This window comes from Camponotus floridanus, unplaced genomic scaffold (genome assembly GCF_003227725.1).
Source record: "Camponotus floridanus strain SB8 unplaced genomic scaffold, Cflo_v7.5 scaffold18, whole genome shotgun sequence".
Classification (NCBI taxonomy): Eukaryota; Metazoa; Arthropoda; class Insecta; order Hymenoptera; family Formicidae; genus Camponotus; species Camponotus floridanus.
Window position 1 is genome coordinate 12835 of NW_020229303.1, and position 101365 is coordinate 114199.

The window sequence follows — 101365 nt, forward strand, 5'->3', positions numbered from 1 at the left end:
CAAAAGAACGATTTCGAGAGCACGAGAAACAAAATGTTCATAAAATCGCAAAATTTGCATTGAAACACACATTTCTGTACAATAAGATCTTTTCTGAATCTCTCGCCTGCGTGCACACATTTTTGAAAGCGAGATGTAGTAGGGGGTGTCTAAGACGGTTCTTTTCGCGTTAAATGAAAAAGCTGATGTCACGAGTGGAAGCGGCACATCAAAGCGGACGCGCAATGTCTCATCGCACAAATAAAATAATAACCGACATCTCAATTTTAATGAGATGGCTGTTGCTTCCCTTGGCAATGCATTATAAGGATTTCGTTAATTTCTTTTGCAAGCGTATGCAGACAATAAGTAGCGCAGATCATCACATTCATACGACTGTTCATTAATGAAAAAATACGATAATTAATGCGTCAAGACATTTTGAAATTTTCTGCACAGTAAAAATACATTTATTACTCTGCTTTATACACATTCATTGTTGTTTCATAAACGAAATTTTATTTATAATATTTAATCCGAATATAATATGAATTAAGTAATTATACTGTTCAAGAGATAATTTTGTCGAATATAGAAAATAGAATCATCAACTTTTCTAGTATTTTGTGGTATTAAATATGATTCCGCAGTTTTCAAATTACTCACTCATATATCATAGTTTTCAAGAATTTGTCATTAAAATCATAAAAAGATATTTTAATGTATTTTAGCTAAGATTTGTGACGTGTTGACAAAATTTTGCAGTCAAAATTAATATATATTGTTAATCTCTCAAAAGGAATTCATTATGTCAATTATTGATTTATTATATTATATAAATAATTATAAATAAATATTTAATCAGATCTAAATGAATTCCGGTTGATATATGTTATCAAAGCTCTTGATCATTAAGGGTTTACGAAACACTTTTTAATTATGTGTATTTAAATTTAGGTTTAATTATATGTATTTAAACTTAGGTTCTTAAATATAAATTTGATTTTAAAATTGACAAATTTAAGACAATGAAATCAATATGACAGAATCAATATGATATCAAAATTTATAAAAAATGTTTCAAATTTTTACAAAAGTTTTATGTGCAGATTTTGTATCGAAATGTATAATTCTAATTTGTATATTTAATATAAATAATATATACTCATACACATACATGCACATACATTATTATATATAAAACCACGAAAAACACTATTTACACAATATATATTATATATTATATACATATACATATATATTAATAGTTATACATTAAAATATAATCAATAATTTAATGATGACAATAAGAACAGATAGACATATAAAAAATGATGACAATAAGAATAGATAGAGATATAAAAAAGTAGAACTCCGATATATCGAATAATATCGTAAAATAGAATTGTTATTTCCAATGTTTAGAATTATTCGCACATTTCTGTAAGATGAAGTAATTTTATAGAACCTTCTTATAATTATAATTATGAATATAATTATAATTCTAAAGTGTTGTATGCATACATAATCTTAAGTATAATAACCAATTCCATTAGAATTTTGAAAAAAAAATTACCGAAAGATAACTGTACATAAGAACTTATTATTTATCACTTATACACATACATTTATATTGTATTTTTTGATAATTAAATAATGTATAAATAACAGTATGTTTAAATATTGTATATTTTTATTGAATTTTATTCATAATAATCGTTTAAAAGAAATATTATAGAGATATTATAGACACAAAATTAAATCCGATTTATTTCTCTTTTTAACTTACAATTAATTAACAATATTGATATACAAAGTACATATACATATACGCATACCCACGTTATAATTTATTTCTAATACACATATATAAAAATTGAATACACTTTTTAATTATGTGTATTTAAAGTGTTTAAAGTTAGGTTTAATTATGTGTATTTAAACTTAGGTTCTTAAATATAAATTTGATTTTAAAATTGACAAATTTAAGACAATGAAATATGACAGAATCAATATGACAATCAATATGACAGAATCAATATGATATCAAAATTTATAAAAAATGTTTCAAATTTTATAATGTGTATAAGTGATAAATAATAAGTAATTAATAATAAATAATTTTTTACTAGGATAAAACCCGGTTAACATCTATTTAGCAGCCTATACATGAAAAAATAATCAAGTTTAATCTATAATTCATGGTTATCTTAAGATTTATTAATTCATAAATTAATTAGTTTAGAAAATTCTTCTTTCAATTTGAATTTAATTTCTTTAAATATCAACTAGTTCTCAATTATTTCTTGCCGTTTAATTTCTTATTACCCAAGATAGGAAACTATAATTATATGCCTTTCCCTAAAAAAAGCATCTTAGTATTGTCGCGTTGCATCGCCGTCGATAAATCGCGGAGACAGTCGTGTGTGACACATAACGTATAATCGAAATGCCCGGGTATTTTGCAGCATAGCTTAGTGTATGTGTACATCCGTGTATCTCGCTCGTGCCGTTGCATACATTATCCGCCTACCTCCGCCCATCCGCACTTCACCATCCGACTTCTTCATCGCACCCATCGACGTTCTCGTCGGTACCTCGCACCAGTCCCCGCGCTGGGCTTTCTGCTGGGCGCCCATGCGAAGACGAGCACAGAAAAATGCGCGTTATAAAGGGAAAAATTTTTCTTTGCCCTGCGATTGGCGGTTGCCGTGGCAACACCCGGGCCACCTCGGCTTCTAATTATTTCCAGACACTGAGAATCGAACGAGCTCTCCTACGAACCGCCAGAATAGCTCGGCACACACATTTTTCCCGTATCTCTCGGTCTCCCTGTCCTCGCTATCCAACAACCATCTTCGTTTCCCCCCGTTTCGTTTTCCCCTCCTCACCCTTCCCGCGCCATCCTCGCGTTTTCGAGGGTGTTGATTGTTGATGGTCGAGACACGAGGCGAAACTCTGCGTGAGGATATGTGTGTGTTTGCGAGAAAGAGAAGAAGAAGCGAAGAAGGGAAATAGAAAAAGGAAGAAAAGAGAGAGAGAGATGGGGAAAGGGAAATAAATACATGGAAGAATTCACTGATTCACGTCAAGGATCAAGATGATCCAGCGGCGGAAATTGTGATCCGGAAACTGCTAATGGCAACGCGACGATTTTAACAGTTGGCTACGTTCCGAATTGATTCTTAAACGACGCTGAATAAAATCATTTGGCTCTTGTTAGCAATGAATGGAGGCAAACGCTTCCATTAATTTTTGGTTGGAATATGTAAATAACACGGATATATAAATTTCCTATTTCATTAGTAAAATTCACAGATTGATTATATTAAAGTTAGTTTTATAGTTTGCTAATGCTAAAGGTAACGCGAATAATGATTGCATTGATAATAGCATAATACTCTGTCATATTAATATATATTATTAAAATATTATTAAAATGCAACCTTTTGTATCTATTCCCTCCATTATATGAGCCTCTAAGAAAAATTTCATGTTCATATTCTTATTCATTTTTGTATATTATTAAAAAAATTGCATAACGTGATTATTTCTATAAAGAAATATTAATTTCGTATTAATTTTCATTATATTTCACATATTACTATAATAATCGCATATTTTTATTTGTAACATATGCTCATTATAAGTATACATGTTTTTCAGATATTAAAAATTTATTAATCAGATTTATATAAAGTATCAAATTTAATTTCCTACTCGTTCTTTTTAATATACATTTTCGCGTTATTTTTTTATTAAGTTAATCTTTATTTTTATTAAATATTAGCACATATAATCGCTATCAGTCAAATTGATCAGTTTCACTTTTTGCAAATTTCTTAATTTTAGTAATATTATTAATATTTTAGGATAAAAAATAAAATTTAGAAATTGTGATAGGAATATGAATATGAATAAAAATATGAACACGAAAGTTTTCTTAGAGACTCACATAATGGAGAGACTAGATACAAAAGATTGCACTTACAAATCTTTTATTGTGGCAACCAAGACAGAAAACTTATTAAGTAGAGTAAAATAACAGAATAGGAAAATTAAAAATATCTAAAAATATCTAAAATATCTAAAATTTCTAAAATATCCAAAATATCTAAAATATCTAAAAAATACTTCTAAGGAGTGTTTGAAAAAATAGGATACCATGATAGTCGAGTTTGTGTCATTTGTGACTAAGTGCATTCTTCATCATGGATGCTCTTCTTTGCCTAAATATTACGACGAGTACGTTCGTTATTTGAAGGCGGTAACACGAATTTCATTTTTATGGGACGGCAGTAATTACCCCATCGCCCACGTACACGATACGAAATAAGCTCGCGGAGCTCACGAGCAACAAGCTTCGCGCTCGAGGCCCGGCGGCGAATCCGATGAACGTTCCGCGGGCGCAAATATACTTTTCGACTCGCGTGCATTTGCAATTTACTTTGCACTTCCAATTCGCTTCTCAGGTAGCGACGAGATAAACACTCCCAGGCGATGCAGGCGAACGAGGTGCAACAACGGACCCGTTGTTTTCCTCGACTCCTGACGCGCTTGTCAGAAAAGATGAGAGAGAGAGAAAGAGACAGAGAAAGAGAGCAAGAAGGTGAATCGAAAGTAAGTACAAGATTGCCAAAGAAAAACGAGTTTTACAAAACTGAGGGAGTAAAAGGAGGAATGTTAACAAAGTCGACGAACGAGTCTAACATAAGACATGATAAGTGCAATGTGTGTTCATTGCAACGTTTCTCGCGGGCATGAAAAAATAGCATCTAGAGGCAATTTGCCTTTCCTTTCCCGTATTACGCGAATAGCGCGTGAACACATTGTTCCCTAAAGAATGTGCGTCTGCTCGAGCAACGTTCCCCTCGAATCTCGCAAAAGAGCCCGGAAGCTAAAGCAGAATGCTAGGAAAAAGATGTCGTGAATATTTATGCCTTAAATATTTAAATACTCAAATTTTATTAATTATTAATTTAAAAAATTATTAATTTAACTTGAAATCAGGTTATACTTTATTAGAATGTTACATTTATGTTATTATATGTATGTATAATATATTATCATTATAATTACTTCTATTATTGTTATATTTGCTATTACTGTTACTATTATTATTATTTTTATTGTTATTATTGTGAAATATTTCCGATAAAATAGCATTGATGAGGACAAGCTCGTCAATTGATGCTTACAACAGATCGAATGAAAAAACATGTTACCGTCTTGTCACAAATACGAGGAAAGAAAACGTCAAATTTCAAAAATATATATATCCCACAAACACGGTGGATCAAGCATTTCATACAACAATGAATGGTGAACGTGAACTGAGGTGAAAAGATGCCTTGACAAGTTCTAGAGGCGCTCGGTTTTCGTAGCCAGCTAGATCTCACGTTTCGAAACTCAATTCTTCTATAAATTAGCTCATGTATAAGATGGAGCTCTCGGACGACAGGACCGTTTTTATTAGATTATTCGCGAAACTTTTGTATTGCGGATTTGAATTGATCGATAGAAGAGAAGAGAGAGAGAGAGAGAGAGAGAGAGAGAGAGAGAGAGAGAGAGAGAGAGGGAGGGAGGGAGGGAGGGAGGGAGGAAGAAAGAGAAAGAAATGCCAGTGTCAAATGAAAAGCACGTTTGCTGCATAATCCTGAATACAAGACGACAATGAAACAAGGATTCGAATTTCTGGTTTTCGAACAAACTTGTAAGTCGCAGAACAAATTTGACTTTCTTGACACATAATTGTCACGCTATTTGCAACCAATGATTTATCAATTTACGCATTACGATAATGTTTAAGAGTATAATTGCATAGGATGTGAACATCTATGTGTGGATAAACGAATTTTATATAAGTTATTTCAATAATATCATCTTGAAAAATTTTAACCATCCATTTAATCTATTATTACAAATAAAATATTTTATTTTAATTAATAAATTAAGTTAAATATTGGAAATTTAATAGAACAGGAAGAAAATACTCTGAATAGATAATTAAAAATATCTTAAGCATTATATTTTCTGTTATCTGACAAAAACAAAAATTAAAATTTTCTTCTCTTCACACATTATAAATGTAAATAAAAAAATTATATTGCAATTATATTATATTTTTTATTCGTTTTATCTCGTGCAATAATCCTGTAATAATGTATAAAAACATGAATAATATTTTTAATAATATAAATACATTTCTACACTCCTTCAATTATTTTATCAATAATTTTAATTATTTTTTTATCATTTTTTTGTTATGAAATAGTTCTAGTATATAATTCAGATTACAATATAATAACTTGAATTTTGTCGAGAAGGAAATTTGTCGAATTCCACAGTAATGCGATAAATTATGAATCGTAGGGCAGGAATGCAATTTCGTGCAAATCGCGTTTCGCAGTATCGAGACTGATCGCAAGTTCCGGCTGACGACATAAATCCACAACGAAATCACGTCTCCTCGTTGCAACGCGACATGTCTCGATAGGAAAATTGGGAAATTGAATTTTGTCGTTCCGTACAGAGCAAAAAAATAAGATACCGAGATGGCTTTCAGCAGGAGCTTATCAAAATCCTTTCTCATACAAAATGCCAATTTTTTAATATCGACTTATAATTTCCTATGATATCTGTTAATATAATTGTTAGTTTAGTTTAGTTAAGTTGTATTTTTTATGAACAGTAACAGGTTATTAAACACTCTTGCAGGTATTTAAGATTTTAATAGTTGCAATTTATTTTAGATAATTTGAAAAAACTGGTATTGCATCACATATTTATAAAAATTTTTAAAAACAATACAAATGAATATTCTCAAGAGCTATTCATATTTTATAACAGCATTGAATGTATACAGAATATCAAGAATAATAATATGTAACAATTGAATTATATAATCATGCAAAAATGCATTGTTTCGCCTCTTCTTAATTCATATTTTATAGAATACATACATACATTTATATAATTGTGATGTTAACAAATACTGTTAATAAGCTCAATTAGTAAAAAGTGATTTTCATTCTTATCACGCTCGATTTTTAAAATATTTTTAATATCATTAATTAGGAAAAAATCTCTTGATCCAAAAAAATTAATGTTAATATTATTCATTTAGTTAAAATGCATCTATAAAATGTATTTAAAATGGCAGCGATTACAAATGCTGTTGCGAAATTATTATTTGTATCAGACAAAGTTTATCTGACAATCAAAAGATGACATTGACATGACAAGGAGCAAAGAAATACAAATGGATTAATTTAACGAGATCGTTAGCTTATGAATTCGTTGCTTCATTTTCAACATATAAACGTTCATTATTAAATGCTTTATATGTATTTGTTGATTATATAATAGAGGGGGAGAGAGAGAGAGAGAAGGAAAATAGAGGTAAACGGGAAAGTGCAGTTATGTGCCGACGGCAAACGAGTGCCGTCGCATAACTTTTCATCGTCTAACTCATTTAAATTTCTTTCTTGAGCCAAAAATTTTCTTTGTAAATTTTTGAATTTATACTATATTTTGCGCGTGTGCGCTTAATCATTACAATACGTATAAAATTAAAAGTTAAATGCTACGCAAGCTTTCAATAGATTGCTCATGATAATCTATTGAAGATTCGATTGTTTATTTTTGAATAAAATATATGCAATATATAATAAATGCAATTAATTAATCGTGTTATTTTAGCACAAATTTATAAAAGTTTCTATTTTATACATTTAAATTTGTGACAAAGTACATTGACATCTAGTCATATGATAGTCAGGTCATCATTAAATGTTTTAAAGAGATTTATTAATCATTTTTATCATGTATAAATTTTATTATATTTTATAAAAAAGAGAGAGATCTGGTTTGCTGTTACACATTATGAAATATTATTTTTCCTCAGATATAAAAACTAAAAAAAATATATACATGTGTTACATATATTTCATAAAATGTATTATTGATATAATAAAATTGCTCCTTATGATGAAAAATATGTAATATAATATCTTTCCTTATTTATAGCTATTGTTAAAATATTCATCGGGATAAAAGATTTGCAAAAATAATTCGTAGTTTCTCAACAATAATTAATAAATGATAAGTGTAAAACTTGAACAAAAATCTAATTCTTTCATACATATCTTTTTTATTATATATAATTATCTCTTCAATTTATTATAGAGTTTATTGTAAATAAAAGTAATTCTTTTAATCATCATGTCAAAGAATTACTTCTTTGAATTAACTGGAAAATCAGAAATTTAAATATTCATCTCTCTCTCTCTTTCTACGATCCTTGAATAATTTAATATTATTAAAACATCACTATACGACTAGCTCGCGTATAATGCTTGTTAAATACATCGAAAATTTTCCAATACTCTTCAGCAAAACGTCACACCTTTCTCCAACACAGAGAGCGTTTCGGATTTTCATATTTACGACATATTCCATTATGCTTTTCGGAGTTTGAGTGGAGGCGTCCGCATTGAAATCCCAATGGACAAAAGTTACGTGTCGTCGGCGACATGTCCAAACATTGTCGAGAGCAGATGTCTCGTTCGCCTTTTTACTATCGCGTCGTTCCATTCAGCAACGCGCTCGCGTTGTGCGAAAAGTTTTTGAAATACGCCAAAACGCGTTTTAACATCCGTAAAAACTAGCAGGCCGTTTGATAGCTCGTTTCTTTCTTCAAAAAAGAATCTCTTCTTTACTTTACCTCGTACTCACATTACGTTATGCATCCCAACTTGATTTAATTATATATACATCCCAAATTGATTTAATTATATATACATTTAACTGTGTTTATAACACAGTTAAATGTATAGTAATTTATAGTAATTAACGTATATGTAATGTATATGAAGAAATTTTTAATAAATTTAAGCTACTTTAAATCGAGAAAAATTTGTGACTTGCATTGATAACATGACATTGAATGGCATTCTGCATCTATTAAACAGTGATATTTATTTTACTTTATGGAGCGTTATAGATTTCAAGCTTTTTTATATTGTTGTATATTTTTTTTAGTAGTAAGTTTATAGAAATAAGAAAAAAAAATCTTTTTTAATTTTGCCTTGTTCTGTTGGTCACATACACTTATGAAAGTAGCCAGTGCAGTCTAAATAAATTTTATTTTAAAGTTTGTGCTTAATAGCACAAATAAAATACAAAATATTATAGTTTCATGAAATATTTATTAATATATTGCACTTATATTTATATATATATTTGATTTTTCTATATTTAATTTTTCTGTTATTCTCAAGTTTATATTTGATGAAAAGTGCGGAAAAACTTTGTGATACACAAATACAGAAAGCAGAAATACGCATAAAGGAAAGAGATGAAATAAACATAAAATACGTACCGATTTTCTCGCAGGGCTCTTCTCGTATCGGGCATCAATCGATGATATCGAACCTCATCCAGGTATAGGGAGGAGAGATAAAGGGGCGATGCAAAGGGCAAAAAGAGGCAGAGAGTGTATTTAAACTGTCATGTAAACTGCGTAATCTGATGCCACGCACTCTTGGCAAAAAACTAAACGCAGAAAAGGACAGGGCCTGTCGCGGTGAACGCAAACTATTTCGAAAACCATGTTCCTCCGTATACATGTACGATTCTTTTCTTTCTCCCTCCCCTTCCCTTCACTCTTTCTTCCGCAGCTTCACCTTCTCCCATTCCATTTTATATCTCTCTCTCATTTAAATCCGCTTCCCTCTAGTTTGATCTCCGTTTATTCTTCTCTTTTTCTCCTTCCTTTCCCCGTCTCATTTCCATCACTCAGCACATTCTCTTCTTTCCTCGTCAGTTTTTCTGCCTCTCTTTCTCTCTCTCCTTTTCTGTCCTCAAGTTTTTCAATCTGTTTGTCTTTCTTTCCCCATCGCGCGCGCTTTGCGCGGATTGATATTAGAGAGGGTACCCCTCTCTCTCGAGACGAGTCCCGCTCATGCATGTATTTACGCACGTTAATGTGCACTCGCGCGCGCTTACACAAACACATACATGCATGATAGATGCTAATGCGCGTACGAGAGGCGGAGATGGTAACCGCGTAAATTTCGAGGAGAGGAGAGGGGAATACATCGGGTAGGTAACAGAGGAGAAAAGAGGAGGGTAAAACGATAAAGGAAGAAGAAGGAAGAAGAGGGAGAAAGAGGGGGAGAACGGAAGGGAAGAAAGACAGAGAGATAGAGTCGCGCGTCTGCAAAGGAGAAATCATTAAAAAAGTCCGAAAACAAAGGAGAAGGGGCGTGCCTGCTGCCAAGATGGCCGTGCCACCGGTGGAGGTAGGAGCTTTTAATTAATGCAAAAAAAGCGCGGGGTGGGACGCTAAGAGTGTCAGTAGGGGTGACGAGAATCCATGGTACGCGCCTCCTGTGATTTTTGCGAATTTTTTTCCCACCTGTAACACCAACCTCAGATCCGTGATATCTACTTATAATATTTTTCACGATATTTTAGATACTGATATTGAACGGAATTTTGAAGGAAATCCATAATTAGAGATAACGAGAAGTCAAAGATGCTGAGATCGTCGCCTGATCTCTTTGCACGGACTGTACAATAATGGGATAGATGGGTGTTTTGTACCAATCATTGGGGAGGACTACAAGAATGGGGTACATAAACGAGAGGGGTGGGCACATTTGTAATAATTCTGACTAGAGACTCTGTATTAGTAGATTTGCATGCAAAGTGCATAAAAAAACTAACAAAAAAACGTGCAATTAGGGGTAAAATGAAAAAATTTTATTCAGTTTAAAAAAAAAATAAAGTAACAATTCACTAAAAATTTAAAATAGCAATTAAAAAAATATTTTCTAATTTTGTGCATAATAAAAATTAAAGCTACAAATTATATATAGACAGATTAGATAGTATAGATGCATGTGAGCGTGCATATATTTATTTATATTAAATAAACTATAGGTAAAATGATGGAGCAGTAGATAAATGATGGAGATTGTAGATTACGATAAAATTCATTAAATAAAAATCAAAATTTTTCGTGATAAAATTTAATATAGACCACGTAAATTGTATAGCTCATTATTTCTTATAAAATTTGAAAATAAATAAATAAAAGTGTTGCAAAAAATTCTAATCAGAATTTAAAATAAATTAAAAATATAATTTTATTACATATAATTTTTCGCAACGACTCGCGAAGGAGATCTTCGCATAGAGAGCCTCTAAATCTCCTGTGCAAAAATCAACATGGCAGGAAGAATGCGGATTACTATGGCGGCTTCGGGCTTGCTTCGTCTTCTTGCTATGGCAGGCTAACCCCGCGCGCCGTTGGCAAACGCGATTATCGGATTTAAATGTCAAATGGCGAAGACCGCGATTACTCGAGGACCCGAAACTATGTGCGAGGCTGGGTGAGTGAGCGTAAATCGCTTCTAAATAACGAGCTAACGAGCCGACTTACGAGGGAATTCTTCGTTCGCGGTGAACGGTGACTTTGGCGACGCCGAGGGTGTCGCGATGCGAAACCATTTGCATGAAGTCGTCGCAAGAGCGACTTCCGACTTTTGTTCCAAAATTTTCGATTTTATCACTTAACACCTGCCGGATATTTAATCCAATTTTCTTCCTCTCTTGGAATGTTATTTTATTCTGGCACTATTTGAAAATTCGGTACGCCCAAAATTATTCGGTGCGTTCTCATTGGATATTTAAAACTCGTCATCTAATTTAAAATTCTGTACAGAAGATAAATTATTGCACACGTTTTATTGAATGTTTATTTTATAAAAAAAACCCTTGTACGTATTACATATATATTCTAATTTTGAAAATCAAAGACAGTATTGAAATATAGTGTCAATTTTACCATTGAATTTTTCCTTCTCTCTCTGTTTGTAATAAAATATTTATTTTAGTTTAATAAATTTATAACAATTTATAAAAATGATATAAATGATTATAACAATATTTTTCAAAAAATAAATCGAAAATTAGTATATATATATATATATATATATATATATATATATATATATATCTTTCCTGACTATATTATATAATATATTGATATTTGCTTATCTGACGAAATTAGGATATAATTTTCTTAATAATGGAATCACAATTACAATCAGACTGCACTTTTTTATACTTATGTGAATTTATTTATTTTTTGTTGTTGTAACCTCAATGACCAATGACTTTCTCCATATATACATATATACATACATATGTAAATGTAATACAGTACATATAAATTTATACGAAATAATTTTTTCTTTGCTCACAATTAACTTCTTTAATTTTAATTTAACAAATTATAATCAGAAAAGTCATTAAATTAAAAATTAAAAATACAGAAATAATATTTACTTGCATTAGCATATGCACATAAATTTTAATTTTAATAGATTACGTTAAATTAGGATTGCATTGAGTGTTTAAATATATTAAAAAATTAATGAAAAATTTATGTAGAAAAATTTGATTGAATCCAATGATTTGATCCAATTTGATTGCAATTCAATTTAATTGTAACATACTTATGCACATTTATTTAATGCAGAATATTCGATATTTCTAATTAACACTAAACATACGAATAAACAAGATTCAATCTTAAATTAACATATATTGTTTGATTATTATTTTATGGATGATATAAAAAAGAATTTTGCCTCATGCAAAAAATCTTTTAGAATTCTCTCTCTCTCTCTTTCCCTTGTGTGTGTATATATGTATATTTAAAAGAAATCTTTGTATTTTTGATTCTATTTTGTACAAAATAATTTTTTTATTATTTTTTAAAAAATAGCTAAATGTTTTTAATATTATTTTTTAAATTTGCATGAAAATAATGTTTCTGAAAATGAAAATAATTATCAAGGTATCTAATAATTATGATGCCGCATTATCCGAGAAATACCTGCAATTATGATAAAGCGCCGGGGGACAAATGTCTTCCGTAGGCGGTCCACCGTCCTCCATCTTTCTTTTCCTACTAAAAGCGAACGTTCACCGGATTATAGACTCTCGTCTTTGACGACGGATGTACGTACTGGGGGTTGCTTCACTTGTACCCGTTCAATTATATGTGCGCAAAGGGGAGCGCAAAGGGGGTGGTTAGTTTAGGGCCGCGTCTAGACCGAAAGAGCCGCGACCGAAGGGTTGGCAGACCGGAGCCATTAGTAAAAAAATGTTTTTTGAGGGGTCCTTCGAGTACGGGTCTAAAGCAAACCCTTTGGAAATGCGCAGCGCTCGCGCGCGACGAAATGACGACGGTTATAAACTCCTAAATGACTTATGGATTTAAATTGAAATCTTAATAACAAAAATGACGAGGCGCAGCGTGTGGCCCATGAACAAGATAATGAAGCACGAAATGGTACACCATTCAAACGCAAGACGAAAGAAAGAACATGGCGAACGGTTACTGATAAAATCTGATGAATAACCGGTGGTAACTTATTGCTTTGAGATTGTTTATGACAAAATTTTGGCAACTTTTTAAATTTCAAATTTTCTATGGATTAAAAATTTTTTTCAAACTGTGACATTTTGAAAAAATTCTTGACTAACGACATAGATAGATAAAATATAGAATGGTTTTTAAAATTATTCTTTACTGGAAATTTTATTTTTAATTTTATATATGAAAAAAAAATTACTCGTTAAAAAGCACATGATATTATTTGAAAAAACAATGAGAAAAAAGAATTTTGTTCTTCTGAAATCCCGGTTAATTCCATTTGTCATAAAGGGATCCTATAAATGTTAAAACACTAAAAAATATATTGTCTCTTTTATCACACGTATCTAGATTAATAATGATACAAAATTGATCTGGAAATAATACAGAATCAAAAGAGAAAGAAGTAATAAAGTAAATCGTGCAAAAAGAAAATATAAGATAATAGTTTTTCGTATAAGTTGTATTTTATGAAGAAATTAAAATTTTAATATTTAACAAATCAATAATATATTTATACTGTTTTAAATTTTAAATGACTTGCAACGATCATGTGTTATACATCGCTTTTTTATCAATATTCCATTTTTTTCAATATATTTCAATTATTAATTTTAAATAAGATTTTTGCCTTTCATTGCCTCAATTATTTTTCAATCCATTCTAACGAATGTATAATGCGATACGTTTGATTTATCATATTGAATTGTGTAGCTTCAAATGGTGAGACTGCTGCGATAAAGATGGCGACTAACCTTGCGTTATCGTGACAAATAATCGTATATGAGCCACGGTGATATTTTGACAAAGGCATGCCGCGAATAAAAATTTTAGCATATTCTTTAGGTAAGAATGATTATTCGGCCGACACGCGCTGTGAAAATTATAATGGCGCGCTTTCGCACTCGACATATGCGCATAAATCCATTATTAAAATTCATCCTTTGCGGAGGTACCGGGTCGACAACTTTATCTCATACCCCATACCGTACATATGGAGCCTCCGCAAATTCGAGAGCCGCATTAAAATCGCACCATCCATATGCCATCGCAATTCTAATCGCAGCTATTATCGTAACAAACACGTCCAACGTTTCTGTCCGCCGTATGTTTACTTTTCTTCCTTCCCGGGATGCCTTTTATCCTCCCCACATTCGGTAATATTAATGCTGTAAAGCAGACTCAAAGAGAAAACCGACAGCAATGATGCTTTTTCATGCATAGTTACTATATTTGTGCGCACATCGATGAGCGTAATGCAAAAAAAATTTTAATAGCGCAGTTGACTTGTCATTTTGCTTCGTTTCGAGCCAAATTTCTTATTACAGATATATAAATTATTTATATATATAAAAATTGATCTATATATACAAAAAAGCATTTATTCTTTTTATGATTATTTTGATAAATACACAGTAATAAAGTAATTAATTTTTCTCATATTTATATATCAAAAAATATATTTCTGAATAATCAAAAAAAAAAAAGAAAAATGTTCGCTTAAAGCAAATTTTATTAAATCAAAGTTATATGATGGTATTAAAGATAACATTAGCGATAATGAAATTACACTTAAGGAAAGAAATGTCTCGAGAAAAGAAAGCCAGGAAAGCATGAGAGTTTAGTAGAGATGAAGAAAGGAACCGGAGGGCGCCTTCTCATTCGCGAGATATATCGAAGAGTACAACACACAATTTTCTCGGGACCACTAGCCCGCTACAAAAGATGTCTTCTGCTCCTGACAAGCATTCAGTGAAAATCCTCCCTTCCTCGCAGCGGGGCAGGGGAAATTCGTGCGGAATCGAAAGGACATCGGCCGCAGGATATACGCTACAGCGATAGCACCCTTAGGATCCGCAGACGAGGACACACGACAATGGTGAGGACGCAACGACTTTTCCGTATCGAACCTTTGAAAGCCAGAGTTACAGGGTGTCCCATCGATATACACGCAAACTACGATAATTAATATTTTAAAGCAATAATTATCTCTATTACATATTTTGGGTTAGCAATTATCTTTTGTATTTTGATTACATCGAGATGTTGTGAAATTACAAATGTGGAGTTGTCAAACTGACATATCAGCTGATGTTTTGCTATCTCATGAAATCATTTTTATATTTTAATTCATTTTTTTCCCTTGTAACTCTTTAATTGCAGACTTCTTTTAGTTATTCTAAAATAAAAAATATAAAAAAATAACGATTTAATTATATACTAATCAATTTTTGTATATACGTCTTTTGCTTGAAATGATATTTTAAATCGCGCCATATTTATTAGTCATCTGAAACAAGTACATGGTTTATTTTCCGGTTCAGTCACCGTGTATATCATGCTTCCTGCTTTCATTTTATTTCCGTCTTTGTCGATGTGCTTCTTCGGCTTTCATTCGTGTAGATAGACCCTTCCGGAAAATTGCTGATCAAAATTTGAGCAATTTTCTAGATTCTTTCTCGATAAGAAGTCGAACAGTCAATTAAAAAGACTACACGATCCGTAAGATTCTCTTTAAGAATATTAAATACAGTTTGATATCGATATAATCTGTATAAGTATAAATCGTCATTTTAAAAGTTAGTCAATTTAGTTTACTTTTTCAAATTGAAATACAATTTCTTATAATTATCTTTCTAATGTTTACTTATAAAATATTGAATATAATCAGAATTTATCAATTCTCATAATTTTATTATTGACTCTTTTTAAAAAGAAAATTTTTGCTTATTATGCGAAAACAATAAAAAAACAATAACACGATAAAGAAATGTAATAAGAAAATTGTTTTTCAAAATATGTGTTTAAATAATAATTTTTTTTACACAAAGTTCCAATTCGTTATTTATAATTAAGTAATGGGGTTATCGTAGTTAAATGCATCATTAGTATTATTACATTAAATTAATAAAGATTAAAAGAGAAAGAATATTATTCTCAATTTTTTCCATCTCATTAGTAATTTGTCAACACTATTTGTTAGGGGAGAATTATTTCTTTTCTTTTTTTAGATAAATAAGCTAATAATCAAAACTTAGATGTTTTATTTTAGATATTGAAAAAATTGCATAATTGTAACCCTCACGAAAAATTTCTTATCTTGTACGATGATACATAAAAGATTTATAATACATAGAAGGATGGGAGCAACCATAATGGCTTTACTGTTTGCAACCAACGGAGCATACAGCCATTTTCTATTGAGAGTTAGCTCGTTAGCGTTTAAACGTAATTGCATCACTCGTAACTACTGTGTCCCGAGGGTGGTTGAACTGCCTTACAAAGTCGCGTGAGTCATTTTGATTGGATCCAGAAATTAAGGGTGGTAAAATGGCGACTATGAACGTGATGATGAAAATGCCTTTGGCAATAGATCGATGCAATAATACTGAAATAGTGTATACATTAATCTTGTATTTTCCACGCGATAGAAATTTCATAACATTTCTGTATTACAGAAATTAACAAAATGTAATATCAATTAACATTTTTATAAGAACTATTAAATTTAAATTTTATAAGAACTTTCAAGTTCTAAATTTTAAATTTTATAAGAACTATTATGATTATATACACTGTAATAATTGCAATTGTGTGATTATAATTTATCATAATTTATAGAAATTGAAAATTCTTTACTAGACATATTTGGAAATGTATATAACTAGTTATAATTCATTCGATTTTTATTATTTAATTTATTATTTAATTTTTTTGAGACAATATTCTTTACATATATATATAAGCTTATAAAAAATTACGTGTTTCTCATCATAAAACAAAGTTTTATGTGACAACGATTAGAAAATAATTTTAAAGTTGCATATATAATTACATGTGATTACATTTTGTTAATTGCATGCAAAATAAATGTGAATTAAAGAATAAATATTTATGATTTTATTATAAAATATATTTTTAACTTTAAAATATTATAAATAGTAAAAATAATGTTTTTTATGCTTGAATTTGATAATATTGAAATTATTTAGCTTTTGAAAGAAGCATTTTATCACATGTTACTATAGATTTTTTGCAGTATAATTATCCAAATAATTTATAACGTTAGAAAAAATTTAACATTGATTATTTTGAAATGATTAATTTGCAGGTGTAAATTTCAAAATCAAAATTTTAGAGTAAATAAAATTTATATTTTTAGTTTTAATTATTTTATATTATAAAACTATAACTTTACATATATAAATAAGAGCAAAACTATAACTTTACATATATAAATAAGAGCAAACATTTATGATACAATAATAATAATATTTATTGAAGAATCTTGTAAAATCTTATAATTAATTAAATAATAAAATAAATAATAAAATAATAATAGTTGAAATAACAAAACGTAGTACTGATAAAAAACACTGATAAAAGTTGATGGAAATCAATTAAAGATGACAGAACGGGACGAAAAAATTCAATATAAACATCGAAGGCCGTTAATATCATGAGTATCAACGGTGATAAGAATAAATGGAACGAAAGGCAAGGCGGGCGCCGATATATATATCCATAAAATATCTCGGTATTTTATCTCATTTGATTATCGGCACAGCGAACCGACTTTATCGAATTTATTATCAATTTTTCGCGAACGGCAATTTCACCTCGACACGTCCCCTTGCCTATACTTTTCGAAGTAGGGACTCCATTTCTGCCTCCAGTCAACCGGAAGTCTTGCGCAAATGGCTGCTCAGCCATTTCCGCACGAAGAAGAAATCAAATGAACGCATGATGGATGCAGCAAGGAAAGCCGAGGGGAGAGGGGATCGGAGGAATGGGCTTTGGGGTAATGTGCTTAAAGATAGGCAGCAAGGAAGGGATAAGAGTCCCCTTCAGCGTTCTTGACGTACCCTTCCGACAATTTTATGGAATGTTTCACCATTTTTTCCGCTCCTTCCTTGTCAATCATCTGCAAAACGATGACAGAAGCTTAATCGCGTCGGAAATCATGCTTGTGCTGCAGAGTATTGGAGATGTCGATGCTAGATCGATCACAATGAGATTATGTGGTCAGCGGACCAAACATTACCCAGCTACCCTACGATAACTTAGGGTTAAATTACTTTAAATCCGGTTCGTGAACTTTTTGGTCACTTAAATATGCTTACCTATTCTTATTTCTTGTGACAAGAGGGCGAAAATATATTTACTTATGTGCAAATTTTTAGATAAAATATAATATAATTTGATAAAAAAATATATTAAATTAATTTTTCTTTTTATAAGAAAATAAAATATTTTATTTTAAATAATTTTTATTTTTAATAGCATATTATACATTATCTTCTTTTATTTCTATAGGATTTATTCTACAGGAAAAGTTATAGGTTTTTCTTAACATTAAAATAAATAATTTGGTGATAATTAATAAGTAGATTTTATAAATATGATGCATACAAGTTTTTTTATTAAAAAATAAAAAAATAGGTTGATACAAGATAGAGTGAGAAAAATATATGAATTCTTTAAAATTAAAAATTGCACTGATTTATATAATCTTAATATATATATATATATATATATATATATATATATATATATATAATTAATATTAAAAATTAAAAAATATATTTAATTTGTTTTTTCTAACATACACACACACACACACACACACACACACACACACACACATATATTTATATATAAGACTTTATTATAAGAATTATAAATATACTCTTACGATTTCTAAATTATTTTACCACATCATACTTTTGAAAAATTTGTAGTTAAAATTACAAGAAATAGCTATTTTTATCTTTTTTATATTATAGCTATGATATATTAAAGAAATTTTATTGCAATCAAAATTAAATATATTATTAAAACCTTCAGTTCTTAAAAAGAAATTGTCATATCGACTATGATTGATAAAATATTCATGGTTAAATGTGGGATCCATTAGATTATTGAATGTTTACCGAATAGCTTTTTTAATTATATTTATTTAAACTTCAAATTTTTTAGATCGTTAAATACGAATCAAATATTAAAATTGATAAATTTAAATTGTATACATAAATTTTTATACGTATATATAAATTTTAGCAAAAATTTGAATATTTTTACATTTTGGCATTTATAATATTTAAAACTTTGTCAACTCTTTCACATTAAATTTATATTTAAATTTACATTTAAACTTAGAAAAATTCTTAACTTTAAATCTAAATGTAATTAAAAATTATTTGATAAATCTTCAATAATCTAATTCATAATAAATTACATGTTTAATCATGATCCTTTAATCATGATTATCTTATTAATTATAACTGACATAACCAATTCTTTTTGAAGTTTGTAAAAAATTTTATGATTAGATAATCATCATGATTTAGATAATCATCTGTACAATATTCAGATAAAAAATACGTCCATCTATTAGATATCTATTAGACGTCTATAGACATCTAATAGTCATTCCGACCTAAGGATCATATTTCGCTGGGTATTTTATTAATAAAAAATAATTTTATACACGATTTTTAGTGTGTTGCGTTGTTTTGTGTATATTTGTATCGTAGTATAATTTTCACGTAATATAATAATTTTCGGAAATAACATAATATTGTCAAAGAAAAAAATCGAAAGGAACGCGTGTATCGTAGAATCATACCTTATCCTTTCACTTCAGCGACATTTCCTCGGCCCTCGCCGGCGTAAACTATCAACCCTTTCCGGATTCCATAGATATACCATCCTTGAGAATCCTCCACGCTATCGAGAGCTCCTAGAAAATTCTTTCTAGCGCTCCCTTGCTATCCCCCTTCGCGAGAAGATAGATTTCGCCGTCGGTTATAGGGCTCGCCATACAAGAAGAGAAAGAACGAGAATGGCCGATTCGCGTACACAGGTAAATAAGCGCGTGAACGACACACGTGTACAACCCTCGTAAAAGGAGGGGTGCTAGAGAGGAGGAGAGTGCCAAGAGGGGGAGGGTTATCACGAACGACACAGCCCCAACTGGGGGAATATTCATATTCCTATTCCTGATGTTGGCACAGCCTGCGGGACAGACGTGTTCAGGGCCCGCGACACTCCGCCCGCGGTGAAAAAAAAGGAGAGCGAGTCGACAATGCAACCGGGGTTGCGATTTAAATGCACTTGGCGCCGATTGGCGGATGTGCAGGGTGGTGGGCGTGGCGTCCCGACGGTGCCTTATGATTTTATATGTAGCCTCTTGATAGCATAGCATTTCCCCTCCGCACGCGGGTCCATCTATCCACCCGATGCCCCGCTCCCCTCTGCCCACCTTCCCCGTATCCTCTCCTTTCGGCTGCACCCTTCACCCAATCGTTCCTTCCTCCCCCTCCCCTTGCTTCAGCCTTGCTCACCCCCACGACCCCCTTTCGAGCCCCTCGTCATAGCCGTCTGCATTCGAACGAATGCATAAAATGCACGTAACTGCGAGGAGCCGCCTGCCTCAAGTATAACGTGCATAATAGATGTGGAAACGCCTGGCAGCCTGCGTTAGGCCGTCGAACGGAGGAAGGATGGGGTGAAGGAGAGGGGAGGGAAAAGAGGAAGAGCGATGAGGAAAATGGGAAAAATATTATTTTGTCGAGGAGAGTGCACGCATGCACGCATGTACACGTATAAAGATACGCGCGCTTCTTATCGCACTCAGACTCTCAGCACACGCTTTCCCTCGGGAGTCCGGTTTTTCATTGTCAGATGAAATCTACAGGCTTGAAATCTACTCTCGCATTTCCATCTTTGGAGCAATTAATGCGTTCGCGAGCGTTCACCATCAAAATTAAACTATCTTTTCACGACCGAGAAAGCGATCATTTTATGCAAATTGCAGTTAAAGCTGCAAGAAATATCTATTTTTACATATTTTGTCATATTGTAATTATAATGTGTGTGAGATTCATGTTGGAGAAGTTTTATTGCAATAAAAATTAAATATATTGTAAGAATTTCAGCCTTCAAACGGATTTTATTATCACTTACGATTATAATGAGAAATATTCATGATTCAATATGCGATCTATTACGAATTGAATCATTGAAGATCTATCAAATAATTTTCAATTCATGTTTACATTTAAATTTAAGGATTTTTATGAACTGTTATATATAAATTTGATGTAAAAGTTGTCAAATTCAAAGTGATGGAATTATGAATGTCAAAATAAAAAAATATTGATATTTTTGCTAAAATTTTATCTACATATGAAAAATTTATACATACTATTCGAATTTGTTAGTTTTGACATTTCATATTGAACGATCTAAAAAATTTTAACTTTAAATAGTAATTAAGAAAACTATTCGAACATTGAATAATTCAATAATAGATCCTACATTTAATCATGAATATTTTATTAATCAACATAATAAATTTCTTTTAATAGCTAAAGTTTTAATAATATACTTAATCGCATAAAGTGCTTCGAAATTTTACTCAGTCTCATACATAATAATGAAAAAAAGGAGAAAAAGGTTAAAAGAAAATTTATATTCTTCAGCTGTTAATAAGATAGCAATGCATTCTAAAATTTTTTCAAGTGAAAATATATATATTAGAAGATGATGAATTTTTGATACACTGAATTAATTCGAATTTTATAGATACTATTATGATGTTATAGTTGTTGAATAAAATAAGTTCTAATAAATAAGAAATTAAATCGTAAACATATATTGAGCAAAATTTGAATTTGCTTCAAACGCAATTTTGATTTATACTTTTTCAGTCTAGTAATATGTTTCAAAATTTAGCTTTTGATTTACAAAATTATAGTATTGGACAGATGAGGAAATCTATATGATAATGAAAAGAAGCTATTTCCCGGAAATCATTATTTTTCAATGACTTAAAATGAATAGGCTTTTATCGAGAATGGTAACAGCACCCATGAAAAAACCAGAACATCTTCAGCGCAAGCTGAAGGAACGAAAGTACAAAAACTCAACCGATCGAGCTCTCGATAGAGAAAATAACATAATATCGTAATAGATTTGCCGACCGCTCGAAAGGATCTCGTTCTTTTCTTCTAATATATAGTTACCGCAATGTGATCTCTCAACCCGATATAACGTCGTGACGATAGATTGCAGTTAAGAATTAATAGATAGCTGGTAGCTAGAAGAACCCTCTCTCGCTTTTCTTCCGTTTAGCTGCTTCAGCAACATTAATATTCATAGAGAACACCGTTTCGATCCCTCAATTGCGATGCATTCTCGGTCATCACCTCCGAGCGTTGTCACTAGCGACACTGCATTTTCAAAATTTTTCAAGTACACGGGGTGTACAAACATTTCCCCTCTTCTAACCGGGATATGACAAAATTGCTGGTCTGTCAAAAGGAGACCTCGTAAGCATAATTCTCTCGAGTGTCTTAGGAAATCACGAAGCCAAAGGGATTATCCTTCGATAAATGATTCAGAGACAAATTGCGCTTTTGATCTTTAGAATATATAATTTTCTTATTACTTATGTTGAAAAATGATAATTTGGCAAGCGCAATCACATTAATTCTATTAAAATATGTATGTATGTATAAAATATATTCTATTTATAATTTATTATTTATAAGTAGAAAGAGCAGAACAATTAAAAATATTTATTTCAAATCAAAATTCTATAGGAAAACGAGTAAAAATGATTATATAAGAAAATCATTAAATAAGGAAAAAAAGAGAAAAATTATATTTTTCAAGAAGCAAATTTATTTCTTTGCCTATCGATTGAATTTTTATTCTTTGTTATATTTTCATTCTTTATATACTTTTTCTTTTTTATTTTATAAAACGGAATATTAGAAAGTAATAAATTGAGATTATTATACATTCTAAGATATGTATTATAATATTTTTATAGTCGATAAAACTAAGGAAATTTGTCAGAATTTTCCAGTTGGAAATAAGAAAATATTGAGAAATATTATTTAATAAATTTAAAATATTAAAGTAAATATATAAATAATTAAAATTTAATTTACAATATAATTTTATAGTATTACAATTAGAATTATTTATGTTTAATATTATAATAGCATGTTTGTGTGTCCACATAAATATATATATTATACAATATATAATTATTATCAAGTATTACAGGTGTGCACTAAATCTCTTTAATAAAATTTGAGACACATATTATTAGACTATAAAAATTGTTTTTATGTGAAATTATGTATCTTTATTAAAACATATATTTATTTTAGTTTATATACTTTCATATATAACTTTTAATATATGTGTGACAAAGTATTATGATATATTCCATAAAAAATATATTTATGTTTTAATTATTATTTTTGAAATTATTTAAATAAATATTAATTACAACCAGCATTTTTAAAAAATATATAACATATATTGTGTTAGGAAAAATAAGCAATCTCTTTTTTGAAACAGATTTTTCACGTAACTTTAATTATTAGAATAATATTATTAAATACGCATATCATTTTAACATTTATAATAATAATAATAATAATAATAATAATAATATAATTTAACACACACACATTTATATGTAATAATATAATAATAATATAATAAATACAATTAAGAAAGGACATTTTTTATAAGCTATTGGAATTTTACTATTAATTGTTGAATTATATTTGTAGTGTATATAAGTATGATATATTACTTGAATTAGGAAAGCTGCATTAAAACAATCATCTTGAACCGTACTTACGGATTCTGATGCATCATTCTCAGGCAGTTTTTTTTCACCTGCGGAAACAAAAGCAGGAGACAATGTCGCACAAAATCTAACTAGCGTGCTTCTGTGTATGACACTACACGCGTCGAGGCTACTAGAGCAGAGAAGTGCCACAAGAATCTCCAAGTTTGTTAGTAGAGGCCTGTTGCACATCCTCGCTAGCCGCGGGTTACGCTGAAAAATCCCGGCGAGGTATATAAGGGCAGAGCCCATCACGTCAGGGGAGAAAGAAAATGTCGGAAAGTGTCGAAAGCGACAGAGATCCTCTTCTCGCCTCTCGAGGTACCTACTTGAGCCACGACACGTCGTCCGAGGCTCTAATGCAACCTAGCTAACACAAAACATTCTTGGCAACGATTCAAGATTTTTGCTGCAATTTATTCACTTATTGTTAGAACTTTAAATATTCATAATTCATAAACATAGCAAATTTTTTGAAAATAATTATTGGAAACAGTAATGATATACAAATATTATCTGTAAAAAAATGAAGTGATTTTAATGCATTCTTTTGATAAAAAAGCAACAATTGATAAGACATCAAACTTTTATTATTACTTTTCGAATATATAGGGTATGATTTCCATGCAAATAAATATATCTAAAGAACATTAAATCCTCTTAAAATTTAAACAATATATCGATAAAATTTTATTTTACATCAAAATTATGTAATTTTTATACATCAAAAATAAATTTCTCTTGTAAGATGTCGTATCATATTAAGATTTCATAATTATATGAAAATGAATAAAAATGTGAAAGTGTGGTCTTACAATAGTATATCATACAATAGTCTATCAAATATCTTAATATTTTCGCCATAATAATAATGATAATAATGATAAAAAAATGATAAAGATAGAATCAACGTAAATCGATTGATTCGATGTATGTCGAACGTATGGGAATCGAATTAACATTCGCTGTTCGACAGTTTCTAATTCTACACCCAATCTTCCTGACGTGATGGACATGCCTGATTGGAAGTGATGATGCGTGATGGGAATGCTGAAGTTGTTGGGGAAGATGCAATTATACGACTGACTAGTTGATTAGTTATTAGCAAACGCTCGAAACTGTCGAGCAAAGATGACGTGGCCTTCCTGTCTTCAATTTTCACGCACTTGCAATGCTATTATAAAATACATATTATAAGATGTTATAAATGTGCTGATTGATATAAAAAATATTATATAACAAATTGAATGCAATAATAGTATATAAAAAAATAAATTTAAAATTTAATATCTAAATACATTATCTGAAAGAAAAAGCAGCAGAAAGAGAGTGATTTCTCTTTACAATCATCAATGTTTTTTATATAAGAAAAAAAATCCGAATATTTTAAAGAAATTCATCTTAATGCTCTGTTATCATTTTTAACTCTTTAACTAATAATATTTTCTTGATTGGAGAGAGAACTTAATTTAATGAAAGAGAGAAAGAAAAAAATACTAAATTTATAATATTAGCATTGAATTTGATTCTGCTTTAGAAATTTTTAATTTAGTTTTTTAATCGAAGAATCTATATTTTGTAATTATAATTTATAATATGATAATAATACTAATTATTTAGCAGTCAAGTTTCTGTTCTGGCACATGTATAAATACATACTAAATTATTAAAAATTATAATGTGTGTGAAAGCAATAATCATATATTACCTTTAATAAATGTAAAGTAATTTGATATCGAAATAGATATATATCATAATATTATAGTATAACTTCGCACACATATTATAATAAATTATATCTTGACGATTGTACTCGCGCATATTTATTGCACATATGTATGTTTTACGTCGATATGTGCATAGAGACATATCATACCATGTTATTCAATCTTCAGAACATTATTTTGAATTTTTAATAAAATAATATTCGAATTAACGAATAAAATAATATACTTTTATATAAAAAAATGAGCATTTGTAATTCAGATAATTTTTTTTCTAACAGTATCTTGAAATTCTAAAAAATGTACACTTTTTTGCACCATTATATCTTTGTGTTAAAAGATACTTTTAATTAAAAATAAAAAAAAAACAAATTATTTATTAATATTCAAAAGTATCTTTTTTCAAATATATATCATAATTAGATTATTGTCGTATATAATTTCGAATGTATATAAATTATATTTAAAATAGGATTTATAAAAGAACATATATCTCCCGATTTTTATCTATAAAATCGTTATATTTGGATAAATATTGGACAACTAAGGAGTGTGATGCTGAAAAGATTTTATCGCCTCAGTGTGTGCTTTATCATTATCCTTATCGTCTTGTCTTTACGACAAGGATCTCAACAAACGACGAGTCCGTGAAGTGTCAAAGATGAGAAAGCGCTAGTTTTCGGCGTAGTTAAGGCATCTCTTTCGCACGTCTTCTTTCATTCTTCACATATTCCCACCTGGATCTTTGATCTTGGGCAAACATGGCCGCTGCAATTTTGTCGTTAGGAAGGCGTGGCACGTGTGATACCATCATGCCAGATGGGGTCGCGCGAACAAGAAATGCGCACTCTTCGGGAAGTTCTCCACCCCTGAAGAGGATCGCTCGAACGCAACGTAATTGTACATAGGTATATGCGAATGCCTATGTGGACGTGCGTCGTGTGCATGTGTTATATGAATGCATTGGTATGTTGTTTATGCATGTGTGTGCGCGTACGACTGTAGTTGTATCGTAGCGTGCATAATTATTTCTTAGTGGAAGCGTGCAATCCATTGCTGCAATTAAAATGCCGAAGAAAGAGGCGCGGGATACGATAATGAGAGCGGCCAGAACACGAAGTCCCATTAGATATTTCCGCATAAACATCTGAGTCGGATTTAAAACGATGCCGCTAAAAAAGAAATGTGGTAAAAGGAGGATACGTCGGACGTCGATGACGAGACCATAGAATCATCATATTTTGTGCGTGTGTGTGTTTTCTTTTATATAGTAGAGAATAAAATCAATGATTACAGATAATATAATAGGATGTTGTGCTTGATTATTCGAGAATTTCGTACATTTTGCTAAAAATTATTTTATAAAAACAATGTTGATATGCTTAAAACAGTGATAAGATTTTACTAAAGATTAGAGAAATATTTTACTAATTTCCCGTAAAAACATTCACACTTTGCTGCTTTCTTTTATGTTTCATTCATTAATAAAATTTCACTGGAAAGTTTCAATAATATAGTACACATTTGCAAGAGTTATAGTTTAAAAAATTTTTTTATTTGTTTTTGAGTGCTATTTTTTTAGGAGAAGCCTTTACATATATGGAATAAATCACGTATAACTAATATTCAAATTCAGACTTATATGCATATATTATACTTTTTAAAATGTGAGAGAGAAAGAGAAAGTCTATGAAAAATGAACAAACTTTATGTTAAATATTTCAGATATTTATTTAGTGGCAGTACTTTAAAAAAATATATTGTTATGCATTTTTTTATTTCATATACATGCAATATTATGATAAGATGCATTTTTTGACATATCATTGTTTAAAACAGCCATTATCAGTAATTGATTCTTTCAATAAGATTTCACATCTGCAATGTTAAAATTATAATTGAAATCGTTGCCTATCTCAATAATAATACACTGATTTTATTTAAGAAAATTGAAATATTAAAGAAAATGAGAAATGAAAATTATATAATCTTATCACACATCATTTAAACGAGTTTTATAATATATCACTGAATAGGAAATCATAATTTTCAAATTAATTCATTAGAATGATTTTAATAATATATTACTAAATGATAAATCATAATTTTAACAAATTAAAAGATGTACATAACAAGCTAAAATTTATTTTATCTCGAATTATATAAATAAATTAATATTTTGATATATAATTTATTTTTACGATAACGTTTATTTTAATTGCTTTTGTAATGGCTTGTATAATTTTATTTTACAATGCGCAACCTTATAGGTATCTTCTATTATCGTGACTAAAAGAAAAAAATACTTCGCTTTAATATGTAAATTTTTTTCTAACATGTTCAATAATTTGTTTATTTTTTTTCTTTTAAGTTTTTTGTTGTGTATGAATTCATATATGTATTCTCGATAAGAAATAATGTAGTTTTTAATATTTAAATTTTAAATAGTGATATAATTTAATAATGAAGTATAATATGTATTTTAGTTTTAATAATATATACAGATACATACCAACATATTTCTAGATATAAAGTTAAGGTAAATTTATATAACGCCAAATTTTATAAACTCAGATAAAATTTATATTAGCGTCAAATTTTATAAATTCTATTAATTGTATAAATCGAATTGAATCAATCGATAAATAATTTAAAAGAAATTATGTGTGTATGTTCAGATAAATATTTATCCATTTAAGAAGGATATGATTAAAATCTGAAAGAAATAGCATATCTAGCAATGTAGAAAATTATATAAATTTGCAATTTATTTCTACATCATATCTTACAAGTTTCTCTTTTAGCAGAGATTCTAATTTGATGATGTAAGTACGATATTTTTGTCTCTAATAAAACCTATATATATGTACAGGCCACAAATATTTTGTTATGTTGCAAAAATTATTATATATATAGAATCATATTACATTTATAATATAGAAAGCAAAACTTAAAGGAAAGTACCTAAAAAGTTTTTAATTTTACAAGAGAAAGCCGAGTGCGCGAATTCTTTAAAGTACACCTTGCATATGATTGGATTCTACTTATTTGAAATAAAATCAAATGAAAATGAATATAAATATTTAAAATAATAAAGATGTTAACGATGATAGAAATGCGTAAAAGTTAAAAAAATGTTGTCGTTAATAGTTTTTAATGATGATAATGGGCATTCGTGGCGAACTACAAATGCAATTCGTGATCGCATCGTCGGATTGTCATCGGTCTGATTCGCGAAACGGCGGTAGTGGCTAGCACGGCGGCCGGAAATTAGAACGCCGCAATTGCTCACGAGGAGAGGAGGATCGATTTAATAACTTCGGGGTCGTGACTGTCGAGATATCGAGAACAAGGAACGACTTCGATCGGTCACAGCCCGAGGCACCCATAGAAACGCGTTGTCTCCGAATAGGGCTAATCACGTGGACAGAAGGATTATGATTGTTGCCGTATCGCAGTCCTCTATCCCCTTAATTGGATCGTATAATGAGCGAATGATGTGCCGATCCCCGGCCAATACCGGGCGTGCTTAGACCAAGATCTGACACGAGCGACAAATCAGGCCAATTGACAGCGCGCGAGGACCGTTCGCTTGGTCAGCTCGTGCCGATGCAGAACTGAAACGGAAACGTGAAACAATGTCGTGATGCGAAAGCCCTGAAGGTGTTTTTTGTCCAACCCGAATCCCTGTATCATTTTCAGCATGCATAGATAATTTTGGGGAAAGGAATATTAAAATCAATATTTTCTACAGAAAATTTGCGAAGTGTCAAATAAAATAGTTAAAAGTGTTAAATAATTTTCTATTGTGTTACTTCTGGCAAGAAGTAAACTGACTATAGATTTATCACTTTTCACAACGTGTTGAAATAGATTCCATTTTCTTCCAATAGAAATAAATGGCAAAGAATAAACTGCTTTCGACAAATCGACAAAAAAAGGAAACACATCGAGATGAATAGAAACGTTGGATACGAAATACGAATACGAAATACTTTCGAATGAAAGGATCTCTTTGTAAATCTCGATTTCAAAAAGAACTGTCGTTTTTTAAAGCTTGATTATGAAGAGTCACATTTTTCATTGGTAGTGTAATTTTAGAAAAATAGATTCTCTTTTTATTTGAAATTAAGTTACAAGGAACTTGAGGTAAACGTTTCGAAAAGATTACAACTCACCCATCATTTTTATTTTCCCATATATTATAACGGATAGAATCTTGAATTATGTGCATTTTGAATCACGTTGCGAATTCTTTTAATTTTTAATATTTTAAAATATTGTATTTATTTATGATTATATTTAGTTTTTTACTGTATATTAATCCCTTCTCCGCCTGTACTTTGCAGTAAAGTAAAAACAAAAATGTAGAAAGTGCTAACATTTTTGAAAAGTTAGCAAAGTTGTTAAAATTGATAATTGAAGTATTGATATATATTAAACTTAAAATATGTGTTTTTAACTTTAAAAAGGAGGAAATTTTTAAATTGATATATCTCAAAGAAATCAGAAAATATTCGCAATATGATTCGAAAGGTTTACAAACTTGATTTTCTTCCCAATAGTATGTTTATCGAATATACGCAGAATGAAAGAACAATGAATACATTAAGTGTAAGACGTTACAAAGCGACATCAACGAATCAAGAATAAATGATCGATCCGTAAAGGGACGCTCGCGTCTTTCTTCCAAGGAGGTTGCGAGCGTTGGATTGGCATAATCTCTCAAATGTCTCGTTTCCAACGATCGCGCGATGTCGTTATGGAAGAAATGAGAGAGGAGGCTGGTACATAAAGGCCGCAGAGGCACCGTGGGAAAGCCAGAGCCTTAAAGTTTAATATTTAACGAGGGTGCTTTCTCTTCTCCCCTTTTCGCACCGACGTTCCTCTCCTTTTCGCTCGCGATCGGCTGGTGAAAAAAGTATTACGTAATTTCTTTTGAAGCCGTATCCAGTGCGCCATTAAGAGCGACCACGATCTCCTCGAACTTTGATGAACTTTAGAATATTCGCCTTAGCTTCGTGGCTCGTGTTACTGTCTCGTTGTTAGAGGCGCTCTTTCGAAGAAATTTCACGGCTTCCTTCGATATTGATGGATAATTTCGCGATATACCTTCTAATCGGAATGATTAATACACTTCTTTAAATTAAAATCGAAGAAAAAGGAATATCATACGAGATGTTTGTTGTATATGTTTTTCATGATTTCGAAATGAGAATGACAATTCAATTTAAATATGTTTAACATTTAGCCATTTAGAAGAAGCACCTAAAGATATCTCTTTACATTTTGAATTTATTAATGTTCTTATAAGAAAAAATACTTTTTAATGTAGTTATTTTAATTAATGTAGTTATATAAAGATTCAAGTGATTTTTTTCGTGATTTAAAAGCAGAAATTAATTTTCTATATGCAAATAATGTAAGCAAAAGTACATATTATAACAAAGCGATGATAAAATCAAAAGAAAAGGAACCTTTTTCTTGTTTATCAAATTATTATTATTCAAATTTTTTCATAAAAAAATAATATTGGAAACATGGTAAATATTTAAAAAAATTGTGTGTTAAAAAATTGTAATTAAAAAGATTATAAATACAAGTGCATAGTTATATATATGCATAATTATAATCTGTAAATATCTAAACTCAACTCAATATAATTAGAAAATTTTAATATTATTATTATACATATTGTTATGTTTGTTTAAAAGATAAATTAATAATTGTTTTAATAAATATATAGCAAGCAATTCTACAAAATGTCTAATTATGCTAAACAAATTATTATTTACTGCATATTTCGCTGCATTGAGTTTAAGGAAATTTCAATAACAAAGCTTTTACAAAAAATAAAATATGCAAAATTATTTACGACAATACGATAATCCTGATGTGCATCAGAAGCAATCGAGGGCGCGCAGTTGTACAATAATTAACGAATCACGCTTTTTCCATCCATTTTACAAAAATCGCTTTTGCAGAGATGTTAATCGAACATGTAACGAACGCTGACAAACTGATCGTTTATCACGAGAGAGAAAATATTCAAATATCAAGCGTCAAAGTGATGCAAATTGTTACATTGTCTGTGTAAAAATTTTTCATGATCAGGGCGCGCACATTTCATATAAAACAAATATTTCCGAGATATTTTAATATAAAAAAAATAGAATCGAGTAAGAGAATTTTATTTTATGGATAAACTACTTAATAATAGCGCCTTAAGTACATCGATACTAAAGTCGCATGACTAATCAGCTGTTTTATGTATGCACTTGGCCTCACCTACTGCTTCGCTTGACAAATATGCGCTTATGCATGTTTTAACAAAAGCTATTATGAATATAATATAAGGAAAAAGATTATATAAGACATGATATCTATATTTTTTTTGTAAATAATAATAATAAAAGAAAGGTGACTTATACATAATTGAATTAAATCGAAATTCAGTTCATTCTCTAACACGCAGACGGCAGCACATCCAGAATTACCGACTAGATATCTGCTGCCATCTATTGCATTTTCTTTGAACTTAACTTTTTATAAAAAAATTATTTTAATTATTTAAATGTATGTGTATATGGTTTAATGTAGATTTAAAAAAAATTTTTTTACATATTTGTATATTTTTGTTGCATCATTTGAAAATACCATTATGAAGCGAAACACAGTTTATATTTCTAATAAATTTAATAAAATAATTAAAAATGTTAGCTTATTTTTTAACATAGATACTTATTTATTAACATTTAATATAGTATTATATAGCATTAAATGTTAGCTGTATTCTTTTTTTAAAAGTACAATTTTAAGACATATTATTAATTTTAATAGGAGAATAATTTATATATATATTTTAATAACGTCTCAGTGCAAATTATATAAAAAATATATATCTTAAGTTATCTAAAATTAAAGCAAATATTGAAATATAATATAAGAAAATAGTATAAATATTTTGTGTTTAAAAATAACATTAAGTAATGGAGAATCTCTAACTTCAAAATTTAATTGAGATGCTATTGTCAAGAATCACTCACTTTCCAAAATCTGGCGAAGAATTGCCTTTTCTAAGTATTGTTCGTTAAGTCGATGCGGAGATGGTAGTTCATTTTTCGAAAACTAGATTGGAGTCACGATTGCGCCAGTGTGGACATTGTGAAAATCTCAAGTGGTCGTGGATACTCGAGAGCTCATGGAGCGAAGATTAAGAGAAAGACTACCAGTTAGAGGCGATGACTGGCTGACTTTTTTGAGAGGCAAGAATTATCTTGTCGTTGTTCGGACGATCCTCTGGGTGGTCCGATTCTTTCTCCTTTTCTCTCTCTTTCTCTCATATCGGAAAGTTGCAAGATGCGAGACCATTAATGAACCGTTTTAGTAACAAAAGAAACGTGAGAGAAGCTCGCATCTTAATCATTGATCAGGCGATAGAATATAAACATAGTTATAAGTAATCATATGAGTTAGTTGGAGAGACAGGAATTATACATCATGAAAAAATACGAATAAGTGTTACTGAAAATTGTATATACTATCAGATCTCGAAAACCCCAATACACATTCAATATTATGATTATAATTTATAAATGGAAAAATATCATAACTATCAGATACCGCAATAAAAAGACTTTTAATCATACCTTCGGAGAAATAATTTAAAAATTATTAATTTCATAATACGTAATAAAATGTTTTGCATGTTTGTTTTTAAATATTATTGCGACTTAGAAAGGCGTAATAATCTGAATAGCGCACAATCGAGTATCCATCGCGGTGAAAATGGGACGAGCAAGTTTTAATGATCGGACATCCTTCGCAACAGTTATTCAACTCAAGGACAAGCTAAACCGAAAGAGATCTGGCTCGTCCGAAGAAAGGGATCTATGGAAGGAGAAATGGCAGGCGTCCTTCCTTCAGCAAAGGATACTTAGGATTAATCAGGAATGCTGTAATTGAATTTAACGTCCGAATTCAATATTTTCGCTTACAAAGAGCTGAGAAAGAGAGAGAGAGAAAGAGAAAGAGAGAGAGGGGGGGGAGAGAATGAGAAAAAGAAAGAGACAGAAAGAGAGAGAGAGGGAGAAAGCAAAGCTATGTAGATAGGGGTGTGGGAGGGGGTCCATGTAATTGGAAAAGCTTGGGATTAACAATTTTGCAAGACTCGGCGAAAATGTTCTCGGAAAGAGGATTGGTAAGGCAACGAGATCCTTTTGCCGGAACCTCCGCGGCACTGCATTTGAATATGTTTGTGAGAATATTGCATGTACGTGTGCAGAAGAGATGGACACAGTTTACCGATATTGGCGGGTGAGCTTCTTCGGCGAAATCTGATTTGAGAAATTAATTTATAAGACTTCTCCTTCACAGGAGAATAAATTGAACAAGTTGGCTGAAATGGCGATCATGCAGAAATTTGTCACAAACACGTACGTAAATATTTCTAACGAGAACTTGCAAGTGCGTAATATGATTTATTTCATCAAATAAGAAGAAATGATAAAATATTGGAAATAGAGTAGAAATTTTTAAAAATAAGAAAAAGATAAATTTTGATAAATATAAATAATAAATATTGGTTTTGATTTTATGTATTATAGATAATATAATTTTCAATAGAAAAAAATTATGAAAAAATTTTTCATGATTTATATTTATCCCGTCTTTTGTAAATTTTTAATTGGATTTTTGAAATCTAGACTATAGTATCTAAATAAATGATTCTTAGATATATGTATATATATCTATTTTCAGGATTGTTCGCATATTAATAAAAATATATTAAAAATATAGAATTCATTGTTGATTATTAATCTTATTGTTAATAGATTATGGATCTTTATAAATTTAGCCTATTTTACATGTTTCGTGCAAGTGCATGATATCCGTATCATACGATATAGTCTAGCAAATATCTTCTTAGTGGGACCGATTGTGCTCTTTTAAAGTTTAAACCTCTTTCAGTAGGATTATACAAGTGACCGACTCACTTGAATACTCGTTTTAGTGTATAATCGAGGATTCTTAAAATTTACTGGAAAGCATATAATGCGAACAAATGCAGATTTGAAATGCAATTTGGAAAAAATTATTGATACAATTTAAATTAGAAATTATGCTTTAAATTTTAAATAAATCTGCGATAATATACAATTTTAAAGAGAAATCATTATTATACAAATAGTAACCAGATTAAAAATAAATATTAGGTATGCGAAATTTAATAAATACAATCAATATCAAATCAATCTTTATTTGTGCTTATGTCGCCACTCAGTTTTTGCTATGCATGCATCATATTTTGTTTATTATATCAACATGATTCATGTATATTAATTAATAAAAAGTTTTAATAGTTTTTACAGTTTAATAAATATTTCTGTACAAATTTTTTAAATATATTTAATATCGAAACAAGGAAATATTCTTCGAAAAAGACAATTGCAATTTGAATGAAAATACGATCATTATTAATTGCTATATTTAAAAATATTTATTGACAATTATACTTTATTCAATTCGCAAATTAAGTGGCGATAATAAATTCAAACTAACTGGACTCTCCTTTCATTTCACTAAATATATAGTTCCATGTGCCGTGCGAACACGGTGCTTCCGCCTACGGTCTGTTAATTTATCTAATTATGATAGCAGGATAATTTACTCTAAACGACAGGAAATTCAAGCCCAATGCTGTCAGGAAGTAAAATTAGTCGTAATACTTTAGAAAAGTCAAAATTTTAGATAAGACCATCGCTTAAGCACTGTTAATACTACCGTTAGTCCATTTTTTAAATTAGTTATAAAAATAAAATTTAAAAAAATAATTTTATTAATAAAGATAAAATGTATTTTATCTTTATTAGCATTATATATTATAATATATAATGATAAAATTGTACAAATAATTTTATGTTTCTAATTAACATGACAACATCAGGATTTTCTCTATTATCAAAAATATAAAATTTTAATTATAATATTAATATTTTTGATTTTATTGATTTTATACATATAATTGCTTATTTGATATCTTTCTTCATTATTTATGCTGCATTTGTTAGCAACATGTGTAATATATATTATAATTTTTAATTCAAATATATATATATAGTATAATCTTCAAATACATAATATGATAAGAAGCGCACCTATGTGTGTATTATTATATAAATATATATATATAATATATATATATATATATATATATATATAGGAATATGTATAAATGTCAAAAGTATATTCAAGTAGTAATTTAAACATCTTCCTATAAACAACGATGCATTAACAGCAGAAATTTCCCCCTGCCGTCAGTTAGTGCTTTCGCAGCGCAAAGTATACAATAATCCTTTGCTGCTAGTAGCAAATAAGGGAAGGTCGCGAAGGAGGCTCTAGCTCTCTTCTATACATCTTTCTTAGACCGAGAAAATGAATGAAGAAGTCGGAGATTTTTCAACGAAACAAAACTACGGACGCGAGACATCTCCTTTGGGCTGCAAAGAGGCTTGCAGAATTCCCGTCGATTTACGTTCCCCGGCGCTCAACTTTGCGCTATTGTGCTGTGCTACAATTGCTTTTTGTAACCATTTACGTATACGTTAAATACTGTGCTTGAACGTCATTAGAGATGGATGTCCGTCTTCCGCATACGTTGATTTAACGCAATGTAAATATCACTCGTAACATTAAATTCGGATTAAATAAGGAAAAAATGTCATATAACATGATTATTATTCAACCTATTATAATATTTTTATTGCTGTTATAATCAACGTACTGTAATTGTTATCATTTATTTGCTATATTTCTTAAACGTATAAATAATAAGATTAAAACTGAAAACTATAACAAAAGAGATGCAATTAGAATGTATTGTAATTAAAAAATCTTTATATAAATATTGCATATATTAGATAATAGTTTTCTTTTAATTAAAATTTGCAATAAACATAAGTTGTTAATAATTTATAAGCATATTGTCCTTTTTTATACATACATGTACATATGTATTTGAGTATCTCAAATTTGTTATGACAGATTTTTTGAATAATTTGAAGTAGATTTTTGTCTTAAAGAAAGAATGGTATGAATTTGTAAATTATAATTGAAGAAAAATATTTTTTACACAAAATCTTTTGAAGAGGTAGAATAGTAAGAAATCTATGTTTCTCGGCTAATTTCAAATGAACTTTATTTTAATAAAATTTTAATTTAAAATTTAATTATTAATATAAATATGTAGGAATTTGATAACATGTAAGATTTTTTCAATGTTGCATAAAAAGTAACAAAATAGTGAATGAATAAAATTATGTTTCTATAAAATATGTTCTGTTTGATAACGTTTCTGTTTATATATATACAACAAAATTGCCAATAAATTCAATAAATATTGAATTATGAATATTGAATACGAAATTATTAAAAAATTGAGAAACTATAATATGATAAAATTTGCAGGCTTGCATTAGATGATCTTTTCTAAAAAGATATATAACTGTACATTATTGGAGTACAAAATTGGCTACAATTTAGGTACAAATTCAAATAGAACACATATTTATAAATATTTTTCATTTTTGTATCTTTTTATTTTTGTTATTTTATATCCTTTGTTCACTATTGAAGTGAATTTTACATCTTATAAAAGCTTGTTTATAATAAAAGAAATAGAAATTTGCAATAAATAATGACTTTTCTTGATATGTTAAAGAAAAATAAATTTCCAAATTGGGCAAAACATCTGCTAAAGAAATATTTAATTTTAAAACATTCTATATATCTCTTTACTTAGCATATAATTTATATTATATAGTTTATATCTCATATAAGACATATTAGATTTACGTTTATATAAAATTTTGAAGTCTTATACATATACATTTACAGTTATCTAATAAGCAAAATCAATTTTTGTTTGGAAGAATAAATTATGAATTAATAATTTACAGAATAGAATATAAACTTTATAATGATAACATCTTGTATATCTATGTAAGAAAAATCTTAACAAATATGACAACATTTTATATATCTACGTAAGAAAAATCTTAGCAAAATTGAAAAATATAAAAATATATTAAATAAAACACACACACATATATACATAATAATATATAAATAATATATGAGTAGTATATAAGTAAGCAATATATAAGTATATAAGTAAAATACAAGGAATAAAAAGATAAAAATTATAAGAGTTATAGAGAGAAGAAAGGAAAAATAAAACAGGATGAGAAAATGAAGGAAAAATCTCATTTTCAAAAATGGCTTAATTTTGATTACGAGTCGACCGCGTTGGGGAGACTTTTGAAAAAATACTGTCTGATGTTATCGGAAATCTCGTCGGGGATCAGAAGTTTCTACCCTTCCTACCATCTTTCGTTAGTTGTCGCTACCAAATCCACCACCACCTTCCTACAGTTGAATTGGCGGTGTTTGAAGGCTTGCGAGAAGAATCGACCTTAAGCAGAACGGCGTTAAGGGCGTGTATCCATACTCGTTCATCATCGGGGTGAGTTATAAATCGATTTGTATCCCAGCCAATGAGGGTTGGAAGTGGCGTATTCTGATTGGCCGATACCCAGACCACTCCCACAGTATTAATAAAGGATCTGAACGAAAGCCAGTTTCACAACGCCACAATCATTCTTCACAAGATGTAATGTGTATGTGTATAAGTCTCAACAATGCTAAATATCTAGAGTTAGTATTTCCTAAACTCGGTAATATTTTATCTCGATAATAGTTGATGATTTTATTTAAGTAGAGTTTAAAAAATTATATATGTAAATACAACTTTATAACAATACGTAATTGTAAATGTTGATTTTACAAATTACATATGTATATATGTATGTGTATATATGTGTATTTACGATTTCACATTTACACTGTAAAATTATTATTCAACATTTATTATTTGTACAACAATATTTTAATACTATTTAACTATACTTTCTGCTTTTAATCATAAATAACATTATATTAAACTATTTGTAATTGCACAATTATTTCACGCATTTAAAATAATAAAATTTAGTATAAATGTTAATATTACATAAAGATTAATAAAACAGCAGAAAGTGTTATAATCATCATGTAATTAAAGCATAATATAAAAATTAAAATCACAATTTATAAATAAAATGAAATTGTTATTATAAAAAATAGTGTTGCGTTTTAAAAAATAGGGTACGAATTTTGCCACGAAAGATTAGTTGATAATTAAAGGTACCTTTAAAATAGAATCTATTATAATCATTTGATATTCGTAATTGTGCAGTATTACTGATGAATTGTTTAACAATAGAAACGAGAGAACGCATGTTTGTAATTGCCTGGAAATACCGATAGCTTATGATATAATGGTAGTGCAATGAATTCAATACAATCTACATCATTTTCAGCTCATGTTATCAATTAATTAAATAAATAATTTCATCACATCATGAATCCATAATCTAATAAATCTAACCATTATCAGATTGCTGTGCAAACAACAAATTAATAAATTATTTGCTTAGATGTCATATGTTATATTAAAATTTTATTTATGACGTTCCTCTTTTCACAATTGTTATACAACGTATATAAAAAAATTATAAGAAATGTATTAGATAGATAACCATTTTTTTCTCTGTTTTAATTGAAGTAATGAATCTAAAGACAAAAATATTATTTATTGAAAGCTACTTGCAAATTTATAATTTAATTAGATCCATGTGTATGTATTGTGTGCGCGTGTGCGCGTGTATGTATATGTGTAGGTAGGTAGGTAGGATATGTGAGGGGGTGGGTGGGTGTAGCACTAGCATTAAAAGGTTGTAACATTATGGATTGTAACAATAAAAAAAGATAAAATTATAATAATAATGAAATAATAATAATAATAATTTAATTAGATCTACTTGTGTATGTATTGTATGTGTGTATATGTATGCATGTAGATAGGTGGATAGGTGGGTGGGTGGGTGGTTGGATGAGTGGGTTGTGACATCAGCAACAAAAAAATCGATAAAATTGTAATAAAATAATAATAATAATAATAATAATAATAATAATATTAAATATCAATAATAAAATAATAATATTCATAAGGATAATGATACAAAATAAAAGAAAGATTGAAGAAAAATATAAGGGATCACAGGGAAGCTCTTACTTTACCACCTCATGATCCAGACTCGTGTTTATTCACGGCTGGCTCGCATCACTCGGGCTCACCAAGCATCTCACGATCGTTGCCGAACGAGAAAAATCCCTCTTTTCTCCATGGTGAACCGCTCCCGCCGTAGGCGTAGCCATGTCGAGGCGTCGACGTTGCTAGACCCCACCTTCCTGCTGGTAACTAGGGCTATGTCTACTTGGCTGGCCGTCTCAAAAAGCCGACCAATCCGCGATACGAGACGGCCACTGCCGTCGCGTAAAGTAGCGGAGGCGCCTTTGTCGCCCAGGTACGCAAGGGATCGCAGGACGGAGGGTGAAAGATCGGGGGAGGTGGGGGATCGAGTCTGCGGGCACGGCAGAAGAGAAGGGCCAGGCGAGTGGGGGGTGAAACACCACCCTCCGCGCGCGCCGAAGGGTACCTATGTGTGTGGGTGCATGTACCATTCGTACCAGCCGCCCCCGGGGGGGTTTCCTTTCTTCGTTACCCGTCGCGCACAGCCGAGCAACCCCGCGCTGCTCGACGGCTCAGTTGCTTAACACCGCGAGGACGACACGGTTGCGCCACGACGGCGAACACGCTGCTCTCACGTCGGGACCATCCCTATGAAGTGATCTACGTCACGTTATTTATTGCTTGCTCCTTCGGAAATGACCAAGTCTCGATCGGATGTTAATTGAAGAGAGTTACGCGCGCGTTTTATCGCCTTTAGGTCTCGTATACACCTGGAGAATATCTGAAAATCATTCTGTGACAGGAAGATACCCAATTTGGCTCTAACAAACGCGTAATATCAATTGTCGAAGAGGGATGGTATGGACATGGGAGTGATCAAAACGTCTTGGATATAATTTATGTAAGAGACGTACGCAAAACATACGTCGATTGGCGTTTCTTATCGAGAGTGCCGATGAATCTTGGTCAAAACTCTCGGAATAGTGTTGATTTTGACCTTCGAATCATTCCGTTTGCGCGTTTCTTAGGACGTGACCATCAGGTTTGGATGCGTCGATATCATCCCCATCGTGTCTGAAGCGAAATTTTACCGGTTACCTTTGAAATCAATCTTTCTCTGTCAAAGGAAATGAAAGAAAATGATTTTGTCAGTACAGAACAATTTGATCAGGCTTGCACGTGCTTTTATGAGTGAAACTTGACTATTATGCGCGACACTCTTTGCGTGTGTTGTTTAGTGTTAATGCCAAAAAGAAAAGGCAAACTTTCGAGTTATACTGAAAAAGTAACTTCGCATACACGCGCACAAAACAGTGTCGTGACAAACGACGGACAGAGCAATCTGTACCTGATGACAACGAAATATTTATTTTAACGAAGTGAAGAACACAAAAGCAAATAAAAATCATACATCGTCGCGATATGAACGAAAAAAAATAGAATTTCTCGAGCCCCACTTGATGGAACCTATTGTTCGCATTGCCGACGGTTAACGAAACATTGACAATCGTTTGCTGGCGATATCTTTCAACACAACGAAGATAAATCGAAATAAATCGTATTCTGTCATCGCAGAGTACTGCACATTCGCTGTAAATATTTATTAAAGGAGCTTAGTTTTCATAAATATGTACGAAAACGCCATATGATTTGTTAGATCTATGCGTCGCTAGGCCTCTTTTTATGCCAATCGTGCACGTAATACGACTTTAAGAGAATAAAATTTTGAACGGCCTTAAAGAAAATACTTTGTAACTTCAATGAAACATTGTATGGCAATAATCGTCGCACAATGATATCAAAGTATAGCAGATTTGTAAACGTTATTACGTTCATTTTGAGAATTTTTTTGCAACAAATCCTATTGAAACTAGCGTTAACTTCGTAAAAAATTTTGCAACATATTCTCTAATTTCTGTGCTTAATTTATAATCCAATACCGAGATCAAGAATCCAGGAAATATACAACGATTCTCTTCGATCGAGTTCCTGAACGTTAGAAGAATCTTTCGAAGAAACCGAACAACGACCCAGGAGACCTAATATTTATAATCACACGAAGACAGGATAGATAAGTTCGTTCTCTTGAATGTGCACTTTGATGTTGGCCAGTTTCGACTCAATATCCGCCTGTCAGCACCCGCATTACATGCCTATCGTGAAATTCATGGATCGAGGATCGACACAGATCACTTGGCTTCCAATGAACAAGTAACTGAGAATGCTTTGAACCCGTGCGATCTCAGTCAAAGGATCCGAAGATGCCGCAGCAGCAGCAACGATCAGCTTTCGCGATTCAAGAGCTGCTGGGCCTGGACGGCACCGGGAACCGGAGCGGAACCGATCGCGGGGGATCCCCGCAAAGTTCGCCGCCCGCCGGCGTCTCGGCTGTTTCCTACGCTCCAGCTGCACCTCATCACTCGAAATTATGGGAATACATGCCCAGCTTAAATCATTTAGGCAATCTGGGGAATCTGGGAAATCTGGGGAATCTGGGCAATCTCACGGCCTCGAGGATGGCCTACCTGAATGCGCAGGCGGCCGTGGCGGCCGCCTTTCTACCGCCGCCCCATCCCCACCCGGCTCACCACGTACCGCATCATCAGGTACATCAATCGGGCCAACTTCCGGCATCGCCGCCCGGCGTCAACTTGCATCCCGCGGCACATGCGCAGCATGTACTTCCTGGTACGGCTGTAACCACGAATCATCATCAACATAGCCCAACTCAGCATACGCCGCCTCATGGTAAGTCGATGATTTAAAAATTTCCGATTTTTGGCGGCTATCATCCTGTTAGGATCGATGTGGGGGAATGAGCTTCAGTTACGTAAAGACGATAATAATGCCAATAATTTGTACTAATTAATGATTATAATTTGTACTCTTGTGTGTAAGTACGTAGGTAGTATATTTTAAAATTTCTTTCATAATAATTTCTCAATATAATTGATACGCTAATAACGTAATGTTCACAGTCGCTAAGAGTTCGTTTTCTTATGATTCTTTGTCTCTACGATCAGGATCAATATTGCCAATGGATTAATTCTATTAATCGCTTATAAATGACGTCACATGCAAATAATGTGTGCTAATTTACATAGAACTAAATCATTCATTTTGGCCCACGTCTATTTTTTTTTCTTTAAAAATATGAATAATAGAATATAAAAGATTATGTTTTTATCTTTTATCTGCCAAACAAAATTTAATGCGTATGAGATCAAATATCTAAATATCGATCAATTATTGTATATAATTTCTGAAACATACTAAAATATGAATTAGTAGCTAGTCATAATATAAATATTAATAATAAAAGCATTTAAGACATTTATGTTTACTCCTACTTACATTGTAATATCATCAGTATAATTTGCATAAAAGATATTTAAAATTTTAATATATAATATATATTTTCTAATCAAAATAAATAAAAAAATTGAGGAATAGCCGATCATCTAGATAATTATCGCATAAAAAGAGCTAATTTTAATTGACATATTATTATTATAATAAGCATCCTTTTTTGGACGATATATTCATTGTATGATAAATTGTACGTTAATTGCAAACGAGATTGAACTTATGACCCTCTGCTTCGCAAGTCAAAGTAAATTAATAGGCGTATCGTCATTCTGGCATGAAACAAGCACTTAACTGCCACTTACAGCTATCACTTAACAGAGAGCCACTCAAGATCGAATTACCGAAAATCGACACATCTTTGTCGCACGTCCACGCGCGCCGTCGGGATTGTATGCGCCAAGAATACGAGGGAATTTTCGGGAAAACTGTATTCAATCGGCAGCTGCCCTTAGCCATCTTACATTCTCAATACACACAAAACGCCAACCGAGTGCCCTCCAATGTCCATCACTCGATCAAAGCAGAAAACTTTTATTTGCCGAGTATGTTGATTTGCCACTAAATTGGGCACAAATTGACGCATTTAGCGGGTGAAAAGCTGAACTATTACATGTTGTAAGTTGAGACTATTTCACCCCTGCAGCGCACAAATAATTAACAAATAACTCATTCCATATTTTATAAATATATACATTAGTTCTCTCCGCATATTGGCTATTTTTTGATAGAAATTTTCCATATTATTCACAAAACGTAATGTTTCGTCACACAATAAAGATAGTGTGATAAACAATCTTTTTTTGAAAAAGAAATGCATATTTTTATGGTGTTAGAATCAAGAGCAGAGAGAAAGAAGGAATGAAAAGAAGTGAGAACGCTGTGGGAATTGATTTATTTTCGTCAGAATAATCCTCAACGTTATGAATAATTAGTGGTATAATGAGTTGAGTGTTAGGCAGGCCTGCAATGTCTCACCAAAACACAAAGAGCATCGACAAAACTGGTCGTCCATCCATACAACTGTTCTCAACTTGCTTTGATATGATATTGATATCTTAAACATAATATTGGTATATTAAAATATATGTAATGAAATATTAAATATTATGTGTGTGAGTTTTATTCTCATTTATTATTATAATTACTAACATTATGTTTTACTTATTTATTATTACAGTCAAATTATAATTTATTAAATTATGAGGAAACAAAGAAATAAAACCAAATTACAATTTTATCAATAAAAGGTGAGAAATTAAATTAAATTAGAATTTTGAAATTAAATTAGAATTTTAGTATACACTATTATTAAACTATTTAAAAATTATATTACCATGTTTATTTGTGTGTACGTGTATGCGCGCACGTACCATGTGTGACACTACAATATAAAAATAATATTTACATTTTCGAGCATCGAATAAAAAAATACATAGAAAAACATAAATTTTATATATATCAAAATAAAATTTGCATATATAAATTTAAGCATACGAAGAATTCTTTTTTTAATGCATTTTAATCTCTTTTTTCATCATATATTTCATGCAAATAAACGCCATTTATAGTGTCTGTTTTAATATCTTGAGAATAAGATAATTTAATAATTAAATTATCTTATTACCTGCGAAATTGTAGTTGTATAAATTAAAATTTTTATCTCGTCGCATATTACACATCCACATATAGATATGTAACATATTTTGGTACCACAGTATATATAGTTTTAATGTAGTATATCGCTACTTAACAGGAGATTTCGCGACGTAGAACGAATTTTGAGAACGATTTTCGGGTGTCGAGTTCCAGACAGAACACACAAAGGATCTACCATTCTATTCAAATGTCACTCTGGCACCTCGTTTCACAGCATTTATTTGATGTGCTCCATTCGTTCGTTTTTGTCTTAAAACTTAAACAGGCTTAAAGACGAGAGCACAGACTAAGACTTATTACCGTTAGATTGCCAACTATTTAATTTGTTTTTAATAGCAATTATATTGATCTTTAATTGTAAATACACCGTAAATTGATGAAGAAATCCAAAGAGTGCTGTTTTTAATAATTTTATTACATCAATCCTTGATCAAAATACAACCTCAGATTTATAAAGAAATTTATTTTTGACTATGCACATTTATTTATTTTAGTGCAAAATTTTATCTAAAAATTTTTGTATTTTATAAAGAAAACTAATTATAATATATGAATGTGTGAAATATTATTTATAAAAGTACGAAATTCAGGATTACATTAAGACTTTATAAAAGATTTTATTTAAAAATATCTAAATGATTAGATTTGATATATTAAAGAGTATTTTCATGAACACATATTAATTAAATTTAATTAAGTTAATCATATTCTTTTTTTTCTTTCTTTAAAAAAGGACAACCAATAATTAGATCAGAATTAAGCTTAATATATTTAAAGTATTAATTAAATATATATAAAAGTTAATCATACAATTACATTAATAACATTTTTATTTATAAGGATTACAATAAAATTAAAGAATATCTAACGACAAAATATGTAATTATTATGGCATAATTTAAAGCCTAATAAAATTACGATAAACTATAACTTTTTTGATTTCTCAGAGAGTCTGGCATGGTAGAAATTATATTCAACCATGTAAATATGTATTTGATTTTCCGTCCTGAAAAATATAATATAATGTCACGTGGGGAAGAAGGAAGGTAGAAAACATACACGGAAGGATTCTCACGCAGAAAAGCAAGGTATATAACGATGATACCAACAAGTGAGAAAGGAAGAGAAGAGCATGTGTGAATAGAAAAAGGAAGAAGACGCAGGGAAGGGAAGTGCGTGAGCGGGCTTCTCAGGCGTTGATAGGCAATTTAGTTGATTGCCGACTTCAAACGATCCGAAAAAGCAGTTTCGAGACACGATGCTACGTCTAGGAAGCGAAAGGCGCGAATCAAATGCGATCGCGAATCTCGGGATTTCTGAGGGCAACATATATCCCTTCTCTTTCTGATCCCTTCGCTTCTTTTTTTTACTAAATTTCATATTTAAAAATTTCTGAATTTCATATTTAAAAATTTCTGAATTTCATAAACGAAGGAGTCGAAAAAATGAAAAATTTAATACAATAAACTCGACACAAATCAAATAAAAAAATCTATCTAGAGTCATCAATGAAAAAAATCTATCTAAATTATTATCTAAAGTCGCTATCCAAGATATAATGATAGTGAAAAAATTATGCCCCTCGCGTTCATCGCGCATGTCAATGTCGAAAATGTCACCGGAAGTTATCGCATTCGTGTATCCGCGTATTTCTACCCTAGGTGCGTAGTCAGACATTCGTCGTCGGTTCTCGCGCAGTCACGCCTCTGACGAAATGGTTTCCTCTGGAAAATCCGCGGAGCGGAAAGAAGGAGCGGAGAGAATGGCAAGCGCGCGATACGAACATGGTGCATGGTTTGCAGGCACAAATCGATACTGATTAGTACTTCAAAGCGTGAGGGAAGAGGGAGAGGGCGATCATGTGTGTCTTTCATGTACGCCGTTTACACATACGTCGATTCTAGACGTGTGCACGTACGTACGTTCGATATTTCGCGCGATAAGGGCGCGCGATAGCTCGAGAGCAAGAAGTCTCGAACAAATTAGCGGGTTTACAAACTCGTCAGCGCTCTTTGTTCCCGAGAAAAGTGCCGCGCGTCTCTTACACATAAGAGAGCGTCGCGGCGCGCCGACTACGTTTGCATAAATTTGTGCGCTCGAATTTGTAATCTTTTGCGCGGCCACGCGCAAGTGGCTCGTCATGCAAATTAGCGTGATGAAATTGATATAAAATAAAATTCTCTTGATAAAGTAGTACTTGATTGATGTGAACGAGAACTTAACTTTCGAGAACGATCTCAGCTGTTCCGCTTTACGCAAGATAAAATGACGCAGTCTTGCAAATAAGATAATGATAATTATTTAATAATTATAATAATTATGTATATATTACATATAGGTGCGCAATTATGTTCAGGATTTTATTGAAAGGCTATAAACCGATGTATTTATTGTTAAAAATAATTTTTATTATCGCGTTTTCGAGATATCTTCATTTCTAATATTTTAATGCATTTTTGATTATTCATATGTACATACATATTAGATTTATTTATTATAACAGGATTATCAAAACTTAAATTTAATATAAAGAATTATTTACATGAATAATCAAAAATGCATTAAAATATTAGAAATTAAGATATCTCGAAAACACGATAATAAAAATGTATAAGGTATTTGCAGTTATTTGAAGAAAAACGTTGCAGACAAAAGTGTGTCTGACTAATGCTAATTATAACTTACAATAAAATAGAAATTGTTTTTCGTAAAAATTTAAGAGGAAAATTATTCTAAATTTTTTAAATAAGAACGGTATGCTTTTTTATACATAATATTGTAAGAAATATTAAAACAAAATTTAATGATTATTATTGGAATATCAGTTTAAACTCAATCAAATCAATTTTATATGCGTAATATTATGCGTAACAGATATTAAATTATTTAAAACTAAATTAAATTACACATAAAATTTTAAATATAAAGTAAAAGATAGCAAAAATTTGTGTGTATTTTGTGTATTATGTGTGTGTTTTCTATACGTCAATGTATCTCACATAATATTAACATATTACTTGTATTGATATGACTATATAATTATGGATTATATTAAAGTACATTAATATTTACTATTAAATATTATACGTATAAATATATAAATGTGTATATCTATAAAGTTTATATACCGAGATAATATATAAATGTTGTGACGTTTCCTTTTTCGTACTTTCTACTTGTTTGTTTAATGAGCGTATATAGGATATAGGAATACAGTTAAAAATTTCAAAACGTATTAACCTAAGAATTTTTACGGTGAATAAAAACATTTAAGTTTCTTTTTAGAGTATTCTTCAAAGTCATCAGCAGCAGCTCTGATGAAAAAAAGGTAAAAAGAAGCAATTTATTCGCACAGAGACAGTAGAGAAGGGTCTGAAACTGCAGACTGGCGTCTGAAAAAGAAAATAAATGGCATTTTCTCTATAACCGAGGGGTATCTTGCATTTTTCGATATAATTCAAATATATTCCGAGGGTTTTTCATTAGTTTATTTCGCAGGAAAATGCAACGCAGTGGCGGTAGCCGGTTTGGCTTATGCAATTGCGCGCGCGCGCGCGAATGCAAATTAAACGAAATTAAACAGTTAATTAAAGTACTGGCGCTCCTAGAGAAGTTAATTGAGATTCTTGGGAGATTTGTCGCGCGGAATGTCTTAATTTAGTCCCTTAAGCGCCCTAACTCGCCTTAACAACTTAGAATAATTGGATAACACTGCCGAGGCGCACTCACCGCTAGGAGGAGGAAAATTTTAGTCTTCCAGCATGGACATTTCTTTTTTTTAAATGCGTTGCAATTTACCTTATACACGTTCAAAGTGATCTTGTTTTCATTCTTTCCTCGTAAGAAAAAATTCTTAGTCGCTTGTGATCGAAAAAGTAAAAAGATTTTTATATAAATTATGCAATATCTATTTATTTTATTGCCTTGTTTTGCTCTTGCACTCCCCTTTTCTCTACTGAAAATAATAATATTCTCGAGTTGTCAAATTAAAAGCATTTGATGAAATTTTTATTTTCATGTATATATAAGAGAAATAATAATTCCAATAAGCACACTATATTAATTAAGAAAAGAAAATGTAGTTTTTTATATTTCGATTATAATAGTTTATATTATAGTGTAATCATTTTAATAATTTTTGGATTATTGTGAATTTAATTAACAAATAGAATTAACAGTTAGAATTTTAACTTTATACGACACATAAGCTTACATATATGTAAAAAATATGTAATGAAATTACAATATATATGTATACATGATGTAAAATTATTTCAACAAAATAACGTTTGTAGAATTCATTATTTTATTTTTCCAATTCTCATATAACGAAAGCAAGAACTCCGTGTACATTTTGTAATGCACATTTTAATGATTACATTTTAGTTTGCAGCGTATAGTTTTACCGCAATTATTATTTTTAATAATAATTAAAATATAATAATTAAAATGCTTCTGTTTTTTTGTCTACTATAAATGATATGAAACAGAAGTAAAAAATTTGGAAATGTTAGAGTTTTAAATTAGAAAATGTTACAGTTTTTTTTTTATTATTTAATTATTTTAAGGAAAATTTTTATTACAATCAATTTCTTTAATTCTGATAATTTTTAAACAATTTTCATATTTAATAAATTGATAGAATTTTGTGTAATATGTACGTTTATATTCATTGAGCTATCTTTTATTTATGTATTTCTCAACTTAAATAATAATTTTTCTTGATATTTTTACTAAAAAATAGATTTCAATATCGAAAATTAAATCATATATATGAGTTGCTAATTTGGATACCCTATCTTTGTTCATCATAATAATCTAATTTTATTTTCCTCACTGATTGACACGAGTTTTTCCGATTCGGACAGAGAAATAATTTTCTCTCATTATACTCTTGTCGCGCGATGTCAATCATTTGACCCTCGTCGCCGCAGTAGTTCATCTAATCGTCTAATCGTATAATCCGCTTCGACAAATCAATTCGGGTCTCCGACCGAAAGCGCCACTTCACGCTCTATAGCTTTTGCCTGGTAACTATGCCGATTATCGAGATATACGGAATTTTACTCGGATTATTCAGCATAATATATTTTGACGCAAGATAACATTAAAATTCTAAATTTATCGGTAACGATGATATAATTAAATATATAAATTAATTAAATATATAATGCAAGAAATATCAATAAAACACAAGACACATCCCTAAATTAAATCTTATATTTATATTTAATTGTCGTAGAGTAATGTAACAATTTTATATAAAATTACACATATATGTTAATGTTATATAGTAAATTCATATTCCAGATATATTCTATTTTCCGCCTTACCTATATAAAAACGTATGCAATGAATTAAAAACGCAATCACAAGGTGCAAAACGTTCATTAGGTGTTCGAAAATTTAATTATACGATTAAGTATATCTGTAAGCATTACAAAATATATACAGTTTATTCATCATATTAATTCCCTTATCAGGTAATAATTGTTAAATCGATGTTTAATTGATATATATATGATCGAGAAAATCTCGCACGACTGAGGAGAGCTATGTTCAATTGTGAGTTATCAATCTAACGTCGCGACGTCGACAAACCGGTATCGATCTATTGCCCCCGATAAAATCATGCGCGTTAAACGGGGTACGTCCCGTTGCACCATAACTTGTCGGCATTGTTTCAAGGCGGGCGCGTACGTACAGCCGACTATCAATCGGCCTTTTCGCGCTGTGCACCCATCTCGTAAATTCTCACCCTTTGACACGCGCCCGATACGAGTCCCGAGAACCGGCAAGAACCGGGGAGAGGGGCAGGAGGGGGAGAAAGAGAGTACTAGCTATGGCGTCGGCGCGACAGTGGCAACCCTCGGCTGGCGTAGAAGCTTTAACCCCTCGGGACCTGCGGGACGTTAATGAAATAACACGGGAATTAGTCTCGGACATTACCGACAAACTATGTCCATTACCGTGCCCTGCGCGCGAAAATATAGCGTTCCACGAAAGCTGAACTTTGGGGGTTGCTGCAGGACGAGAACAAAATTTTAAGATTATATTTAAATCTGTAAGCTTTCATCTAAATCAGGGGGATAATTTCTTTTGCATTGCGTATGCGTTAAATTATATTTGCATGTGTAATATTTTTTATTCAAAATTATAATACTATTTGTTATTATACATTTTGATTAAAGTATTATGTGCTTTCTACTTATATCGCTAAATTTAAAAGTTATTACATACGGAAAAAATGAATGCACTTGTATTAATTATATCATGTTGTGTAATTGTTATGAGTGTTTTATTCTGTTAAATTATAAATAAGAAATGTGTGTGCACCTGTGTATTTAAACAAGATATTATATATAGTTTTATATATAGATAGAAAAAAAATAATCCATTTATTATAATCCTTAATTTTCTTTCATATAACATATGTAATTTTCTTTTCTTGACGATAAGACGTTTTCTGACATAAATAATAGATAATAAATATGGAAATATAACTGCAGATTTAAACAAATTAAAAAATCATCAATATAAACTTTTTCTAAACTGTTCATAATTATGTATTAAATATATTTACTGCTTATATAAAAGCAATACTGTGGTATCTTATTATTGAGAACCGAAGGGAAAATAGAAGGGTTTACGTGGGTTTAATCAACCCAGACCCTAAATTATCGATGAGTCTCGGCAATGGAGTTCGTTGACACAGCAAAATACTGAATTCAATAACGAACATAATGCTTTAAGCAATTAAGCGACATTAATATATATATAAAATTCTATCCACTGTTTGTGTCGCTTATTTTTATAATACTACGTGCAAATGCGTGCACATTCTGTGGACATCAACGTATCGTTGCTAAGCTTTCAAACGAGTCCGTGTAAGTCGTTCAAATCGGTACGGATTTCCAGCCCAACACCTCGATTGTCTTCGCTAAAGAGTGCTTCGCGGGTATATATGAATTCACGCCTCGAACACACGTACATCGTCATCCCCCTTTCCCTTCATCGCCTCTTACCACAACATGTTCCTCCGCACTTCTTTTCCCCAATCTTTTATCTTTCTTGCTCACCTCGTCGCCTCGTACAGTTGTCTTTTTCTTCCCCGTCCTTTCCTTGCTAATCCTTATTTTGCTCTTGTACCACCCTTTCCGTTCATCCCTTCATTACTCATATCTCCTACTACCCTTTCTACTCTGTCCTTCTCTCTTTCTCTTTTTCTCTCTTATATGTTAATCCTTCCATTATATTTTGCGCTTTTACATTTATTCAGTACCTAATTTTTTTTATAAATCTTTTCTTTCCATTAATGACATTTTTATTTATTTTTTTATGCTAATTTCTCGATTAAATAGTTCAGTGAACCAAAAGGGAAGAACATATTCTTGTCGCGTTTAAAAAATTAGGAGAAGTAACTAAAAAAGTAACTTATTTTTCAATTATTGTAAAAAATTTTCAAATTTCTAATAAATCATAAAGCAAGAGAGATACCCCACGCGCTGTGCAACAAACATAAAATTACGAATAGCGACTCTTTCGAGATCAAAATCGCATGTCATGTTATCGAGAAGATACGCTCGAGTAACGTGCTGAATGGACCGACGTGTTCCGCAGCCGTCCGCGTGCACGCCTTCTTCGACCCGTAAAAGAGACCCGTAGAGAAGACGCCTTTCAAGGAGTAACCGCAAATCCTAGTATAATACTAATAGGACCATAATAGGGTCAATAGAGCTTAGCCGCGCGACGACAATAAGATCTTGTCAAAATACGCCGGGTAACACGAGCCTAGGAAGCGGATTTTTCTCAATGGGGGTCTGCCTGGTCCCCCTCTCTCGTGTCAACCGGTACAAGGCGATGCGCATTATGGGGTTTTCAAAAAAATCTGAAACCTTCCACCCGGGTGCGCGATTGAGGTTTAAGTTTCACCGCGTTCGGCAACCGCCGATCCCGTGAAAGGAGAACGAATAGGAAAAACCGAAGAATGCCGTATCAGCCTAACACGCTATTCGAATTTCAAGTGAACAATTCCGCACACGATATATGTGTGCAATTTATGTTGAATGCGAGCTCGATTTCCGGTGACGTTTTCAGATATCCACGTTATCACGTATCATAATCTTTCAATTAATTGACGGTATTGTGAAAAAAAAACAATAACGTTTAATGAAATAATTGTGTCTCTATCCAATTAGTATGATTTTTTTAGTATATCCTTTATAGGATAAAACATCTTTTGGAAAGATTCTACCTTAGCCATCGCTTTGATTTTCACCTATATTATAGGAGAAAATTTACTTTGTTCTATATATACATGTAATCCTTGTTTCGAAGATGAAGTGTAGCAAACTCATGTGAAATTATATAATTGTAACGCTAATGTTATTAACATTTTTGAACATAATTCTAGATCAAAATTATTAAAGCTGATTAAACTATTTATTAAATTAAACTTATATATCACACTTAAAATATATTATTTTTATGCCAAAAATGTCGAAAATTTTGAACTGATATATCTGAGAAGCTAGAAGAGTTTTCAATGTGATTTAAAATGGTGATTCAGAACTCTATACATTATAATATACGTGAAAATTAATTCGAAAAGATGTTCGGTTTACCTCCTTGATCTCGACTGAAAATAAATTAAATTCAGAATTAATTCTCGTATATTGTTGCGATTATTCTGTCGAGTTAATTATATTATTGCGACAAATGCAGAGTTTCAACTAATTAATTATGTGTTTTGTACTCATCATATATAAGACTTTAAGTTATGTTTTTATAAGGGTGAGAGGTTCAGTGATTTAATAAACGCAGAGTAAATTGCAGAATATTTTCGCGCATGTATACAAAAATTTTACATTATACTTTCAAACGTTTCCATTTATAAACCGATTTCTTTCAAGGTAATATATCTTGCTTTACGCCAAACAAATAAGTTAAGCTTGTTAAATTTCTCGTCAATGTATACCATACCTTTCCACGTTAATTTATCAAACAAACGCGCAAACCCCAGGTCAAGCTCGGCGTCCCCATTTTAAGACGCCGGCTCGTTAAAGTCATTTGAGGGAGCAGTTCCACTACCATCATCACCAACCTTCCCTCAGTGAAACAGAATCTATCTCGTAGCCGCCAACAAGCCCCAACTTTCTTAGAAGCCAGGCAAATCTTTTTCAACCCCTGTTTTTCGCCACCCCAGGGTCTACACCGCGGACGACTTTATTAGAAAATGGCTGCACCGTGAAGCGTCTTAATATACAGTGTTTATTTTCCTCTTAACAATGTCTTTGTGCCGTCGAATCTTATGCGCTTTTTCACTGTACAAGCAATTTAATAATTAATACATAATATGATTAAAGATGAATTAAAATTTATAGCTATAATTATTAATTTTATTTATTAATTTATCTATTAATTTATATAATTCATCTATAACCTATCTACTATTTTTATGTATTTATCTGCTTTATTTATCTATTAATTTATTTATTAATTTGGTAAAAATTATTCGAAATTCTTTAGAAAATTAATGGAAATTTTGAACTTCGAATTGGTTGGCTTGAAATCAATATTGTCAGGGGAATAGAAAAGAGGATTCTTTTGATAATCATTCTAATGAGATCTATGTCATGGTTTTCTTTTCTCCAGCATAGAGAGAATTTTTTTATGAGGTTTTAATTAATTAAATTACGGTTAATTCTCATGTTGAATAATTAAAAGTAGCGCATTTGAGTGAAACGTAATATATGTTTCTGCAGAAAGAATAAAGAACACTGAAATTTGAAATATTTTAGGTAGCTATAAAATAATCATCGAATTAACTTTTTTCTTTCTTTCTGCTCTTTAATCACAGTTTGCATTAACGTGTGTTTATTTATTTAAAAGCGTGTTGAAAACAGTTAAACTATAAATTAATTTCTTATTTCATTCTTTTAAATAAATGTTATATATCAGTTAATAGCAGAGAGGTTTAAACTTTCGACAAAATTAATATTCCAGAATAATTCTCTGAATATAACTAACATAATTCCAATTATTTTCAACTATGAATCTGCCAAAACGTTATAAAAACTAATTGTGATTAATATTATTATTATTTTTCTCACCATTTATGACTTGTTGTGATAATTGATATTTATGTATGTGTGTGTACACAATAAGAAAAAGTTATTTAAACAGTTTATTATTTTATTAATTTTATATATAAATATATATAAAATTTCGGATTTTATTGGTTAAAAAATAAATGTCTTACAATTCTCTCTTTTTCTTATTGTTGATAAGTGGTATATAAAGACATGTTTTTTCTGTTTTAGGATTTTCGCAATCAAAAGGATCATTTCCAAATACGAGTCCCGGTATGTTTTTAATTTTAATATCTTTAAGATTGTTCTTAATACATATTTTCAATTATAAGATAATACTGCAATGTAATAATGCATGATGTTAATTAGATGTGTGACCCAAATAATTCATTTAAAAAATACATATATTTTGAAACATAAATATAGAAATTATATAATTAATTTTGATTTCTCGTAAATTTACAATAATGCACGAGTCACATTTATTGAAAAAAATTCAATAAAGTATAACAAGCTGCAACGAGATAAAATAGATTAATTCTTTATAATCGATAGTCTCAAGAGAAAATATAGGTATAAATATATTATAATTCTTCAGAAAATCATAACTCCAAGTTTCACAAGATAACGACAAAAAGATAAAACGACATAACATTTTTAATAATATTCACACGAAACTTTTACGCGTGTCGTGAAACGCACGGAAATTTACCAGACTTCTTTCTCAAGGTAGCAAAAGCGACTGGCAAAATCGTAAACTCATTCATGTCGTCGCGTTGAATTTATGACGCTTTTCGGATGCGAGAACTGTGAAAAATTGATTGTACCTATATATGATATGTACGGTGTATACTTGTTCTTCCCTGTGTAATAAAAATAATATTTTCGAGTCGCACACTTCCTTTACCAGCGTGAAATTATGCAAATAGCAAATTTGCATTAGTCAATTATACATTAATAATAAACGATTATATTACGTATTAACTTATCGGTCATCAATTTTTTTGCGAGGCATTATTTTAATGATTAAAAAAGATATCAATTTCATTAATGAATATGAATACAAATAAGGGGAGTAAGATGGGAAAAAACATAATCATAACGAATGAATACCGAGTCATCGTCATTCTAATAATAATTCTTCGATAATGAATTCTACAGATGCCATAACCATTGTCGCCATATGATGACATCATGTGCACACTGAAAGAGAAAAAAAAACTGCTTACGTATTCATGCGCGCGATGATTTCGATTTTTCCGAACCATTAAGCGCGGCCCGTTTGGCCCGCAAAGCGATGTCGCTCGAAACAAGATACGACAACTTGAAAATGATTACCGAGGATGAGTTTCGTATCTAATGGGGATGTGTTTCTGCATTACTTGCTACGGATATTCATTGTCAGATCATATAATCGGTCAATTAATTATTATTAACAATTTTTCGGCGTAACACTATGCACGGTTAATCTTCAATTCTATTGATATTTTTATTAACATTGTACAAGAATTATATTTGTGTGCGTTAATTTCGAATGTCTATTATATCAATAATTATTTAGTAGAAACAATGTATTTGCCAAAACATATGCATATATTTCTATATTTAATAATTTTTTAAGATTTTAGTATGATTTTATTATCATGTAAAAAAAGAACATGATTAATTTTGTATTATTAATTGCATTTCAAACATTTGACGTTCTTTAAATTCATTAATTATTGATTTATTAATTTATCAGCGTTGTTTAGAGATAAACAACGAAGTTTTTACTCTCTTGATTAAAATGACTTTATTAAATGATTATTTGAAGTAAGTTTATGTCAAAATTTGCACGTCTCAATATCATTATTTTCAATTTAGGAGAAATAAATAGCCAACCTCATTTAACTTATATGAGAAATATAAACCACAACAAGAAGTATATAAAGATATCCCAAAGCGTACAGCACCCTCGAAGGCGATTTAAGATTTGACAGCAGGCGTGGAGACGTACTCGAATTTCGAGCCAAAAAAGTCTCCTGTTACAGATTAGCGTTTCAATGTGGGTGTACCCACAGCACCGTCAATTTTTCAAAATATTTTGACGTATAATACAATATATCTAAACGATACCATATTGATTAAAGTGGAGGTACATTAGATATTGAAAAGAAAGAGAAAGAACGTAAATAAATTACATTAATTTTAAATAAAAATTTTAAATTGTATTCAAAATTAATTAGTAAGAGAAATTAAAGTTACCCTCGCATTTTGCATTTTTATAAATCTTCTATATTATCCTATTTAGTGTACTTAAATATTATTCTTGAATTTTAAGGATCATCTTTAGGTATTGCTCAAAAATAATTTAAGCGAAAATTATTTAAATCTGAAAAAATAGATTGCAATGTATCTTTTATCTGTGCTTCTCCTATAATTATTCATTTAATATTTTGAGATGCAATAGTTACCAAAGTTGTGTTTGTGATGTACACGTGAACGCAATCAAGATGCTGCGCTGAATCGGTGCCGGGAAAATTTCTCCTCGCGAAAAAACTGACGGCGGTGCCGGATGGTTGGAGATTCCACACCGTGTTTTCGCGCATCCTCAATTTTCCAGCAGCCTTTTCCAAGTAGCACCCTCGCTATCGCCGGGGGGAGAGAAGGTGGAGGAGAGGACGGGCGGCAACGCGCGCGAGTCTCCTTTTACTCGCAGGATCCTCCGTAGTATTTTCCTTTGCCGGCAAATTGGACTATTACGAGCTCTGCGAGCTCGTACCTCAGAGGCGCATTTTCGCGAGAGAACCGCGTATTTTCTCGCCCATCCACTATTTGGGAAATCCTTCACACTACGTTTCGCTTCCGCGCTCACTTCTTCTCTCTCTTCTCCTTCTCTGTCCGTCTCTCGCGTCTCAAAGTGCTGCGCACAGTTGTTAAAACAACCAATTCCGACAAAAACCCCCTTGTTACCGGGTGTCTGCCGTTTCGCCGCGGGGGCAGCTTCCATAATTCTGACGGAAGACACTACGGGCCTGTAAAAGAAGTCGCCGCGCGCTCATAAAGACGCGTGAGGATTGCCTCCCCCGATAAATATTAGACCTCGTAATCACTTTCGCTGAATGTTTCCGTAAATCATTTCCTGCTATAAATTTAATGTCATTGGTATATTCATTGCATGAATTTTCACATATTATCTTGCTATAAATAACATTTATGTTATTAATAGCAAATAATATTTATGTTATTTATAGCAAATTAATACGTGAAACTGTTTTAATATAAATTTCATGTCTGCAAAGCTTTGATAATATTTAATAATTTAATTGGTATTTCAAAATGACTTAGAAATACTGACTTGAGGATATTAGTAACTTATGTAATATATTGTATTAGTACATCAAATTAACATCAAATTTCCGATTAAATGAATTTCATACGTTGGGGGCTGAATTATGCGAGGTATGTGGAAAGAGGGACGCATTCATGTTTTGCTGTCTGAATATGCCACGTCAAATGGTAGTACATATTTCCAATTATAATGAAATCAACAAGAATGGCTCTCTAATTATTCGTAGCATTATCGCGACGATCAATAATTGCTGTCATAATTTTGCATTAAATTCCATTCAAATAGGATAACGTCAAAATATTATACACGTATATGCATATTATTTGTTCTACTAATACATATACTATCATGATTTCGCTAATTATTTCGCTAAGTGTTTTATTTGATACACGCATTACATTTGAAAATTAGAGCGTGTGTTATATTCCTTATGAAAAATCGAAAAATAATTAGAAAAATAACTTCCGCATTTTATTTTTAGAAAAAGTAAATGGGAAAATGGGAAAAGGTAAATTTGAAGAAGTGACAAAAAATTGTTCCTTTTCTTATAATATAATTCTAAATAAATGTATAAAATCTCACATGTGTAATTATATATATAATATTGTACAATCTAAGATTAATTTAACTTTTTCTAAGACGAACAAACGATGCGAGAATTATATTTCCTTCTTGCTCTTATATAAGTGAACACGAATATCTGAGGAAAAAAAAGATATTTCGTATAAAATTAGAGAGAGAGGGAGAATTCACCATAAATATTAAATAAAATTGTTATATGCATGTGCGACTTGATGCATCATTACGCACGTTGTACACACTATTGCAGAATAGGCCAACGATTATATCCTGTCGAAAGGGGGCCACGCGTTATGGAGCGTTTAGAGGAGCTCCCGAACTCCGATCCAATCATCTCGTTTCCTCTCATATCGATTTCACCGTCCGCTAGAAATTTCTTCCGTGAAAAGAAACGCGCGGAACAGGCACGGGGAGAAAAGGGGTCGAACAAGCGACGTGGCAGGGAATTACGGTGGTAACTCGCGACGACGGACGACGAAGGAAAGAGAGAACAAGACCTCGGGTTTCTATAAACGATTTTGAAATTGTGTGCGTCTCGGGCACGAGACTAGAAGACGGGGACAAAGAGAAGGAAGGCGGAAGCGCCAGGACAGGAAGGGACGGCGAAAATCGAAATTGGGAGTCGGCATATATAGAACTCGCTTTGGCGAGCGAGGGGCAGAGAGAGGGATGGCTCGTATTTTTCTTCCATGAAAAATTAAGTGCGTTCAGCCATGAAGGAGCTCGTACTTGATTACTAGCGCCGCTCGAGTGTGGGAGCCCTGCCAACATTTTCGTCGTCGTCGTCGTCATCCTCGTAAACGCCGTCTCCGTTTTAAGGGTCGCTACCCTAAGCTATGCATATTCTTGTGAAGTTCTGTGGATTCGCGCGGTTCGCATGATATGTGAACTTAACTCAACTTTTCGTCGTCGTCTGTCCGAAAAATAACCCTGCCTTTCTATTTTGAAACACATACCGAGACAAGAATCATTTATCAGAACAAAAAGTATAAGTTTGAAAAATATTTAAATTATCAAAAATGTATGTATATATAATATATAAAACACATGATTCAATTTTAAAGGCACTCTTTCTCTAAGACTTAATATAAATTAAATTAAATAGTTCTGTATACTTTTTGTAATGATTACAATTAATAAGACGTGAAAGTAGTCCTTTTAGAAATAATTTTGACTTTGAAAATAGTTATTTCGAAAAGAAGATTTTTGCATTATACAATATTTAAAATCATAAAAATTATAAAAATATGTTTAACATTATCTCTTTTGTATCTTTAAAACTAGGGATGAATTTACAGATTTTTTTTATTTATCACTTATGTGTATAGTATATGTATGGTTCAATGGGAATTCTTTGTCATGATTTACATTGATTAAAAATATGACATAAACGAATAACTAAGACAAAAAGTAATTAGAAGAAGTAAAAAAATAGCACAAGTTTAATCTAATTTATAATATCAAAAGATAATGATATAAAAATAAATCTACGTACTTTCTTCGTGGATACATTATTTTTACACATTAAAATATAATAAGCGAATTAAATTCAGAAGAAAGCGATTCGATACAAATAAAATCGAGTCCAGTTGCTTGCTTCAAATGTCATTTTTGTTTCCTCTCATCCAACTTTTTCTTGGTCCCTGACTTATAACTGATTATAACGGCGATAACGATTCATGATACGAACGTGCTTTCGCTTGTAGCCGCTTTCTTTCATCTAACAAACTCCGTCGAGGGGGAGAGGATGTCATAACGCGAGGGTGTCGTACTAGGGACGGAAATAAGCATAGAGAAAGAAGAAGAGAGAGAAAGAGAGAGAATAGAAGAGAATAGAATAGAATAGAAACAGAGAAGAGTGTATGTAGAGAGCATCCATATCCCAGAAGACTTGACAAAGATATTAATTAAGAATTAACATGCGTATTGAAACTACCCTTAATTAGTAACACCGCTATCCGGAGTGTGTGCTTCCGTATCTATGCATCTACTACTCGGGATCTATTATAATATTTGAATATTTTGTCGGATAAAAAAATAATAATCATATATATATGTATAAGAAAAGTGTATCTTATCAGTTTTAAAACTTCAATTTTGAAAAATCTTTCAAGATTGACGACGAAAACTTAGGGACTTCTAGGCTTCCTCATTGTTTTTGCGCTAAACCTATTGGCTGGCTCGTTACAGGCAAAATCTGTATGCATTGCATGGAGTATGTGAAATTATGACGTCACCTCCTGGAGGCCATTTTAGCTCAGCTGGTCGTAACAAAAAGCAGCTTGAATAGCAGGACGCCATGTCCTCTGTGCCTCGCACCAGAGAGTCGCACAATAGAGACAACAAAATTTGTGCGTGTGTCAGTGCCTCGCATATCTCAAAGAAATGCGTTTTATATGTATTTTCGTATGTATTCGTAAGCACAGAATTAAAAATTTCCAACAATATAAAGGAAAGCAAGACTCTGATAACAAAATTTTATATATATATATATATATATATATATATATATATATATATAATTTTCTAAATTATAATATAAATTATATTTATGCATACTGATCTCCAACATAATAGGAAAAAAGGAAAATATGTGATTAACAGATATTTAACAAAGAACAAGATTATTTTTAAATTATTATAAATATATATATTACATTTTTTATACATATATTACATTTTTCATTTTATTACTATTTAATATATCAAATTTATTATTATTTAATATTATTTAATATAATAAAATTATTTAAGATAGTATTTTTGTTTTGCTCCAAAAAATTTGAAAAATCGATAAGTGCAAATTAAATATGGCAAGATACCTTTGCCTCTCGTTCAATTATTTATTTATACATATAAGCATTTGGCAGACACACTTTCTGTAATGTAGTACTCTAGTATACTTATTAAAGGTAAGAGGCAAGAAACGAAATTAAAACGTATATCAAAAGAAAAGACAAGCTCTCGCTTCAAAAAATATTTTGACATATACAGATGCGATGGTGGTTACATGTGGTCTAGTAAATTTTTTACATTAAAGGAGAGGGAGAAGGAGAGGGTTTTAGGTTACACACCGTACGGATGGCGCTTTAAAGCGATACACGACTCGTATAAATATTGCGCGCCTGAAAATGCGCCGTCAAGAGCACGTCCGGACCATCCTCGACTCCTCGAGGCGGAATTGCGAAGAAAGGTAGATGGCGAGAGAGAGGAAGAAAGAGAGAGAGAGAGAGAGAGAGAGAGAGAGAGAGAGAGAGAGAGGGTGGCGGAAAGAGAGGTACCTTTTACACCCCTGCCTGCCCTCTATGCGGATACAGTGACTACATTGTGGGTTTAGGGTTCATTGTGCGTCCGGCACCACCGGGCATTGTCGCGCTTTTTCGAGGGCCGGAGATTCACACCTTTTCACAGGCGCGATTTTCCACGATGGGCGCGTTCCATTGAGCGAGAGAGAGGAGGGCAAATCGGAGAATGGGATGAAAGATCGGAAGAAAAACCTAGATGCGCGATGCGAATCTTCTATCTATATAAACACACCGTTTCCAAGAACGATGTTTATATTTGATTTTTTTGGATAATTGTTTTTTTTTACGTACATGATATATACAATAGAAACAGCTCGATTTTTTATAAATACATAGTAAAACATCTATTGCATCGAGAGATCGGAGTTAAAATACACTTGTAATACATTATATTTAAACATAAATGAGATATTAATATGTAATATTAAGAAGAAAACAAATATATTGTAATAATGCAATTTTATTAATTATTTTATTAATAAATATTCATCTTCTTTTTTTACGTATTTGAATATCGATTCTTAATAGGAAACTCAATATCTGATATATGAATAATCTGACATGTAAATAATCAGCATTTAATATGGATTATGCATTTAATGTGGATAATAAATATTTAAAATATTATTAAAATGTATTTGTGACAGTAGCATTGAAGCATTTTATAACTAAATACGGGGAGGTTAAAAAGATTTTTGGAAGAGAACATTTTGCAAGTTTATACAATCAAATTTGATATTATTAATAATAATTTTAAAAAAATATTGAAGAAATTAATTTCAAAAAATGTTAATCTATTCAATATTATATCTATTTCTTTATATATCCTACTCGAATTGATTAATGCAAAATTATATCAAATTAACCAATAGTATGCATAATTATTTTTTGATCAGTCTTTTAGGTATAATTGCTTTACAGATATTTTTCTCATTTTCATTTTTGCAGATCGTTTTCTATATTATGAGAAAAATCAATTAGCATTTTCGATTTTAATATCAATCAAGATGAATTATTATCGAGCCCCATTTTCTTTTGTTAATTTTTCCAGACTTCATTTAACTGTTTAATTTCGACAATCTTCTGAAAGATGTATATTTTTCAACTCTTCATGAATTGTAACAAAAGAAGCTTTAAAACCTATCAAGTTTCTCTCTCTCTCTCCCTCCCTCTCTCTCTCTATTTCTCTTTCTTTGAAGAGACAATTAGACTCTTTTCCCAATCTTGAGGGGAGTCAACGAGACATTGAAGAGATTGTTCGATCGTTAAGTTTCTTCTGTAGTATCTACATCGACATCCAAAATAAGAGAACTTATATTCTTTGAATAAATAATCGGCGTGAAAGATTATAATGCTTTAATTATATACTTTCCATTTTTATAAAATATTTATTGTTTCATCTTGATTTGTTAAAATTGCTAAAAAATTGCTAAAAAATCTTAAATATAACCTAAATAATTTCGTGAAAATTGATATATATATATATATATATATATATATATATATAAATTTAAAAAATTATATATTGAAAACTTATTGAATATTGGAAAAAAGAAATAAGATAGATTGTCATAAAATTACCTTTTCTTCTATTTCACGGACCTCTATTTAACGGATTCAGGAGCTATGTTTAGATTAACATGTGCAAGAGTAACTTTGTCTGGCGCCAGTACAAAATATGCAGCATAAGTTCAGAAATATAAAGTTACATTGAAAACAGCCGGTAGTCAACACTTTCCTGAAACGTTACATATGCTTTTGGAATGCCGTATTACGGCGCTTGAGACAGACTTTCGGAGTTTGTCGCAACGTCTGGCCCAAGATTGGTTTAGTCAGGTGAAGTAGAAAACATTAATTAAATTTTATATAAATGTACATTGTATATATTATTATTTCAAGAAGCAAAAATAATAGAATATTTTAATTAAATGTTTTGAATAAATTAATATTATAATTATTGAGTTTATTAATAATTCGAGTGTATTTAGATTTAGCGATTATAATTTTTATATTTTTATTTATTTTATAATATTTTGTACAACCCTTTCATTATTATTAGTTGTATTACTTACATTATAAATACTTGAAGAGCACATCTATTTTCATTTATATAATACAATTTAATAAAAAATAACTTTCATTTTAAAAAAAGAATAAAGTATGACGTACATATATAATTTGTAAGAAAGGAAAGAACAAATTTTTGTTTTTTATTTCTTGTAATTTTTAAATTGAAATTTTTTGAAATTGAAAAATTTGCGTTATTCTATGAAATTTCTACTAATAAAATGGCCAAGTCTAATACTTTGACAGATAATGATATATTAATGGCACAATAAATACAAGCGTGCAGTATCTGCATAATTATGAATTCATTGAATCATGAAATTTCTCAATTATATATTCACTCAGTTTTCGACATTTAATGACATTATTTGCAAGAGCTCTGTTATTTATCATGATTATTCCATTTCCGATCATTGATAATATATTGTTTTAATTAGAATAAATTATCTAAATTATCGTTAATTAACAAGAAGCATTATATATAACCGTCACGTCAATTCATTTGAATCTCCGTTGAAAGCTCGTATTTATAAATAAAAGGAAGAATAAAATTATTCTTAAATTATTCTTCCAAAATTATTCTGAAATTGTAAATGTAATTTTAAAAATTGAAAGAAAAAAATACGCAAAATTTTCGTTTAGCTTATAAAATAAATTTTGCTTAAAATTCAATTATAAAGATAACATGCAAGTCAAGGATTAATATTTAACACGATTGCGGAATTATGTAATATTTATTCGCAAATCCTGTTTAGAACCGTGCTATTCCTCGACGATTCCCGCGGATTGCGGATTTTCTGACATTTCGTAAAAAATATAACGTGTCACGCGTCGTCGAGTCCGGTCACTGGGCTAAACTTTTCACGATATACCGTCGACAATTTCCCCGGTCATTGGCGTAAAGTCAATGCTCATTGCGAGACCGGAGCGAGGATGGCTTCCGACAGTGGGTGGACAGGAGGTGGCAGAAGGGGTGAGACGAGGAGAGTGAGAGGAATTAATGGGGACGGACTGTAGAAGTGGCTATAGCCTAGAGTCGTGTTAGGGCCAGGGCCATTAAGCTTAATGACATAATGAAGTAAATGGCTGTGCATGCCATGCCACGGCTGGAACTATAGCTTATAACCGCCGCGCCTCCATCCCCGCGCAATATACTGCGTGCCAGGAATTCCTGACTTATGCCAGTACTGCCCAGTCGAAAGGGGTAGCCGCGCAGCTCTCCCTCTCTCTATCTCCTTCATTCTTCCCGCTGATCTCTCTTTCTCTCGTCCTGTTGGTATATTACATAAGGGGCGCCCTACGTACTGCTGTACTGTGCCTGCACACGTGCTGGAAGTGAATTTATTTCAGGGATTGCCAAGACGTCAGCATCCGGACGTCCCCCGTTTTCTCGGAGAGATTATTCGCTAAAAACCGCATCTCATTCTCCTGCCCGTTTAGATATCCTGTTCAAAATACGTTGGACTTGTCAATACTCCTTTAATTATTTAAGCTTGAAATATTAGAAAGGATTTTTAAGTTTTTTTTGGGAAGAAACTATATACTGCGATTTATTTCTTATTTATTAGCACATTGATATTACATTATTTCTTTTTCATAATAAAAAAAATTAGATTGAGGATCTGATGAGTTTATTATTATATTTGATAATTAATCGAATCGAATATCTGATTTAATTAAATGTTACAGTTGAAGGCAGTTCTCAAATGGTTTTATACATCCAACATTTCCAGGGACGATAGGTTAATAAAAAATCAATTTTTAATGAAAAACTGATTAATATAGATATTAAATAACTTTAAATTAGTTTTAGTATATTAAAAATAAGTAAAAATTTGTTTTTCAAAGCTTAATAAAGATATGATTTTAATTTCATTTTTAATTAGTGTGACGTATATAATAATAACTATATTAGCATACATTGCACATATACACACACACACACAAATACGTCCATGCATATATATATATTATTTTTGACATATTTTAACAAATTTTGATAAAAATTCTCCTATCTCTGAATAAGTATTTTTATATAATAATATTATTCTATTCAATTTTATATAACAAATAAAATAACATCGCATGAATAAATAATCAAAAAGTTTTTGAGTTTCCTCTCACAGAATTCATGAACATAAGACAAACTCGAAGAAGAAGATTGATAAAAAAATATCTTGTTTTCATGCAATCAACACTTCGTTCTTTGTTCTTACTTGACATTTGAATGCACAGACATCACAATATTCACACCATTCTTTAAGGCTCGAATTTCGAACATGACCAATACGAGAATGAGAATGGACCACTACGCGCGTAAAAACACGAGGTGTGAAATCCGCGTTAAGAGAAAAAGAATTAGAATGAAATGTGCTGTAAATTGAGAAAGGTCGAAGGTTCCGAGAATTATTCATTGAGGCTTGGAATTCATTATTATTCGATTTGGTCGTATTATCACATTTATCATCGTATTAAAAGCATACTTTCTATAAATTATCCTTGAGGATCATCCTTACTACGTAAACTGTCTTAGCAAAAAAGAATATATGATAGGATATTTACTTTTTAATTGTTTTATTTGTCTTAGTTTATTTGTAATTTAGTAATAAATATATATATATATGGATGTATTTATTCTTAATAAAATTTTAAAACAGAATTTCTTTTCACAATTTATAGAAAAATAATAACAAGAAGAATAATAATAATAAGAATAATATTTCTGATATTGGTGAAAATCATTTAAAATAAATGTAAATGTAAAATTTATCTCCCACTTTTGTTCGAATAAAACATATATCATTTATCATACAAGCTTTACCCCTGTCGCGACACACTTAGCATCGGTTAATCGCATGTGAAAAAAATCGCAGGCTTTTGCGCGGCGCATGACTCTCCAGAGAGCTCGACGATCGACTCGACCAAATTAATTCGACCCCGAAAACATCGCGGGTGCATTAACAACTTACCCTAAAGCTACCGGTCGGTCCGCTACAAGTGTTTTACACACACTGTAACACGGTGTAGAAAAATTGGCAGGGTGGAGGGCCCCTAATCTACCGAAACATCCCTCGGGATGTATCTAGGCTTCGACTACGCTCGAATACGCTCCATTCGCCCTTCCGACTCTGTAAACGACTATGTTACACGTTTCATGTATTCTATAAATAATTCCCAGTTCGATAGATTTTTAAGGAACGTTTCAGCGATTGGTGATTCAACGTTCCTAGACATGTAATATCAGATGCAGTATTTGTTGAAAATTAATTTGAATATTCCTTGATATTTATATAAAATAATAAATATGTGAATTATATTAAAATTATTATCTTTATAGTATACATAAACATAAACATTATTATTCGGTAAAATAATTTTTTATCTTCGAATTTAGTATTGAATTTTTCCTTTAATAAAAATATGTCATTATATACTTTGACAATTTTTCTATCATTAATTTTTTCTGTATAGTTTGTTATAAATGCGATTTATTTATTATCTATAGAACACAAATAATTTACCTACTTAATAATTTGTAGAAGCACATTCATATATTTGATTTTATTATATATTACATATTATGTTTTTTTTTTAGAAATAAGTTCATTTAAACATTTCTCTCCGTCATTAATATTTATTTATTAAATTAACTTATGCTAATAAAACACTTCATTATTATTTAATAATGCATTTTATAATTATATACACGAATATGTTTTTAAAAATATTGTAAGAAATAGTTATTCTTCTAGATAATTTTTCCGAATAATATCTTTTACGAAAGAAAAAGCTATTGTCAAGACATCTTATAAATTACACAGTTTAAAACAAAACTGTGAGAATAAATTTGATCATACAAGGGATCACTACAGGAATCATACAAGGGATTACTCCCAAATCTGTTAGTTAAACCATTGATTTGTTTCTTCTCAGTTATTTCTTGAGTTATATTTTGTAATTGATACAAACTGAAAGAAAGAGAGAAAATAAAAACATTGAGATTGAGAGATTCGCCTTCGAGGTAATTTTCACGTGAATCTACAAAAGGCCATTTATGCCATCCTCGCCGATGGAAAGGGTAGCAGAGGAGCGGAAACGAATTTTCAATTACCACGTACAAAAGGGCAGGTAATTCCCACTTTAAAATGTCTTGGCGTACATACCGCGAACGGCGTGGCGAGAGTCGGCCTGAAAAGATTTCCAAATTAAATTTCGGGATTAGTACCCGGGTTTAATGCGGACAAGTGATAGCAGAAGACGTCCCAAGGGTGTGCTAGGCGCTACCACGACCCTTCTACCACTCTCATGGGACCATCATACACACAGCTCACTATGCAACGACACGACGATATGCTGTCTTCCCTCGCTCGTAACACTTCACGCGTTTCCATTTGTTGGATGCAAACTCGTTCCCTTTTTTCCATTCTCTTTCCTTTTTCTTTATCTATTTATCTTTATTTTTTTGGAATGTGTCGATTTTCGTCCATGAAATGCTTGCTCTGTTGAAAGGAACAGTCAAAAACGCAAATCGTATGAACTGTAATTTATTTAAAACCGATGCTCGATTATTTATATTTAATTCGAAGCAGGAAATAGCGGAGCAATCTAAAGATTGATTACGATTTCATCGGTTTATTTCGAACGAAATTAGTAGAAAAAAGATAGATCGAAATCGGCGTGAGTCTCAGAGACGTACTACTATTTCTCAGCAATTGAGCGTTTTATCAAAGCTAATGCAAACTTAATCCGCTTAGTTTACTCATCAAAAGTCTATTAGTTTCATAACGTTTATTACATTAAATCAATTTGTACCAAAATTCTTGAAATTCAACAATTTCCTATATTTTTAACAAAGATTATTTATTATGAGAAAAAAAGTAATATCAAAATTGTGATAATATTATCGTCATAATCTGATAATGAAAAACCTCTAATAAATAGCTGTAAATATAAATATTTATTTAGAATTTCCTATTATAAAAGAGCAAAAATTTTTAAAAACAAAAAACGATATATAAATTTCAATATCTTTTTTTTACAAATGAGAGAAAAGCAGAAAATTGAAAATATTGAATAAAAAATTTATCCACTATACTATTGTGAAATTAAAAATTTTATATCATTATGCCTCTTTGCATATAATTATATTTGACATTCAAAATTTTATTTTTATATTATTTTTATATTATTGTATGTTTTTTTTCATCAGGATTAAATTAGTTTTATAGATATACGTGAGAAACGAAGAATCGATAAATAAGATACTTGAAATATTTTAAATATTTTATAGATCGCCCCTTATATTTTAAAGTTAATTTTGTTTTCTCAAGAGTCTCTTTTAATTATCCTCCTTAGTAGATGTAGACCTTTTTCCCTTTCCTCGATATCTATCGAAACATCGAAGAACACACGCTCCAGCAATTGGTTTTTCAGATAAGAAATACAATCATCTGCGCACAGCAGATCGGATTAGAATATCAATTATCCGGAAGGCTAGAGAAAGCTGAGCTCTGAGAGAGACCGGGTTTCGAAACGAGCGATCCGAGACGCGGGGCTTAAGACCTTAACAGCTACTAAAGCGAAAACCTGTTTCTGTCTCGCTCTTTGGCACAGGAAACAAGCCGTGTTAGACGAAGGGGTATTTTGAGGGCCGCCATTGGCCATCCACGCTCCTTACCGTTGGTTGCTTGGTAACCGGCCTGGTACCAACACGCGCGCGCTGACGCACCACCATCCCGGTTGACGCACACCATTACCCTACGATTGTCGGCAACCCTCTCCGCAGGCCTTCTACACACATTCCTCCCCTCCTGGCTTTTCGCTCGCGCTCCGATCGTGGCGCTCATGTATATCTTCTCGGGGTGTATCTGGAGCCGCGGGTAGCACGAGTACACTTTAGGAAGCTCTATCACTGTTTTAACGCTCGGAGTGTCGACTTTTTAATGGATGCGCAGCTAATATTCACGTAACTTATGGGAAAGCAACGCGAGCACTTAGAGATATATATGTAATGTATGATTGTAGTGAATAAATCTGTAAATTCTATTTCAAAGGCAAGAGAATGCCAAGAATTTTCGAAATTCTCGAGTGTTTAATTTGATGGGTTTTACGAGGCTAAGATCAATCTTGACATTAACTTATATTTTACCGATCACTTCTTTTTTGATATATGTATATTGTACAGGGTGCATTTCTAAATACCCGCTTTGAATTTTGTGACGTTCTCTTTTCGTTCTTGAATTACACGACTTTAAAATAAATTTTTTAGAAAAGGGGATTTAGTCTAACAGCCTTAATCTTGACATATATTTTGAAGATCATGATTTTTAATAACTTTTAAAAGATTTTTATCATTATTAAATATTCGTCATTAAGTTATTCATTAGATTAAATTCATTTTGAGATTTAAATATGCAAGTATATCGTATTCATTTATTTCAAGTTTTCTGCAGAAAGTTCTAAATCATGTATTTTATAATTTTACTTTATTGTAAAGTAAATACATGGGCGATGAAGGGACTCTGCTCCTTCTCCTATACTTCCACCCCCCCGATAAAAACTAATTTAATCCATACAAATCTATTTCTGATTTTAAATTGAAATTAAGTCTGTGATCCGTGAAATTAGTTAATATCAAGATTTGTGGAGACTAGTATTAGCAAATAATAAATTGGGCATAAAGTTTAGGTTAATGATGTCATTTATAAACAGATATATGGATATGTTAAAAATATATAACATTATACTTAAGAGAATATCAGGTTTTTTTAATTACTCATATGTCATGAAAATAATCATTAAAGATCATAAATAAATAGTTATAATTAAACTTAAACTTTTTTTAAACTTTGAATCACACATTCTTTGTAATTATAAATCCTTAAGTCTGTGGTATGATTTATATTCTATTAATAAATACAAAAAATGGTAATATTATTATATATTTAATAAATCCAAGAAAAACTAATACTTATATATACTTATATAATTTTTAAAATGTTGCTCTTTGTAGTTACCATTATTGTGATCGTAAAGTTTATACATAGCATTTCTTTTGAATAAATTATTAAGAAAAAAACAAATCATATATATAAAATATTCGCTGGTTTCTTGCTTAAATAGCAACAAACATCTCATCTCTTTTTATAATATTGCTTTTTCATTTTTATTCATTGACACAATTTTTTTAACATAAAGAAACATAAGATTTTCCATGCCATTTAAAAATATTTACTTAAAAGCAATGTTAATCTCTGCAAGCAGGATGATTGATTCGGCATCTTAAAGTAAATGAGCGCACTTAAATACAGAAAACAAGAAGCAGAATCAGGGGTGTAAAGAGGCTTCTTTACAGCAGTAAGTACAATGCATCGCACATTGCTGTATACCCTGAGCTTGAAATATTTATTTTTCCTTTCCTTGGCCGCCATTTCTCTTACTGTTTTATGTACTATGTACAAAATGCACTTGGCCGCATGCGCCAATTGAGCGTTCTCGACCGTAATAATTTATGTAAAAAAAGAGATCCACATTGATTCGCAATAATAATAATAAAGAAGCACAAACTCCTCTTCGGAATGAATATCCGTCTAAACGTTTCGCAATAAAATTCATTCTCGTTGAGAATACAACTGTCAGTAAATACAAATCTGCATAGATTTCTATCCAATGATATACACAGAGTAATTGGAATTTGTCTACATTATATCTATTAATCACTGAAATTTATTATAAATGAATATTATAAATGTATACTATAAATATACTGTAAATATATAAATAAAATATTTAGTATAATATATAAATTTTGATTGTAACACAAATTTTTTCGAAAAGATATAAATTTAATAATACTTAATAATTTAATTAAATTTAGAATTTAATCTAGAATTGATCTATTCAATTATTATATCTGACAATAAAATAAAAAGAAGAACGTCGTAAGCAATGAAAATGTAGGGAGAGTTAGTTCATAATATAATGATTGTACAATTTGATTGAAATAAGTACCCATAAAATTTAACTTTCTGGATTGGCATGATTATCTGAAATGACATTATTGAATTTGAATTTAAATGATAAATTTACATTTTTTAATTGATTTAATTTTATGTGCATCGTATTCTTATATATATTCGTTATATTCTTTTTTTTACTACAAAAAGACAATTATCGAATTAATAGATAGAACTTTCGATACTTTAACAAAAAATTGCCTGTAAAATTATTATATAACATATCATTTTGTACCACTATTATTACGCTTTAACTCTTATTAGTTCAATTTTTTGATTCTTTTTTATATAATGTCCAATTTCTTTTTTTCTCTTCTATTACAATCATTTCTAGTTTTCTACTCTCTCAAACAAGTTTATATAATTTTCGATAGAAACATTTTTCCTTCTCTCTTCATGAATGTTTTTTTAAGAGAAGAGAAGCTAAACTTATTATTTTTTTATTTACTTATATTGTTTATTCATTGTGCTTAATCTTATGGACATGTCATATAACAATGAGAAAAATAAGCGTGCTATAGAATAATAACTCCTCTGCAAATATGTCATTGAAGTGTCGAAAAAAGCTTGAAGCGAATGAAGCTGTCGACCAATCTCCTATATATATACTAATAGTGACGTCAGCGAACGTTTCAGGCTCCAATTAGTCGAGGGACACGCATAATTGGAATTAAGCTCTTAATTACTAGTTAATTAGCTACCGGTGATGCTGGTGACAGCGAACAGTAGTAACGAGAATCGCCCTTAGAGAAGAGCTTCATTGTGCGCGCAGGCACCGCTTTCGCTCGTTAATTCAACATTAATTTACAATTGATGATTATTTTTGGCTAACGGATTCTGTTCGTAACCATGGCGCCGTATTAATTCACTGTATTAGAAAAAATTACCGTTTAAGCATTTCAGAAAAATTTCACAGACTACGAGCTCTCTTAATTGCAGCATTGCAGTGGTTTTTTCGATGAAAATGTATGCATGGATGATAATTATAAACTGATTTAATTCACGCTGATACAATTCACATTAATTAAATTTTTTTAAGTTTAAAAGACTTTATTTTTATAATATTTCTACTATATTTAAAGAATAAAAAATATAATAAATAGATATACGAACGTAAGAAATGTGTAAATATATATTATAATTAATATATTATAAATAATCTGTATATATTCGCATTTCTTTTATTAAAAAATTTAATTATACTTGTTAAAAAATTCTTTATATGCATATACATATAATAAAATTGTGGCAAAATATATAATATGATATTGTAATTTTTTTAGTAATGATTTACATGAAAAATTTTATACAAATTTAATTTTCGTATAAAATTTTATATAAAAAAACAATTATATATTGCTCATAAATCTTAAAAATACTAAGAAAAGTTTAAACATGTGCTATATATAATGTTAAATATTATCTTACAAAGGAATGATTTTATTAGAAAAATTTATTATATGAAAGGATTATGTTAAATAACTTAATTAATTCAGAAATAAAATAATTAAATCACACCTCTCCTAGGTCGACATTTTTATTGTAAGGTAAAATAAAGTGGAGAAGAGAATGAATTAATGAAAAAGCAATCGCGGAAATATAAAACCCGTTCATTTTTAGGCGCATATCAGATTGATATCAGAGTCCAGGGAATCATCGTCAAGTCTGGTATAATAGGTAATTTGATACGCGATGCATGCGCGGTTTCAGCACACAGAACCGTATAATTATCAATTACAGATAATGCTATCAAATAATGAGCTGCGAATTCAGTAAAATATTAATCTCGACACGCTCTGATTTTTGTATCGCGCAAATATTAATTCAACCGTACGTATTTATTGTGTTTATGTTTTATAATTATGTATTATTATGTTTTATAATTATGCTTTTATTTCTTATTTTTCATTAAAAAAATTTGAGACGAGTAATAATAATATTAATAATAATAATAATAATGATGATGATAATAATAATAATAATAATAATAATAATAATAACAACAACAACAATAGGCACATATGAAAAAGAGAGAGATACTTTCGTACTTTATCGTTTTCTTAAAATTATGCAAACATAATATATGTTCACGCTTTTTTTTTTATTACTATAGGTGTCGGACACAACATAGAATCAGGGAAGGATTTCACAGTGGACGGACTCTCGGGTTTCAGCAAAAAGAAGAAGAAGAAGCGTCGTCATAGGTGAGTCTCTGACAGAAACTTCAGCCACTCTGTTTTCCATCTCTCGAATGTTGCTTTTTTTAAGACTATTTAATACTTTTTAATTACGAAAATATTATCTGTGTTTATTAACTTGAAATTGAATTCTATAGGATATAAAAATTTCTTTTATATAGTGACTATATTATAATAGTTTATGATTTATTTTTTATTTCGAAGTAATAAAGTAATTTGCAGTGATACAAGGTTTAATTTTAATATTCAACTGAAACTGGAAACGTAAAGGAAATATTACAAACGCTTCTCTTTCTGTCATTATATTGTACGATAAATGTTATTGAAATTGAATCAGCTGACGATGTAAAATCAGATGTCTAAATGCAATCACATATTTTGTGGAAGATGATTACACAGCGCTTTAACGAATAGAAAACTTAATTATACTTTTAAAATTTAGCTATACAATTCTCACCATAATTATAGGGTCCACAAAATATATTCATGAAACAGTAATGTCTTCTACATTAGAGATATTAATTACTTAGACATTTGTAAAGATGGATGAATCATTATAATAACAAGCGACATAAAAATTTATTATACATTTAATACTTTTAATTATAATATTATTGACAGTTTTTATTTAATAAAATAAAATGTAAAATCACATATTTTATTATCTGTAGAAATATCGTCAAATAGGATGTGTTTCGTTCGCGTTAAAAAATGAAATTATTTTAACACGGAATAAACTTAGCAACAAAATTTAACTATATTTTCCACACAGTTAGGCATAATAATAGTTATATATATGTGGACAATTTTCTAGATATGTATATATCTCTCAGCCTAATTATAATAAATAAAAATACAGGTTGGGATGTTTAAAGTAATTTCTAATGTTACAAATTTCAAATAGCTTATTGTGACATGCAGTTTCCATTCGAAGATCCGAAATCAATCTGGAAGAATTTGAAACGATTACGCGGCAATCTTTACAAGCATTCAACAAAACCGAGACAAAATTGTCGACGATTTTCGCGTGTCCGCTTAACGAGCCGATGATCATCCGGGAAATGACTTTCAATTTCGAAGCTTTCGTTCGGCCCACGAAGGCAGATGCCAGCTCGTTCTCCGCGCAACCTACAATTTGTCGAATCGCAAGACTAATTGGACATCTTGCCGTCAAATTCGCTTCTCCGGTTTTTGTCGTATCACGCACATATGCGTCTTTTGCCTGGATATTCCTCTATCATCAACTGTTCATCGTATTGCGGAGTTATGCATCTTGCTTATAAAAAAGAAAAGAAACGAAGTAATCATCGGTTGCTGGCTGGTTGTTCGTCTCTTATATCTACATCATGTCTATTGACGAAATCATTGATGAAAAACGTGTTTCCGTTTATAATTAATCGAGAGCCAATGCCGGGATTATATGTACTTGCAGCCACTTAAAGAAATAGGATTAGCGACTGCCCATCGCGAATTGATGCTAACAAAAAATGAACCTTTCGAGAGGGTTGCATCGATTACTTGATTTTCATTGATATATTTTAGTGGATAAAGTTCTCAATCTGTGTGCACTTGAATCAAACGCACACATGATTCAGGATTCTATCCACTACATGTGAAAATCAAAATGATTGATAAGATGTAACTTTTTCGAAAGTTTTTACCAAGTATTTACCATAAAAATTTAATTAATTTAATTAATTTAATTAATGCAATTTCGGTTATATTAATCAATAATCAAAGATACTATCAACGCCAAATTGTCTGCTTTACTGTCTTTATATAAATATTAATTACACGCAGTATCCTCAGACATAACAAATTGTGATTTGAAAAATAAGTAATTCTGCATAGAAACATTTGTTTCAAATAATGATTTTCAATTTGTCTATCAAGTTTTTATAACGTTTATGTATACATATCAAGTATATAATATTTATTAATGTATCGAAATATATATATTTAAAATATCCATTGGATATTATCCGGGAAAAAATTGTATATATTAGTAATTCGATACAATTTTAATGACAATGTCGTATATTTCCAATTCCAAGTCTCAATTTTAAATTGTTAGGTGCTAACACAATAGTCTTGCGAATATTGCGATATAATAAATGAAATACTAACTTTTCCATAGTCAAGTAGCTGATAAAAATTTATATCTCCAATTGTGAATTCCTAAACAGAAAATGTTATATTATTTACGTCATAGTCTTTAGCAAGAATAGGGTAGATTTAAAGTAGAAGCGCTGTAATGGCATATAACTAGGTTCATATGGTTGTTGCTCCAGGACGATCTTCACGTCACAGCAGCTGGAGGCGCTGGAGGCAGCCTTCAAGGAGGCCCATTATCCTGATGTCTATGCTCGCGAGATGCTAAGTCTGAGAACCGATCTACCTGAAGATAGGATACAGGTGAGTAAGAATTGAAACATTCATATTTTTGCATATAAATTTTAATAATTTTATTTACTGTGACGAGACAGCGACAGCTTATTACTAACTGCTTACAATATAAAATCAAAGATATATTCAGATTTATCAAAGAGATAATTTTTTTTTTAAATTCCATGAAAATTGTAATTTTTCCAAATGCAAAAGAAATACCAGAGAATTTGAGATTTTTAAAATTTTCCAAAGAGTAAAATACCCCCTGTTATCATGTCAATTTGATTCGATTTCATAAAAAGAACGTCATATGAAAAATAATATTTATATATTATATGCGTTAGCGTTTCATTTAAAATATTTATGTTTTATTTTAATATAAAAATTTTTTATAAACTACAAATCGTACTCTAACAGTGTTTTACAAATAAAATTAGAATGCAATAATAAAGACTGTTATTTCAGGCATACATATTCTATAATATTATATTATATAATATTATATATATTATATAATATTATAATATTATATTATATAATATTATAATATGAAAAACAATAATTTACAATATGTAATGATCATAACGAGGGTTTCGTGACGATGGTTTATCAAGAATAAAGTATGACCAAGACTATAAAAGAGAATTTTTCAGAGATGGTTTAAGTTATACGGCGGATCCATGGAATAGTAGATTGAGATCGGTATCCGCATGGCGGATTCGGAATAAGATCTTTCTTCTCTTCTTTTCTCTTTTCCAGTTTTTCATTCTTTCCTTTATGTCTCCTTTCTGCCTCTTGTTATGCTGCCTTCTATTTTCTTTTTTTTCTTTTCTAACTTTTTTTACCCCTATATCGATATTTTCTTTCTCTGTTTCTCTCTCTCTCTTATTGATTCTCTTTTATACTACTCGAAATAACACCCGTGAATCTAACGCAAATGCATAAAGATGTATCAGATATTGTATCTTTATTTTATTTAGCTATTGTGAGAAGCTTTTTAAAACAATTTTGATATATAGATGATATCTCAGTCAAGATTATTGCAAATGCAAAAATGTCTAAATAAATGTCTTAGTCCAAACAAATTTATAAAGGTAGAAAAAATTGCTTTGCGCGGTCTTCGGAAAATTGATATTAATTTTTATTTAAAGATGCAATGTATGGGAAACAAGACGCATTATAATACTTGTTATATCGATAATCTTTATTTATAGAAATTAATGAAAATCATGAATATGACGCAAGTTACATTATCATAGCATCTCTGCAACTATATGTAAGTATAATAGTAAGAAAATTTGTGAATATTATTGAGGATATGATTTAAAGAAATATCTTTAATCTTCGAAAGAAATTTCGATAAAAATCTTAAGTGGAATTACTATGTCACAATACCGACTTTTTAAAAAAAAACTGTTTTTAAAATTTTATTAATATGATTAAATAGAGATGTTTTAACCATGAAATTTTTGTATACAACATTTTTTGATATCCCAAATAATTTTCGAGATATATCGAAGAAAGTCGCTTTACATATGAGCTATGGTTTCATCCCTTACAATAGTGCTTGGACAGCAACTGAAAAATTTCTAAATTCTTCTATCCTCCCTCCTTTACATGTACATAAAGTTTCATCAAAATGTCCGCACTATCACAAATACATATACATATATATTTATAATTGTAATTCGTCACTTTTCTGTCACAGAAAAGGAGACAAAAAACGAGAGAATCAAGTATTAGAGCATAGAATGTTCATTCGCGACGCCACGATCGCGTGTAAACGTATATCGTACATCAGAGATGCCCAAGTGGATTCGGTTAAGAATCCCCTTGCACCGCGCTTGTACATTCCCACCACCACTAACTTATCACGCTTGTCGATTCGCATCGTAGACTAGGGGAAGTGGTGGCGAGTATGTAGTGGGAGAAAATGGCCCGCGGGCCACGACTCGGACACGATTCTGTATGTATGCACATATGTGAATGAGCGTGCAGCCATATATACGCGCGCGCGCGCGCGCGGATACACGTACATACATACGTATGCAATAAACCTGTACGCGGCATAGTCGGTGATTATATTTTGATATAATTCGAGGAGTGAGAGAGAGGGCGGCCGCCGTGAACGGCAGGGGTAGCTGGCTGATGGGCCAAGTAGGATGAAGGCTGGAGGGGAGGATTGGAGAGAGTCGTGACGGCACGGGGTTGTCGAGGCTGCCTGAAGCGTGCAGGCGCGTACACACAGAGCACAGAGCGTGGAACGACAAAGCGGCCATTACAGGATGGGTGCGGTCCCGCGGGCCAATCAGAGAGTGGTGCCGGGGACTGGTCGGCCAATCAGGACGCTTTCCACCCGTCTTTTGTTTCTAAATTTGCGCGCGCGACGGGGACACAATATAACGAGGCGCGAGACAGAAAGAGGAGCTGATAATCGTTAACGGGGGATATTTTTGCTCGGGGAGCGGCGTCTTTCTCCCTCCATCGTTCAACCCTCATCCCTGCCTCTTGCGCGCTTTGCTCTTTATTCCCGAGCCTGTTTTTGTCTCTCTTGGGCTGAATTTACGAGTCACTTATTGTTAGACGTCGCACAACGTCTTCGTACGTTATCTAAATTTTGAAATTTTACTCGATAATTTGGTTTTGAATTACCTATCGATTTGTGAATGTATCAAAGTGTTATTCCTTTGTTAAATTAACTTAAAAGATTAGGTTTCACACACTTTAGGCTAATTCTCGGATGCGATTAAATTTCCAGTTAATCTATAAATAGCAAACAAAAGTTACAAGAAAGTACTAAGGACGCATTTTATATTATTTTCAAATCAAATTATAAATTTTTATAACGCGCCAATTAAAGCAATTCTTACCTAATCTAATTTGAACCTTATTTGAAGGATTTGTATAAATAAAACCATATAACAATATCTAGGTAACAATATCTAGGTAACAATATCTAAATGATATAATCATAAAATTGCTCGATTAGTTTAATTGATTGTATGAAGCAAGTTGGAAATTCACTTTACATGATTGCAAGCAATGTAACTTTGTATTATTATCAAATTTTAAGTTTTTTTTTTGCGTATCAATCATTTCTATTAATAGAATTACAATAAGGTTAATAGCTTTGTCTCCATTTTTGCCAATGTACTTCCAGACTAAAGTTACAATACCGAAGAAAAATAGCAGTTGAAACCTCCTACAGCGAAGTTAATCGAAATGTCCTTACCAGACTGTTGCACTGGTTCTTTATAATCGGCAAAGAGAACTCTTTATGCTCGAAATACCATTGTACAACGAAATAAATTTGTGGAAATATTTTGGAAGATAGTATACAAGATTTTGCAAGATTTTGAGTATATTTATTATATATTATAATTTTAATTCAGAAAAATTTAATAAACAGATTTATAACAGATTTAAATAAGATAATAATGTATTAATGAGATAATAATATAATAATGTCTTTTATTTTTTTATTCATTGAAAAATATGCTAAATTTCTGATAGTATTCTGATGATAGAAATATTTTATGTCATATAATATAATTTATTATTTAGAAAAATATTTCTAAAAATTTTATTGCAGTACATATTATAATATATATGTAGGAATAAAGCAATCAAAATAATAATCAAATAATATAATAATCAAAAGAGAGAAAAGAACATTGATTGATTTTTTGATTTGAACATGATTAGTTTGGACACATTTCAAGAATATAATAATTTAACATATATAAATTAAAATAAACATATATTAAAATTAAGTACTGTAAGCATACAAATTAAAAAAATATACAAAAATAGAATATATATAGTGTTCTTTATATAAACAAAATATAACATAATCAAAACAAGTTCAAAATCTCTCTTTGTTGATTTTACATTGAATTGCGTTACACTATATTATATTATTACAGAGGAAATGTGTTTAAATACTTGGGGTTTCTCTGCAAATGACATGAGGGAGATGATTCATTATAGCGATCGTATTCGCAACCTGGCTGTGTCTGATTGGCGGGTAGAATCACATACAACGCGTATAAATGGACATAATTTCGGCGATCCGGAGGTTTCTTATAGGGAGCGCGCGAAAATTGCACCCTGTCTTTCTACCAGTTCTTTCGGTGCGATCGATATATGGGAAGGGTCCCACGTTACAGAATGATTTGAATTAAATTATAACGAGAATGAGTATTGAGTTATTATGTGATTAGAGTCGACCATTATGAGAGAATGAATCGGCTAATATTTCATTTCATGTTTTATATATTTCCTGCAGTACTATTTTATATCGTTTTTGAAGAACAGGACTGGACAAATTTATAAATTACACATAAATGAAAACAATCAAATAAAAATTTGTTGTCATATTAAGAATATTAAGAAATATTATATTTAAATAAAAATTTTTTCATTCAAATATTTACTTCAAATTATTATGTATACACATGTAAAATAATCGAACAAATTTTATACCAAAATTGTAATACAAATATAAATAATAATATAAATAAATTTCGAGAGAATTGTAAAATATTATACAGAGTAATTCGATAATCAATTATATTTAAAAAATTCTTTTTATGCACACACACAGACATAAAATACATAATATTTTTCACTTTGAATTTATATATATTTCTTTATAAAATTAAAGTAAAATCACACATTGCGCGTGTATGTATTATTTTTAATATTTGTAAAATTATATTTTTAATTTTGAATCGCAGAATTGTATACAAATAATAATGTAAAGAGATGGCAAAACTAGTGCGATATTTTCTTGCAAGGATAATGATGGTGTCGGTGATGGTATCTGAATGATCTATTTGCGCGTAACGAGAAATTGTAAATTCATTTAAAGGAAGGCAATGCATAGGATCGTGCTAGTGTTCCGCCGTAAGCGGCCCATTAGCAAAGAATTTTGACGTTGATTCACACAATCGTCACGCATCCGCTGACCGAAGAAAGCAGAAGGATGGAAAGTCGCCTTCGAGAGTCGAGGGAAAAAAAAAATTTATTTCAAGTAGCAGAGCGAGCGGCTCGCGATACGCAAGTCATCCACGGAGCTCTCGAGGGTTCTCACCCGGGGTTTCACGTGAGCTCTCTGACAAAAGTGAGTTTCTCTGAAGGAATCCCCCTTCCTGACAACAAGGCCCCATTGTCAAGGCCCCGTTTGCGCTCGGGCGCCATTGAAGATTCGTTAGAACGGCTCGCCAGGTAAGAGGCGCGAGTCGCTTCTCCGACAAGATGTTCGACATTTCCTTCTCATTCTGCAAGATCACTCTCCGCCACATCCTACGATTCCATATCGTTCTTCGATAATTAACAGTTCTGCTTAAAGCACATTTATTATACTGTTTAAGCTCTTATAAAAGGGGTCATACGTTATTAAATAATTTTTAATATGCTCTTGATCCTTCTTCTGTTTTTAGTCATGTAATATATTATAATACTACAATATATATTATAGTACTTTTTAACCATTTATATTATTTAAAGAAGCATATTTTTCGAGAATGAATTGAGGAAGTTAAGTAATAAAAATAATTCTCTAGTAAATTAACGAGATTCATTTACGTGTCGTTATAAAGTATGCCAAAAATTGAAGATTAATATTTTTTAAAATTTAATTTATAATAATTTCCTATCTCATATTATTACTGTCTATTTCTTTATTACAATGCTTGTTATTGTGACATTATTGTATCAAAATACTGAAATATCTGAATTTTTGGATGGTTTTTAATTATTACGATTTATACATATGATATTGAGATGATAGCAAATTGCATACAATAAAAAAGATTGATAAGTGTGATGACGAATTTCAGACTTTCCACGATCAGATGTTAAATAACTTACAGCAACATTTCATCAGGTTTCTCTCGTAACGTAGCTCGCGTTAAAATTTAATGTCACGCGTCTCACAAGCACATCATGCCTTCCGCGCTCCGGAAAAACAACGGGTACAATCTACAAAATGGCGGCTCGAGCTGGCACTTGCGGAGGCAAAGCGAGTAGCATCGCTCGTAAAACGGTGGAAGCGGCTTGTTCGAAGTTCAGTTTCTTTCGAAGGAAGATCTTCCTTCGGTACGTAACTTCTGCTCAATGCGTTTGTTGCGACTGCAGCTACTATATTATTTGTAGGATCGAGCCAAAGCTAACACTAAAGTGGAAGTCGTGGTGCCTGTGCCACAGTTCTTCTATAACAGCCGTTTCTATGAAGAACCAATATACTTTGAAAACAATAAATATATCTGCAGGCAAATTTGTAAATTCTCTTAGTAACCGATGCGAGTAACGGATACAATTCCAAATCTTTGCAATGCCAGATTTCTACAGCAAACATTTATTAGAAATATTATGAATATATATTTATACGAGCGCCTGAAAAGATAGAATTCCTTGATTCACAATGAAATTTAATACAGAATCATAAAATTAATTTTTTTTAAATAAATATGGATTTAATATACTCATATTGAATGCATAATTGAAGAATCGACAATTATTACATTCAATATCAAGTCAGAAAAAAATTTTTATGGAATACTTTGTGTGTGTGTAAAATTATAACATCATTGTTATATTGTTTCTAATGTGCTTCATAAAATTCTCTGTCATATATCTTGAAAATGTAATATTCTTGACATCTTTATAATTATAAGATAATCTTTTTTTCAATCATCTTTTAATCATTTAATTTTATATGTTTATTATTCTAATTTTTATATAAAAATTTAAATTTGTACTAAAGAATATATTCCTAAAAGATATATTGCAGGAAATAACTTTACTTAACACGCATCATAAAGAAACTAAAATATTTTAATTTCTTGTAATTTCATAAAATGGTATTTTCCGATATATTGAACACATCCGCTGCATCGTACACTGCAAAATGAGCGTTTTCGATATCGTCGACATTTAGAATGGCAGAGTGGAGAAAAGAAAACTCATTGAAAGTACATAATTTCTCGGATTGACATAACGAGGAATCGAATTACGTCCGCGCTACTAAGTCTTCTCCTCTTCTACTCTGTTCCTTCTTCTCTTTTTTCTGTCGCCCATCTTTCTCTATTTCAACCTCTTCGATTTCTATATACAACATCCCGCAATTCTTCGCCTCGTCTTGAACTTTACAGAGAGAATCTTACAGAGGTCTCGCACTAAGGAAAGGTAATGGCGCGTGAACGGCTCAAATGACCCGCGAATTTTAGCAGGCAGACAAGATCTCCTATTCGTGTTTATGTTTAGTAGGCGCCCGCAATCGTAAATCGCAGAAAATTATGCCGGGATATTATCATTCATACGGGAAATTTATGGTAATTTGCAAATCGGTCATGGCTCTTTTTCTTCATCATTGATATTGCATGACGTTTGCGAAAATGACAATTTGCACGATTATTCTATGTACAACGATCAGAGAAATATTATTGATGTTCTTATCACATTATCTCTTTGATATATTTTATATTGAAAACTATTTACACTGCAGATAATGTTATTGCCACGAAATTATATGGAAGATCTCCATATGCATTAGATTAATTAATCTAAAGCATGTTTTGTATATTAATTTATATTAATATATTTCTTTTATATCTTTATAATTACTTTTTTCTCAAAAGTTTTTGCAATATAAAATTTACTACACAAATTTTTATTCAAATTATTTTATAAACAGATCTTAAAAATTGTATCTTATTATATTTATTTAATTTATATTAATATATACGATTAATTTATTATATTTTTTATGAATCTCATGAAATGAGAATTATTATGAGATTACGCTTACAATTACTAACTATAAGTGATCATCTGTGCAAAATTAGTTGTTATTTTAATTCAAACAGATAAACACTTTAGAAGCATTTATATTTTTTGAAAAATTATTTCTTTTGACGGTTGCGAGAGTCGTGACAGGTGGATATCCTGGTTAAGAACCTTATAAGGACTCGAATCCGGGTATCTAGAGAAGACGTCAACATCTCTAAAGGTGCGGCTAACGCTGAGTAAATAACACTGAGACCTGAAATTAGCTATTCCCGACCGAGTAAAATAAATATTTTCACATCGGATCTTTGTTAGAGGATTATGAAAATTTTCAAAGCTGAATATATCTGATCATTCGATGTTCGTGTGGCCTAACTGCTTTGAACTTATAAAAAGCATTTGTAACAAGATCCATTTCTTTGTATATCATTTTATTTTATTACTTTTAACAAGGAAAAGAGTCTTTTGAATTAGGAATGTTAATTTTTTTATAATTTCATAATTTCATATTGTATATTTTATATACATATAAATTACATAGAGCTAATGAAGATACTGGATGGAGAACAATGGTCAATATAAATATTTTTTTTATCAAATACATTTTTATATTTCTCCTAATTTATTCTATCTCTATTTCTCTCTATTTTCTCTCTCTCTCTCTCTCTCTCTCTCTCTCTCTCTCTCTCTAATAGATAGATTTTTGGAAATATTAAATACTTGCTATATAACTGAAATGAAATTTTTTGACATTTAAAAGCGAAATGAGATGATAAGAACTTGAAGAATATAAAATGAAAAAATTATTATATCATAATTAATAATACACTAAAAGATTATATAAATATTACAACTTAGGAAATTTTAACATATTAAAATAAAGAGTGGAAAGTTGCAATTATTTATAAAAGATAACGACAATTTACTATTTTAATACGTTTAATATATGAAAAAGGAGTTATTAAGAATTATTATTTAAAAATAGGGATATCTATCTTTATTACTTATGAAATTGTATCTTAAAGAAATCAGTGTGTATTAATATGTCTGCTCTACATGCATAAATTAAGTAACGACATACGTACGATGTATACACGGTGTAACGACATCCAGGGAATTTTCGGCGCCGCTGACCGATTATTGATTTTATCTTTTGGATGTCTGCGACCAACGGATGTAGCGGACACGCGTGTCTGTATGCGTAACATGCGTATATGGACGCGCATGATACCGAGGGGTTGACAAAGCTACGAATGCATTAAATACTCGAGGGTGTAGTGTCCTCGGATCACACACGGTGACGCGCACACGCGTACCAGGACGGCTCCTAAATTGATTACGTCTAAAATCTGACGAAAAGGCTCTCTTACATTTCTTCCGACTCGATCTCATCGCGGAAAGATCTTTATAATAAAGGAGCAGTCGACGTGGTTGAAAACGCAACGCGCGGAAAAGATTCCGCATGCTTCTTTTTCCAGACTTTATTCGTACACTTTTTTCCTTCTTGATTTTTCTTTTTTCTTTCTTGAATTTTTTTTATATACTACTTCCATTGTTTCTCTTTCCTTTCTTCATCCAAGCAAATCGCTTCTTTTGCACAAACTTATCCGATAGTCTACTTGTTATCCACATTTGCAATATAATAGCAATACATAAATTTTTGAAAAAAGTACACATAAATTATTTTTAGAAAAAAGTAGATAAATTATTTTTAGTTTTGCATAAAACACACGCTTTTCCACAATACATTAATTACGTTATAAATATGTAAATATCTACGTATATACATTGCTTTATAAGAGACATAAATGACGACAAAAAGTTTAATTTAATTGGAGAAGAGCATAAAATTATGCAGTAAAATCATAAATATAATAAAATTGTAATAAAATGCAATAAAATTTATTGCATAACGATTGATTATAATTTTATTTCAAATAATAAAAATATCATGTATCCATAAGTCTGGAAATTCTTGCTTTACTTGCTTTGGAACGTTTGTTGATTTATAAATATCTGAAAAATGAATATTTTTATATAAAATATATGTTTCGTTAATATTTGAGAACTACTTAATATTTAAATATTTATAATTTACCTTGCAATTCATAATGTTAAGAGATTAATAATTACTTTTTATCTTTATTTCTTGTATTCTCGATTGATAAATTTCTGTATATATAAGAGAATTTATGCAGTTTGTGTATGTAATTAAATGACTGAGATATAATATCGAAAACACAAAATTAAAAAATTAATCTTTGAACGCTAATTTATATCTTTATATTTAATAACGAAATTATATAATTAATTATCTTAATATGCATTAATATGTGTATTATACTTGTAGAATTGAATGCATGGTATATTTTGATGAATATGAAATAAGGCGAAGAGATCTTCCATGAGTCAACATCTAAAAAATCATAAGATATGCGATAAGAATATTATTATGCAACGCAGGTTGTATTTTTAAATTATAATTTAATCAACGATTCTCTCTGTTCGCCTGTTCACGAAAGTGAATCGAGACCGTCGTGCCGGTCGCTCGAATCGACCGAGGAATCAAATTAAAAGCGAATTAGAGAATACGCGCGTATGATTCAACCCATAAGCATTCCCATGACGAAGTGGCCATAATCTCTGGATGTGTATAGCGGAGCAACTATCGTTCGCGCGTATAAAGTCAGGGCGTCATCACCCTCGCGTCCGTGGATCACGCAGCCCCCGTAATAGGGTTGCGGCCGTCGGTGACGTCGGACTCATGAATTTTCTATCCGTTCGTCGTCGAAATGATTAAATGATCTTCGTGTAGAGGATGCCCTTTCGACTTCCGCGCGTTTAGCGCAGAACGGTGACAAGTGGCATCCATCCCCCTCCTCCTCCCCCAATGTGATCATCTATTATTTATATTAATAGGCAACCCTCGAGCCGACAATCCGATGCGACAGGAGCAAACGTATGCATCCTTATATGTTTGCGCCTACGAATAGAAAACTCTGAATGGATCGCGCGCTTTCTCACGTCGACCATTTAATGCGTCATTCATTTCTATCTGAGCAAATTCTTGTAGCTAATTTATTTACAAGAAATTCAATAAATGTTGGTAGTAATTAGTAATTAAATATACTTGAATAAAAATAATAAGTTAATTTATAATATATTTATAGTATATAAATTTTTATCATAGACATCTGCATAAGAATCGCAACAATATTAGCATCTGCTATATGCTTTGCGATTTATTTATTTTGTTAAATGCATTGTTTATTTAATAATATTCTTTTAGAAATTTAAGATATGTATCACATCTTCGTAATTTCAATTTAATATTTTTTTTGAGAATCTATGAATAGCACACAGGTTACTAGTGCTGAAAATAAAAATAGTTTGACATATATACATTTTTTAGTTTATTCTATTATCGCGAGAATAGTAAATTGTATAGCAATTTTTAAATTTTTAATATATATATTATTAATATATATAATATTAAACTTGTAATATATATATATTAGAAATATAAATGCAATTATAACTATGTTTTTGGTGTAATTAGAATAAATGCTTTAATTTATTAAAAAAATAACAGAGAGAAATTCTTTAGTACAACAATAAAATAATAATTTCAAATATCTGAGAGAGAGAGAAGTGTTTGAATATTAAAATCATAATATGTATGTATTTATATATTTAAAAACATTACATATATTATGTCATTTGAAGGATTACTAATAATTAAAGAAAGGAAAATAAATCTTCTTTTCTTCGCAAATAAACTTTCATTACAAAATTATATTTAATAGTATGAGAAATGGGTACTTTTGATGTAATCAATCATATTCTACGTTCAATGCAATTGTATGGCTAAATCTAGTTTAAGTTTGGTCACACGGGATCTGACAATCTTCCATGACATTGTATTCGCGCAAGAGGTTTCTTGGTGATTTTTAGGACGAAAATTCACCATCGTGCCGATGTCGGTCGTAAAACTACCGACAAACAAAGCGGTGATTTCCGGATGGGCGCGTTTCACCCCAAAAATTGACCAATAATGCACATCGCGGAGTATCCATCGAGTCTCTGGTCGGAGCTGGTGTACCGGGTGGCAAATAAATAAGGGTACCCGGAGAAAATCGGGGATGCGAATCGCGGAATATCTGGCAGTTTGGGCGTTGCGCCGCTGTCAACGGGACCGCTTATAAATTCTAATAATACCAGCTCGTGGTCGGAGGAAAACATAGTGAATCGGTAGGGAATTGGAAGAGAGGTCGGGGGAGGGAAGAGGATGGAGAGGGAGCCGACGACTTTGAACAAGGGAATGCGCCGCCGGTAGCAGATATAAATCTCGCCTAACCGAATTAAGTTAGAAGCATGGACCGAAGTTTCGCCACGCCCACGCCGCCGATGAAACACTATCGAAACCGAGTCTGCATAGTGAAAATCGAGGGCATGGGAGAGAAATAAGAGCACGATCGTGGCTCGCGAAATACCAAAAAGGAAATTCAATAACGAGAAGACGTATTGCCACGAAAAATGTCAATTAGGTAAATACGTCTTGTTTGACAAATTGCTTTCATATATAAATAAATAAACATATATAATACATTAAATAATAAGGCCTATTGAAACAAAATATAAGTCTTTTTTTCTGAAAAAATTATATTTTTCTATCTCAAAGTTGCATATTTCGGGAACGATTTTCTTTTTCTTATACGAACTCAAAATGCGCCATAAAATAATGCATAATCGACAATTTTAAATACAAAGAATTGAATAAATTTTAGAAATGCTTGATCTTGATTATCTTTTATCCTTCAAATCACGATTCGCACGCAGTAACCGACGCTATTAATTTATCGCGATTCATTACTTCAACGCGCGATCGATGCCGGTTCACTTGTTAATGCGTCTATTCGTGTCTGAATTATTTCCTGCTTATCGACGCCGAGTGATGGGTAAACGCGCGCATCCCTCTCTCAGGTCACCCTCTGCTCGGCAAGTGTCCCATGTAATGATGCCCTGACGCGTGCCGTTTCGCAGTATGGGGCCCCCAACGAGAGATCCATCCGACTTAACTATTTACCAGCCTCTGGTCAAGAAAGGGGCCACGACTAGGCCTCTGGGTCTCTCTTATGCGTGTATTATGCGGCAAATAAGTCATGCGTTTTCGAGGGATATAACGCGAGTTTCCTATCCCGTTTCCCTCGCTTATTTGCCAAGATTAATTAACTTACCGAACCCCGATCGAGACTAGGAGAATCCACTCGACGCGACTGATCTTCGTTTTTTTGTATTTTTTATTAAGTGATTTGTAAGAAGTATCTTTTATTACAGGTGTGTACTATTTAATGTCACTTATTTTGCATTCTACACAAAATACTTCTTCTAAATTACATTAATTAATAATAAGCAAGAAGAAGCTGAATTGTAAGTTACGTACAAGTAAATTGATTTAGATAGGTTGATTTAAATAGATGTTAGTTCAAACAAAGAAGAATCGATGGAAAGAATAATTATTTCTCTTGTATAGTTTCTGTGATGATTTTGGCCTCAACACAATTTTAAGAAAATCAGGAAAAGAAGAATTATTTTGATGTATTTCATCTCATACAGTTACATCGCATATGAAGAAAAAGTTTTATTTTAATTATTCCAAATTAATCTTTGTGATCAATACTCGTTTCTTCTTTCGCGCTATGAAAAAAATTAATATTGTAAAATATTAATAACTTATGCATTCAATATTAATAATTTATTATAAAACAATAAATTAGAAAAATTATTACAGCATAAATTAGCATAGAAAATATATAAATTTTTAAAAATATTAGCATTTTCTTAGATCCTTATACATATAAATAAGACTTATATTTTTTCATATATCTAAAATAGAAATATGTGATTATATCGTGATGTGTTCATCACATCGTTGGCGCATTATAACTCACGAAAAAATATGTAAAAAATATTTTATTATTGCACACATATATTCTTTATAGTTATTATATTTAATTTAAATTTTAATCATTTTGATTTTGATAAATTTCTCATAGCATATATGATTTATTAAATTATTTCACTGCGATGTGGAGAGAAATCTCTTCTATTTGATGTTACAATATACCAGAAATCGATAATATATACATAACTGATATATATATCTTGTAAACTATATGTAATAACGATATATTTGCGTAGTTTGATAACATCGGCGCTAATATATAATAATAATATGAAAATTATATAGTCGTAAATTATTTAGATATTTCATAATATCTGATATGGCGCTTATAGGCAGCAGGTATATTGGACTTTCCTGCGCATAATATCACATGTAATGAGATTTCATATCGCGAGATTATCATTCTATTAATACCTACATACAGCACAAGTAAATACTCTCTCTGTTTTTAATTAGTATACATTAAGATTTCACAAATCTGTCATTCTACAAAATAATCATTCTTTACTTAAGAGGAATAAAAAAATTGTTTATACATTTTTAAGAAAAAATTAACATAATAATTGCAATATATTAACGATAGATCAGATACATCACAAGTAGAATAATTGAAATTTAAAATTCGTAAACGTTCTCATTGCAAATCATGCGACTGATGGCTGAACATTTGTAGCGGTAGACTTCCAATACATCGAAGGTATCTACAATACAAGAAGCGTGGTAATGAAAACATGCCTAGAACCGAGGAGAAAAGTCGCATTGAAAAGCATCGCCGAGACGAAGTCCACAAAGGAGGATCGATGATGGTGTATGGAGGTGTCGTTTCGTAGCATCGGGATTGGAAATCGGGTATCTGGATTATCCTTTGGCATCTCCTAGTATATCACGAGACGCTGCTGAGTTAGGGTAGAGGCAGGGTATAAGGAAGGGGTGCAACGAGGCTGCATTGCTGAAGCAGCGGTAGCAGCAAGACGGTGGAAGAGGATCCTTTATGATCGCCTTGACTCGAAGGAGCCAGTAACTCCGGCAGAACACTCCCCCAGCATCCTCCCTATCGTTTTTCTATCTCACTCTCTCCTCCACTCCATCCTCTCTCCCCTTCTCTTCTCTTCTTCTGTACTTCCTTTATTGGCACACCCGGTATAATAAGGAGCGTTTGTATTTAGTCGGCCATGCGCAGTACTGCCTGTTGGCGTATCATCGATCAGACCGGCGACTGACTATTGGATCAAAACAAGAGGATGAGAATGGAAATGGGAATAAAGAGAGGATATACTGTCTGGCAGAAAGGACAACGGAGACAACCGGAAAAATAGAAAGGGCGGGACATGTCGTGGACCTGAGAAAGTCGTTGCGAAGCGATTTCTAACTGAAACTAGACAAGCAAACAGGACGTATTTTTTGGAGAATTAGGAGAAGCGAAAGACGAGCCTATTTATTCCAAGCTAAATATCCCAATATAATTAAATAACTAATTAGAAACTAAAGCTGAAAATTTGCCATCAGATGCTATTAGTTCGAGAAGCCTTGAAGGCCTATCTGAGCCTACTGTGAGCTTTTTGATTCTTCGCTGTGAAAAGCAAGATCAAGAAAGGTCGTGGAAAATTACCATAAATGATTGTAATTTTTTGGCTGGGATCCCAAGGATTCTGAACATTTTAATACTCCATCTTATTGTCTTGAAATTTGTTATATTTGTTGCATTAAATATATTATCTCTTATTCTTCTCCTAGATTTCAAATCGAATATTAATACAGTTTATAATAATTTGAAATTATTTTGTGATTAAACGAGAGTATAAGAGATTGAAAAATTTTAATATAAAAAAACTAAAACACATATAGAATTCGGATTTGACTTAATTATTATGCCTCAATTTTTTTTAACCTATGCTTCTTCAAAGGAGCGGAATAATTAAAATAAATCCTGAATTGAAATAATTTTAATTACTCGATATCAATAAGAATATTGATATCCTATGCATATGATTATTTAATTTCAAGAAAAACTCACTTCCGACAATATATACTTACGTATTATTATGCATGGTTAGCTTTTATTTATTAGTTGATGCTGTAATTTTGCGCTGTAAATTTTATATTAGAATTGTTAAATCAATTTTTTACTTTATTTTATATTATGATATTAATCTATTAATAGCTCTATTAATATATAATATATAATATATAACATATAACGTATAATCTATAAAATGAGTAAATAATATTCATATGATAATAATTTAATGATCTTTTGTACATTAATTTTTATTTTAATAAGATTTATTGCTCAATAATATGATATACGATATTGCTCAAGTATACGATAATTAAATTATTTAAACTTCTCCACTTTACAAGATAATTAATTGAATTAATTTATATAAATATATTAACGAAATAACTTAAAGCTTATAACAGTCTTGCTCATTAGTATCAATATTTCTCAAACAATCTCGATTATCAGATCTCATGAAAATTTCGAAGGAATTGGAAAAATCTTGCTAATCGCATTGTATGGAATACTGTGATGGCGGAAGAGATGAAAATTAAGGAATGCCGTTTGTTTCCTTTCTTCGAAAGACTTGCGAAGACATATATATATATATATATATATATATATATATATATATATATATATATGATAAGATAGGGTGACACTGTCCTAAGGATAATTGGAGATCTCGTTACTTCCCACCGGTAACTTCAATTTGCGATCGACCGATAATGAGATATCGAATCCTGTATCTCCGATCTCTTTCTCTCTTCCTCTTTCTTTCTCCTTTACTTCCTTTTTTATCCGGTGTCTTAGCCAATGTCGTAGCTTTCTCGGCTTACGTTCAAACAACGACGTCAAGACGTATTCGGTGTCCCCTAGACACTTATTAAACACCCTCTTCTTTTTTAACACGACAATGCTAATGTTATCATGTTTCGACAAAGAAATAGGAACCTGTATCTATTTATTTATACATTTGATATGACTAACATATCACAGTTGATTTTTCTTTTTTTATATTTTTATAAAAATATTAAAATTAAATTGTTGAATTTAATAAAAAGTGATACAAGTGATATAGAATAATTTTAATTAATAATAATTTTAATTTAAAAAATGTATGTGATGCAATGATATAAAAATAGAATACGATATATGTTTTAAAAGCAGAGAGTTTATAAGAGCACATAAATTAATAAATTTTATTTTTTTGTTAACAAAAGCGAGTTGCTTTGTTACCAATGTTTTTGCGTGGACGCTTGTAAATCATGAAAAACCGCGTGCACATTGAAATCTAAGCGGAAGATAATTTCGGGGTGGCAGTGCAAATTGACAGGGCGCGCGACGCGTTTCCATTCATTTAAATTACGCACCAATTCTGCCGGTGACTTTGGCATTGTTGCTGCAAATTGGTCTACGCCCTAGCCTCCGGCCTCCCTCTTGTGTCCGGTCGTATATACGCTTGCTGAACAAACCGATGCTTGTGTCCAGCTTTTTAAATAACGGCCTGTAACTATCGCGTATATACGTCCTGTATTAAACGCTTTAAATTATGGATTACTTCGCAAATTTTAAATTGATTTTTTCTTTATAAAAATATTACAACAATTACAACTTTGCGTAAACGAATGAAAATGAAGGAAAAGTTGAAAATTAAGTTTTATAGGAATAATGAAATAGATAATAAATAAAAATACACAATAAAATATATATTTTACTTAATTTTAAATGTAGATTTTAGTACAAAGTTTTAATGTGACGTATTGAAAACATATTTATTATCATAAATTGAAAAGAGCCGTGGTAAATCACAGTACTAATTTTTTGCTACAGCAATCGACTTCGAAAATAATAATAAATAAAGTAATGATTATTTTATCATTTCCTGAACATTAATTTTTAACTTGCATATGTATCTATCTTTTGATTTTGCTTTAAATGCACATATCTGTATTGTTTCATATAATATATTTCTACTCTATGATTGATTATTTTCGAACGCTATAACAAAAGTTTAATAACATAAGATTAATTTTTTTTGTTACCAAAACGATTACTTGTAATTTATTTGATGTACAGTTAATGAAAAAATAGTAGAGCTGCACATACTTTATAAAATTACTTTTATGCGATTGATAGATCAGTAAATAATTAATTAATATATAATATTTGTCGAATAATGCAATGCTTATTATTCTTTGGAAATGTAGTTCGTTATATGCGAGCGTGCGTGTGGAGAAAGCGACACGCGTCTTCACCGTAGGAGGCGAATCATCAGCGAATCATTACTAACAAGTAACCTAACAGGCATGAAAAATAGGATAGTAGCTTTTGAGAAGGCCATTTGAGCATGATAATTAACTATACAGCATTGTGACACGTGTCGTGCGAGTGCAAATTGGATAAAGTAACTGATCGTCCGGCACTATCATGGTAGTCTAATTAAGGAATAATGTAAGCGAGAAAACTAATGTACAAATATTTTTTTAACGTTAGTACAATATCGAGACAAATTAGGTATTTCGATGGTTGAATGCTTTATTATCAATCGTAAAGTTTACATTTGAACAATGAATATATGTTGACGACAGAAACTATAAAAAAACTAGATCAATCTTTTTATTAAGAGAACTAGGAAGAGAGATTCAAATATAATCGATAAATAAATTATACAATTTATTTATTTATTTATATAGATTACAAATAAATATTCCAAGGTTTTTGTTTGCACGGTATGTATTTATTATACATGTACCCAATAAACTAACAAATATTTTATATTTTGAAATATATTATAAACGTATATACAATATTAATTTTTAAATTCTGATTAATATTAAATTAGAAGAATAAGAATTAATTCTATTATATTTTCTCACACATGGTATGAAAATGCTTTTTCTAATTACCTATTTATTTTGTTTCAGGTATGGTTTCAAAATCGGAGAGCAAAATGGCGCAAAACGGAGAAATGTTGGGGCAGAAGTACTATAATGGCGGAATATGGTTTATACGGAGCGATGGTTCGACATTCCTTACCACTTCCAGAAACGATTTTAAGAAGTGCCAAGGAAAATGAATCCGTTGCACCGTGGTTGTTAGGTAAGAAAGAACATATTTCTCTAACAAAATTCTTAAATTAATATTTTGTTAAATTAAATTTTGATAATTTAAGTACATCAAATCCTTGAATCTTTCTTTTAAATTTGGGCCTAGAATTGTATCCGCAAATCTCTTAATAAAATTGGACACGAATGCACCATTGGTCATTTTATATTTTTCTTATATATATATATATATATAAAAGAGAATATATTACGTAATATGTATACATATAGGAAAATATAAATTTATCTAATGTAATGTTTACAAGAAATTTTTATTATTTATTGATTATTTTAATTATTTCGCTTAGACAATTGTAAAACATTTTTTTATAATTAATTAATTTCGTAATTTTATTCTATTTTGCGATATATATTAGCAAAAAAATAAATGACCAAAATAAGAATGCTTAAAAGATTATGAGAGAGACCATTGAAAACCGGAAAAGTTTTGATAGGAACACTTAAAATGAAAGTGGCCCAGCAAATTTGGAATATTTTTTTCTGTTGGTTTGTACCAGCTCAATCGTCTAAGACAAGCAGCTTTAACCAAGATTTCGAATGTAATCAAGAACTGATTGACTGTGGACCTGTAGGGATGCATCGAAAGTCGCTCGAGGCAGCAGAGCATCTCAAATCTGGCGGAGAGGACAGTGGTAACGATCAAAACGGAAGCGGAAGCAGCCCCAATCATAATCATCATCAAGGAGGACCAACCAGTTCGGAAAGCGGACAGGAGAGTCAGGACGGCATGGGACCTTCGTCATCCACGAGTAAGTTCTATTTTGCCTAAATATATATTCAACTTAAAAAAAATCTATAAATTTTATATTAAAATATTTTAATTAAAAAATGTTTTTATCGCAATTTACTATATAAATATTTAATGAATTAATATTTGTGTGAATATGTATCTTAACGAAAGCAGTTGAATTATAAGTTCGACAATTTGGAAAAGAATATATTGCGCAAAAATATCATATATTAGTTTACTGTCCAAAAACATTTTTATCTAAATAAACTTTCTCTAAGAAATTTAACTATTGATAAAAGAATTAATAAAAAAAAGTTACGTACTTCTTTTTATTATATATAAATTTCTAGCTTCTTTTATTATATATAAATTTTTGAACTGCAATAAAAAAAAATATATATGTAGAATAGAAAAACTAAAAAAAAAATAATAAAAAAGGCAAGAAACGAAAAATTTCACACAAATAAGTACACGCGTCATTGTGTTCACAGGTGTTGTACAGGATACAGAGCAACTTAGAAACGAGAGTATTGCCTGTTTAAGAGCGAAAGCGCAACAGCATCAACTACAATTGAGCCTGCAGCCAACATCGACACCGCCGGGCGGATCGTATCCGTCGGCACCACAATCCAGCACATTGCACACCTCGGTTTAATCGCAATTATATAAGCTCTTCTCTCCTGATAGTTCCGTGTCCGATATTTTTGCTGCTGATACGGAAGCACATCGTCCTGCCCGGCAAACTGTCGTGAATACAGGTGAATCGGCAGCATCGATTTCAAAATCAGTGATATTTTTTTAATGGATACCTTCGACGAAGACGGATTCTTTCCGGATAAGGTATAAGGCTCTCATCGGAATCGCTCATAATCAGATTGCAGCGATCGCGGTGATCGTTGACGATCTCGAATTGACTTCCGATTGACTACACGATTCTGATACACCACATTCCTCGCACCAAATTTCGCAAATATTTGCGGGGATCAAGATTATCCGTGATGCAGACTAATCTTTAGTGAACATCAAAGATACACGCAAGAGATATGTACAAGCACAACGAAGCATGACGAACCAACCGATCGAGCGCCTGTTTTGCGTTATCCGTTTACATGTCTCACGCAATTAGGCAGGCCTAAATCGACACAGATCCGTGTAAATCCACCGCAACGACTTGACGTACAATGATAAAAGACATTAATGGTATCTTCATAATATGTTTCGAGAGAAACGAATTATTGCCGGAAAGGGAATGATGGGACTAATTGTTAAGTTTAATCTTTATCAACGAAATAACATAGCCTACTGACGAACGATACAACGTACAATGAAAGATCATAAAAATTTCGTCAACAAAAATTTTCAGAGAGAAAATTTTCCAAAAAAATAAAAATCGTTGACGAAGGACGAGGCTTGATTATTCCAGGTGGCAAATCAAGAACCGACAGATTAAGAGTGAACAAAACTACCTAAGTAGAATATAATCGCTTTTCATAGTGCGACAGTATACGTATGCTTGTACGTGTGTGTATGTGTGTGTCTGTGTGTGTGTATGTGCATATGTATGTATGTATGAGTGTGTGTGTATGTGTGAATAAACGGGCGAAAGGAAAAGTGATAGAATGGAGCGTGATAAAAAAATTTGAAGATTCGAAAATTTCATCTTCAGAGCGTAAATTTGCAACGAATGAACAACGCAATGAACAAAGGAAATAAAAAGGAGGAAAGAGAGATTGTAGGGAATACTTAGCAAAATAACAGATTATATCAACACATCGAAAAAGATAGGCCCGAAGACTTCATATTATACATATATATATAACAAGCGCCCCTAAGACTTACAAGTTTACGATAACATGCAAGCATCGAAAGCTGAATTGACCGAATAAACTCATGTGTGTATTTAAAAGGAAGCGAGAAAGAGAGAGAAAGAGGGAGAGAAAGAGAGATATTATATGTGTAGATGTGTAAAACAAGCAAAGAGAAAAATAGAAAGAGGGAGAAAGAAAGAGAGAGAGAAAGAGAGATGTGTAAGATTTATTAGCGAAGACTTCCTATATGCAAGTACTTAAAGAAAAACATAACTGTTGTCAAATGTGCAATATATCGATATAAGTTCTAGCTCGATAAGGTATACTTTAGTGACAGATACATCTTACGCGAGGTGGTTGCGATGGCGCCGGTGTCTCGTCGGGCGGTTGTTATATAAACAAATTTTGCAATATGTCTTCTCGACAATTATATATATATATATATGAACTGAAAGAAATTCGTGGAATATCGCTCGTCTAATTCTTATGCTTTTTGTTCCTGCAAATTCATCTACGTCGTTGCACCGTTGTTTCGGAGCGCCCGCCTGCTGTATATAATTATATAAATAAAAAAGTATGTGCGAATGTAAAAGATGACTCTAAATTAAATGTGGTTGCGAGACATGCTGAATCGAACGAAAATCTTTTCGCGAGCACACTTTTGTGAGATCTTCAAATGAAAATATTGAAATACAAAAGGAAAGTATTTGCTTTATTACTTTATTACTAAATCTTTGCGGAGTAGAAATCAATAGATAATTTTAATTTTTCTATTGCACTGTATTACTTATTTAATTTTTCGCTGAGGCAGAGTCACTTATCTTTTATCTTAACAAGTGTTTTACAAAATGTTTTATAAAGTATCTCATAGAATTAGTATGATAAATTAAAATATTCTTGTGCATTATCTGAAAAAATCAATAATTTATATTTTAAGAATATTTTTCTCATTTTTTTCTTGTAATTGTCACATACAAATAATATTTAAAAAATAGTTAAAAAACTAGGTTTAAAAAACTATAGTGTTCGAATGAACTTTTAATAACAAATTTTCTAGTCAATTTAAAAACTATTTTTTCTCAAAATGTCGAAGATTATTGCAAGTTTCCAATTTTTGCTTATATCCTATATGTTTTTAATTAAATCTTAAATTGAAATTCTAGTAAAGTAAACCCCACCTGAAATTAATTATAATTAAAAGGAATGTGATTGTGCTAATATTTTAACTTTACAAAATTTAGTGTGGGAAAAATCCTTTTTCGCTCAATCGTTTAATTCGAATATTATTGATGCTTCGATATTTTCGCGGAAAAATTGTCTTCAAATTGTCTTCAAAAAATTTATTATTAATAAAAGAACCATTGATAATAATTTTGAAACATTTTGTTATACATATATAATTGACTTAGCCTCTGCCGTTCGCGTGTGAATCATACTGTCCGCTGTTGAAAAATTACATGCACTTGGGAATTCTTACAGTCGATATAAAGTTTATTATTTTCACGTTATTTGTTTTCAAATGTGCAGTATACAAATATTATATTGAAAGAGTTAATAGGTCGCAAAAAGTCTCGTCTAATTCCTAATATAGTCCATTAATATATATGTAACTTACAATTAATAATGCTATTTTGTGCTTATGATTACATTTTAGATATATGAATATAAATTTCCGCAAGAAGGAGGATCTTGACTTTCTTGCGAATTATGATTTTCGCGAGGATTCAGGGACAACGATCAAGCAAAATTCTATCTGTCTTAGATCAAGTTATACACGTAACATAACATATTATAATTTAAAGGACTCGCGCGATTTTATGAAAAACAAAGTAACCACATGTTCTCTAGAAAAAAACGAGTCAAAAATCGTAATGGAAATAATACCACTATTATTGTGAATACATTTAACGATGAGCTCCGGATCTGCAGCGAATTCTCTGTATTTGAATGCTCTAACGCATGCATAGTAGTCGGATAGTATACGTAAGAAATAAAATTTCTGAACAAATACGCATTTTTCAATGTTCATTACCTCGCTTAAAAATGATGAGAAAATATTATTTCGCAAATAATTTTTCTTTTCTCTTATTGAAATCTCATTATGTAAGACAATATGTGTATGTATAATAACTGTTTATTACTTTAAAGTTTTATAAAGAACTGTGACTAATAGATTAAATTAATTTAAATGAGACAAATTAATTTAAATGAGAATAAAGATGAATTTTTTTTTTGGATTTAGTTAATCAATTTGTTTTCGATTATGATATTTTATTTTGGAAAAAATATTTTTTAGCTATCGTTTAGCTCATTGATGGAATATACGATTTATCTGCGAAACTTTTATTTACTTCGATGAAAACTATTTTCACGTTTTTTAATTCTTATTTTTTCTGTAATTTTTGAAAATTTTATTTAAAGGATACTAGTATATATATGGATTCTATGCTGTTGTCAATCAACACGTGTAATGCGGCCACAATACCGGTTGCCTGTCTTACAGGCGATTCGAGCAGGTATCCTAAAACCTTATATAATATATATTGCAAATTCTGATAATTATATTGTTGCTACAATTTTATCTTCTCTTCATTAATATAATTATCTTCTTTTAATTAATATAATTATTATTAATTTATTAGATTGTTTTAATTCTTTTGAGATGAATAAAGAAGATTATTATCTTTGAATACTCTTGATTAAAAAAAAGTTTGTAAAATTTAATAAATGATCTAGAAAAAAATCAATTATATAACATTGATTTTAAAAACAAAAGATATTAGGGTATTGTTCCATTTTTTCAAACAAATAAAATAAACAATATGATTTAAATAATATTAAAATTTCACATTTAATTGATATATTTCTTCATATATAGATACATGTGAGATATCGATGATATATAATATATTAATTGGACATTGAGTCTTGTAAAATGGTTATGCTCCGAGCATGAAAACATTAATATCGAATATTTACAAAAGTACAAAAGCTTACAAAA

The 101365-nt window shown here is 30.8% G+C and overlaps 1 protein-coding gene across 2 annotated transcripts; it reads left to right on the forward strand.

Moving 5' to 3' along the window:
- The first annotated feature begins 40520 nt into the window (after positions 1 to 40520).
- LOC105255499 (pituitary homeobox 1) lies at positions 40521 to 99078 on the forward strand. Of its 2 annotated transcripts, none has more exons than XM_011264814.3 (7): positions 40521 to 42692; positions 55292 to 55333; positions 74471 to 74561; positions 76847 to 76970; positions 95626 to 95800; positions 96324 to 96575; positions 97048 to 99078. In XM_011264814.3, the coding sequence occupies exons 1-7, from the start codon at positions 42206 to 42208 to the stop codon at positions 97209 to 97211; spliced, it is 1335 nt and encodes a 444-aa protein (XP_011263116.1). In that variant the 5' UTR covers positions 40521 to 42205; the 3' UTR covers positions 97212 to 99078. The 2 variants fall into 2 exon arrangements, with proteins under 2 accessions (XP_011263116.1, XP_011263117.1); XM_011264815.3 differs by having other exon boundaries at positions 40522 to 42692; positions 96399 to 96575.
- The last annotated feature ends 2287 nt before the right edge of the window (positions 99079 to 101365 follow it).

Bases quoted from the DNA above. Each gene is read 5' to 3' on its own strand.
- LOC105255499 (XM_011264814.3), top strand. From the start codon at position 42,206: ATGCCGCAGCAGCAGCAACGATCAGCTTTCGCGATTCAAGAGCTGCTG. The intron at 42,693-55,291 runs GTAAGTCGATGA...TTTCTGTTTTAG, and splicing joins TCAGCATACGCCGCCTCATG to GATTTTCGCAATCAAAAGGA. The intron at 76,971-95,625 runs GTGAGTAAGAAT...ATTTTGTTTCAG, and splicing joins TACCTGAAGATAGGATACAG to GTATGGTTTCAAAATCGGAG.